The 144,179-nt window shown below is 40.8% G+C and overlaps 5 protein-coding genes across 8 annotated transcripts; 2 read left to right on the top strand and 3 right to left on the bottom strand.

The window, feature by feature from the left end:
• Positions 1-68,717: 68,717 nt before the first annotated feature.
• Positions 68,718-117,013, bottom strand: LOC134630387 (septin-7-like). Of its 4 annotated transcripts, none has more exons than XM_063477627.1 (13): positions 116,710-117,013; positions 110,521-110,620; positions 97,663-97,769; positions 88,553-88,653; positions 88,313-88,447; positions 84,301-84,418; positions 83,951-84,043; positions 81,975-82,071; positions 74,701-74,752; positions 73,556-73,681; positions 73,085-73,220; positions 72,622-72,767; positions 68,718-72,173 (listed from the first exon to the last, which is right to left on the bottom strand). In XM_063477627.1, exons 1-13 carry the CDS (start codon positions 116,746-116,748, stop codon positions 72,134-72,136), a joined length of 1,290 nt encoding a protein of 429 aa, XP_063333697.1. In that variant the 5' UTR covers positions 116,749-117,013; the 3' UTR covers positions 68,718-72,133. The 4 variants fall into 4 exon arrangements, with proteins under 4 accessions (XP_063333697.1, XP_063333698.1, XP_063333699.1 ...); XM_063477628.1 differs by having other exon boundaries at positions 110,521-110,617; XM_063477629.1 differs by lacking the exon at positions 116,710-117,013 and adding an exon at positions 111,078-111,184.
• Positions 117,014-121,470: 4,457 nt separating this feature from the next.
• Positions 121,471-122,693, bottom strand: LOC134631908 (monocyte chemotactic protein 1B-like). The gene is made up of 3 exons (XM_063480477.1): positions 122,560-122,693; positions 121,810-121,927; positions 121,471-121,720 (listed from the first exon to the last, which is right to left on the bottom strand). Exons 1-3 carry the CDS (start codon positions 122,624-122,626, stop codon positions 121,606-121,608), a joined length of 300 nt encoding a protein of 99 aa, XP_063336547.1. The 5' UTR covers positions 122,627-122,693; the 3' UTR covers positions 121,471-121,605.
• Positions 122,694-127,955: 5,262 nt separating this feature from the next.
• LOC134631907 (monocyte chemotactic protein 1B-like) lies at positions 127,956-129,159 on the top strand. Its single transcript, XM_063480476.1, has 3 exons — positions 127,956-128,079; positions 128,714-128,831; positions 128,921-129,159. Exons 1-3 carry the CDS (start codon positions 128,013-128,015, stop codon positions 129,033-129,035), a joined length of 300 nt encoding a protein of 99 aa, XP_063336546.1. The 5' UTR covers positions 127,956-128,012; the 3' UTR covers positions 129,036-129,159.
• Positions 129,160-134,341: 5,182 nt separating this feature from the next.
• Positions 134,342-135,544, top strand: LOC134631906 (monocyte chemotactic protein 1B-like). The gene is made up of 3 exons (XM_063480475.1): positions 134,342-134,456; positions 135,091-135,208; positions 135,298-135,544. The coding sequence occupies exons 1-3, from the start codon at positions 134,390-134,392 to the stop codon at positions 135,410-135,412; spliced, it is 300 nt and encodes a 99-aa protein (XP_063336545.1). The 5' UTR covers positions 134,342-134,389; the 3' UTR covers positions 135,413-135,544.
• A 2,960-nt stretch (positions 135,545-138,504) lies between these two features.
• LOC134631905 (monocyte chemotactic protein 1B-like) lies at positions 138,505-139,981 on the bottom strand. Its single transcript, XM_063480474.1, has 3 exons — positions 139,848-139,981; positions 139,275-139,392; positions 138,505-139,185 (listed from the first exon to the last, which is right to left on the bottom strand). Exons 1-3 carry the CDS (start codon positions 139,912-139,914, stop codon positions 139,071-139,073), a joined length of 300 nt encoding a protein of 99 aa, XP_063336544.1. The 5' UTR covers positions 139,915-139,981; the 3' UTR covers positions 138,505-139,070.
• Positions 139,982-144,179: the final 4,198 nt, after the last annotated feature.

Here is a 144,179-nt window from a genome sequence, read left to right as displayed (position 1 = left end):
AGCTGTGTAGCTAGCGATCACGTAGCACATCATTATATACCAGCCAACCTCAACTTCAGTAACCCTACAAACGTCGCTGCTGTTTAGTTTTCTGTCTTCATTTATGTCGGAAGTGATAGCAGAGCTGTATGTTTTAATTTATTCAGAAATCCCTCAGTCAGAACATAGCATATTATATTTGGATGGAAACTATCGAGCTAACTCCCTGCTAACTTTGAACTCCATTAAACTTTATAAATTCGGTTTTCATGGATGCCTGGATGTTAAACTTAATTGTTACACCTGGTAAAGCAGCAACGCTGATGATTTTATTACAGATGAAAGAATTTAGACAGTTTGTAACTCTCAGTGATGCCGCAGTGTTCGTTTGAAGTGTTCGTTTTTGTTGCCTGATGAGCATTAACCTTATTTATATCTGGTATGTTGGAGAGGTCATTAGAAGCAGACGCAGCACTGAGTAATCCCTGTTTTTCTGTTACAGCTAAGGCAGTGAATTCACCTGACCTTTGCTGTTTTCACTTCTTTGACAAACGCATCCCAAAGGCGAACATCGCCTCCATCGTGAAAACTCACAGACAATGCTCCACACCAGCATTTGTGTAAGTTTGTCTTTCACTGTCTCTTTGATTCGATCACTAATATTTGCCATGAAGTAATGTATAAGCAATGTATGATCATCCACATTAAAGCCATAACTCTCCTATTAAGAGTAAAATGTGTAAATATGAGAGCAAAATAATGATACTGATTTTTCTGCAGGATCAAGACACCCAGAAGGCTTTTCTGTGTGAAACAGACTGTGAAGTGGGCAATGGAACAATTTGTCAAAGAAGAGAGAGCGAAAATTGAACCAATGCTACAATTAACACTTCAAAAATCACAAAATGCTGTCACTCCATGAAGTTGCTTTGTAAACTGTTGCTGGAATTTTAACCCCTTCATTCTTTACCTGCTTAATTACAGCTGCAGAATATAGAGAACATTTATTTTATGCTGATTTCAATTTTTTTTTTACATTATCACAATATCAACTTCATAATTTGGGAATTATGTTAATCCAGTATGTAAAACTCAGTTGATAAAGTGTCTTCCCTCATTAATATCCCATAATCATCTGAAGGTGGTCTTACTGTAAGATGGGAGCATTGAAGAACCACGTGAAGTGCCAGACGACATAAAGTTAGATGGCAGGGTTAAAGAGTGCAAAGACAGAGCGCTGAAAAAGTCTCCAATGTTTTGTTGACTAAGTAACTCCAGAGTTTCTCTTCTGGGATTAAAATTGTGGTGTGGGGTTTCATGGCCTGTAGGTGTAATGTGTAGGTGACCCCATACGTTTGTCCATATAGTATTCTACACCGCCTACCTTCCCTTAAACCATGTTGACCCAGGTTGATGTGACAGTGTCTCAAAGAGCCTCATTTGATGAGCAAAGTTTATGTTAGTCAGCAGCACTCTTAGCTTTGAGGTGTGTTTGGCTTCAATATCCTGCTGCAGTGTGAATTCTTCTCCACAAAGATCTACATCACTGTTGGAGCACATCTCTGAAGAATGGATCACTGCTTGCCCTCAGTCAGGGTGCAGTTGATTCACATCAGGTGTTCAGCTCTGGGTCTGGAAACACCACCAGACTTAAACTCTCACTGTCTGATCCACTGTGGTATCTCTCCCTCTCCTTACAAAGGCCCCTGTTTTCCTGGCTCTAATCTCTGAGAGTGATTGTTAAAAACAATTTCAAATATTTTTGATTATTTTCAGGTTCAGATAAAAATTTTGCACGTATTAAATGTGTTCTTAGGCTTTTGGATGTATCGAATCATGTGATCATTTGTCTTCACTGTGTTATTGTTATGCTGCTACAGTATATCTAAAAAGATTGTATGTCTTTCTTTATTATTTTGCTTTATTCTTCATTAAAGTTTCATTTCACAAAGCTCAACAACTCCATCTGACAGTGAATGTAAAAGTGTTTTCATGCTGTGGCCTTTGTTTTTGAATTCATCAGTAATGCTGGTTATGAAAATGTGTTAATAGAAGCAGTTGAAGGTGAATGTGCACAATGTGACATATTTATAAACTGTATATTTTCCATGTGGGAGACGGAGTGGTGAGAATGTTACTTCGGTTCTTTACAGTTCCCATGAAGATGTGGGGCATTTTAAAGGGAAAGCATGTTAAGAGTTCTAATTATTTCAGTTTCTACTAACATATTTGAACTTTTAACATTAATTTTTCAGTCAAACGGTCAGTGACCTTTCCATTTCTTGCAATTGAGGTAAAATGATTTGTAGTTGAAAAGCATTTAAAAATTACTTCCTTGTTATTGTATATGACCACCAACCAATCAAACTACATTTTGCACCATATCTGCTGTTCAACTCATCTAATCATCCAATCAGCCAAAGGAGATTTAAGTGACTTTGAATGTGGTGTGGTTGTTATTTGCCAGTCGAGCTGGTCTGAATATTTCATAAATATTACTTGAATTTTCCCACACTTTAGGGTCTCTAGGGTTTACAGAGGATGGTCTGAAAAAGAGGAAATATCCAGTGAGCGGCGGTTCTCGGGGAGAAAATACTTTGTGAAGGCCAGAGGAAAATAGTCAGACTGATTTGAGCTGATAGAAATCGAACAGTTATCCAAATAACCACTGCAATAGAACATACTTAATGTCACTCATGTCAGTTACAAAAATTAACATTAGACTGAAATTTGTTCTGACTCACCAAAATGAGACAATAGACGATTTGATAAATGTTGCTTGGTGTGAGGTGTTTAGATTTTAGCTGCGACATTCAGATGGTAGGTTCAGGATTTGATGTAAACAACATGAAATCCTAGATCCATTCTCCCATGTATTAAAAACTCAGGTAGGTGTTGGTTGCCTGGATCTTCTTCTTTCCATTCAGCTGACTCCTCAGGACTTCTTAGGTGCAGCTGTCTAAGTGGCCTCGTCTTAGTTCCCATTTGCCTGTGGGATTCCTAGGTATCTGTAGCTGTCCTCGATGTCTGTAATGTTACCGTCTGGTAGTACAATCACCTCAGTTCTGACTACCTTCCCTCTCTTCGTTACCATCCGACTATACCTCTCCACTCCGATTGACATTCCGATGTCGTTGCTCTGATCAGGGGTGGAGAACTCCAGGCCTCAAGGGCCGGTGTCCTGCAGCTTTTAACCTTGGGTGAACACACCTGAGTCAAATAATTAGGCCTCTGGAAACTTCAAGACATGTTGAGGAGGTAATTTAGCCATTTAAATCAGCTGGATCAAGGACATGTCTAAAACCTGCAGGACACCGGCCCTTGAGGCCTGGAGTTCCCCAACCCCTGCTGTAGATCCTCGTGGTGGGATCAGTGAATCAATGTCTTGTTCACTCCTGGCATACAGCATGATGTCATCCATGCAGAGGAGGTGGCTGATAATTGCTCCATTCTGTAGTCGGTATCCATAGCCAGTCTTTTTAATGGTTGCACTGAGGGGGGTTCAAATCTATGCAGGACCGCAGTGTTCACAGGCCACCTCCTTGGTACATCCCACACTTTATGGTAAGTTGTGCCACTGGCTTGAAGTTGGCCTCTAGTGTTGTACACCATATCCAGTATTGCGCAGTCTACTGCCTTGGTGGGGCTTTTCTCACATTGTCCCCCTGCCACTGATAGTATAGCTTGGATGGTTCAGTAGAGTTCAGTTGCCTTCTGTCTATCTGGTATACCTCTTCAAGCAACTTGCCGAAGCTGTTAATCTTTGCTCGACTATTTCTAAAACCATAAGATGGAAGACATGTAACCGCAAAAAGATCCCTGTTAATTGAATTTGTCATCAAATTATACTGTAGTATTTACAGCATGACCTATTAATCTGCGTTGTTTGAGACATGAGATAAAGATACTGCATGCATTGTAAGGACTTTGCAGAAGACTCATTGGGTTTTTTCAGCTTGTTTTATCAGATAATCAGATTGATATTCTGAAACTTCCTGTTATCTCATGTTGCAGAAAAACCCAATCTATTAACCATCTGGGGCTGTTGATTGTTTTTCCACTTTTCTTAGAATTGGTTTCGATGTGCAGATGAGAACGTGACTTAAAGCGGGGTGTTCGGACTGATCGCTTCAGACATCTTCTGAAACATCAGGATCATCAGGTCTACAGTGAAGTCAACATGAAGACTCTCAGCCTGACAGTGGGACTGCTGCTCGTACTGTTCACCGCGTACTACTGCGATGCCTGTAAGTCTTCTAGCTTACTTTATTCTACTGTGAGCGCTAAATTTTCTGTATTTGATTAAAACCAAAATGGAAAAATGGAAATGATCAAATGACTATACACTCGAGAAAATACCAAGGGCTAACAAAGGAGCTTGAGAAGATGTGGAGGGTCCCAGTGATAATCGGAGATCTCTGTCCAGAAGAGCCTAGTCCTAGGAACAGCAAAGATACTGCACAGGACCCTTAAGGTCCCAGGTGTTTGGTAGAAGACCTGAGTTTGAAGGCTAAAGCTTGCCTTGAGAAACAGGTCTGGGCTTCTTTGCTTCGTCTTCCTGCAACATGATTTGAGAATAGTGGCACAAAATAATGGCTTATGACTGGATATTATTATTATTATTATTATTATTATTATTATTATTATTATTATTATTATTATTATTATTATTATTATTATTATCACATTCTCATTATTAAAGAAAGCCTGAGCAAATAAAAGTATTTTTAAAAAGTTACTATTTCATGAATTTTATTAATTATATTTTACCCCAATACTTTTACTAAGAGTATTATTTGAGACTATCAGCGTTATTGGTTCTGTTTCCAACTCAGAATGCTGTGCTACTTTCTGATGTAAACTTTTCTGAATTACTTTGTTAATAAGGTGATGGACTTGAGATTCAAAATCTCCTCAAATGCCTCCCCTTATGTAGATGGCCTCAGTGCCCTGGGTCATGTATTTCTTTTTCTCCAGTTACAGCTATTGAGACAAAGTCATGTTCCATCCTATTTTAAACACGGTAACTCCTCTACTGAAGAAACAGAATCTTGATGCCAACTCATCAGCCTGCAGATTACAGATTCTTGGCCGTTTTCAGTTTGGCTTTCAGAGGCAGCGCTTCACTGAGACGGCAATCCTGGAGGGTGTATAATGATCTTTTAATGGCTTCTGATGTGGGGAATAAGCCTGTGATCATTTTGCTTGATCTCAGTGCAGCCTTCGATATGAAGTTTTGGCTGGTGTATCTGGCTTTGCCTTAGACTGGTTTCTACTTACCTTCTCTGTTAGAACAGACAGGTTCTCCTCTAACATTGCCCCCCTAACATGTGGGGTTCCACAGGGTTCAGTTTTGGGTCCATTATTATTTTCTTTCTAAGTTCTTCCTTTAGCTGGCATTAATCTATCTTTTAGTGACATTTCTTATCATTTCTGTGCTGATGACATTCAGATGTATATGTCTTTTAAACCTCATCAGCTGGATAGGCTGTCTACCCTAGTCCACTGCTTAACTCAGGTTACTGGTTGCCTATCTAGCAATTACCTTGTTTTAAACACCAACAAGCCTGAGACCATGATCATAGCTCCTCCTGAACTACATGCTAAAATCAATCAGGTTCTTGCTTATTTCTGTCCAACTGCTAAGTTAAACATTTGGAGTAATATTTGATTCTTCTCTGGGCCTTGACTTGCATGTAAAATCTGTCTCTTTCCAGTTTCTTTTATTTAAAGAACATCTCTAAATTGTGACATATGGTCTTCTCAGCTGAACTAGAAAAAATTGTCCATGCATTTGTGTCATCATGTTTAGATTATTGTAATGCCCTGTTTACCAGCTTGGACAAATCATCTCTTTCTCTCCTGCAAGCTATACAAAATGAGGCCAGTCTTCTCACACATTCTAGCAAGCAAGCTCACATCACTCCTATTTTATATTCTTTACATTTGCTCCCAATATATTTTTTTAATCCAATTTAAAATTCTTTTTCTTAACATACAGAGCAGTAAATGCCCAGACCCCAGATGATTTATCTCGGCTTAAAATACACTGCTGCTCGTTGTCTCCGCTCCCAGATTCAGAGTTTGGTGGTTGTTCCCCGTACGGGACTAAAGACTAGAGCAGACAGAGCGTTTCAGTCTGTGGCATGAAGGCTGTGGAACAGTCTACCACCACAACTATTCTGTGGTTAAAAACTTTTCTGTTTAAACTGTATTTTTGTTGAGAATTTATTTATTTTTTACTGATTTTTTTTATTTTATTTTAAAACTACCTATTATTCTTACCGTATTTTATCTAATCTTTTGTATTGCCTATTTAAGCTACTAATGTTCTTGTTTATTTTAGCCTTTTGTGTACAGCACTTTGTGATCGCCTGTTTGTGAAAGTGCTTAATAAATAAACTTTGAACATTTACTTTACTTACTCTGTCAGATTCATAATTAACAACAATTAAAACGTATTAATAATAATTAATAAGTGTTTAAAATATTTTTCTTACTCAGGCTTTCTTATTTATGTGTTCTGTTTTGCACTTGTGTTGGATTTTTCCCAGTTTTTACAGGATATGAATATTTTTCAACATGTTATTATAACACGAGAAATTGTAGGTTTTTTATTTTACATGTTGGAGAAGTCATTAGAAGCAGCTGCAGCACTGAGTAATCCCTGTTTTTCTGTTACAGCTAAGGCAGTGAATTCACCTGACTTTTGCTGTTTTGAATTCTTTGACAAACGGATCCCAAAGGCGCACATCGTCAACATCACCAAAACTCACAGTCAGTGCTCCACACCAGCATTTGTGTAAGTTTGTCTTTCATTGTCTCTTTGATATGATCACTAATATTTGCCAAGTAAGTGATGTATGATCATCCACATCAAAACTGTACCTCTGCTATTGACAGTAAAATATGTGAATATGAGAGCAAAATAATGATACTGATTGTTTTGCAGGATCGAGACACCCAAAAGGCTTGTGTGTGTGAAACAGTCTGAGGAGTGGGCACTGAGAGAATATGTCAAAAGAGCATAATAAATACATCAAAAATCTGCAACGGCTCCAATAAATGTCACAAGCCAGAAATCATCGGTCGCTGCATAAAACTGCTTTGTAGACTCGAGGCAATGCTGGAGTTTCAAACCTCTGCATAACTTACTCGCTTAAATACTGTAACTTTTAATGAAGAGAGAATTAATTTGTTTTTTCTGTGTTTTCAAATGTTTGCAAATCACAAATTCAGTTTAACTATTAGGGTAAAATGTTATACTTCAGATAAATTAATTTCAGTATTTAGTACATGGACAAAAGTATTGGGACTCTTTGAATGCAGGTGTTTTCAGTCTTGTTGCCACAGGTGAATGAAATCAAACATAGTTAACAACGGGTCATTCTAAAGCTCTCCGTGAGCTCGACTGTGGCACTTCATGACATTTTTTCCCTCCTTGATCATCTGTAAATGATATTACAGCAAAGTGAAAGTGCTTAAGAACCACAGAAATACAAAACCACCTCCAGACTTAAAGTCTCCCTGCAGGTTTGATCCACTGTGGTTTCACTTCCTCTGCTATTTATCTCCTTACACACTCATTTTCCTGGCACTAATTTCTAACACAAAATTAAAAACTGTTTTAAATGGTTTTGATTCCTGAGACTTTCAGATTATTTACAGATTCAGATGAAAATTGTGCACAAATTAGAGATGTTCTCATACTTTTGGATCCAGCTGTATATATAACAAGTATTGAATCATTTTTCATCATTTTGATTTTTTTCACTGTCTTCATTGTTATGCAGCTACAGTATATCTGAAGCATTTATAAATCACTCTGTATCGCTCTGCTTTATTCTTCATTAAAGTTGCATTTCATAAAACTAAACGACTCTGACTGTGAATGTAAAAGTGTGTTTTAATGACCTAATTTTTGAAATTGATCCGAATGCTGGTTATAAAAGTTTTGTCAGTAGAGTTTGTACAGCTGAAGGTGAATGTGCACAAGGGACTAAGAAGATATTTTACAAACCCATTATCTGAAAAGGGAAAACTTTCCTGAGCTGCTCTAAAGTTAAACTTGTTTATCTGCACAAATGCTTTCTTACACAAGTGCAGTGTGAAAACTCAACAGACTATGTGGTGCTGCTAACTGTGTTTTATTTAGCAGGTCAGATTTTTTTAAAGGTTTTATTTTCATATTCATAAATGAATAGGAGGAGTGGAGATTACTTTTGAAAAGAAAACCCTGTTAGGTGCTGTTACTATTTCAGTTATTTTGCAGACTTTGACGATCCTCTACTTGTGCTTATTTAAGTTAATAATTTATCTTACCTTTTATCATTATCATTTTGGATGTTAAATGTACTTTTTACAGCAGTTCATTGTATGTAGACATGATTAAGACGAAGTGTTGAAGTTCAAAGTGAGCATCAGAATGTGTTAGTGCCAGACAGGCTGGTCTGAGTATTTCAGGCATATCAGATCTGCTGGGATTTTCTCACACAGCCATCTCTAAGGTTTACAGGGAATGGTCTAAAAAAAGAGAAGATATCCAGTGCAGCTCTCAGGGGAAAAATGCTGTGTTGATGTCAGAGGTTGTAGTGTGTTTTTCAGGCTTTGCATATTTCAGCAGGACAATGTTAAACTGCTCACTGGATCTGTTACAACAACATGGCTTTATAACAGAAGACTCAGAGTGCTGAACTTTCCTGCCTGCAGTCCAGACCTTTCACCAGCTGAAACATTTAACCCCTCATGAAACAAAATATAAGACAAAGAAGAACAGCTGAGCAGCTAGAATCCTCTCAGACAACATTGCTCTCCCAAAACTCCAGCAGCTGCTCTCTTCAGCTCCCAGATGTTTACAGACTGTTATTAAAGTAAAGAAGATGCTCAGAGTAGCAAACGTGGGTCTGTCGCAGTTGTGAAAAACAGCATGTTGATCTTGAAATCATTGCTTCCTTTTTTTTTGTTTACATTTTTTTTGTTTACACAGCGTTCCACATTTTACAAAATTTGGGTTGTAGTTGACCTTTGACCTTTAGGTGAAAAAAATCAAAAATACATAATTTCATTGCATACAGTTTTTGTGTATAGTCAGAATTAGTCAAAGTGACCTATAAATGAAACACCACAAATAATTAGTTCATCCTTGAGTCCATGTTTGTCATATCTGAGGAAACTGGAGTATCTGACCCTGCCTGGAGCTGACAACAAAACATAAAAAGGTTACCTTTTTCCCCTCAGCTGGCATCTGTAGGAAAATATAACCTTTTTTCAGATTTTCAGACTTTTTCTAAGTAGCACACACTAGTCCAAGAATGTGATTATTAAATTATTTACAAAGGTCTATATGCTGTGGGGCAAGAAAACATCAAATAAAAAAAGATCGGGGTCACAGTTAATCAGAATCAGAAATACTTTATTAATCCCGAGGGAAATTATGGGTTACAGCACGCTAAATGGCGCATGTGCACTTACAAAGGAACCCTCTGACCAAACATACTTTACACATACATCACATTGGGGATACATGTCAGAGAGGTAGGCTGATAGGAAAAAAAAAAAAAGCGAAAATACACTACATGAGGTTAGGGGAGGAGAAAAAAAAACTCCACTCAGACTGACCTCCTAATGGGAGAACAGTTTGAGAACAAAAAAACAAACACCCTCCACAGAAACACAAGACAAGCAACAGGGGCGGGTAAAGGGTAAGAGAGAGCCGGTGTAGACAGCGCATCCGGTCCTGCAGCATGTCTGCGCTGGTCCAGTTGACCCGCCATCTTCCCCGGGAGGGGACAAGCATCGAAGGCGTTTGGAAAGGGAGGGGGGATGAGTGTGTATCAGTGTATGTGTATGTGTGTGTGTGCCCTGAGTTTAGCTGAGAGAGTGTCCTTCGCCCAGCCAGGCTAAGTAAACAGTCTTCCAGCCGACCCAGGTGGCCTTACGTAGGATAGGAAGGAACAGTCTAAACACCGTCTGTTATCAGGGTGAGAATTTGTTATGTTCAGCTCCAACCTTGAGACCACAGCTGGCACCAATATGGTAGCTGCATGAAATGATGGTGGTATTCCTTTAGTGCGAACAACTGCATGTCAATTTCATAACCGATCTAGCAGTCCATCACTGGTCTCTGGCAGGGAACGTCCCTCCAGGACACTCGGGCTCACCCAAGCCCAGGCTTCTCGTTGAGAAGAGGGTGTCAATTGCATTCAGGGACCAGTTGATCAAATCCATAATTCCTCTTTTAGGTTTTAGAGAACAGACTGTGACAGTGTTGAGTAGTAGAGTAATGAGCAGATGAATGCGTTAGCTTGGACAAGCAAACAGACTGAGCAAAGATGAAAGTTCATCAAACTTCTGTCATATTAGATATTGTTTATTGCAATAAATTCACACTAATTATCTTCAAACTCCCAGCGACCACGACTATGTTCCCAGAGAGCTGAAGTTAAGCTTGTTTGCTGTGGTCACAGGCTGACTTTTGCGTGTTTCAGACCAGCGATGATCTCAGCAACTTCAGTACAGTTGTGGTCAGAAGTCATGTGCATGAACATCATGGTTATTGGGCTTTTAATGATTTTGCTGAAACTTTAACATACATCCACTTAAATCTTTTATTAGTGGTGCTGAAGGTTCTTTAGCGTCTTTCAACTACACAAGGCCTATTATTAACTGATTATGGTTGATTACATGATAGAAAACAGCACTCAGTAGATTCACCAATACTTAAAACAAAGTCCAAGGAGCTAAGAGCTGTTTGGCTACAATGACGGTATATTTGCAGAAATAAAGGTGAGGCTGTCTAACCAAAGAGCACTGGGTCATCTGTCACATATGGTGGTGCTAGCATCATGCTGTGGGGCTGTTTTGCTACCAGTGATACTGATACATTGCACAAAGTGGATGGACTAACGAAGGAGGAGGACCATCTCTTCCACCTCATCTCACATGAACGGCTCGATGGTTGAAACCTGTACACAGTTGGGTGTTCTAGCAGGACAATGATCCCAAACATACATCAAAACTGTTTCAGAAATAGATAAAGCAGGTTTACATTAATCTTCTAGAAAAGCCTGAGTTCAACCCTGCTGAAACTTTCTAGTCTACGCTTTAAAGCTGAGCATGGGCCCAGATTTTAACCATAAGAAACCAAACAATTTAAATGAACTCTATCATTTCTGACAAAAAGTGCTCATATAATTGGCCATAATTGTACCAGAAGCTTGTTGATGGGTAATAAAAATCTGTGGTTGAGGTGCATCTTGGAGAGGATCGAATATTAGTGGCGTTTGGACTGCACCCAAATCTTGTTTTTAAGTCATTCAAGATAATACGATGTACAATCATTCCAGCATAGGAAAAGACCAGTTCAAAGAAATCATTAATGTCCAAAATTACCATGATATTCATGCCTGTGATGAGTGTCTGCAAAACTTCTGACCACGACTGCATGTCTGCAGGGGACTGCAGGGTCTTCAGATCAGGTTCACAGAGAGCACTGTGATGCTGGCTTGTCTATGAGTGGAATGAGAAAAATGTCAGTGTACACCTGTGAGGTAATGACTGTTATGTCTTCTGAACTTTTACCTGACGTGTCCCCCGAATCATAAATAATCTGGGAAATTAACTTATTTTCTTATATATGTGGTTCATCAAACCAACAGCGTCGTCTCCATCACTGACCATCAGCTTCAGCCCACTGCAAACGTATTTTCATCTGTTCAGGTTTCAGTGCTGGTTTTAATCGACCTGTCTGTGTGTAATTCCATTTCATTCAGCACATTTGTTACAGCTCTGTCACACGCACTGAAACAATGACTTCTGTTTCTTTATTTTCTGTGTTTTCTTGTTTATTTTCTGTTTTCAGTGCTTTGAGTTTTCTGTGTAACCTACATGAAATCCAGTCATGTTCCAGAAATGACTGAGCATGCAGCTCGCGGTCCCCCTAGTGGTTGTCAGGGTTATCTGCATCCTTGTCCGCATGGAGGAAGAAACAGCTCTTCAGACCATGTGAACGAATGTCGGTGAGTTAGGATGAATTACGGTGCGCTCACAGTGTTCTTAAGTTTGAGCTGCCTGTTATTTGTACTCATTAACATGTAAACCAGCAGAGACACTGAAAATTTGTAAGATGGATTTTTTTCTTGCTTCTTACTTTAAGCCAGAGCTGACTTCATGAGGAAATTAATCCTGAGGACTCACGGGGTGCAAGCCCTGCGTGTGATCTGCTAGCCTGGCGTGTACAAATGTAATACCGGGGTCGTGCCAAAAAGCGTTTTCTAGCATTTGCCATCAAATATTAGGGGAATTTAAACTTTTATAAATGACTTGATAACAATCTAAGTCAAAAATATTTCTCATGAATGATATGAAGTCATTTTGAGTCAGAAACAACTTCCCTAACACAAACTAGACTACAACTGGACTGTCAATTTTTTGAAAAGTGACTTTCTTATAGTCTTTATTTATTTGGGTCAAAAGTTTCATTGACATTAAAATGTGTTTTCAAGAGAGATCTACTCAAGAGGGACACAGAAAGTTTAAGAAATATATCACTGCAGTTCCATAAACATACTTTAAGCCAGCGGTCCCCAACCTTTTTTGCGCCACGGACCGGTTTGTGCCCGACAATATTTTCACGGACCGGCCTTTAAGGTGTCGCGGATAAATACAACAAAATAAAACTAGTACCGGTACTGAAAAAAAGAAGATTTATTCATAACACACGTGAAAAGACCCAGGAAAACCGAGTTAACGAAAAAAACGATAACAAAATAACGCTAAAAACCGATCAAAACCCTGAAAACCATACATTTCACACCCGAGTCTCAACTCTCTCGGCCCGGTACCAAATGACTCACGGACCGGTACCGGTCCGTGGCCCGGGGGTTGGGGACCGCTGCTTTAAGCGACCAAAATGGACTGGATCGATTAGAATCTAAAGTCATAAAGATACTACAAAAACAGGTCATTTCTTTATTTTATACATAACCCCTCTATAAATCCTGTTCTCTACAGTCTATTTACTGATATAAGTACACATATCAGGCATAAAACACACAAACAAACAAACAAACAAAAACCTCATTGAACCATCAGATATCACTTTTTGGCACAGCACCAGCTGCTGCTGTTCACATGACAGGTAACGTCCTTTTGACTTGCTCTCACCAGGATCTGCAGTTGTGCTGTAAACAAACAACGAAGCCCAATTTGAGCAGAATATCAACTGAAATGTTTAACAAAATAAAATAATAAAGTAGATCAGCTCCTTGGCTGCCAGCTGCCAGCAGACTAACAGCTCTGAAAGGTAAAATTAGCTGATAACCTCAACACTTTGTAAGTCACAGCAATGTCCCCACACTGCTGTGACATTTTTGTTTCAGGTAAAGTGTGTTTAAAAACCTTCACCGGTGACTTCACGAAATGAGCTCTTTGTCTTCTTTCTGTCACAGCAACACAAGCCTCATTTTTGTTAATGACGAGCTGCGCTGTTGGAGCAGCTGTGTGTGTGCGTGTGTGTGAGTGCACTGTAACATCACGACATCAAGAACACTGTGCAGTTAAACCTGTTTTTATTCTGTCCTGTCTCCAGTAGAAGAATTGGCAAAATATAACATTAGAAGACAATGTCAGAAAATAATACTAAATTACACTATTATCACCGTTTTTCTAAAGATACTGTTAAGGGTGCGATCATGAAGTTTTTAGGTGCTTGACGGCCTCTAGAAAGCTCTAAACTTGCCTGTGCTTGATATTTCCAGTCTGACCTACTTTGAGTGTTTGTGATGTAAAACCAGTGCGTGCATGCAGAGTAAAGAGTTTGTGGAACGCTGGGCGGTTTGTTTGAGCTCGTTTTGTCAGATATTCCCAGCGATGTCGAGTCCCTCACGCTTCCTGTTGTCTCGTGTTGCAGCAGTACCCACTCACCTAACCACCTACTGGGTTTTTGAACACTTTTCCACTTTGAACCACTTTGAATGTGCAGATAAGAACATGTGAGCAGACTTAAAGTGAGGTAATCAGACAGATCACCTCAGACATCTTCTGAAACATCAGCATCATCAGGTCTACAGAGGAGTCAACATGAAGACTCTGAGCCTCACAGTGGGACTGCTGCTCGTGCTGTTCGCTGTTTGTTCCTGTGATGCCTCATGTAAGTCTGTCAGCCTACTCTCTCCTCCAGACTGGAGGGAAATTCTACTGTAACCGCCAAACTCTGCATTTTTCCTCTAATTAGGTGAATAAAACAACCAATCAAATCAAGAAATATTTCAGTTTCATGTATTTTCACTCCTGCGTCCCCACAGCAGGAAATGCAGTGCTCTTTATTAACCCTTTCATGCATGAATTATGACAACCTCAATCAGGGTTTTTTTTCTTAAGTATTTTTATTCATCTTTAGGCATGAAAAAAAATCTTGTATCTGAACTTGTATGTGCATGTATTTTAAACATGTACCTTTTTCATTTTTTAAAACATGGCAGGGTGACACATCAGTGTCCAGTATAGTGGCTTTTAATTATTTAAAACATATGAAAGTGTTTGTGATGTGTTGGATGCAGAAGTCTCCACATACAGACAAAGCACTGAAACAAATCTCTGTTTTTCTCTCACAGCTCGTTTAGTTTGCTGTTATAAGTTCTTTGAAAACAGGATCCCAAAGTCACACATCCTCTCAGTCAGCAAAACCTACAGCCTTTGCTCCACACCGGCATTTGTGTAAGTCTGTGATTTACTGTCTTTTTGATACAGTCACTAATATTTGCCAAAGTGATGTGTTATCCTCCACAGTGAAGCATTCAGTCAAATCTCTGACTTTGATCCAGAGAAATGATACAGATTTTTCTGCAGGATCGAGACACTCAGAGGGGAGTACTGTGTGAGGCAGACTGTGAAGTGGGCAAAGACTGAATTTATCAAACAAGAAACAAAGAAACAATTAACACATCAAGCACCTGCTGCAGCATCGATGAATGCCTCGAGCAGAAATACATCAGCCACTCCATAAAGTCTCTTTGTAAACATGAAGAGCTGCTGAACCTCTGCATACTTTACCTGCTTAATTACTGTTAATAATACTGAAGAGAGGACACATTTATTGAGCACTGATTTCAGATCTTTACATTAAAAATCATAATATTAAATTAATAATTTGGTTAAGATGTTAAATGTCAATATTGACATGTATGTCAGTAATAAAATTGATTAACAAATTGTATCTGATTCTTGTTGTTTAAAATCATTAAAGATACATCGTTAAAGGTACAATCATTCCACCCTGGGAAAAGACTAGTTCAAAGAAGTCATTAAAGTCCAAAATTACCATATTCAGGATGATACTTCTGACCACACTCGTTGCAGTGACTCCTGGGCTAGGCGAGTAGCTTCTGCAGGTCCTAGGAACAACATCCAATATCTCTGTCCAGAAGAGTGCAGTCCAAGGAACAGCTAAGATAAAAGCCATTATGGCCTACACATTTTCACAATAAAAGCCCTGTTAAAAGAATCAAATGTTTGCAGGGCCACAGGGCTTTTAATTTGAAATGATCCAGGAAATCCAGATCCAGCGATTGTAAAAGAGCCATGATGTTTAAGAGTGAATCAGGAGCTCTAAGCTGAACTGTTTCCAGCTGTTTTGGCACAGCCTGCAAACACAAGCTTCCCTGTCGCCAGAGTTTAATTGTCTTTATGTCCTATATTTAGTTTTTAAACATTTAAGTTCATAACACTAAACACACAAATCTACACACATGAGGTGATTTTAATTCTCTCGAACTGAGACTGAGCTTGTAGCTAGAGGTCCCTCTAGTGGCTGCGAGGGTTATCTGCATCCGTAGAGTCCGCAGCTCTTCAGCAGATGATGTGAATAAATGTCAGTGAGTTAAGATGAATGACGGTGCTTTGACAATGTCCCCCAGTTTGACAAATTAGACAAAATGTCAGGATGAAATTCTTGCTCACCAGGATCTAGGATCAAAATCATACATCGCCTTTATATAGCTCCTAATGTCTTGCATAAGATTGCACCTCATATTTCCCATTTTTGTAGTAAATGTCAAAAAGAAACTGGCACTTTTTTTCATTACTTTTGGGAATGTAAATTAATCAAAAGATTTTGGAGCTTCATATCCCAAGAACTAAGTAATATTTTTAACAATCTGCTTCAAAGGGACCCCGGGTATTTTCTTCTTGGCCTACCCTCAAAAGAAGTAACATTGAATCACTTGCAGCGCAAATTATGTGACAAACTATTGCTGGTAGCTAGGAAATGTATTCTAATTAATTGGGTTAAGGATAAACCTCCCTCTGTGACTTTGTGGTACAGAGAATTATTTAAAGTTATTCCTCACAAAAGAACTGCTGCTATTTTAGGAGGAAATGAGGGTTTCTTTCTCAATGTTTGGTCTCCTTTGCTTTCTTATCTGCCAAATGATCTGTCCCAACTGTTGAGGGGGGGTGGTTGCGATTAAGATTTTCAGTTAAATAGGAAGTAAGCGTAAAGGACAACAATTCACTCTAGGAGTTTATCTTTTTCTCTTTCTAAATCTGTGGGTAAATGAGCGAAAATATGTTTTGTTTTTGTTTTTTTTGTTTGTTTGTTTTCTCTCCTCTTTACCCCATATGTGTATTTGTACAGGTATATAATGACTTTAATATATTCCCTTTGGGGTTTTTTTTTCTTTTCTTTTCTTTCTTTTTTTTTTTCTTCTTTGTCTGCTTTGTTATGTTTTATGTTTTTCTTGATAATGAATAAAAACTGTTTAAATGAGGATCTAGGATCAAAGCAATAACAGACAATAACAGAACGTATCAAATGCCACGATTATGACATCATGAAATTACTGTGATCCTGCTGAATGCCGCAGGCAGAAATGCTTCAGGCTCTCCATGAAGCTACTTTATAAACCAGAATCGTTGCTGGAGTTTGAACCTTTTCAATCTTTACCTAACAAACTTTGATGTCCCAGAAACCAGTTTAAGATCATTTGATCTTTATCCTGCTGAAAGCAGTCAAGATCATAAAGGGATGGACACGATAGGCTGTGGTGTTTACATGATGCTCAGTTGGTGCTAAGAGGCCCAAAGTGTGTCAAGAAAATGTCCAGCAGTTTACACCACCTTGTGAGCCTACCATCCAAATAACACAGCAGAAAAAAAAGCACCTTGTGGCGACTTGTTGTGATTTGGCGCTGTATAAATAAAATTGAATTGAATTGAATTGAATTGAAATCAGACAAACTTACTCATACCAAGCTGATAGCAAGCAAACTACTTACCAACTATCATAAACTTTAATGATAATTCAAACAAACTTGTTTCTCCCCTTTCTTTCTGACAGAAACACCCAGACACGTAACACAGATCCCACTGACAGAGTCCTCTCAGAGAGGCAGACACTCAGGTAGCTTATATATAACTAGGTTAGTTTGCCAAACAGAATAGCAGTAGTTTCTATCTCTTAGGCCTAGAAAATAGAATAGAACAGCCTTTTATTGTCATTGTACATGTACAACAAAATTGCAGGTGCGCTGCACCAACTGTGCACAAGTAAAATATAAATAGTAGGACAGCAAGAATAAACAACAGACAAGAGTAATATATAAAAGTTAGAGTAATATACAGTACACAAAACAGGAAAAAAGCACACACTGGAGAACAGTTTTCAAACTGCTTGGAAGTAGTGGAAAGGACTTGGTCTGAGCAGAGTCTGTGTGTTGGTGGCCTGAGTGATAAGGGGTACTCCATGGCTCACATTGGTGAGGTGACCCGAGGTGCCAACCAGAGGGCAGTGGGTCAAACAGGTGGTGAGCGGAGTGCAAGGGTCAAACAGTGCTGGGATAGCCCTGGTTTACCTGAGATAGGAGGAGCTAGTGATTGCCTCATGGGGTGGCAGAGGGCAGCCAATGATTTTTTGGGCAGTGTTAACTACCCTTACTGTTCTCAGTTTTGGCTTCTGCATATCAAACACACAGGCAGTAGGAGAGCACGCTCTCCACTGAGTGGTAGCAGCATATGATGTTAACCCTGGAGAACCCATGGGGTCAAATTTGACCCCATGGTTTCCCAGAAAACCAATGGGGTCGGATCTGACCCCATGGATTCTCCAGGGTTAATGTTAAGTACCTTTACAGTTCTCAAACTTTTCACAGTTAGTACCACCTCATAAAATATATGGCTCTTAAAGTACCACCATTATGACCAACATTAAAGTGCAGTAGTATGGGCGTATTTAACACCATATACAGTTTACACAAGACAATCTTATTTCTTATATGAATGTTATTTATTTTCACTGTCATAAACAGGATGTGACAAGTGACAATAAAATTAGATTTAAGTATAACAACTGTACTGCATTAAAACATTCACAGCAGGTGGGATATCCAATCTGTAAATGATGACCTGATGAATCCTGCTTCTGGGTCCGAACTACTCTGTGTATATCAAGGCTGTTGTGTTTTTAACATGTTTTAATGCTTCTGTATCTTGTTTTATTTAATCTGAACAAGCCCCTGAAAAAAGGCAGTGATCACTGTCGGCCTCTCTCTGTTTTTATTACCATTATTCATTTTAAAGCTCAGTTTTTAAAACCATATAATGTAACTACAGCCCAGCCCATGCAGCAGTATATTAATGACTAAACTTGATTATCTCAGTTGTTCTGACTGAAGTTTAGTCCATTTATATCATCCTGACATGCGATTGCACTTGTCCCTAACGACTGGGAACCCTCGCGTTAGCTTTTATCGAGTGGTAAAAGGTTGGTGTTCATCCTCCAGCTTCACTGTGCTAATGTGTTTATATTATGCTAACCATAGCCGTGTAGCTAGCCACCATGTAGCACATCATTATATACCAGGTAGCCCAACTTCAGTAACCCTAAAAACATCATTATTGACATTTATGTCAGAAGTGATAGCAGAACTGTTTAATTGTTTAGAAATCTCTCAATCAGAACATGGTATATTATTTAATCTTAAAATTTTGGGGGGAGACTTCCCGCGTACCACTAGAGGGAGCCTGCGTATCACCAGTAGTATGCGTACCACAGTTCGAGAACCACTGCTTTACAGAAAATACACTATATTGCTAAAAGTATTTACTTTTCTGCCATCACATATGAACTTGAGTGACATCCCACTCCTTATCCATAGGGTTTAATATGATGCCGGCCCACCCTGTGCAGCTATAACAGATTCAACTTTTCTGGAAGGCTTTTCACAAGGAGATTGTTTATGGGAATTTTTGACCGTTCTTCCAGAAGCTCATTTGTGAGGACAGACACTGTTAGACAAGAAGACATAACTCACAGTCTCTGCTCTAATTCATCCTAAAGGTGTTCTGTTGTCTTGAGGTCAGGACTCACACCATAGCTCATCTATGTCTTTATGGACCTTGCACTGTAACCATGTTACAGGAAGAAGCCAACTCCAAACTGTTACCACCAAGTTGGGATTGTGAAATTGTCCACAATATTTGGTGTGCTGAACCATTATGAGTTCCTTTCACTGGAACTAAGAGGCCGAGCACAGTGGATGAAAAACAACCCCACATCATAATGCTCTAGAGTCCAGTGCTGTCATGCTTTACACCACTGCATTTGATGGTCTGCATTGAAATTGCATGGTCAACATGGAAACTCATCAATCAAGCTCTCTACACACTGTTCTTGAAATAATCTTAAGGTCACAAGAAGTTTGGAAGTCTGTAGCGACTGAACGTTGGCGACCTCTCTGGATTATGCAGCTCAGTATTTGCTGACTCCGTGATTATACGTGGTCGCACCGTTTTGTGGCTGAGCTGCTCTGATTCGCTTCCACTTAGTTATAGTACCACTAGCAGCTGCCTGTGGAATATTTAACTAACCGTGATCTCAAGTAGGCAGCTGTTTTCTTACAACACCTCCAAATGTATCATTCTGTGCAGTCCGAAATATGTCTATAATATGATCACGTCAGGTGATTAACAGCACTCACAATTTTTAGCAACAGCTGTGATTATTATTTTAAAAAAAGAAAAGAGTTGGAGCCTTGTGTGAGCTGGTCTGACATCTCTGACTGAGATGGTTTTGCTTCTTTAAATGATCCTTTAATCTTAATCTTTTGGGGTCGAATTTCCATGACTGAGCAGGTCATGCAAGTGTAATGCATGTGTGGCCTGGTACCTTTGTTATGCTTACAGTTTTAGTTTCAGTCTAAAGTCCTGATGTAGGTCAAGCACATCGGAGAGCCAGCAGCCTTTGTATTTAAAGCCAAACGCTCCCAGAATAACTGCTGATCAAAGAGTCACATGTGCTAAACGTTGTGGTTGCTGTGAATTTGTGTTGCATAAATAAAACTGACCTGAGCTGAATATTACTTTGATGTGTTTTTGATGTGAAACTTGAAGTTTGCTCTTTAATGTGTTAATTCCTATTTTCTGGACCTTGATGGTGCAACGCTGTCTGTCGGGACAAAAACGTGTAAAAGAGAGTTTGTTTAGTTTTTTCACTCATAATGGTACTCTGTTTTAAACTGGAGAGGTGTTTGAATATTTTCCATGAAAACTGAATCATACAGGACACTTTATTAGGTCCAACTTGCTAGTACTTGGTTTAACACCGTGTTCCTTCAGAGCTGTCATAATTCTTGGTGTCATAGATTCAACAAAGTGCTGAAAACTTTCCTCAGATTTTGGTCCATGTTGACATGACAGCATCACACACTTGCTGCAGCTGTATCTGCTGCACATTCGTGCTTGAATGCATTGCAGAGTTGACATGTTGCCATGTGACTGGCTGATTAGATATTTGAGATAACGAGATTTTGAACAGGTGTACCTAATAAAGAGGCCAGTGAGGGTGTATAGGAATGTAATTGATGATTAAGGAGGAGTACCGGTGACAAATATGTAATGAGAGGAGAGATTTAACAGGGGAAACATGAGGACTGAGTAATATGTATTAAAACATTAATAAATCTGGATATTTGCAGCTTGACTTGATCTGAAAGTCTGCAGTGCAAAGACGTCACCGAACACTGAGCGGTTTGTTTCAGTTTGTTTTATCAGAGGATCAGAGCTGTGGTGAGTCCCTGAATCTTCCTGTTATCGAAGCTTACAAGCAAAGTTTGGTCAGTGCTGCAGTTTTCTCACAGTTAAACCTGCAGATAAGAACATACAGAGCTTTAAGCTGTGGGTGACGAGGACAGATCATCTCAGACATCATCAGATCTACAGTGAAGTAAACATGAAGTAAACATGAAGAGTCTGAGCTTCACAGTGGGACTGCTGCTCAATGTTTACTCCTGCAATGCTGATTGTAAGTCTGTTAGCCTGCTTCCTGCTCCAGACACGAGGAAAATGCCACTAAATGTTTTTTTTAAAAATAATTTCATCATTCAAATTGCAAATGGCTTCAGATATATTGTCTATATTATCAATACCTTCATTAAACTGGATAAATGTAAGTGTGTCTGTGTTTATTACCACGTTTATGATAAATATATTATAAATATGATCTCTACCATCCAAATAAAATCACAGCAGTATTAGTAACCTCATTAGATAGATAACACAGAAATAATCTTTATTTGTGTTAAATAAAAACTGCAGTTACAGATTTGGCAGATTTGGCAGATTTTGCCAACTTCAATATTATATTGATCAGAAACACCAAAAAATTGTGCTATATACATATATATTTAAAACTCCCCTATCCTTCATGCTCAGCTCCTCTACCAGAGGCCTGGGAGCTGCGGATCCTCTGCAGTATCTTAGCTGTTCCCAGGACTGCGCTCTTCTGGACAGAGATCTCCGATGTTGTTCCCGGGATCTGCTGGAGCCACTCGCCTAGCTTGGGAGTCACCGCACCTAGTGCGCCAATTACCACTGGGACCACCGTTACCTTCACCCTCCACATCTTCTCGAGCTCTTCTCTGAGCCCTTGGCACTTCTCCAGCTTCTTGTGTTCTTTCTTCCTGATGTTGCTGTCTTTCGGTATCGCTACATCTGTCCCTACGTCACTACATCTGTCATTCTCCACCACCCTTGGGAAATGGTGGAGAATGTGGACGGTGGTACATACCGTGCAGGGGCCTGTCCTTCCATTATGGTTCCTCCTCTTCCTCCATTTTCTTGGGTTTCTGCTGAGGTATTCAAAGACCACGCAGTCAGTTGAGGCCATCTTCCTGATGTATTCGTGGATGTGTGCTGTCGATTGACGATTGATGGTTGTCGCGTTCCGTAGTCAGTATCTGTAGACAGTCTTGTTAATGATCTCACTGAGGGGGTTCAGGCCTATGCAGAACAGCAGTGGGGACAGAGCATCGTCTTGGTACATCCTGCATTTGATGGTGACTTCTGCTATTGGCTTAAAGTTGGCCTCTTGTGTTGTACGCCACATCCCCATGACCCTGATGAAGGCTCTTAGGGTCCTACTTTCTTGGATGTCTGCCACTGTTATGACAACTGAACCCTTTTAAAGGAGGTTGCTGTGGTGTCACAGATCCACTAGACAATGAACATTGTTGTTATGGGTTGCGTCCTTCTCCCACATATTCTCTTCCAGTATTGCTCCGTGTGTGGGGGTGATGATATCTCCCCTCTGACCTGTTGTCCTGGCTCCCCCTTGCTGTAGCATGGGTGTTGTGCCTTGTCAGTCTCTAGCTTTGAGAGCAGTCCCTTCTTTCGAATGTTGAAGAACTGAGCTACTAGCTGTTTCGCCATCAGTGTGGATGCTGGGTATTGAAGATTCCATAGGTCCCTCATCCTATTCATGTAGGATGCACTCAACTGGCCTTCCCAGCCGTTCTAATCCAGAGGGGAGTCACTATGAATCAAAGTTAAATAACTGTAATGGATCCACAGGTCAGGGGGAAAAAGATCCACCAGAGAGAGGAGACAATGTTAAATCCTCATCCAAAGGAAAACAGTGTTTGAAATCCAAGTGTTAACACTGGAGTGTGAGCAGTTGAGGAAGGTAATCCAGGTTGGGTTGACAGATGAAGCAGCTTGCTTGTATGGGGATGAGGACTGAAGACAGGAGGTTCTTCAGCAGGCAGAATCAAGACTCAAGGTGGGCGTCCAGCTGGCCACAACCTCAGCATTTTAAACCTTTTCTTGCAGTTCCTTGGTTAAAGGTTGGCGTGATTGTGGCCTTTTAACACATACACGCATTCAGGCACGCACACACGCAGGCACACAAAGACAATGAATTTGTTTACATTTAATCAAAGCCAAAGTCTTTCTCTACCTTTAACTGGAGTAATTTTGTAACTGACTCCAATCCAGCCTGGAAATATGGTGCATGCTAACATAATACATCCATAATACATATTATTGTGTGGAAAACCTGAGTATGACTAGGCAAATGCACTTTTAATATTTTGTGTGCAGTAAATGATTTGAATAACCTGAACTGATGCACATCAGACATGTGCAGTTGTCTTATGAGTTGCCTTGTGATTCCTCTGCAGCCCGAATAAAGGAAAGTTGTGTAGAAAATGATGATTCTGAGTATTAGTAAAAATTATGAAATGACAAGAAACAGGTAATTAAGGAAATTAATCAATGAATGAAGCACAAAAATATCCTAATTACATAAAACCTTGAAATTTGCAACTTGATCTACAAATTTGAGTGTATGTGATACTAAGATTAAGTGCATGTAATGTAATGTATTTGTAAAACACTGAGTGGTTTGTTTGGGCTCGTTTTATCAGATATATTGAGTCCCTGAAGCTTCCTGTTGTCTCATGGTACAGAAAACCCCCCAATCTATTAACCACCTTTGGGGTTGCTGATCATTTTTCCAGTTTCTTAGAATTAGTTTCAATATGCAGATGAGAACGTGACTTAAATCGGGGTGATTGGACCGATCATTCAGACATCTTCTGAAACATCAGGATCATCAGGTGTACAGTGAAGTCAGCATGAAGCCTCTCAGCCTGACAGTGGGACTGCTGCTCGTGCTGTTCACCGTTTACCACAGCGATGCCTGTAAGTCTGCTACTTGTACTTGTGTTAGATCAGTTTTTGAATTTCCGTCTTTCTCTTCATTCAGACACAGAGTGAGACAGAGCGAGGACATCAAACTCATATAAGTTCATGGTCACAAAGACCAATGTTGATCTCAAGTGGGCTGGAAGTTCTTCACTGTCATTTTCTCATTCTTCAAAATCAGTTTGAATCCTTGTGGAAAAAGTGTGGTCACATGTTTGGCATGTCCTTCATTGAGACAGATTTGTTCCTTAAATTTGTTTTTGTATCTTTTATCTATTTCTATCTTTCATGTCTTTGCTCAATAATCTGCCTCCAAGACATAAAATAAATGCCTTCAAATGTTATCTTTCATTAACATATAACAAATTGTATTTTGTTACCTGATGAGCATTAATCTTAATTATATCTGATATGTTGGGAAGTCATTAGAAGCAGACACAGCACTGAGTAATCCCTGTTTTTCTGTTACAGCTAAGGCAGTGAATTCACCTGACTTTTGCTGTTCTGAATTCTTTGACAAACGGATCCCAAATGCGAACATCGTCTCCATTGTGAAAACTCACAGTCAATGCTCCACACCAGCATTTGTGTAAGTTTGTCTTTCACTGTCTCTTTGATACGATCACTAATGTTTGCCAAGAAATCATCTATAAGTAATGTAAGATCGTCCACATCAAAACTGTACCTCTGCTATTGACAGTAAAATCTGTGAATATGAGAGCAAAATAATGATACTGATTTTTCTGCAGGATCGAGACACCCAAAAGGCTTGTGTGTGTGAAACAGTCTGAGGAGTGGGCACTGAGAGAATATGTCAAAAGAGCATAATAAATGCATCAAAAATCTGCCAGGGCTCCAATAAATGTCACAAGCCAGAAATCATCGGTCGCTGCATGAAACTGCTTTGTAGACTCGAGGCAATGCTGGAGTTTCAAACCTCTGCATAACTTACTCGCTTAAATACTGTAACTTTTAATGAAGAGAGAATGAATTTATTTTTTTGTGTTTTCAAATGTTTGCAAATCACAAATTCAGTTTAACTATTAGGGTAAAATGTTATACTTCAGATAAATTAATTTCAGTATTTAGTACATGGAAGAAAGTATTGGGACTCTTTGAATGCAGGTGTTTTCAGTCTTGTTGCCACAGGTGAATGAAATCAAACATAGTTAACAACGGGTCATTCTAAAGCTCTCCGTGAGCTCGACTGTGGCACTTCATGACATTTTTTCCCTCCTTGATCATCTGTAAATGATATTACTGCAAAGTGAAAGTGCTTAAGAACCACAGAAATGCAAAACCACCTCCAGACTTAAAGTCTCCCTGCAGGTTTGATCCACTGTGGTTTCACTTCCTCTGCTATTTATCTCCTTACACACTCATTTTCCTGGCACTAATCTCTAACGCAGAGTTAAAAACGGTTTTAAATAGTTTTGATTCCTCAGACTTTCAGATAATTTCCAGATTCAGATGAAAATTGTGCACAAATTAGAGATTCTCATACTTTTGGATCCAGCTGTATATATAACAAGTATTGAATCATTTTTCATCATTTTGATTTTTTTCACTGTCTTCATTGTTATGCAGTTACAGTATATCTGAAGCATTTATAAATCACTCTGTATCGCTCTGCCTTATTCTTCATTAAAGTTGCATTTCATAAAACTAAACGACTCTGACTGTGAATGTAAAAGTGTGTTTTAATGACCTTTTTAAAATTGATCCGAATGCTGGTTATAAAGGTTTTGTCAGTAGAGTTTGTACAGGTGAAGGTGAATGTGCACTATGGGACTAAGAAGATATTTTACAAACCCATTATCTGAAAAGGGAAAACTTTTCTGAGCTGCTCTAAAGTTAAACTTGTTTATCTGCACAAATGCTTTCTTACACAAGTGCAGTGTGAAAACTGAACAGACTATGTGGTGCTGCTAACTGTGTTTTATTTAGCAGGTGTTAAGGAATAAACATATATTCTTAGTGCTTATTTTCTGATTATATTGTTTTATGTGTTTTAATAATAAAGGCTTGTAAAGCAAAGCCAGTTTTGACTCACAAACTAAGTTCTCAGCCAGACTGAAAAACAGGAAATTAGTGTAGAGCTGTGCAAGCATATTAATAAATACAGGAAACCAGACAGAAAAAGCGGAACTAGTAACATATAAGGAGTTGTTTATATCGAAACTATGTGTGACGTGTAAAGTACCAAAATAACACCTATATGAGACACATTTTTAGCTTCTAATGTTAGAGATTCTGCAACTGGCTTTGGGCTGTGCAGGGCTCTGTCTTCTGGAAGATGATTGAATAAAGAATAAATGTTTTGAGCACTCCTGAGTCGGGTTTTCTCTGTTCTATCATGGGGATCAAAGAATTGGGTTTAATAAAAGAGTGTGTAAAGACTTCCCCAACACATCCACCCTGACACTGTTGTTGATCATCTATGTGCAATATCTCAGTCTTTCCATGTTCTGTGCAATATTTTTGGCTCAAGTGCAATTATTTTGGTCCCAGTCTGTTTCAGTGTTTCCTACAAATATACCATGTATATAGTTCCACTCACACATGTATGTATATATATATATGCACTGCTTTTTATTTTATTTTATTCTATTTATTTATTTATTTTCCACCTTCGATGTATATTGGTTTCTCTTTTTCTTACTTTAGCACCTTTGTGGTCCAGCTACCCAATTTCGCTGTGCAAGAAACTGCACAATGACAATAAAAAGCTCTAAGCTCTAAGCTCTCTAAGCTCTATTTGGGGTTTCCGCCCGGTTTCCTTTGCAACAGAGAGAACAAATGTGGCCGAAGGTTGGATCTGAAATGAGGCAAACAGAAGACCGGTCTAAAAAGATTTAAAGGTAGGCACAAGCCTGCTCAAGAAAAAGCAAATTTGTGCAGATTGGATGAATTCTAAATTATCTGTTCGCTGAGTTGACGATCTTCACTATTAAATTGGCTCAGTAGTGGTAAAACTAAATTCTTGAGAATAAAGTAAAGCTTTGAAGTAATGATAATGAAACTTTGAGAATGACAGTACTGAGTTAAAGGTAATATGGTATTTTATGGTAAAAGAGAAAAAGAAGTAATGTATGTTTAAGAGAATATAGGATAATAGGTAATTGGTCATTTGTTTGTGGGATTTAACTCCCGATTGAGTATAAAGCCGGGCTTGGTTTTGTATGGTGTTTTCAGATTTTAAAATTACTTTAGAACGGAAGTAGGACTTACAAGTTCAGGGGTGGGAACCCCCTCCCTTTTACAGATGTGTAAAAGGACCCTGCGGCGTCAGGATTATCCCAGGCGGCGCTGCCAAGACTTGGGACCTTGGTTAATAGCCAGTGGTAATGACCACTTTTTTGTCCAGGATGATTTTATGCAGTTTTTGGCCAGCAGAAACTGGGTTTCGGGCGTGAAACCTTAACCTAAAACTTAGGGTAAAGCCTTGGGTGTGAAACGCCTGAAATAGAGCTTCGGGTAAAGTTTCGGTTGGTGAACGCTTTTAAATTGACTTAGAGTTTTAGAAATCGGGCCACAGTCTGATACTGGTTAATTGGTCAGAAAAAGGTTAAACCTTAGGTAAAAAGGTTGTTAAATTTGTCGAAATTGTGTAGGAAAAGTCGAAAAGTCTGGTACCAGCAGATGTTTGTGTAAAAGTATGTCTTGACATTTGGTGTCTCTTTGTTATACGTATAAATGTGTGAATATATAGTTAGGTGTAAATTTGCCCTTTGGATGAATGGTCAAGAGTGCATATTGTTTTGAAAGTGTGAGAGAAAAGGGTGTGACGTGTGTGTGTGTGACGTGTGTGTGTGTGTGTGTGTGTGTGAGACGATTTTTTAAGGAGGCTCAGGGAAGTGTGCAAAAATGCTGATGAAAGTACTGTGTGAATGGTGCTACAGAGCTGAGCTAAAGAATGGTGATGTGTGTGGAAAAACTGTTAATTGTGCTGAAGATTTGTGCCAAAAGAGCTCTGTTAAGCACGCTGAGGATTTTGATGTGAATGCTTGCAAATGCAAAGAGCTGAGTATAGTTGTGTGTGTATAGGTGTGCTGAGGGTGCATTCTTTTTATATTAGAATTAGTAGAGTTACAGAGGGTGTATAGAGTGGGAACATAAAAACAAGAGTTTGATTAGGGTGAAGAAACTTAGGAAATGCAGTGAAATGAAGTGTGTGTGTGTGTGTGTATGAAAACTGCCGTGTGTGTGGGGGGGTCTGTTACAGGAAGTGAACATATCTGTATGCCCATAAAAGGAAATTGGCTGATGTGTGTAGTGTGCAACGAGTGAGAGAGAGACGTGTTAAAAATCTAGATAGAAGAATTAGAGAATGGAAGTGTTAAGAAATAGTAATGAAAATGATATTAAATAAATGTTTTAGTGTGTTAATACAGGTGCCCATGGACTTGGCTCAACCTCAAAACATGAATACAGCGGCAAAATGATAGATTAACATAATTGGGACGAAAACAGACCAGGCTTTGGCTTAAAATTTCACAGCTTCACCTCTCATCCTGTCCTTATCCTGAGAAGAAGCTTAAAGGACAGTCAATCTCCTGATGAAGACAGAAGACAGACAGAACACCGTGTACTTGAAGAATTTACAGCAGGCAAAAGACAGTACAACTGACCTAATACACTGAAGGGTCTAGCAGCATCTATGAATACCATTGTGCATGGGAACATGCGCTTTGAATTACAAGCTGGGAAGTTCACCAGTGACCTGACTGTGTGAAGGCACTGGACGTGATATTTGCCATGCTGGGAGTTAACCTCCAAGAAAAGACTGAAAAGATCAAGAGAGAAGAAATGGAGAGAAGAAACAGCTGATTTGGGCCTGTGTTTGATTTAGGAGGCCACACAGGAAACTGTGAGAAGAGGGGACAAGAACCGGTGAGAGGTCAAGGCCGGACGAGTTCAAGTGAGAGCGTATGGGGAATTGGATTGAAAATTGAGGCTGAAGTGGTGGAGGTTTAGAAATGTCCAGAGCATCACAACAGAAAGGTAAATTTTTAAAAAAGAGAGAGCGAGATAAAGAAATAAATAAACTAACAATTACATGAATGAATAGAAAACACACATATACAAATTGTTACATGTGAAATTATGTTTGGAGAGAATCAGGGGCAAGACAGTTTGAATCCACAGCTCAGCGCATAGATGCATGAATTAAACCTGATTATAAAAACACATCGAGGCAACGAAGACCAGCTTACACTCAATATTAATCTGAATACAAATACATACACGCAATGAAGACATGCTTACATTCATGAATGTGAATACATGACATAAATGCTAAATGGTGTAGATTTAACACACTTAAAGCCTGAAGGTGAGGAATAACTCAGGGGAGTTGCATGACAATAGAGTGACTTTTGTGAAAAGGAAAAAGATAACGCTGTGCGAGGCGGCTGCTGGGTTTGCTTCACATTGCTCCTTACCCATCACCCTACCGTGTGGCTTGTTATGTCTTCCCAATGTTGTGTCACATTTATGTGCTTTTTTGTGCAGAGGAGTTTTTTTTTGTTTCCTGTTCTCGTGCTGTCCTACCATGGAAGCATAGCATGAGAAGGGGTCTCTTTTTTTCCTCTTGTACTTTCCCATTGTAATGTACATTTCAATGTTTTTCTCTCCAATGCTACCAATCTCCGACTGTATCCCCATGTGATGTCTGTGTGTCTATGTAAGGTCGGGGGGGGTCCCATTTCACTGCAGGACCCCCCTGCATGTGACGAATAAAGCCTTGATTGATAAACCAGTGATTAAAAGCTTAAAGTAGTTTTAAAATAGTGAATTGGAAGTGCTCTTGTGCCGATTGAGCAAAAGAAGTGATTGATGTAGAAAGAAAATAAAAATAATTTAATTATGTGGTAATGTTTTAAATATGCATTTCTCTTGTCAAGGCAACTTCCTGAGATATGACTCAGTATGCAAATTAGTTGAATGAGTGGCGACAAAAAAAAAAAGAAGAAGAAGAACTGAAGCTTCCTGTCTGGCTGTGTGACTGAGGCTTGCACTGAAAGAAACATGTCTGTGACTGTGAGAAGAATTGCTTGGTAAAATATATAATGGTAAAATACAGGATAATTAAATAAAGTGGTCAGGTCAGTGACTAAGTCCAGTAGTCCAGATTTGGAAAAGAAATTTATAATTTAGTGATGACACATTGTTGTAACGTGTTTAGAAAGTGCTTAATGGGCAATATTACTGTTGTGCAAACTGTGCGGCTTTTAACAAGATTTTCTGTGTATTTAGCAGGTGAAATTATGTCAGTTGACCTCAGACTGTCAGGAAGCTGAAGAACCTGAGGCCAACCACTGAAATATGATGTGGGGAAAATGAACAGAGGGAGTGATTTAAGTCTGATTTCAGACCATGTAAGTATTAGTTAAGCCAAGAGTAGGGCAAAACTTTTATGGCCCGGAAAGTTCTAATTCCCACAACATATTGTTACACTAGTAAGCAAAGTTTTTCTGTGATTAAGATTTTTTGGGGTTGTCGTTTTGGTGAAGATGCTTTGTGCTTTGATGAGCTAATAATCAGCTCTCTTTTTTCTCATTTTTGTTCTAAGCATTGCCTGCAAGATTGAATTATCAGCGCTGTAAAACATTTCCTTGAGAGCAAATATAAGGTGAGCTTTTCCAGATTATAATGGGCTGAGGAAAAGGCTACCTGTGGGAACCTGTGAGTTCATGTCTAAAAGGATTGCAGCGAGTCAATCCAGACAAAAATGATAAACAATTGTTTTTTCTTTTGTGTTGACTGACTTGACACTGAGACAAAGACTGGACCAAGGTTAGGATGCATAAATGTTGACAAACAATGCACCACCCGGGCAAGAGAAGGGTGGATGCTTTGCTTTGCTTTGTTTTGCTTCGCCATGAGCAGGAGGAGAAGAGAGACCAGAGGGGAAGAGTGTAGTTTCACATGAGTGTGGAGCTGCAGACTTAATCCTTTGGCTGCTAATTTTGGATTGCTGATGTTTGCTTTAAGAAAATTCTGTTTTATTGACTGGGTTTAGATTATGGTATTACATTATATTGTTGGGAAAATGTCAAATGCTAAAGGGGAGAAAATTTTTGATATTATTGATGTTACCACTAACCAGTGATGGGAATAACGGCGTTACTAACGGCGTTACTTTTTTCAGTAACGAGTAATCTAACTAATTACTATTCCTATCGTTACAACGCCGTTACAGTTACTAACAAGAAAATGCGGTCCATTACTATTTTTCAACAAACAGATGGTTGAAGCTGTGTTCAGCTTACTGCATCTTATATCAGTTGCACGGAAGTAGCTGTAAGTAATCTGGACGCTACAGCTTTAAGCAGCTGCGCGCTCCCACGGACAGCAATCACGATCACTGTCTAGCACAACACCTGGAGTTAGGGGGGCAAAACAATCGCATGAGTGCTGCTGTTTGACTGAGGAAGAATAAAGTAGTCGTGGTAAACCAGTCACATGACCACTTAAAGACAAAGCAACAAGGTGATATATACCAGTTTTTAAATTGTGTTGATAGGCCACGTAAAACCAGAGTCATGATAAACAATTTTCCTCAATAGTTTCGTCACGTTTACTGTCTAAGGACAGCGCTAGCAAGCACTCTGCTTATGAGCAAAAAAACCCAAACAAAACAAAACAAAAAAAACCAGGGGAAGTTTTAGGAGTGACGGCGAGAGAGAGAGAGAGAGAGAGAGAGAGAGAGAGAGAGAGAGAGAGAGAGAGAGAGAGAGAGTTTTGAGATGTGAGAGATTTGTGACGTTTAGCGTGTTTGGAGTGTGTAGTTAATGTGTTGTCTTGTGTAGTTAGTGTGTAGTGTTGTGGATAGTTTTGTGTTGTGTGTCAGAACAATGAGGCGAATGACTGCTGTCTCCAGGTAGAAACAGGAGTGATACACCTGCTGCTGTCAGACCTGCAGGTATCAGGCTGTGATGTTCTCCTTTATAGTGGACAGAAATATTTGGAGTGGCACAAATAATTTGTGTGGCATCTTATTGAATGCAGAACAGCTGATTGTTCTGTAAATAGTTTGAAATGGTTATTTAAAAAAAGGGTAAAAGTAAACTTGTGCATAGGATTTTAAAATTGACAATTTATATTTGCATTTAAAGTTATGAAATATGATTCATTAAAGATGTTTGTGGTTGTTACAGTAAAAAATATAACTTTTTCTACTCTGATTTTATGTTTTTTGTCTGATTTTAGATCAATTGTGTTAATACAGTATGTCAAAATGAAAACATAACTGTAAATTCAGGCACGTGAGGTTGTGCTGAAAAGGATGATACCAAACAAGGCAAAGTAAACAGTTTTTAAAGGTAAAATGTGGAGGGAAAATCAAAAGTAGTTAAAATGGCCAATTATACCCTGGACCCCAGAGGGTTAAATGTTTTTTTAAAGTAACGCAATAGTTACGTTTCAAGTAATGAATTACTTTTAGAACTCAGTTACTAACTCAGTTACTTTTTTGAAGAAGAAACTAGTAACTATAATTAAAGTATCAAAGTTAAAGTATCAAAGTAACTTGCCCAACACTGCCATTAACCAAAGCAGGCCACTGTAGAAGTCAATTAATTTTTATAGAGGAAAATAGTCAGAACCAAAGCAAAATTTAGTAATTATATAGGTGATTGGTAGACTTCTTATATTCAAAATACAGTTATAGAATAACAAACACTGGTCCAAAGGACCGAGGTTTTTCCCTTTAAAACAGTAAATTATTAAAAAGAGCACGATCGGTAAGGGTATGTGATACTAGTACTGTCACGGACCCGGCTCTGGAGGACTCGGGGGTCCGTGAGCAGTTTTGACTGTTGTTGTTATTATTATTATTGTTATTATTTGGGGATATGTGTTTTTCTGCACTATGCTTCTGTGTTCCACTCATATGTATAGGCAGGGTGTGGGTGTGTACATGTGTCTGCGGGTGTGGCTGGAGGACAGCCACATGCAGGCCTGATGGGTGTGGCCCTGCAGGAGGACTGGCCACACCTGAAGTTCCTGCCACACACCTGTTGGTGATCAGGGCTCGTCGGGGGGAGCTACTTAGGAGAGTGTTGGAGCTCCCACCGGCTTGGGATCATTGAGTTGTCTTCCCTAAGTTAGTGCGTGTCTGCGTACGACGGAGCAGTTCGTGTATGCCCGCCGGGGTTGGTGTTGATGGCTGTTTTTTGTGGTTTTCCCCCTAGGTGGAAGAGTGGATCAGAACGGCAGCACGCACGGAGTGTGCGAGAACACAACAGCGGGGAGCACACACACACACACGGGAGTCAAGGGAGCAACGGGGATTAATTGTATTTACAGCTTTCACTGTAAATAAAGTGCACAGTTTGTATCGCAGAGTCTTGCGTTTGGGTCCTCATTCCCCATATCCCCACGGTCTGCCTGCCAGACCGTGACAAGTACTGCAGGGAAACAAGAGCAAAGTAAAGAGAGAAAACACATTTTGGTTAGCTCTGATAAATTCAAAATGAAAAGAAGTACCATGACACTCAGCGGATCGATGTGAAATTAAAAAATATGGAAATTTTGTATGAAGCACATGACTGATAAATGTTCTGTTTTAAGTTTTGTTTCTTATAGCACAGATTGGATCACAGTGGGGAAAACTGAGTTCCGAATGTGAAGTTTATCTTAACACACAGGTTTTGTTTCTAGGCAGTTCCGAGGATGCAGGCTCTGGCTGGAGCCAGGAGTTCAAGAGATTTAACATGATGATTAAACTGATGTTATTCCTTTAACACAGGTTTGCAGGCCCGGAGCAAATATACTCGAGAGGAGAATTGCTGAGGTGTCCTGAGAAATAATATGAACCTTTTTCTTTTCTTTTAATTTCTTAATTGTGGTTTTGTTTGACACATGGAAGTGTGTCAAAAAGGGTGAGTTTTAGGTCTAATGTGGAACAATGGATTATATGATCATTTTATGACTTTTTGTGTGTTTGATAATTTAGGTACGGTAAAACTTAGGCAGAAATCATTATTTTCATGTTTAAGCCAAAGGATTAAAATAAACTGAATCCTTATTAGAAGATAAAAGGCCGGTGTTCATAAGAAGCTGAATACCACACTCAAGGGGAAACTGTGGGACAGCAGCTTGAATAAAACATATGCTTTGGTGAAAGGAGGGAAGATGGTAGGATTGAAAATGTTTGATTTCTTTTACTAGAATAAACGGTTATAATCATTTTTCATATACACATTGCAATTGCACTGATAGGAGTTGCCACTCAGTCTTGTGAAGGTCATAAAATATCGTAGGAAAAGGACTTAGAGTGCTTAGGGGTGAATGCAAACATGCTTACACACAAATAATAATTAGGCTAATCCTTTTGATTAGATAGCCCAGAACATGATAGTTTGAACTAGGATAATTCAGGACTTAGGATAATTTAGAGAACAATTGATGATCATATTAGATTATTGAGGCGTAGCAGGGAGAGGTGTTTTCGTTTCCTGTCCTTTACAGAAGAAGGAGCAGATTCCAGAACCACAGCAAAACTATGAAGTGGTTGGCAAGAATCCAGGAAGGATCAGACCGAACGGATCGGGCCAAGAGAGAGGGACACGGATGTGGCCCAAAAGACGCACAGAGCACAAAGAAACCTATCAGAAGAGTAGTCGTTCAGATCGCAAAAAAGATCAAAAGCTCGTTAGACAGAGGTTATAATGTAAGCATAAAGTAATGCAGAGTAATGAGAGGGACTTTAGTAATAGTTTGTAGGATTTCTATGTTATGTTAAATGCCCAAAAAAAACAGTGTTAACACAAAATAGTAAAGTTTTGAAAGAGGAAACGGGTTAACTAGAGGCTGTTTCCAAAGAGTGGCAAAATTAATGTAGGACCTTTTACCAGAAAAAGCTAATTATATCTGTTTTCAGTTCACAGTAGTTATTGAGGGAGTCAGTTAATTAGGTTAACTAATAAAATTAGTTAAAAAGGGGGAATGTTAAATAAATATATATTCTTAGTGCTTATTTTCTGATTATATTGTTTTATGTATTTTAATAATAAAGGCTTGTAAAGCAAAGCCATTTTTGACTCACAAACTAAGGCTACGTTCACACTGCAGGCAAAAGCGCATCAAATCCGATTTTTTTGACCCTATGCGACCCATATCTGATCATGGTATGACAGTGTGAACGGCACAAATCCGATATTTTCAAATCTGATCTGGGTCACTTTCGTATGTGGTACTGAATCCGATACATATCCGATGTTTTAGAGAGCGACTGCTGTTTGAACGGTCATGTCACATTAAATCCGTCTTTTGCGTCACTGACACAAGACAGACGCCAATTGTCAGCGCCAGAGAAGACATCGCGAACGCTTCCTGGCCATCCAGTGTAGATGTTAGTGAAACTGTTGGGAAGACAACGTGAACATTTTATTTGTACTGTATAATCTGCAGATTCTGACAGAAATCTGCAACTATCCTTTGAAGCACCGCTCCTAAAACATCAATAAGGATAATTATTAGGTTATCTACATTATTATGTAAATAACAAAATAACTTAAAGCAAAAATTGGGAAACGTAAAGTCCGAAGTCTTTATATTAAGGGCCATCAGTCAAACAATACTGTTTGCTCTGGGTCTAAACAGAGCGCGTTGTGTGTGACATCTTCTTTTGCGCATGCGGGCCGCTTTGAGCGTTCACACTGGAGAGTGTTTGCTGTCGCATTTTATTTGTAGTGTGAACAAGCAGACAAAAAAATCAAAAAATCGGAATTGAGCATTAACACCTGCAGTGTGAACGTAGCCTAAGTGCTCAGCCAGACTGAAAAACAGGAAGTTAGTGTATGTCATGTTTTGGCTGTGTGGCAGGCAGGAATTGGACGCAAACGCAAACTCACGGGGACAGAACTTGAACTCAGAAGCACAGCTTTATTCCTGGAAAACAGATCACAAACAATATAAAACTAAACTGGGAAAAGCTAATTATAATGTACACCAGGAGACACGGGGAGAATCACACACAGCATGAGGGAGATCGCGACACTGACACAGGGAATCACAGGGCTTAGATACACTGGGAAATAACGAGGGGAATGAGACATAGAAGGGGAGCATAGCTGGGAGAAATCAGAAATGATGAGACAAGGAAGTAAAGTAGGATACACTCACATGAGACATGGACCTTCAACGTAAAACAGGAAATGGCACAGACGCAAACTAGACTAGGGGAGACAGAGACACAGAGGGCAGCTACTAAATACTCAGAGAACTAAAGAGAATACAAGAAAGCCAAACTAAGACACTAGACTAAAGAATAAACTGGGGCAACAAAGGGAACTAAGATCATAATACAAAAACTCAGAGACACAAGAAACTCAAAACACTGGGTCACCGACCCAGGGCCGTGACAGTGTAGAGCTGTGCAAGCATATTAATAAATACAGGAAACCAGACAGAAAAAGCAGAACTAGTAACATATAAGGAGTTGTTTATATCGAAACTATGTGTGACGTGTAAAGTACCAAAATAACACCTATATGAGACACATTTTTAGCTTCTAATGTTAGAGATTCTGCAACTGGCTTTGGGCTGTGCAGGGCTCTGTCTTCTGGAAGATGATTGAATAAAGAATTATAAATGTTTTGAGCACTCCTGAGTCGGGTTTTCTCTGTTCTATCATGGGCATCAAAGAATCGGGTTTAATACAGGTCAGATTTTTTTTAAAAGGTTTTATTTTCATATTCATAAATGAATAGAAGGAATAGTCCAGACCATTCATCAGCTGAAACATTTAACCCTTCATGAAACAAAATATAAGACAAAGAAGTGACAGTTGAGCAGTTAGAATCCTCTCAGACAAGGATGGGACAGCATTGCTCTCTCAAAACTCCAGCAGCTGCTCTCTTCAGCTCCCAGATGTTTACAGACTGTTATTAAAGTAAAGAAGATGCTCAGAGTAGCAAACGTGGGTCTGTCACAGTTGTGAAAAACAGCATGTTGATCTTGAAATCATTGCTTCCTTTTTTTGTTTATTTTATTTTTTTTGTTTACACAGCATTCCACATTTTACAAAATTTGGGTTGTAGTTGACCTTTGACCTCTAGGATAAAAAACCCAATAATACATACAATTTCATTGCATACAGTTTGTGTATAGTCAGAATTAGTCAAAGCAACCTATAAAATGAAACACCACAAATAATTAGTTCATCCTTGAGTCCATGTTTGTCATATCCTAATGGGAGAACAGTTTGAGAACAGAAAAAAACACCCCAGCACAAAAAGCACATGACAGTCAATACACCACAGAAACACAAGACAAGCATCAGGGGCGGGTAAAGGGTAAGAGAGAGCCGGTGTAGACAGCGCATCCGGTCCTGCAGCATGTCTGCGCTGGTCCAGTCGACCCGCCATCTGCCCCGGGAGGGGACAAGCATCGAAGGCGTTTGGAAAGGGAGGGGGGATGAGTGTGTATCAGTGTATGTGTATGCGTGTGTGTGCCCTGAGTTTAGCTGAGAGAGTGTCCTTCGCCCAGCCAGGCTAAGTAAACAGTCTTCCCGCCGACCCAGGTGGCCTTACGTAGGATAGGAAGGAACAGTCTAAACACCGTCTGTTATCAGGGTGAGAATTTGTTATGTTCAGCTCCAACCTTGAGACCACAGCTGGCGCCAATATGGTAGCTGCATGAAATGATGGTGGTATTCCTTTAGTGCGAACAACTGCATGTCAATTTCACAGCCGATCTAGCAGTCCATCACTGGTCTCTCAATCTCCCGTTAGAGAGCCGTGAGCTTCTCTGAGATGTTATCAATCTTTCACTCAGAGAGCAAAGTCTGACTACTCACAACCGCCGTGAGCTTCTCCGAGATCTTATCCGTGATGCATTCAATGAGCCCATTTTGAGAAGTCATGACTCGTCCCATCGCTTCAATCACAGCGTGCAGCCTTGTGGAGTTTTGAACAGGTGATTCTGCTTTCTTTAATCTTTGATAAGCCAGGGCCAAGCCATCTCTGATCAGCAAGAACCCTGTTATCATGGTTCCGAAAAGGTAGATGTCTTCAATGTCCTCGTTCGACAGTCCGCCAGGCACACGACCCTCCAGTTATGCCACCCGTCCATCGTGTATCCGGCAGGGAACGTCCTTCCAGGACACTTGGGCTCACCCGAGCCCAGGCTTCTCGTTAAGAAGAGGGTGTCAGTTGCATTCAGGGACCAGTTGATCAAATCCATAATTCCTCTTTTAGGTTTTAGAGAACAGACTGTGACAGTGTTGAGTAGTAGAGTAATGAGCAGATGAATGCGTTAGCTTGGACAAGCAAATAGACTGAGCAAAGATGAAAGTTCATCAAACTTCTGTCATATTAGATATTGTTTATTGCAATAAATTCACACTAATTATCTTCAAACTCCCAGCGACCACGACTATGTTCCCGGAGAGCTGAAGTTAAGCTTGTTTGCTGTGGTCACAGGCTGACTTTTGTGTGTTTCAGACCAGCGATGATCTCAGCAACTTCAGTACAGTTGTGGTCAGAAGTCATGTGCATGAACATCATGCTTATTGTGGGCTTTTAATGATTTTGCTGAAACTTTCTCTTTCCAGAGTGATTTTACACCTTCAAATATTAACATACATCCACTTAAATCTTTTATTAGTGGTGCTGAAGGTTCTTCAGCGTCTTTCAACTACACAAGTGTGTTATCTTCCACAGTGAAGGATTCAGTCAAATCTATTCAATTCAATTCAATTTTATTTATATAGTGCCAAATCACAACAAAAGTCGCTTCATAGGTACAGAGAAAAACCCAACAATCATATGACCCCCTATGAGCAAGCACTTTGGCGACAGTGGGAAGGAAAAACTCCCTTTTAACAGGAAGAAACCTCCGGCAGAACCAGGCTCAGGGAGGGGCGGGGCCATCTGCTGTGATTGGTTGGGGTGAGAAAAGGAAAACAGGATGAAAGACATGCTGTGGAAGAGAGACAGAGATTAATAACAGATATGATTCAATGCAGAGATGTCTATTAACACATACTGAGTGAGAAAGGTGACTGGAAAGGAAAAACTCAATGCATCATGGGAATCCCCCGGCAGCCTACGTCTATTGCAGCATAGCTAAGGGAGGATTCAGGGTCACCTGGTCCAGCCCTAACTATATACTTTACCAAAAAGGAAAGTTTTAGGCCTAATCTTAAAAGTAGAGATAGTGTCTGTCTCCCGAATCCAAACTGGAAGCTGGTTCCACAGAAGAGGGGCCTGAAAACTGAAGGCTTTCCCTCCCATTCTACTTTTAAATACTCTAGGAACAACAAGTAAGCCTGCAGTGTGAGAGCGTAGTGCTCTAATAGGGTGATATGGTACTACAAGGTCATTAAGATAAGATGGGGCCTGATTATTTAAGACCTTGTATGTGAGGAGCAGGATTTTGAATTAAATTCTGGATTTAACAGGAAGCCAATGAAGGGAAGCCAATACAGGAGAAATCTGCTCTCTCTTTCTAGTCCCTGTCAGTACTCTTGCTGCAGCATTTTGGATTAACTGAAGGCTTTTCAGCGAGTTTTTAGGACTTCCTGATAATAATGAATTACAGTAGTCCAGCCTGGAAGTAATAAATGCATGAAGTAGTTTTTCAGCGTCACTAAGCGACAGGATATTTCTAATTTTAGAGATGTTGCTCAAATGGAAGAAAGCAGTCTTACATATTTGTTTAATATGTGCATTGAAGGACATGTCCTGGTCAAAAATGACTCCAAGGTTCCTCACAGCATTACTGGAGGCCAAGGTAATGCCATCCAGAGTAAGAATCTGGTTAGATACCATATTTCTAAGATTTTCAGGGCCGAGTACAATAACCTCAGTTTGATCTGAATTAAGAAGCAGGAAGTTAGTGGCCATCCAGGTCTTTATGTCTTTAAGACATTCCTGCAGTTTAACTAATTGGTGTGTGTTATCTGGCTTCATGGACAGATAGAGCTGGGTGTCACCTGCATAGCAGTGAAAATTTATGCTATGTCTTCTAATGATGCTGCCTAGGGGAAGCATGTATAATGTAAATAGAATTGGTCCTAGCACCGAACCCTGTGGAACACCATAACTGACCTTAGTGTGTGAAGAGGACTCTCCATTTACATGTACAAATTGGAGTCTATTAGATAGATATGGCAGAGGTCAGGTCCAGTATCAGCAAGGCAGAGCATTCTCCTGCATCATAATTCATCAGGATGTCACTGGAGACCCTAATAAGTGCAGTTTCAGTAGAATGAGCTCTACAAAAACCAGACTGGAATTTATCCAGAATGCTGTATTCATCTCGAACAGCTATAAGCTGCTTAGCCTCAACCTTTTCTAAAATCTTAGCAATGAATGGTAATTTTGAAATCGGTCTGTAGCTACTTAGAAGAGAAGCGTCAAGCTTAGGGTTTTGTTTTTTTTGTTTTTTTTAACAGTGGGTGAATAACAGCATTCTTACAATAACTGTGGACCTGACCAGAAACCAATGAAGTATTGATAATTATAAGCACACAGGGACCGATAGACTGAAGAACATTTTTAAACAAAGATCCAGGTAAAATATCAAGAGAGCAGGAGGACGCTTTCATCGCATTAACTAATTTGACCAGCTCAGGTAAGGACACAGGTAAAAATCTTTCTGAAATAACACGCCTGGGTGGAGTTGGAGCAGACAAGAGAGACACAGAAGGAGAGATATTGTTCCTGACATTACTAACTTTGTCAACAAAGAAAGAAAAGAATGAAAAGAATGCTGTCATTTATCCAGGGGGACGACTTTGAAACAGGAGCTAATCTGGTTTTGACTGCGCAAACATTGTCTAAAATAAAGACACAAGAATTATTAAAAAGATTTGTTAGCAGATGAACATCATTATCAGGAGGTAAAACTAAATTAAAAGCATCCGAAAATTTAACAGCAGTAGAGGAATTTAAGATGTGACAGCTAACCACATGATGAAAAGGAGAGCGGGGCAGATGGAAAGACAAGTTAAAAAGTGTACAATGATGGTCCGAAATAAAAATGTCCTCAGAATAAATAAAATCAATGTTTAACCTAAAGTAAAAACGATGTCCAGTGTGTGTGGGACCAGACACATGCTGTGTGAAATGGAAAGAGCTCATGAGGCTGAGAAAACCCCTGGCAAAGAGGTCAGAGTCATCATCAATGTGTATATTAAAATCCCCAACTACAACCAGTCTGGACAGCTTCAAAGTGGAGGATAAGAAGTCACTAAAATCCTTTGAAAACAGGCTATTGATGCCAGGTGGACGATACACTACAGCACAATAAAGCGGATCTTTATTTCCAACTCTAATCAGTTAAATTTCAGATGAAAAGTGTCTGACCATTACTGAACGACAGTTAAACCGGCTTCCAAACACCGCACTGAGATCTCCTCCTCGACTGGACGTCCGAGGCTGGCTGATGAAGAAGTACCAACTCTGGCAAAGATCGATGAGGTATTTATAGTTACCATCACTGTCATGTTTCGCTGTGTGGCAGGCAGGGATTGGACCCAAACGCAAACTCACGGGGACTGAACTTGAACTCAAAAGCACAGCTTTATTGCTGGAAACAGATCACAAACAATACAAAACTAAACTGGGAAAACTAATCATAATGCATACCAGGAGACACGGGGAGAATCACACACAGCATGAGGGAGAACGCGACACAGAACTGAGGGAGACACAGACATAAATACACAGAGGGTTAACGAGGGAAGTGGGAGCACACGGGGAACACAGGTGACACTGATAATCATAACAAGACACAGCAGGAGTGAACGCAACACTGACGGGAGACTGACAAAGTAAAACAGGAAGTACAGAGGTTCAGACAGGAGGAAAGAGAGCACGGGGAGAGCACAGACATAACGGGCTGGGGAAAACATGGAATAAAACACAAGGAGAGGCGAGGGCTCACAGATACACAGAGGGGCACACAGGGGTTAAGAGCCACAAGGGGGAAAACACATAAGGAACAACGTAACAGGGCAGGAACCATGGCCTAAATACAGAACAACATACCAAAAATACAAGAGAACCAAGAATGCTGGGCCAACATGGCCCAGGATCATGACACCCACGCTGCCAGGTTTAAGTTGGAAATAAAAAAAATCCAAATTTTTGGAAAGAATAAAATCGTTCAACAAGAACGTTTTATTTGTCATTGATTGGGCATTAAAGAGCGCCACATTTAGTGACGTAGTAGTCAGATTATTACAAAAAGCGGTCCGATTTAGTGGACGTGGAAACTGAGGGTTTGATCCGTGATGCCTGTAAATTCCACTCATCGCGGGGATGAAGCGTCAAACACCTGGAGAGTCTGGATGAACACTCCTTAGGTAGCACCTCCTTATAGATCCAGGTACAGCTAATCCCCGCTTCCAGAGTAGTCTGAGTTTCACCTGGACACCTGCTCTTTTTCCTCTCTTCCTACGTGATTTGCGTGGACTCAGAAAGGCACCACAGATGACGCCGGACGAAGATCCACGCACCCATGTCAGCAGTGGAGGATGGAAAATAGAGTTTGTTAAAAGCTAAAGTTAAAAGTTAAAAGTTGAAAGTGAGAGGGTCTCAAACTCATTTACATTCTTGGTTCATGTAAACCAACAGTGATCTCAAGCAGGCCACTGTTTTCTTACAGCACCTCCAAATGTATCATTTAGTGCAGTGTGAAAATGTTTAATTAATATGATCACATCCGAGGCAGGTGATTAACAGCACTCACACTTTTAGTAACAGCTGTGATTATTATTATTTTTTTTTTTTTTAAAAAAGAAAAGAATTGGAGCCTTATGTGAGCTGGTCTGACTGAGATGGTTTTTCTTCTTTAAATGATCCAATCTTTTCTGCAGGATCAAACATCCAGAGGGCTTTTCTGTGTGAGACAAACTGAGGAGTGGGCGTCTAATAAACAGAAGAGAGAAAATGAAACCACTGTTGTGATTAACACATGAAAATCTATTGTGACACAGATGAATGAATGAGTTACTCTATAAAGCTGCAGAAAGTATTTTAGTTTTAACCTCTTCTGCTAGTGTATGTGAACAATAACTGGTGTACCAACACCACAGTTAAAGTCGTCCACTGCTGCCCAGACATAGAGTACATGATAGTTCAGTGTAGACCCTTCTACTTGCCGAGAGAGCTCACAGCGGTCACAACAATAGCAGTTTATGTTCCGCCGCAAGCTAATGCTAAGTCAGCCATGGAGTTACTCCAGCGCTCAATTAATAAACAGCTAACAACGCACCTGGACTGCACTGTGATCATCGCAGGAGATTTTAACCATGCAAACCTGAAATCTGTCAAGCCTGGATTGTTTAAAAACGTGAGCTTTCCGATAAGGGAAAACAACACACTAGACCACGTCTACACCAACATCCCAGATGCTTACAAAGCCACCCCACTGCCTCACCCCACGGACTCTCTGACCATCTCTATGTCCCTGATCCCTGCTTATAAACCTCTAATTCAAAGACAAAAACCATCTGTAAAAACAGTACGAGCGTGGACGGCGGTAACCACCAAAGCCATACAAGACTGTTTTGATAACACGAATTGGAGTGTATTTGCAGAAAGATCAGATTTGGAGGGCCACACATCTGCTGTACTCTCATACATCAACTTCTGTAGTGAGGGTGTAACAATAACAAAGTCTGTTAAAGTGTCCTGAACCAGAAGCCATGGCTCAACAGTGAGGTGCGAGCCTACTATGAGCACGGGACAGCGCCTTCAGATCAGGAGACCAACAAGTCTACAAAGAGGCACGCCAATCTCTGCTTAAAGGCATAAAAGAAGGCAAGCGCAAATACAAACAGCGCATCGAGGAACACTTTAACACAAACAACTCCAGAAACATGTGGCAGGGGATCAAGACACTCACTGGCTACAAGGACAGTCGCACACAAACAAACTCCCCGGACATCACCTTACCTGACACCCTAAACCAGTTCTTCGGCCCCTTTGACCAACAGGGACACCATCACCCATCCTGCCATTACAGAGAGGGACAACACCCCCATCCAGCTGGAGCAGCACCAGGTCAGAGTCAATGCGAGGAAAGCAGCTGGTCCTGACGGTGTAGCTGGTAGAGTGCAAAAAAGCATGTGCAGACCAACTAGCAGAGGTTTTCACCACCATCTTCAACCTCTCACTGCTACAATCTGTAGTACCATCCTGCTTTAAGTCAACCACCATCATTCCAGTGCCCAAGAAGAACACTGTGAGCTGCTTGAATGACTATCGTCCAGTTGCTTTAACACCCATAATTGCCAAATGTTTTGAGCAACTCGTCATGACACACATTAAACCTGCCATCCCTGCAAACCTCGATCCATACCAGTTTGCATACACGGCAAACAGGTCGACAGAAGACGCCATAATAACAGCTCTTCACACAACCCTCACACACCTGGACTGTAGTAGCACCTATGTTAGAATGCTGTTTTTGGACTTCAGCTCAGCTTTCAATACAGTTCAACCCCACAAACTGGTTAAAACACTAAGCAACATAGGACTCAGCAGCTCACTGTGCACCTGGATATTGGACTTCCTGAGCAACAGACCCTAGAATGTCAGAATGTCAGGGAGTGAACACCTCCTCCACCCTCACTCTGAACATAGGTGTCCCACAGGGGTGTGTCCTCAAGCCCCTTTTATACTCACTTTTCACTCATGACTGTTCTCCAATCCACACCAGTAACACCATTATAAAATTTGCTGTTGACACCACCATCATAGGACTGATCTACAACAACAATGATTCAGCCTACAGAGAGGAGGTTCAGCATCTGAAGCAATGGTGAGACGACAACAACCTGCATCTGAACACAGCCAAGACCAAGGAGATGGTAATAGACTTCAGGAAAACAAAGCGATCCGAGCACTCTACCCTCTACACTGATGGGGAGGAGGTAGAAAGGGTAGAGAGCTTTAAGTTTCTCGGAGTCCACATCTCGGCTGACCTTACCTGGTCCACAAACATTTCCCATCTGGTAGGGAAAGCACAACAAAGGCTGTACTTTCTTAGGAAACTGCGTCAGGCCCAATTACCCCAGAAACTGTTAGTAAACTTCTACCGCCCCACCATCGAAAGCCTTTTGACCTACTGCTGCACACTCTGGTTCAACTGCTGCACTTTGGAGGACAAGAGGAAACTGCAGCGGGTGGTGAGGGCAGCAGAGCGGGCAATTGGAACTTCACCAACCCCCCTCAGAGACATTTATACTGGCAGACTTCAGAAGAAAGCCAGCATCATCATCAAAGACCCCTCACACCCTGGACACCCCCCCCAGGAGGTGCCCAGGGGGCATCCTTCTCAGATGCCCGAACCACCTCAACTGGCTCCTTTCGATGTGGAGGAGCAGTGTCTAACCTAATAAAGAGGCCAGGCACAGCCCGAAAAAGGGACATGGGTCCATCTTCATGCAGGCCCACCGCCCGCAGGAGGCACTATAGCGGTCGGGTGCAATGTGAGTCGGGTGGCGGCCAGGAGCGGAGGTCCTGGCGGACCAATCCCCGGCTACCAAGACTGTAGCAGTGACAATAAAGAGATATTCTATTCTATTCTATTCAAACTTTAGTTTGCCCGCTTAAATAACATTGCTGAAGTGAAGATATTTTATTTTACAATAATTTCAGTTTTTTGCAGCAATCAGCTTCATAATTTGGGTATAACGTTAAATGTTTGAAAAATGATTGTCAGTAGTCTGTTTATCCTGTTTAGGGCCAGGTGGGGGTGGGGGCTGGGGGGCTGCTTTCAGTAGTTATTGTGGACAAAAGGACACCTCTAAATCTTGGACTTCAGGTGTTTCCAGTCTCATCACAGGTGTATGAAAACAAACACACTGCCATGTAGCCTTTACAAACGTTCTTCCCTCCTATATATTACACCATCAACAGTAAGTGGTACTACTGCAAAATGGAAGTGTTTAGAAACTAAAGTTACCGCATAAAGTTACATGGTGTGGTTGAGTTTTCATGACTGAGCAGCTCCTGCAGATGTAATGCATGTGTGGCCTGGTACCTTTGTTATGCTTAAAGTTTTAGTTTCAGTCTAAAGTCCTGGTGTAGGTCAAGCACATCAGCAGCCTTTGTATTTAAAGCTAAACGCTCCCAGAATGACTGCTGATCAAAGAGTCACATGTGCTAAATCTTGTGGTTGCTGTGAATTTGTGCTGCATAAATAAAACTGACCTGAGCTGAATATTACTTTGGTTTGACAAGTTTTTGATGTAAAACTTAAAGTTTGCTCTTTAATGTGTTAATTTCTATTTTCTGGTCCTTGGTGGTGCGACACTGTCTGTGGAGACAAAAACGTGTGAAAGAGAGTTTGTTTTGTTTTTTCACTTTTAAATGGTACTCTATTTTAAACTGTTTGAATATTTTCCATGAAAACTGAATCATACAGGCCACTTTATTAGGTACAGCTTGAAAGTAAAAAGGCCTAGAAGCTGCTCTCAGCCGTGGCTAAATGAGTCTTTACGCGCTTTACGATGCGTTTGCCGCCAGGCTGAAAGGCGGTGGAAAAAAGATGGGCTCCAGGTGTCTTTTGATATACTTCGCAGGACCCGCCTGGAATTTCAGAAATCTGCCAAGTTGGCTAAAGCGGCTTTTCTGTCGGGTGTCATTGCGGATAACAGTCACAACCCACGCTTTTTATTTAAGACTTTTAATTCATTGATCAATCCTTGTCCTGAAACGCCTAGATTGGCTTCCTTAGCCCTTTGCGAAAATTTTTTAACTCATTTTACAGGCAGAATCTTATCTCTTAGAGTCTCACACCCCCCTGTGATGAGTCAGGCCCCAGCATTAAGATGCTCTACTAACCTCAATCAGTTTAATCCAGTTTCGCTTCCTACTCTTAAGGGTATAGTTGATCATCTAAAAAACTCAAACGCTGCTCATGACATCCTTCCATCTCGCATTATTAAAGACGGGTTTAACATTATCGGGCCCTGTATTTTATCATTAATTAACCTGTCATTGTTATCGGGTTGTGTTCCGGCTGCTTTTAAACACGCTGTAGTGCAACCTTTACTCAAAAAGAGCTCCCTTGATCAGAATGACCTCGCTAACTTTAGACCTATTTCCAAACTCCCATTTCTGTCTAAAATCCTTGAGAAGATTGTTCATTCCCAACTTCAAGCTTATTTGGATGCAAATAATATCGGGGAAAAATTTCAGTCGGGGTTTAAGCCACGCCATAGCACAGAAACTGCATTACTGAGAGTCTTTAATGATCTTCTCTCGATTGCTGATTCAGGGCGCCCTGTGGTGTTAATTTTGCTTGATCTGTCCTCTGCTTTTGATTTGGTGGACCATAATGTCCTTTTAATGAGGCTTGAGCATCTGGTGGGCATCACAGGCAGTGCCCTTAGCTGGTTTAAATCCTATCTCTCAGAAAGGTCCTTTTCTGTCACCATGGGTACCTATGCCTCCTCCATTGCCCCTGTTACCTCTGGTGTCCCCCAGGGGTCTGTGCTGGGTCCCATGCTGTTCTCTTTATATTTGTTACCCTTGGGCTGAATCTTTGATAAATACAATTTCTCTTTTCACTTTTATGCGGATGACATTCAAATCTATTTTGAACTAGCTGAGGATGTCACGTCGTCATTGCAACACTTCTCTGATTGTATGAATGAAGTTAAAAACTGGTTACTGAGCAGTTCTCTTATTCTAAATGATAAGAAGACTGAAATTGTAATCTTTGATACTCCCTTCTCCCGGGCTGAACTAACTGGTATTTTTGGGCCCTTTGCTGACTCCCTTTCTGACACTGTGAGGGACCTGGGTGTTTTCTTGGACAGTTCCTTCAAGTTGGACAAACATGTGTCCTCCGTAGTTAAATCGAGTTTTAATCAACTACGTCAAACCTTACGCAGGTTTGAGTCTATTACTCCAGTTCTTTCCGACCTGCACTGGCTCCCTATTAAATTTCGTATTGATTTTAAAATTTTATTGCTCACTTTTAAAATCATAAATAACACCGCGCCCAGCTATCTTGCGGATCTCTTCAGCTTTTATATCCCTGGGAGAGCGCTTAGATCAGCAGGCCAAATGCTCCTGGTGCGACCGAGATCTCGGCTCAAGACCAGAGGTGGCCGCGCATTCGCTGCTGTCGCACCCTACCTCTGGAATAACCTCCCCCTAGCTATTCGGGCGTCTGATTCAATTCAATCTTTTAAATCTCGATTAAAAACTTATTTGTTTAGCCTTGCTTTCCCCACCTCCTAGTGCCCACATTCTTAGTGTATTGGAACTTATTTTTATTACTTATTAATGTTTATAATGTTTTAACCTTCTGCCTTTCGGGTTGTGCCTACTATGCCGGTGTATTATTGGTTAGTTATGTCACCTGCCTGTTAGTATATTTTATGTGTATTTTGTATTTTATGCTTTATATTTGTATTTATTATTGCTCTTAACTCATTCTGTGAAGCACTTTGGCATGCCTGTGGTTTTTAAATGTGCTATATAAATAAAATTGTATTGTATTGTACTGTACAGCTTGCTAGTACTCGGTTTAACACCGTGTTCCTTCAGAGCTGTCATAATTCTTGGTGTCATAGATTCAACAAGGTGCTGAAAACTTTCCTCAGATTTTGGAAAGTATATATATATATATGTGTGTGTGTGTGTGTGTGTGTGTGTGTGTGTGTGTGTACGGGTTCGTACTATCCTGGTGGGGACCAAAATCTGACTTTTACTATCCTGGTGGGGACTTTCTGCACCGTGGGGACCAAAATCCAGGTCCCCTCGGGGTTGAAAGCAATTTTCACACTCAAAATGCGGTTTTACTGTCAGGGTTACAATTAGGTTATGGTTAGGTTTAGGGTAAGGGTTAGGGTTAGGCATTCATTTTTAATGGTTAGGGTTAGGGTAAGGGGCTAGGGAAAGCATTATGTCAATGGGATGTCCCCACGAGGATAGCAAACCAGACATGTGTGTGTGTGTGTGTGCTGGATTGTCTCAAGGGCATCTTTACACAGCCTGCACCTGGGGTCTTACCTGGTGTGATAGACCCCAGCCTCTATTTATCATGATTAGGGCCTCTGTGCTGTCTTTCAGCCACTCCAGCCACTGGTAGGATTTCTGGATGGCAGCCCCCTCTGCCATCTGCCGTTGGTACATACCGTGCAGGGGCCTGTCCTTCCATGATGGTTCCTCCTCTTCCTCCATTTTCCCATTGATGGTGACTTGTGCTATTGGCTTAAAGTTGGCCTCTAGTGTTGTACGCCACATTCCCATTGAGTTCCTGATGAAGGCTCTTAGTTTCCTGCTTTCTTGGATGTCTGCCACTGTGATGACTACTGGACCCTTTTCAGGGAGGTTGCTGTGGTCTCCTCTCAGATTCACTAACCACTGAGCATTGCCATTATGGGTTGCATCCTTCTCCCATATACGCTCTTCCAGTATTGCTCCGTCTTCAGCCTTGGCAGAGCTGTTCTCATATTTTTCCACTGCCACTGAGAGTACACCTTGGCTGGTTCTGTGGAGACCTGGTTTATTCCCCCTCCTTCAATTTCTTTGATGTGCCTCTTCAAGTGGCTGGTCAAGGCTGTGAGCCTTTACTTGGACAGCTTGCCATACTTCTTAGGCACCTTCTTTGTCGCACCTTTAACCTCCCTCCGTGATAACTTGATCTTGGCCTCTAGTCTCCTTCTCCATGGAGGGTACTGCTCCTTGTGGCTGTTCACCTTGTAGCCAAACATCTCACTGATCACTGCTGCCATAGTGTAGATCAGCTGGTTAGTCTTTGTAATGGTCACAGTATGTACTGACCAGTGTTGGTCAAGTTACTTGAAAAAAGTAATCAGTAACTATTTACCGATTACTTTTCCAAAAAGTAATCCTGTTACTTTACTGATTACTTATTTTCAAAAGTAATTAATTACTTAGTTACTTTTTAAAAACACGATTTACAACCTGAATAGGTGATAAAGCAATAGATCTTTCAGCCCAATTCTACTTTTTCTGCATAATCCATCATACAAAATGTATGATGGGGAAGACACAGGCCCAGGATCCACCAGCAGCCACCAGGCCCAGGATCCACCAGCAGCCGCCAGGCCCAGGATCCTCCAGCAGCTGCTAGGCCCAGGACCCTCCTGCTCCACCAGGCCCAGGATCCACCAGCAGCCACCAGGCCCAGGATCCACCAGCAGCCACCAGGCCTGGGATCCGCCAGCAGCCACTAGGCCCAGGACCCTCCTGCTCCACCAGGCCCAGGATCCACCAGCAGCCACCAGGCCCAGGATCCTCCAGCAGCCACTAGGCCCAGGATCCTCCAGCAGCTGCTAGGCCCAGGGCCCTCCTGCTCCACCAGGCCCAGGATCCACCAGCAGCCACCAGGCCCAGGATCCACCAGCAGCCACTAGGCCCAGGATCCTCCAGCAGCTGCTAGGCCCAGGATCCTCCTGCTCCACCAGGCCCGGGATCCTCCAGCAACCGCTGGGCCCAGGCTCCTCTAGCAAGGCACCAACAAGTAAATCGACAGTGACTTCAACGGGCCATCACAAGGTAATACCAATCTCACCATTTTCAAAATGCCGCCTAAAAAAGCAAACCCAGGAGTTGAAGAGGAGTTGGAGGAGATTAGGAAATCGCTTAATTTCATGTCTGATGAACTGAGCAAAGTGGCTAAACAACAAGGTATGCTACATGACCTAATGGATGAAATAAAACAACTAAAAAACTTGATAAAGGAGAAGGACAAGAAAATAGACGACTTGGAACGGCGACTCGAGGACCTTGAACAGTACACAAGAATGGATGACTTAGTCATAAGTGGACTGGAGACACAACACCGAACCTACGCCAGAGTAACAGCTGGCGGAGGTAAAGACGGTGAAGATGCCCCGGTAGAGGAGCTGCAAACGCTTGAACAGCAAGTGATAAAATTCCTTCAAACGAAGAATGTAAGTATTCAGAGCCATCATATCGCAGCATGCCACACGCTCCCCAGAAAAGACAGTAAAACAAAGCCAGCAATTATTCTTCGGTTTGTGAGTCGCAAAACAAGGATTGAGTTACTGAAACAGGGAAAGAAACTAAAAGGGACCGGTGTGCATTTAAATGAACATTTAACGAAAAAGACTGCTGAAATTGCAAGACAGGCACGCAGCCTGAGAAAACAAAATAAGATACAAACGACATGGACGAGAAACTGCAAAGTAATGATAAGACTAAATGGCAGTCCAGAAGAAGCAAAAGTTGTGATGATAAGAGAACTCAAAGACTTAGAGCAATATAAATAATCAGGAATCTGCTATGGAATCTATTGGAAAAGTGACGATTGGATAATGAACAATGGGTATGGAAAGTGTTTCTGGCCTTATGGCTCAAAAAACAATGGAAAAAACAACAACAAAAACACATAAATGACAAGTTTGGACACAGATTATAGGTTTCCATTCAGAGATATTGAAGAGGAAGACTTTGATTATGAGAAGGACTGTCAAGGAGGTTATTTTGCCACACACGCTGAGAAGATGAACTTCAAAACGTTTAACTATGCAGAGCACAACATGCATGACCCTGAAACTAACATTGACCCAGATAATCACTTCTACAATAACAATAATAGTACTTGTGAGTACTATACAGATGACCAATTTAATATGAATATTAAAATGGCAAATGCATTGTCGGTCATACATTTCAATAGTAGAAGCCTGTATAAAAATTTTTCTAAAATTACGGAATGTTTAAGTAAGTTAAAAAAGTTTAATATAATTGCAATATCAGAAACATGGCTCGATAATGAGAAAGTTAGTGAAATGGGACTGGAAGGATACGAATTATTTACAATGAACAGGGTGAATAAAAAAGGAGGCGGTGTTGCTTTATATGTAGATAAAGTTTTGAAATGTAGTCTGATTGAATGTATGTCAAGCATCATAGATGACGTAATGAAATGTGTTACTATTGAAATCCATGTTGAAAAAGCTAGCAATATAATTATAAGTTGCATCTATAGGACGCCAGGATCATGCCTTGAGACATTCAATGAAAAACTTGCTGCTATGTTTAGCAACCTAAATGATAAAAAAGTGCAAATAATTTGTGGTGATTTTAATATAGATTTGCTAAACCCAAACGGACATCAGAAAACAACAGATTTCATCAATACAATGTATAGTAACTCCCTTTTCCCTGTAATTATAAAACCAAGTAGAATAACAATTGATACAGCTACATTGATAGATAATATATTCACAAATAAAATTGACCATGAAATAGTAGGTGGACTTCTTATAACTGATATAAGCGATCATCTTCCTGTTTTTGCAATTTTTCAAAATTATTTTGGGATTAAAACTAAAAAAAAGAATCAAACATTTGATATGATACGACATAGAACAACAAGAGCCATTGCTGCCCTCCAGGTGGACTTAAAAGAACACAATTGGAATGAGGTTTTTGCAAATGAAGATTCAAGTAGTGCATATGATGCATTCCTATCAACTGTAATTTTACTATATGAAAAACATTGTCCTTTAATGAAAATCACTAGAAAGCATCACAGATCAAATAAGCCATGGATCACAAAGGGGATAGAAGATGCATGTAAAATGAAAAATAATCTATATAAGAGATTCATATAACTGAGGACAAAAGATGCTGAAATAAAGTACAAGTTATATAAAAATAGATTAGTAAATATTATAAGAACAAGTAAGAAAGAATATTACCACACATTATTGGAGCAAAATAGAAGTAACACACAAGAAACATGGAGGATATTAAATAGCATAATCAAAAAGGGCTCAAAAAATAAGAATTATCCAGACTATTTTAAAAAAGATAAAGATATTGTGCTTGATAAAACTAAAGACATTGTAAATGAATTTAATGATTTCTTTGTAAATGTTGGCTTTAATTTAGCAAAAGAAATTCCAGAGTCAAGAAATAATAATGACCTAAATAAACATATTACTCAGAATGTGTCCTCCATGTTTATTGGTGCTGTAACTCATAGAGAAATAATTAACATTGTGAAGACATTTAAAAATAAAAAGTCCACCGACTGTTTTGGTATTGACATGAAATTAGTTAAGAGTATTATAGAATATATAGTGCAACCTTTCGCATACATTTGTAATCTGTCCTTTTGAACTGGTATGTTTCCCTCACAAATGAAAATAGCAAAAGTTATTCCAATCCATAAAAACGGAGAGAGATGTCAGTTTACCAATTACAGGCCAATATCACTACTCCCACAGTTCTCAAAAATTTTAGAAAAGTTATTTGTTAATAGACTTGATAAATATATAGAGAAGCATAATCTCCTAAGTGATTACCAATATGGCTTTAGAGTGAAAAGGTCCACTTCGATGGCAGTGATGGAACTTGTAGAAGGGATATCTAATGCAATAGATAATAAGGAATATACTGTTGGTGTTTTTATAGACTTACAAAAGGCGTTTGATACAATTGACCATTCTATATTAATGAATAAACTAGAGAGATATGGCATAAGAGGGATAGCATATAAGTGGATGAAAAGTTACCTGGATGACAGATATCAATATGTTGAAATCAATAATGTAAAATCTAATCAGTTGAAGGTAACTTGTTGTGTTCCTCAGGGCTCTGTGCTGGGCCCTAAATTATTCATATTATATATAAATGACATATGTAGTGTTTCCAAACTGTTAAAATGTGTATTGTTTGCTGATGATACCACTCTGTATTGCTCAGGTAAAGACCTAGAACAGCTTCTGACTACAGCGGAAAAGGAGTTAAATATATTAAAAAACTGGTTTGATGTAAATAAGTTATCGTTAAATATAAAGAAAACAAAATGGATTATTTTTGGCACTAGACAAATGAAAAATGTATCTAAAATCAGGGTTAATGGAGTTGAAATTGAAAGAGTGTATGAAAATAAATTTCTTGGAGTGATAATTGATGATAAGCTGAGCTGGAAGTCTCATATAAATCATCTGACAACAAAAATGTCAAAAACAATTGCTATTCTCTACAAAACAAAGCATGTCCTGAACAAAAAATCATTATACACACTTTATTGTTCTCTGTTGCACAATAAATTGGATGAGCTCACGTCGCTAACCTGGTCACAGAGGGAGTACCGGCAATGTAGCATCATGATGCTAACGGAGTCGTGGCTAACACCGCTAACTCCGGACACGAGCGTGACACTACCGGGATTCCAGCTGCTTCGAGCGGACAGGACGAGAGAGAGCGGTAAGAGGAAAGGAGGGGGACTGGCAGTGTTTGTGAATGACAGATGGTGTAACCCTGGGCACATCACTGTAAAAGAACAACTCTGCAGCAGAGACATTGAGCTGTTAGCCGTTAGCATGCGTCCGTACTACCTGCCCCGGGAATTCTCGCATGTTATCGCGATAACAGCGTATGTCCCCCCCTCGGCCAACGCGGATGCAGCCTGTGACACTCTCCACTCAGTGGTCAGCAGACTGCAAACACAATCTCCGAGAGCCCTCCTCGTAATATCAGGGGACTTTAATCATGCCTCACTGGACTCCACACTGCCCACCTTCACCCAGTATGTGACCTGCCCAACCAGAGACAATAAAACACTGGACTTACTGTATGCCAATGCTGAAGAGGCATACAGTTCATCACCTCTCCCTCCCCTGGGCAGATCTGATCACAACCTGGTGCACCTTGTCCCTGTGTATGAGCCCTTAGTGCGCAGGGAGCCACCAGCCACCCGCACAGTGCAGAGATGGTCGCAGGAGAGCGAGGAGGCTCTTAAGGACTGTTTTGAGTCGACTGTGTGGGAGGTGATCTGTGACGACCACGGAGAGGACATCGACAGCCTTACTACATGCATTACGGACTATATTAATTTCTGTGTGGATAACACCGTACCTACCAGGACTGTACGGTGTTTCTCCAACAACAAACCTTGGATTACCCCGGAAATTAAAGCTGTCCTCAAGCAGAAGAGGAGGGCCTTCAAATCCAAAGACAAAGAGGAGTTGAAAAGGGTGCAGAGAGAGTTGAGGGGACTGATAAGGAATGGGAAGGATAGCTACAGGCAGAAGATGGAGAACCAGCTTCAGCAAAATAACGTTGGTGAAGTCTGGAGAGGCCTCAGAACCATCTCAGGCCACAAACATCAGAACTCTCTGCCTGGGAGTGATGTGAGGTGATCAAATGAACTGAATCATTTCTTCAACAGATTTGATTCAGCCATGAGGCAGTCTCCAACATCGGCTGCAGACTCAACCACCCCCACTGCTGCTGTTCCACCTCTGACACCTCAGACACTTCACACCTCCTCTATTCACCCTGCTCACTCCTCCCCACCCCCAACAACAGCATCCAATACACACTCAACACAAGGCTCCAGCCTGTCTCTCTCAACCACCCAGGTTAGGAGGGAACTGAGGAGGATTAATGGCAAGAAGGCAGCGGGTCCAGATGGCATCAGCTCGAGGGTCGTCAGGTCCTGCGCGGACCAACTGTGTGGTGTGATGGAGCACCTCTTCAACCTGAGCCTGAGGCTGGGAAGAGTCCCACAGCTCTGGAAAACCTCCTGTGTTGTACCAGTGCCAAAGACTTCACGCCCCAAGGACCTCAACAGCTACAGGCCGGTGGCTCTGACATCCCACCTGATGAAGACCCTGGAGCGACTGGTCCTGGCTCAGCTTCGGCGCCTTGTGAGCTCATCACTGGACCCACTTCAGTTTGCCTACCAGCCTGGCATTGGAGCGGATGATGCCGTCATTCACCTCCTACATCGCTCCCTCGCTCACCTGGAGACCGCTGGGAGCACTGTGAGAATCATGTTCTTTGATTTCTCCAGTGCCTTCAACACTATTCTTCCCTCGGTTCTGAAGGACAAGCTGGAGAACTCTGGAGTGGACCATCACCTCACTACCTGGATTTTGGACTACCTCACCGACCGACCACAGTATGTGAGGACTCAGGGCTGTGTGTAGGACAGGGTCGTCTGCAGTACGGGGGCCCCACAGGGAACGGTTCTGGCTCCGTTCCTCTTCACCATCTACACTGCAGACTTCTCCCACAACTCCACCCAGTGCTTCCTGCAGAAGTTCTCTGATGACTCTGCTATAGTCGGCCTCATCACTGATGGGGACGACAAGGAGTACAGAGGACTGACTCAGGACTTTGTGGACTGGTGCCAGCTGAACTACCTCCAGATCAATGCCAGTAAAACAAAGGAGCTGGTGGTAGACTTCCGCAGGCACAAACATCCTCCACTGCAACCACTGAACATCCAAGGTATGGACATTGAGACTGTGGACAGCTACAGGTACCTTGGTGTTCATCTGAACAACAAACTGGACTGGACTCATAACTCAGACGCCCTCTACAGGAAAGGGCAGAGCAGGCTGTACCTGCTGCGGAGACTCAGGTCGTTTGGAGTGGAGGGCCCACTCCTGAAGACCTTCTATGACTCTGTGGTGGCCTCAGCCATCTTTTATGGTGTGGTCTGCTGGGGTGGCAGCATCTCTGCTGGGGACAGGAAGAGACTGAACAGGCTGATCCAAAGGGCCAGCTCTGTTCTAGGATGCCCTCTGGACCCAGTGGAGGTGGTGAGTGACAGGAGAATGGTGGCTAAGCTGTCATCCCTGCTGGACAACATCTCCCACCCCATGCATGAGACTGTGACAGCACTGAGCAGCTCCTTCAGTGGGAGACTGCGGCACCCACGGTGTGGGACGGAGAGATTTCGCAGGGCTTTCCTCCCCACTGCTGTCAGACTCCACAACAAAGACTTTAACTGATCATACACACACATCCACAAATGTGCAATAACACAAATGTGCAATAATCTTTCTGGCACCGTTGTATTTTTCACTCTGTTGTATATAGCATTTGTATTCTATTTTTATCCTATTGTATATTTTATTCTATTTTATTCTACTGTATATAGTATTCTATTTTTATTCTATTCTGTACAGTTGTGTACTGTATTTATTCTTATTTTATTTTATTCTAATTGTCCATTGCACTGTCCACTTCCTGCTGTGACAAAACAAATTTCCCACGTGTGGGACTAATAAAGGTCATCTTATCTTATCTTATCTTATCTTATATATGACTTATTGTCTGGAGATATGGGGTAATGCATATAAAACAAATACTCTTCCTATTTTCAAGTTACAAAAAAGAGCTATAAGAATTATAAATCAATCAAACTATATAGAACCAACTAACATTTTGTTTATTAATCTGAATACCCTAAAATTTTATGATTTAGTCGAATATAAAATGGCACAGATAATGTATAAAGCACAAAATAACTTGCTTTGCCGCAGTACTCAGAAGCTGTTTAAAGTCAGAGAGAGTCAATATGACTTAAGGGGAACAGATGTCTTTAAAAAAAACAAGATAAGGACAAACATAAAGCAAAGATGTGTTTCTGTTAGAGGAGTTAACCTGTGGAATAGTTATGACAGTGATTTAAAAAGGTGTAGTTCATTTTCCTTGTTTAAAAACATGTTTAAAAATAGAGTATTAGAAAAATATATTAATCAAGAATGAAAAGAGCAAAAATAATAATTCTGAAACTCTTGATTGTTTTGCTTTGATGTAGTTATCTAAGGTGGAAAGTTTTTTTGTTTGTTTGTTTGTTTGTTTGTTTGTTTGTTTTTGCTTTGCTTTGTTTTATTCTTTGCTTCGAGCCCTGTGTACAGGAGCTGCATGCAAAAGATTTTTTGTTAAAAGGGTTGGCGTAATAAGCAAATGCTTCAGCCAATACCTTTTGATTAGCCTTGTCTCATGATTTTTTGCTTTGTGGTAATCTTTATTTTGTATTCTGTATTCACTGAGATATTTAAATGCTAATCAATAAAATCAATCAATCAATCAAGTAATCAAATGGAAAAGTCTCTTTTTAAAACTTGTTTTATTAGTTTTAATCTTTTAACTTTATGCATCAAGCAAAAACTTAATTATATGCAACATTCTCTGACTGGAAGAAGTTTGTTTAACATTTAAACCTATTTTCTGCACATTCCAGCACATGAAATAAAATAGTTTTTTGTGTTTACACTCACTCTTTCAAATAGATGCAAGTGAAACACAGCAGAAAATAAATAAAGTTAAAGACTAGCGGTCCTGTTGCTCTATTTTCACTTGTAAAGCAGGAGTGGGGTAGGCGGAGGTGTGCCCTGGTGCAGGTGTGCCGCAGCGGTCAGTTGAAGACTCCGCGAGTTTCTCTGTGAATTTCCCATTACGTCGTAGCGCTGCTTGCCTGGAAGTTTAGGGGTTTTTTCGCTGTAAAAAGAAGTTTTCTTCCCACGCACAACGGACGCTAATGTTTTTGTCACTTTTTATGGAATCAAACGTAAGGTCAGTACTTCCACGCTTCAAACGCTGCATGCTCATACTCTCTCCCGCACTCGATATATTATCCATTGTTGATCTGCACACAGCTGGTCACGAACATTGCACTCGCTTACGTCACTATCATGAGACATTCTCGCAAAAAAATCACGGTTTTAGTAACGCAGTAACGCAGCGTTCCTAAGGGAAGTAACGGTAATCTCATTACCGTTTTTGCAATAGTAATCCCTTACTTTACTCGTTACTTGAAAAAAGTAATCGGATTACAGTAACGCGTTACAAGTAACAAGAGTTACAAGTAACGCGTTACTGCCCATCTCTGGTACTGACCATAGTGCTGCATTCACATCATCTAGTAGATCTTCTAAAGGTACTTCACATAGTCTTGTAAATGGCTACGGAGGGTCCAGGTTTCAAGCTGTGCCATGATCCTATCTTTCAGGTCAATTTCTCTCGCACTCAACAATCCTTTTTCCCGCACTTGGGAATTGGTACACAATCTTGGGTGGGGGTGATGATATCTCCCCTCCCCCGTCCTGGCTCCCCCTTGCAGTAGCATGTGCGTTGTACCTCGTCAGTCTCTAGCCGTGAGAGCAATCCTTTCTTCCAAATGTGAAACAGCTACTAGCTGTTTCACCATCAGTGTGGATGCTGGGTATTGAAGATTCCATAGGTCCCTCATCCTATTCATGTAGGATGCACTCAACTGGCCTTCCCAGCTGTTCTAATCCAGAGGGGAGTCACTATGAATCAAAGTTAAATAACTGTAATGGATCCACAGGTCAGGGGGAAAAAGATCCACCAGAGAGAGGAGACAATGTTAAATCCTCATCCAAAGGAAAACAGTGTTTGAAATCCAAGTGTTAACACTGGAGTGTGAGCAGTTGAGGAAGGTAATCCAGGTTGGGTTGACAGATGAAGCAGCTCGCTTGTATGGGGATGAGGACTGAAGACAGGAGGTTCTTCAGCAGGCAGAATCAAGACTCAAGGTGGGCGTCCAGCTGGCCACAACCTCAGCATTTTAAACCTTTTAATGCAGTTTCTTGGTTAAAGGTTGGCCTTTGTAACTATTAGTAAAAATTATGAAATGACAGGAAAAAGTTAATGAATGAAATTAATCAATGAATGAAGCACAAAAATGTCCTTGTTAATTGAATTTACCGTCATAAGACCTTGATATTTGCAACTTGACCTACAGATTTGAGCGTATGTGAAATAAAGATAGTGCATGTTGGGTCTGCGCTTCAGCAGGCCCTCTAGTTCAGACTTATTCCCGTGAACAAACCAAGACAGAACACTTTATCTGGTTTTTACATGCTAGCAAGGGAAGCCCGCTCGACAGCACTTCTGCCTTCGAACTCAAACGACTACAAAGAACCAGCCTTCCCTGCAGCCTTTTATTCTGTAACACACAGTTTACACAAACACTCATTGTAAAACCCCCCTATGGTGCTTCATAAAACTAAGGCACTGAGTGTGTGTGTATGTGTGTGTGTGTGTGTGTGTGTGTGTGTGTGTGTGTGTGTGTGTGTGTGTGTGTGTGTGTTTGTTTGTTTCAGCTTGTTTTATCAGAGGATCAGAGCTGTGGTGAGTCCCTGAATCTTCCTGTTATCGAAGCTTACAAGCAAAGTTTGGTCAGTGCTGCAGTTTTCTCACAGTTAAACCTGCAGATAAGAACATACAGAGCTTTAAGCTGTGGGTGATGAGGACAGATCACATCAGACATCATCAGATCTACAGTGAAGTAAACATGAAGTAAAAATGAAGAGTCTCAGCTTCACAGTGGGACTGCTGCTCAATGTTTACTCCTGCAATGCTGATTGTAAGTCTGTTAGCCTGCTTCCTGCTCCAGACACGAGGAAAATGCCACTAAAGATTTTTTAAAATAATTTCATTATTGAAATTGCAAATTGCTTCAGATATATTGTTTATATTATCAATTGGCCTCTAGTCTCCTTCTCCATGGAGGGTACTGCTCATTGTATGTCCACGTGAGTGTGTGTGGATGTGGGTGAGTTTGTGTGACTTCCTGCTCACAAAAGGGTCATCTCCCCCACCCTGTATATGGCTTAACCCCTCTAACAGTCTCACCATGCAGAAACACAGGTGAGGTCAAAAATGGCAAGAAGTAAACATCCTCACTAAATAAGAAAGCAGAACACTCACATAAGATGTGCCTACAGTTACACTATAGCCATTTACCTCCCCCACATAGATATAGGCCGGGGAGGAGGATAGAAACAGAAGAATGTCTTTGATCATACAGTTTAAGGCAAGGCTTACAAATTTAAGTAACGCAATGACAACATTTAACAATTTCAACCTAACAGTCCCTCCTGTTTGTCATTTTTGTGCTTAAATTTCCAGTTATGCGCCCCTTGTGTTTGATAGTTTCTGTGTAGGCTTAATTTACACACAACTCCTCATGTCAATTACCTCCTATCACTGAAAAAAGTTCACAGTTGATACATGTGTTAGCAGTTACCCTATTTCTCATTGATCTCATACACAGTAAATTGCATCCTATAAGTAAACAAATGAATGTCAACAGTCAAAAACAGGAATTAACATTTCTAACAGAATATGCCACCACAGTCCAAATGTATGCAGACATGAGCATTCAAACAAACCAATTGGTTTTGTTGTTTGTCCATGTAGCTTCCAGCTATCTTCAAAGCTTTGGCCTGGTCAACTGCTCCCTTCTTATGGCCTCTATCAACCCTCAAATCTTCTCACTTCAAGCATTCTTCCTGTGGGGGAAACAAAACCACCTGGCAAATCATCTGCATCTACAACTCCTCTACTGGCCTTTCATCTCTGCAGAATTTTTTTTTTAAAAAGGAAATTGAAAAGGTATTGAAAATGTTGTTATACTACTGTTATGTTGCTCCCTCCTGTTGAGTCATGGCCATGCCCATGGCTCAAAATTTCAGCCAGCTCATAGTGTTCATGATGTAAACGCAAAGGAAAGCCCTCTTCAGAGTGTCAAAGTATGCATGTCACAGTGACACAGCATCAGGTGGTCATTCATCCTTGGGAAACTGCTGTCAGTCATTCCCAGTCACAGTCATAGCTTCTGGTATCCGTGCTGTTCACAGAACCACAATTCCATCGCTGAACGCCCTCTCTGCGCTGTCGAATGGAGCTTGGCACGCTCCCTTCATCCTTCAGTCGCCCGTTCCAACGCTGCTGAAGATTTAGGGCAGATCAAGTCCTATACCCTAGTTGTCTTCCTCAACGTCAACCTCAAATCTCTTCCTTTTGGATTTCACTGTTCAAAATCTCCTCATGATGATCTTTAGGAAGCCCAGTGGCACAGCCCTTTGTGGGATGTCTGCTGTGCTGGAGGTGATCTCTGCTCCTCACTGATCATCCTGTAGCCTCTTTCCTGGCATCAGCTTCCATCTTGTGGACAATCTCCTTCAGTCACTCCTTCCACCACTGCACCTCACAACTCCTGCAATTTGAAACTCCTCTTTTGCTACACGGCCCTTGGCACTTCACACAGGTAGACATGCACAAGAAAGTTGCGCATTCTCTCTTAAAAATTCCCCAGGGCTTGTCCCTTGGAGTAGCTCTACTCCAAGCCTGTAACCCTGTCATAAGAAAAAAACATTAGCCAATGGTTAAATGTTAAGCTTGTTTAACTCCCAGCTCCACCTGGAGCCTGTAGCCACACTATCATCATTGCCTGCAAGACAAAACCCATAAGTTGAAACAACCTTCACATTTGCAAACAGGTGTAGCTCATAAAAGTAATAAAGTATTCAGCATCACAGAAACAAGTGTCAATGCAGTTTTCCTCCAAATCATTAAACCACTATATCGCCATAATTCGCCTCAAATCATGGATCATCCCACATGTTCATTCCACATTGTAATCAGTAGGGATGGGTACCGGTATCCGGTGCCATTATGGCACCGGTTCTGACATAAACAGTAGTATCCAGACCGAAAAGCAGCGCACATTTCGGTGCTTTATTTCGGTGCTTTTTTTTCCTGAGATGTCATACACTTTGGATTCTAGCCAATCATTTTACCTTTCCAAGGATAGTAGGCGGGCCCAGGTATGTATGTTCTTTTAGAGCAGAGCTACAGATTAAAAATGCCCAAGGCGAAGCGGTCAAAGTCTGGCTGTACTTCACAGCAAAAAATGCAAACTCAGCAGCCTGCAACAAGTGCTTCAAGCTGATACTGTGCAAAGGAGGTAAGACCTCGAATCTGATGAAACACCTGGCGACGCATAGCGTTTTTTTTTTAAGCCGAGAAAGGTACCATATATGATAGCTTGCTGCGAGACCTCACACCGAGCACATCTACTGCGGGTGTGGTGCCTGTTATCGGACCCGGAGTTAGCAACATCCCCCAAGAACCCAAAGAGGAGAGTCCTGGCCCCTAGCCCTGCCAGTGTAGCAGAAATGATGACGGATGATGATGGCAGCAGCAGCCGTTCTTCTCTGCGTGAGTAGCTTAATGTTGCTCGTGTGTAATTTACGTTGAGTACGCTAACCACGTTATTACATTAATGCAGGTAAGGTGAACTAGCAAACACTGTCGTAGTTACATGCGGCTGTCTTCTTGTTTGATGGCAGATACTCCCTTCACCCTGGCCAAAAAGGCTAAAATGACCAAAGAAAAAGTGGAAAACAGCTAAACATGAGAGGTTTTTGGACAAAGTTTGTGTTTTTTCCATTGATTAAGCACTGCTTCCAGCCAAGAGTGACACCATATATGCCCTAGAGCTGCAGAAAAGGCTAACTTTGTCTCTTTTTACAAAAAAACAGCTAAAAATGAGAGGTTTTAGGACAAGTTTGTGTTTTCCATTCTTTAAGCACCGGTTCGAGCACCGTTTAAGCACCGCCACCGTTTCAAAAGTACTGGTATCGGATAAAACCTAAACGATACCCATCCCTAGTAATCAGTGACTTTCCTTAAGTTTGTCACTCCACTTAATTTTTCTCTAATGAGCTCAATAGTGGTCAGATAATGAGCCCAACATTAAAATATTCTATAACCACTGCACATCTCTTCAATCGTCACTTGTCTGTCTGTGCTGAATCCTTCACAAGCACTCTTAAAGAGAAAAACAAACGTTAGCAATAGCATCCTGGAGGTCATAAAGTTAACACTCTGCTGTAAAAGGGTAACACTGATTTATACACAGTATGTCTCACACTGTATTCACATTTTCCCAATAGCACAGTGCAATAGCATAATCAACATATAGCCTGTAAACACAGTTTCCTTCACGCAAAACCAGTCAGTCAAGTCAGTCTACTTTTTTCAGCTTTTACCAGTCCAGTCAGTTCCCCATTTTTCATTCATTACTGATAGTAGAATCTCATGTCGCATTAGATTTCCACCGTCAGCAATACGACGCCATTTCAAAAAGAAAAAGAAGAATTTAGACTGGATTACCTTAATTTAATTTTGAAAAAAATTCACTTTGTGACCGTTCCCAACAACATGTTGTGTAGCGCTTTCTGTTCAAATCGTTCAGATCTGCTTAAATGACAGCGATGTTATTAAACAAAACTATGCACCAGTGCACTATTAATGTAGAAAAGACCTAGTTAAGTCATGACACATGCTTTTCATCTCAGGAGGGTAAATCATACCAAACCTAATTGGCAGGTTCAACTTTGTAACAAAAGAAAAATCATCAGCCAGATTAATCTCAAAATATTCATCCATCCATCAGCCACACACCTCACACCACACAACATAACCCTGTTGTCTTCCCATGTAAGACGACACGTTATATGCACCTAACAGTGCATATAACGTAATGTATTTGTAAAACACTGAGTGGTTTGTTTGGGCTCGTTTTATCAGATATATTGAGTTCCTGAAGCTTCCTGTTGTCTCATGGTACCGAGAAACCCAATCTATTAACCGCCTTTGGGGTTGTTGATCATTTTTCGACTTTCTTAGAATTGGTTTGAATATGCAGATGAGAACGTGACTTAAAGCAGGGTGATCGGACCGATCACTTCAGACATCTTCTGAAACATCAGCATCATCAGGTCTACAATGAAGTCAGCATGAAGACTCTCAGAATGACAGTGGGACTGCTGCTCGTGCTGTTCACCGTTTACCACAGCGATGCCTGTAAGTCTGCTACTTTTACTTGTGTTAGATCAGTTTTTGAATTTCTGTCTTTCTCTTCATTCAGACACAGAGTGAGACAGAGCGAGGACATCAAACTCATATAAGTTCATGGTCATGAAGACCAATGTTGATCTCAAGTGGGCTGGAAGTTCTTACCTGTAATTTTCTTACTCTTCAAAGTCAGATTGAATCCTTGCGGAAAAAGTGTGGTCACATGTTTGGCATGTCCTTCATTGAGACAGATTTTTTTTCCTTAAATTTGTTTTTCTATTTTTTTTCTATCTCTCTTTTATTTCTTTGCCTAATAATCTTGGTCCAAGAAATAAAATAGGAGCCTTTAAACTGTATCTTTCATTAAGATAAAACAGATTGTATTTAGTTGCCTGAAGGAGCATTAACCTTAATTATATCTGGTATGTTGGAGAAGTCATTAGAAGCAGACGCAGCACTGAGCAATCCCTGTTTTTCTGTTACAGCTAAGGCAGTGAATTCACCTGACCTTTGCTGTTTTCACTTCTTTGACAAACGGATCCCAAAGGCGAACATCGTCTCCATCGTGAAAACTCACAGACTATGCTCCACACCAGCATTTGTGTAAGTTTGTCTTTCACTCTCTTTGATACAATCACTAATATTTGCCAAGTAAGTCATTTATGATCGTCCACACTGAAGTTGTAACTCTTTTATTAACAGTAAAATCTGTAAAAATGAGAGCAAAATAATGATACTGACTTTTCTACAGGATCAAGACACCCAGAAGGCATTTCTGTGTTAAACAGACTGCAGAGTGGGCAATGGAACAATTTGTCAAACAAGAGAGAGGAACAACTGAACCAACGCCACAATCAACACAAGATGTACGGTGGGAACTATACATTCCCCCTGTACCTCAAACGCAAACCCACTCTCTGGTCTACATGAAGCAGCTGTTCTCAACTGGGCGTCCCAGCTCTCTTAACACGGAGGGGAGTCACCATGAATCAAAGTTAAATAATAATAAAGGATCAACAGTGACTGAAGAACATCAAGACAAACTGACAAGTTTTTGTTGCATCTGCTTGAAATGACAGGATGTGTGCTGTAAAACACACAGACAATCTAAAGTATAGTGATTACTCATCACACAAACATTTAAATAGAAATTAAAATTTTAAACAATTTCTTTTCTTGTCATTGATAAGTGACAGCAGCTTTACTGTTTGTCTTTATTGCTCTATAATTATGAAAAACTCTGAAATCATCCAGAAATGCTGCAAATATTTGTCTTATTAAAATATCATGTGTTTTCTGAGTCTATAAAAAGAAGTGCACATATTGGGACTTATAGCACAACTTTTCAACTGTAATATTAACCACGGGCCACTGAGCAGCCTCCAGTATGTACACAATATATATGCATTACCATCATAAACAAATCCATACAGGTAGTATGTCATATGCTGAAGACGTAAGCTTCGTGTCTTTTGCTATAAATGCAGACTGAAAAACTAAAACATTTAAGAAAACTACAAGGGAATTAAAGAGTCTTTCTTCAGATGTACATAGAGTATTATTAATACAATCATTATCATATGAAAAAGAAACAAATCTGGAAATTTTTCAATTCAGAATTTTTTATCAGTGAATTTGTAACAATGAGCAGCAGAAAGCTGTCTGGACACTTTAACTCTGAAGGTTTGAAATCCAAAACGGAAAAAGTAGCTCATGCTATGTAGGTGTAAACAGATTTTAAGTTTCCTGCCACAAATGTGGGCACGTCTAACATTAAGACTGATGAACACACTCAGAGAGCAACTGTGAGTTCAGCATATTTCCCGAGGAAACTTTGGCATGTAGCCTGGAGCAGCCAGGGATTTAAGCACCGACCTGTTGATCAGCTAGACGACCTGTTTGTCTCTGAGATACAGACAGCTAAACCCAATTGTTAAATAAATGGATCAGTGGTACCAGCAGTCTGCATGCCTACATGATTTATTTTTTTATTATTATATTATTTATAATTTAAAAAAATAAATAAATGAAATGAAAAGCCTTATGTGGGCCGATCTGACAGCTCTCAATGAGATGGTTTTTCTTCGATTCCCCCCCCAGTTTCAGCACATCCTATTCCTTCTTTACTGCCTCTTTGATACAAACACTAATGCAGTGGTGTCCAAACCCAGGCCTCAAGGGCCAGTGTCCTGCAAATTTTAGATGTGTCCTTGATCCAAAACAGCAGATTTAAATGGGTAAATTACCTTCTCAACATGTCTTGAAGTTCTCCAGAGGCCTGGCAATGAACTAATCATTTGATTCAGGTGTGCTGACCCAGGGTGAAATTTAAAACCTGCAGGACACCGGCCCTTGAGGCCTCGAGTTGGCCAAGCCTGCACTAATGTTTGCCACAGTAATGTACAGGGTGGGCCATTTATATGAATACACCGTAATAAAATGGGAATGGTTGGTGATATTAAAGTCCTGTTTGTGGCACATTAGTATATGTGAGGGGGCAAACTCCTCAAGATGGGTGGTGACCATGGTGGCCATTTAGAAGTCGGCCATCTTGGATACAACTTTTGTTTTTTCAATAGGAAGAGGGCCATGTGACACATCAAACGTATTGGTAATGTCACAAGAAAAACAATGGTGTGCTTGGTTTCAACGTAACTTTATTCTTTCATCAGTTATTTACAAGTTTCTGACCACTTATAAAATGTGTTCAATGTGCTGCCCATTGTGTTGGATTGTCAATGCAACCCTCTTCTCCCACTCTTCACACACTGATAGCTTCACACCATAGACAATTGCCTTCAGATGACCCCAAAGATAAAAGTCTAAGGGGGTCAGATCGGGAGACCTTGGGGGCCATTCAACTGGCCCACGACGACCAATCCACTTTCCAGGAAACTGTTCATCTAGGAATGCTCGGACCTGGCACCCATAATGTGGTGGTGCACCATCTTGCTGGAAAAACTCAGGGAAGCCAGCTTCAGTGCATAAAGAGGGAAACACATCATCATGTAGCAATTTCAAATATCCAGTGGCCTTGAGGTTTCCATTGATGAAGAATGGACCCACTATCGTTGTACCCCATATACCACACCAAACCATCACTTTTGTTGTTCCAACAGTCTTGGAGGGATCCATCCAATGTGGGTTAGTGTCAGACCAATAGTGGTGGTTTTGTTTGTTAACGTCACCATTCACATAAAAGTTTGCCTCATCACTGAACAAAATCTTCTGCATGAACTGAGGGTCCTGTTCCAATTTTTGTTTTGCCCATTCTGCAAATTCTGTGCGCCGATCTGGGTCATCCTCGTTGAGATGCTGCAGTAGCTGGAGTTTGTAAGGGTGCCATTTGTGAGTAGCTAATATCCGCCGAAGGGATGTTCGACTAATGCCACTCTCCAGTGACATGTGGCGAGTGCTACGCTGTGGGCTCTTGCTGAATGAAGCTAGGACAGCCGCTGATGTTTCTTCATTAGTGACAGTTTTCTTGCGTCCACATTTCGTCAAATCCAACACTGAACCAGTTTCACGAAACTTAGCAGTTTGCTAACTGTAGCATGGGAGATGGGTGGTCTCGTAGGGTGTCTTGCATTGAAATCTGCTGCAATGACCCGGTTACTGCGTTCACCAGATATCAACACAATTTCGATCCTCACGTATTAACCTCTTCGACATGTCAATGGCTGTGAACAAAGAGAAACTTGTAAATAACTGATGAAAGAATAAAGTTACGTTGAAACCAAGCACACCATTGTTTTTCTTGTGACATTACCAATAAGTTTGATGTGTCACATGGCCCTCTTCCTATTGAAAAAACAAAAGTTGTATCCAAGATGGCCGACTTCTAAATGGCCGCCATGGTCACCACCCATCTTGAGGAGTTTGCCCCCTCACATATACTAATGTGCCACAAACAGGACTTTAATATCACCAACCATTCCCATGTTATTACGGTGTATCCATATAAATGGCCCACCCTGTATTATCCTCCATAGCGAAGCTGTAACTCCTCTATTAACAGAAAAATATGTGAATGAAGTCAGGATATTTATTTTATTTTTTGCACCAATTTGATTTTTTGAGTTTACAATCATAATATCAGTTTGATAATTTGGGTATAATGTTGAATGAAAAATTTCAGTAGTAATCCATCCATTCGTTCTCTTCTGTTTATCTATTCAGTGCTGGGGGGAGGGGCTGCCTTTAGTTATTATGGACAAAAGTATTGGGACATACTGGTCCTCGATGATTAATACTTCAAAAGAAATCCATACACACGATGGGAGTTCTAGCATAACTTTTTCAACTTTAATATTAACCATGTACAGTTAGAGACAGAACACATGAGGAAACAAAGAGGAGAAGCAGAAAACTGTGTGTATATGTAAATATATATAAAGAAAATTTTACAAAAAATAAGAAAAAAAAAGTATCTAACATGTTGTTATTGGATGGGCAAGTGCTTCCCAAGCAGTTCAAAGTAAAACTCCATCACTTTCTTGAACTTGTAGGACCAGAGAATTAAACGTAGCATAACAGAAGGGTCCTGAGAAGGCGCGCCCACTGGCAAAGATGCATACAGTTTATATGCGATCTTAAAGATATATGGAAATGTTTCTAGGGTGGGTTTTACGCTCCAAGTTCTGTTCTAAGTACAAATTGTGGTTCATTCCAGACATATTTATATATAAAAAAGAATAACCAATAAAAACAAAAAGAAAAAAGGGCCACTGAGCAGCCTCCAGTATGTACACAATATATATGCATTACCATCATAAACAAATCCATAAGGGTAATATGAAATATGCTTAAGTGTAAGCTTCGTCCCTTTTGCTCTAAATGCAGTCAGAGAAACTACCGTATTTTTCGGATCAAAAGGTGCACTCTGAATTATAAAGCACACTGTTAATGAATGAGTAAGGGCACCAGATTATAAGGCGCTTCTTCTCCTGACTGAAGTTTGGTCTGTTTACAGCATCCTGCCATGCCAATGCATTTATCCCTAACTATCGGGAACCCTCACGATAACTTTTGAGTGGTAAAAAGTTAGCGTTCATCCTCCAGCTTCACTGTGTTTGTTACGCTAACATAGCTGTGTCACTAGAGATCACGTAGCACATCATTATATACCAGCTAGTCCAACTTCAGTAACCCTACAAATGTCACTGCTGTTTAGTTTTCTGTCTTCATTTATGTTGGAAGTGATAGCAGAGCTGTACGTTTTTTCAGAAATCTCTCAAAACATGTCATTTTATGTTTAGGTGGAAACTAGCAAGCTAACTTCCTGCTAACTTCTAACTCTGTTAAATTTAATAAATTCTGTTTTCATGGATGCCTGGATGGTAAACTGTAAATTGTTACACCTGGTAAAGCAACAACGCTGATCATTTTGTTAAAGATGAAAGAATTCAGACAGTTTCTAACTCTTAGTGACGCTGCAGTGTTCGTTTGACATTGGGACCTGAAGCAGACAGAGTTTTGGACAAAGATTCCTCCGCGAGTGTGCCTTATAGTGTGAAAAATACAGTAATCTAAATGATGGCAGAACCGACGACATGAACATGCTTTGCAGCATACTTTATTTTATTACTTCTCAAACGCACGGTTCCTGTTACAAAGACACAGCTGTGGCTCTCCTGCTGCCAGATCAACATACCAACAACCCCAATCACAGGACCCAGTACAGATTTTTAAGTGGACGGGGCATGATTGTGGATGCCGTGCAGGTGCGTCCACCTTCCCTGCACGGCATCGCAGACCACGCCTCGTCACACTAAAACATTTAAGAAAACTACAAGGGAATTAAAGAGTCTTTCTTCAACCGTATATAGAGTATTAATATAATCGTCATATGAAAATAAAAAATGACAACTCTGGGAAAGCTCCTGAACATGTCATCTATATAACCCGTTTAACAGAGGGCTGGCGTTTTGTTGCGTGCACAAGCTGTTTGGAACATATACTATATATAATCCTCTAAAATAAAGCCAAACACAAAGTTTTGGCTGTTTTTGGCAAACGTCTTCTTAAAAGGAAGGTGAAAGGAAGATTTCAGCTTTCTGATGAGTCGTCCCTTTGGTGGTTGGACCCAAAAGGAAAAATGTCACAGAATTGTGAACATCAGGGTTTCGGGTCTAAGACAACATCCATCACTCACATTACAATATAAAACATCTTTGTTAGCACTGTAACCTGTAAAGTTTTCAGACACCAATCAGGCTTTTTGCATATTGTCATTTATTCAAAAATAGTTAACACACACTGCAATGACGATATCTTGGCTGCTGTGACACACATGACTTCCTCCCCTCCAGTCTGCAAGCTTTAGATCCGAGCACGTCCTCAGACAAAACATTTAGAAAAGAAACTCCTACAGCAGCATCTCATCTGAAGGCCCGGTCCACCAACAGCCACAAATCTGGCAAATCTTTCAAAACAAATCTCTGTATTTGTACCAATGAGCCCGGACACTAAAATTTTGAAGGTACAGAGTCCAAAATAGAGAGCAGTTTTTGCTAGGAAGCTGTTAACAGATATTTAAGTTTTCTGTCACAAAGGAGAGCGGCCTTTATGTTTGTAGGTCATTGAATATACAATAACACTGCTAAATGACCTCAAAATGACTTTTTTTGGGTGACTTACAAGAAAACAAGAAGTATTAAAAGATGCATTTGGAATAGGAGAAAAGTGTATTTGCTAATAAAGCTATTCAAAGTACAGGAGGCAAATTTTAATAGATTAGTTTTAATTTGTAATTTCTACATTACTCAGATGCATTTGCTAATGTTAAAAATGTGTGTTTTGCTTGTTTTTTGTGTCTGACGAGATAAAGTTCTTTAACTTAAAACATGTAATTGCTAACAAGTGAACGAGCTCTGGAATGTAAACCAACTCTGCATCCTTTTATTTTTACTTAAAAGCTAAAAAAAACCTACACTTTTATTCTAAGTTTTTTTTAATTGGACAAAGTAATTTTATTGCAGGGCTGAATTTGCTAATGAGAAAAGTCTGAGAAGCACTTTTACTAAAATATTATTTAAAACATGTATTTAGTGATGGGATGATGATGTGTTGTGATCACGCTCCATTTCAAACAGCTACTAATGTTAACAGGTACCTAACAATCACAGTTCACCTTCACACTGTCTTTACTGAACGGCACACGAGAACGAGCCAGTATTTCAGTAAAATGCTGCCGGGACGTTTTCAGGCATTATCAGTTTAGTTTTGCCAGTTTGCGGTGAGACCGAGCCTCAGCTCCACCTGACCTCTCTCCTCAGACCCAGAATCATTCAGTTGCCTTCCCTCACGTACACTTTACCTTCTCCTGACAGCTTGAGTGTGCACATGCCTGTTAAATCTTTAGAACAGTAAAAGAAAGAGTTGGTATATCTGCAGATCTATGAATACTTAGCGAACATACAACTACTACTTGTGAACGATGGCTATGCATGGTCCCTGCCATGTGTTAATGCTGCACTGAAAACTCAGAGGAACTCGAACTTCTCCTTGTCAGGAAATATAGGAAAATAGAATTTCACAAACACATGCATTCCCCATGGAAACAGACAGGTTTTAAGAGATACAGTAAAACCCTGCAGAGAGACGAGCGTGTGAGCTGTTGTGTGTGTGTGTGTGTGTGTGTGTAAATGGCTTCCACAGAGAGTTGTTATGCCATGTGTTATGTTCTGTTGTGTGTTCTGAGGACCACGTTACAATGTGAACTTCAGACAGGATCAAAGGAAACAAGTTTGTAAAACTGGAGCGAGCAGTCACGTCTCTCTTCAGAAGATCTTTCCTTTCTTCTTGTTCTTCTCCATCGTCCTGTGAGGGGAGAACGAGAACACGAGATCAAGTCAACGGAAACAAAAATCCAGGCTTCAGACTTTATTAGTGAAATGTGGATATATGCCATATTTGTTTAATTATTATTTCTCTCCATTTTGTTTGATTTTTATTTTAAATGTCTGTAAATAATGAAGAGGGCTAAAACTAGTAAAACTAACTACACATTTGTTCTAATGATTTTGTTGGTGTCCAGCATTAAAAAAAAATTAAAAGCCTCAATACTTTTATATAACACTGAACTAAAAAACTAAAAAGAATCCATAAATTAAATAAACAAGATTTCAATTGTGATTCATTCATCAAATACACAATCTGTAATGTTGCAAAACCGGACCACATGATCTGTGATCGCTGGACTAAAAAGACGTGGCTCAGAGCATTAACCTTTGGTGACTGTGTCGGGTCAGATGCGAGCGTTACTCACTTGGAGGCGTCCAGCTTCTGCTGCTCGAGGATTCTCTGCTGAGCCTCCCAGTTGGCCTTCTCCTCCTCAAACACTCGCCTCTTCTCCTCCAGCTCTTTGTACTGCGCCTCCAGGTTCCTCTTCATCTGCTCGTGGCGTCGCTCCAGCTGAAGGTCGAAACATTCGACAGAGACGCGAAAGGAAAATGAGCGATGGTAGCTTCTAAAGCTCCAGGATGGAAAGAGTCGATCACAGCTGTCACAGGAGGCTCAAGAAAAAGATGAGCTGCCGAGCACTGAGCTCTCAGCACTAGTGTAGTAAACACCCAGGTAATAACAATTTACAACGGTCAGCCAATCAGAATCAAGAATGCTCATTGGTCATGTTATAAATAATATAAACCTACTAGAAAGTTTTAAGAATGCAATTAATAATAATAACACTACAATTATGTAGTTATGTGTACATGGTTTCTCAAACTAACCTCAGCCTCTGAGTCCTTCAGTTTCTGCTTCTTCTCCTTAACCTTCATCTCAAACACCTGTTCCATTTCTGCCTCCATCTTCTTCATTTTCATCACATGCTCCCTGCGCTCCTCCTCCATCTGAGCCAGGGGACTCCTGCAGATCACAGAAAGAGGTTAGAGGCTTAATGTTGTTCCTCAGCCCTTAGAGCAGTAAACTCCTCCACTCGCAGAGAAGCTGCTGCACTTCTGTGCATGACTAATGAATTTTTATGAAACAAAGAGCAAAGACAAACGAAGCCAATTTAGTTTCTCTTGAGTTGTTAGCCTGAGACTCTTTTTATGCTGGAGTAATAATGATAAAAGGTAAAGATATACTTCCTTTCTGTTCCTATCATATACAGAATTACTGTGACAACAGCTGCTTCCACATCTGTAGCAGTTTGCTCGGTGCCCTTACAGACTAATGGTCTATTTCTGGCTGGGCCTTACTTGGTGAGCTGCCCCTTGGTCTTGGAGGTGTCCACTCCATTACACGTGACAGCAGCAAGTTTCTTACTGCGGTAGTTCTCGTAGTGGACGTTGTTGGTGACGTCCTTCAGATCCTGCATATGGGTCCTATGGAAGGGGGAGGGGCAAAGAAATAAAAAGAAGAGACGTCTTAAATATAAAGAGATCAAACTGTGAAATTTTTTTTCCACAGGACTATGTCATCCTGTGCTTTGAACCACTACAGCATTCTGTTGTAGAGTTGCTGCTGTACTTGGGATCATTGTCCTGATATATGATTCAATTTAGGCCAAGCTTCAGCTGTCAGGCAGGCTCTGGAACACTTTGGTATACAGATCATTGACAACTCGATGAAGCCCAAATCATCAGCCCTCCACCACCGTACTGACGGTTGGTATGAGGTGTTTTGTGCCAACACACCGTTTGTTTTTTGCTAAAGGTGTCGCTGTGAATTATACAGAAGTCTAAGCCGTACTGCCACGCTCTTTCTAGAGTGAAAAGGTTGTCTCCTGACAACCCTTAGACACAAATCGTACTTGTTCGGTCTTTTTCCCCCAATTGCACTGTAATGAACTTTAACGTTTCACTTTCTAACTGAGGCCTGTATATTGAGATGGCACTCCTGTTTCTCTAGTTTCTCTGAGTATTGCACAGTCTGAGCTTGGGCTGAATTTGCTGGGACGTCGACTCGCGAGAAGACTGTGGCATTATTCAGTACGCGTGAATTCTCAAGACCAGCAACCTACCAAAACTTTTGCTTTTATAGAGGTGCTCACACTTGCTGATCACTTAAGTGCATTTGAGTACCAGCACCTGGCTGTAAAAACCTTTTTTTTTTAAAATGGCTTAAAATTTGACATGTAGATACTCTGGTTAAGGTGTAATGAAAAATTAGATCACCAAATAAGTTTCAAATTTACACAAACTGCAGATCTCTTCATTCACACACCAGGAGGAGCTGCAGAAAGATATTTAAACAGTTGCTACATCCACACAGCTAATCCAGTCTATATCCAGTCTAAAGTAGAGTCAGAGGATAATTCTGGCTTCTAGTGGCCACTGTGGATCTTACAAACTCTATAAAACATTGCATTCATCAAAGTGAATCTGGGGAGTAAATTGTGCACCTGATCAGCATGTTGCGCAGCACAGTGAAGTCGCAGTGTTCCCCATTCTCGACTGAAACACACGGGAAGTGAGAGGAAAACAGAGGGAGAGGGAGACAAAGATCAGAATTATTACACATGAAGAGTTCTCACTGTAACAATCACAGTAATTATCACTATGTCTTAAGCTAGAAATGAATTTCAAGCATCATTATCTACATATTTTTACACTCCATGGCTGTCTAACTGCTGAGTAACTGAGTAATCAGCTGTCACCCTGATATGATGATACAGAAGCAGTCCCAGCAGAATGTCATCAACATAAGTGTGTTATTATATCAAACATATTCAGTACAGTGATACAGTGAAAAAAAGATTAAAATTATTAATACAAATACACACAAACAGATGCAACATGTTGTAAAGTTCATTCACCCAGCGGTTACAGAGGGAGGGGTACACGGACAGCGAGGTATTTTCAGGCATAGTCGGTTTAAAAGGGGGAAAAAAAAGGTGTGGTAAAGTATCAGTAGTAGTGGCAGACTGATTTAAAAAACAAAACAAAAACAAAAAAACCAAAGGGTGGGAAGATTACAGGCCATGATCACATAGGATGTAGATGCTCCAACTTCAGATACTTCCACATCACATACTCTGTACTCATCTGCAAATTTAATGCCTGAAAATTTTGCTTTTACATTTTTTCCCCACTATTAACTACCTAGCAGTGGGTAGGCGCTACCGCCTCCTACTGACTGACTGCTACTTTGTCCCTTTCTGCTCCGTACTGAAGACGGCAGTCACTGAGGATGGAAAGTGTAGAGAAACCTCTGAACGCTTTATCTGTGACACAGAAATGCTGTTTAACCCTAAAGTCTTACATCTAAGTGATTAGCAAATCATCAGCACTCAAAGCTTCATCTCTGCTGCTGCGGCTGGAAGTGAGATGGAGCTATGAGAGCGAACTGCAAGAGTAATCCTGCAAACCAAAGGAATAGTCTGAAAGACGCCAAATATGCAGAAGTTAGTGTTAACTCTCTGTGGGTACATCACTACGAACAGGCATCTTCACTTTTGTCTGCCTCCTATCTGACCACAGCCTTTTACAAACAGACCCAGAGACACCACACAGCTAGAACAAACTACAGCTCCTGGTCAAAAACAGCAAACATAAGTGATCTCATTTCGACATGGTACAGTTAGATGACTGTAAGTTTCAGCTCAGCAACAAAAGACAAGGTTACGAGGTCAGATGGGATTCTGGAAAAGAACTGCAGATAAACTGCTGCTGAAGATGTATATGGTAGATCTCCAAGCCTCCTCTTCATCAAATGTGCTGCTCCTTTATTGGCTAGCCTTCACCCCACTTGGCAGTCAATCATCATCAGGGGAGTGAACAAGGAGGACACCTTACCATTGATGAAACTTAAGCAGTCCCGCCCCTTGGCCTCCCAAGCCAGCCATTGACCTCCTGTTTCTTCTAGAGGAGGGAGCTCTGACGGAGGGGAGGGGTACGGTTTTTCAGTTACTGTCTGCGCCCAGCAGGGGGCTAAATCTGGGTCTGGAGCAGCTGGGTTTACAGCTCACACTTGGCCCATAACAGGCCTGCGTTATGGCCCAGATTCAGCCCAGATTTGGCCCTGATCAACACCAAAACCTGCATGTGTCCAAGCTGACTGGCTAAAGAGCGCAGGGCTTGTAGAGGGAGCGTGGTGGTTGGAAGGAGTAGGGTGTTATATGAAGTTCTCTGCATGACCAGTTGGGGGCGCAAGTCTCAGAGAGGGGACAAGTAGAGGAGCTACGTGGGATCAAAGGTCATAGGAAAAAAAATAAAACAATTGCAATTGATTCGTTTTATTATTGATGAATGGCAGAAAACACCTGATGCACATTGTAGATTTTTATGATAATTCATGTAATTTTTGTTCTTTATTAGTCAATCAGAATATGATGGATGTTAACAGTGCATCAGGTATTTTGAGCCTGAGTGCTCTGTCTAATTGGAGTGTTTATTTAGGCCATGATGATGAACTGCATTGGCTTAATGAAACAAGAGCAAACAACCTTTAATCTCCAACATGCATTAAGTGTGTGTGCAAACATGTTCACAGCCTTAGATTAAAATTCCAAGTACGCTAATGAGTGAGTTCATGATACCAAGCCACATGTTACCTTAATGACTTAAATAAGCTGCTACATGCCCTTCTGCAAATTTCTAACTCTCTATTATCTGCTCATGAACCTATAAGCAATGTGTTAGGATGGTGGCTCCCAGTCCTTGTTCCGATGATACAATAAGGCCTGCAGACAATCCTCAGCCCACACCAGCCATTTCATCTCTCAGCGAAAGGAACCTTGTGGTGAAGACTCAGCAGTTTGTTTGACATCATCGGAGCAAAGACGGAAACCACAGTGTTAGAGTGATGTTTCGATTACAGCTGGAGCTTCAGCACCAAACAGCCTCTAGTTTTCTCCATGACTATTCACAGCATCAGACCTGGGACAAAGCTTTACATCTGCTGGTAGATTTGAAAGGAAATTGAGAGGAAATATCTTTAAATGCATCATAAAGTAGGCTGTGGTTACTTTGACCAATAGCCTGGTCAATATTTAGAGTAGAGTGGGATCTGGGAACATATGAGTATCTTTAAAAAAAGGAACTTGGTGTCGCAAGAAACACAAGCAGTCAGTCATATGAGCTTTAAACCTGTGGTTTCTAACATTTACTCCTAGCAGAGTGTTTTCAATATAACGTTTAGCTTGTATGAGAACTTGTCTCATACGGGGAGAAAGAAAAATGCCCTGTTAGTCAGGTGACTCCTGATTGCATTATACTGAACCTAAAAATGATTTTCATTGACTTAATGAACAAAGTCCTTAGCCTGGAGCCGAAGCTGCTTTGGAATGAATCTGTGTGTTACCATTGCTGGTTACCACACGATTTACACTGACATTAATTGACGATAAGATAACCTTAACAGTTCCAAGGAAGCTGACTCCAATACTTAGCCATAGTTTTGGTTTAGAATTCACACCTTTACCACAGCAGAAAGTCCTGGACTTTGTCTGCTTGGTTTCAGAATTCATTTGGAACCAGACCTTAATCATATCTTCACATTTTTTCAAGGCTCAGGGTTTGAGATTTCAGAAATCTGTAAGTTTATTGCAAACCAAACTGTGCAGTATAGGTCCACTAGACCTAGGTTCACTAGAGTGCAATGTCAATTATGTAGCCTATACAATTATAATACCAAGTAAATCATAGGCTTTGATGCCACTCATCCATTTTCTGCCACTTTTCCAGTTCAGGATTACACTTGGACTGGAGTCCATCTCAGATTTCATAGGGTGAGAGAGAGGGTACATATTGGAGAAGCTGCCAGTCTGTCGCAGGTTAATACACAGAGACAGACAAGCAGTCACACTTAAAGTCACACCCACATATGATTTATGTTGTCTCTGGACTATGCGAGGAAGCTGAGGCACTCACACAGACCCCATTAAGGCATGAGGAGAACATGCAAACTACACAGGAAGGCCTCAGCCAGCTGGTGGATTTGAATCCAGGACATTTTTGCTGTGACGTGACAGTGCTAAGCACTGCAGCCCCATGCTGCCAGGCTACGACGGCTGGAGGGTGCAGAAAACCGAAAACGTCTGCTAACTCAACTAAAGTTGGCATCCCAGACATTCGTTTTTGCACGTGTTGGTTCATCTGTTCTGTCTAGGTTTGTTATGTTTTCCCCATAACGGTCTTCCTAATTAGCATCTCATTTAATGCTTCTTTGTTATGGATGTAAATAGGTTATGCCAGCAGCCACACTGCGATATGGTAATCTTAAAAATCAAACACTGTTGGATTTGCCAAGGGCACAAGGCCATCACATCGCGCAATGCAGGACTATCACTTCTGAGCCACGACCAAAGACCTTGTTGTGCACCCTTTAAGCAGGTCATCTTTTGCCTTCATAGTGCATACCCGACTTTGGTTCAGCATATTTTAAAGTCAGGTATACTTATTTGAGCCTGATTGCAAATAAAGTGGTTTAGAGAACCTGGGTAAGCGTAATCTTTTCAAAATGGGCCCAATTATCTGACCGTTTGTGTTTCTTGACTTGCTAAATGTCACACTGTTCCCAGATTTTAGTAATTATGTTGGGACAACAACAACTGATTAATGGATACAATATATAGTCAAAAATATCACAATGATTCAAGTAGTAATAAATTTAAATTATGTTCCATTTTTAAAGTTGGATTTCAAATTCTGAGATCAGATAACATAAATAATCAGTCATGTGACTCCCTGGTAGATCACTAGACCTCTTGCCCCATGTTAATAACTAGCATACAGCATGATTATGAACACTCAAAGGAAGTGACATAATAAGGTTTATGTAGCCTTGCTCGTCTCTGACTTAAGTCAGTCTAGATCAAGAATTTCAAAATCATTTTACATTGTGGGCCACATGCAGCCAACTTTGGGCTTATGTTGACCGGACCGATGAAACTCCAGTTTCTGTGTTTTGTTAGTGGCCATTGGGGAGGCCTTTATCAATAGAAAAAGCTGCAAGACTTGTGAAAATGCAGATACGTCCAACATTTAAGTCTTTCTTTACATTTTCCAAAGCCATCCAATTGGTGGGAATGGAGTCTTTGCCAGGCTGATTCTGGCCCCCAAGCCTTATATTTGATGCCCCCGGTCTCAATTATTTTGTGTTTAAAGCAACCTGCTTGCTGGCCATTATTTTGCTAGTGGACATTCTAGATTGCAGGTGCTTGTATAACCCTCTTGTAGATTTCCCACTCAAAATGTTTGAGTGAAACAAGCACTGTTGGTGTCATCTTTCTCCTTCACTCTTCATTACACTGCCCTGAAGTTAACATTAGAAACATTTCTGATCTGTTGAATCTGTTGAAAGATAAGGTACCCAGTGAGTGAGATATTTAGTTTTAATTCTCTCCTCGACAATGTTCTCAGATTTTTTTGGGGTTCCAAATACCAAAAACCCCTAAAACTGTAAATTTGTTAGTTCATATAATTGGCTCACTGTAGGGTCTGATATGAATGTCTTACAGATTCTTTAAGTGAGTATCTCTAAGTTTCTATCAAGAACCAGGTTGCTTTTTTTAGAGGCTAATTCAGACTAAGTATTAACAAGGAGCGTAGGGGCGAGAGTCTACCAGGAACACATGAATGTATTTGGTGGGCGTTTCAAAATAACTGTCAACATTTCTTTTTGTGCTTTCAAAATAAGGTGAGTGTTTGGAAGATTTTAAGAAAGCCCAAGTCTGATTAGAGAATTGGTTTGACCATCAGCCTAATGATGAGAGAGCACAGCAACAGAAAAGTGGAAGGAAAGGAGGAATGGGCAGATACTGGCAGGAGGGAGGAGGGGATATACTTTAGGGAAGGAAGAGTGGGGGAGAAAAATGAGGCTGAAATAAAGTGAAAGATGGCTTTGTTTACCAAAAATGCCCTCTGTCAGTCATGGAACAGAATAGACAAAGAAAAAAAAGAAAAGAAAAAAAAGAGAGAAAAGAAAGAATGAAATAGTGAAAGACTGATAAACGGTCAACCACAGAGAATAAAACTGTATATTACTTTATATATAAATATATATAGTGAGAAAGATATATGTACAGCAAATTACCTTCCAGAATACAAATCAAAGTGAACAAGCCAGTAAGAGCAAGAAGAGTTCATTGCGGCTATCGGTGACACCCCAAATTACGTACACCTATTCCTCCTTTTCCAGAATCCCTATGGGGTCTAACACTAGCAAAAGGAGTTGTGGTTTTGTGTGTGTACTGAAGGGAGGAGAGGTAGGTGTACAAGGTAAGAATGTAGAAACAACCAACCAGATAACCTTTTACTTGTCAAAATGTAATTGGGATCCCAACAGATTCAAGTACATTCACACAGTCCTGGCAGTATGTGTGACTTCATGTATATGCAGTTCTGGGGGTAGTGTACAAAGTCTTGTATTAACAATGTATTAATCAGAGTTTAAAACCCTGCAAAACCAAATTATAATTGATGTATTAAAGACAGCCCAAACCTTCACTCATTTCTTCTACATAAATGCTTAACAGGACCTGGACTTCATTGCCGTTCAATCTACAGGAGTTGTTTGCTATGACGGAGAATATACAAGTCCCAGTTTTATCCCTAGGGTTTTGGAAAGTACAACTCTAAGAACAATTAGACTCTAGTGGGAAAAAAACAACAAACTGGTTCCTCTGGTGGAAAAACAAGTAGAAAAAGTTCTCAGACTCCAGAGCAACGTGTGGTCAGAATGTGGCTATATGTGGACTTGTTGTTGTGTCTGATAAAGCAAAGCCGTGGTTTGAGCAAGGTCCAAGGGTTGGCAGTGAGCACACTTTTTGCTGATCGCCCAGGCACTTCCCATTGGTAGGTTAATTGACGATATAATGTCTTCTATGAATGGTGAAAAATCTTCATTAGAGCTAGTTGACACTGCTGTTGACAAACAGGTCTCATCTTATTGGAGGCGTTTTGGCTACTCAGTGGCCCCCAACTTAGTGGATGAAGTTGGTCCTAGAGGTTAAGTTTGAGTCTTGAAGATTCCAGTTGATTCTCAGGTACAAAAGACCCAAACCCGACTAGGTCTCAAGTCTACTCTAACTGGGTTGGGAGGGATCTTGTTTGTGTGTCAGTTTGATCAATGCCACAGGGTTCCTTTCAGCTCACACAAGGTACTCTTCTTTTATTTATAGTTTGCAGGAGGTGGAAACAAGAGCTTTAGTGATTAGCAAAGTTCTTAGAAAGGCAAAGGCTTTTAAGAAAGACCTCTCTAAGAAATTTTCACATTACACAACGTGATATTTTGTCTTTTATGAGTTGCATTTGATCATTTATGAACAGACTTCCTTGTTTACATTTTGACAAGTCGTTGTGTTAGCTGGCAGTTAACACACTGAGTGGGTACAGGGGGTTGTTGTGGAGAACATGCACCGTGTTCCACACCCAGAAATATCATGCTTCATCCATTCCAAAAATAGAGAAAACTGTTATTGCTGGACGCTCTCAAACACCATCAACCTTCAAACACCATGCTCCAGCCTTCTTTCTCACATCAGTCATTGTCTGACCAAAGTGCAGTGACATACAGCAACTCTTAAAACCAGATGAGAGATGAAAATAATCGTCATTGCTTCAAATCATAAAAGGTTTCAAGGGCCTACATTTGTTTTCTAGGTCATTTTCTAGATTTCCGGTTTGGCTACGGAATGAAAACTTGCTTTCCAGAACAGGATCCGAGTCAACCTACCTTCTGCCACACCCCATGGGTACTGACGACCTCTGACCTTCTTGCCGTTCACTTCAATAACGACATTGCTGCCAACCACTGCCAGCGGCATTTTTTCCTGGAGAACAAACAAGTTGTTGTTTTAGTTCAGGGTCCTTTCTCAATTCTAAGTAGGCGAGTACGTACTTGCGTTCTCGGCGAGATCGGACTTGCCGAGATCGCACGGGAGTACGGACTTGCCGAGAACGCGAGCACAGAAAAACGATGTGCCGGGAGTCCGCTGTTCTCGCCGGCTCTAGTGATCCTCGACCTCGCTGTCTGCTATGGAGCTGGCGGGTCACAGACGTCTCCGAAAACGTCGGAGCACGTTTGGAAATATATGATATCTTGATAAATCGAGCAGATATTTGAAGTTTACACAGCTACATTCTTGCTTGAAAATAACTTAAAAGTTTATTTTAAGACTAATATTTAAAAGTTTTTAGCCACGCTCGTCCGCCATTGCCGCGTTTGAGTTTTGGACGAAATGCATTCTGGGATATTTAGCTGTACCAAGTCCACACAAGTCACCACCGATGCATGCTCGATAAAACAGGCGGAGCGAGAACACATTCGGGACTTTTTCGCGTTCTCGGCTTGATGCGTACTTTGAATTGGAACAGTACTTGGTCTCCGACTGATGACGTATCACGAGCACACGAGAACGCAAGTACGCACAAGTACGCATATTGAGAAACGCCCCAGGTGAGCCAACAAGTCAAGCTCAGCTACAATCCTGACAAATCAGTGAATCTCTGTGCCAGCCCACATCAGCTGACGGGCTTGGCCGAAACACTTATACACATCCACTTGGGAAATCCCATATAGGAAATGCCATTTAAGCTAGTTTAACCTGTGCAGAGATATTTTCCATCTTCCTACATTTTCAGAGTATTGATTCTTTTAGAAAACAGAAAAATTACCCAATATAACAGGATGATGAACAGGAGGCTAGCACAGAAGAAGCAATATTTTCTGCTGTGAGCAATTTGAGCTGCAGGTAGCATGGCAAAGAGCTGGTTCCAGCTGTGAACTGGGGCTACAAGGCCCAGTTTAAAATAACGAGGAATTATTCTGAGCTGTTAATTAAGCTAAGCTACTCTAGCAGTGTCCAAGAATATGAATACAGAGCTATAAATAAAGAGAATGAATCTGCCATAAAGGAATATAAGTGAAATTTAGCTTTAAAGCTGGTGTGACTTCACATCTAACTGTTGTAACGAGTCAGGTGCGTTTCCCGCCAAACAGCAAGCATCAACACTCACTGAAGCTTGAGCGGTCACCTTCATCACATTCATACTTCTGTCAAGTTTTCATTTTTTTTCCACTGTGATCATTATATCATCTCATTTTGTCAAAGTCATCAGTCAAAGTGGAGAAATGATCAGTAAAACCATAAGGACCTATTTTCTAACATTTACATAATTAATATGCATTTTCTGTTCACACGTTTTGCCAAAAGTCAGCTAACTTATCTCAAAACTGCAATGAAAATCCAAAAGCCAACGCAGGAACCAGCTAGCTATCATCTGCTGATTTGTCTGGAGACAATGGTCAGTGCAATTTTGACACCAACAAACTCTTTTGTCGATTTGCTTTCCGCATGGACCATTTGACGCTTAGAAACAAAAGTCTGCTCAAACATAACAGTTTTTGGACGACAAATGGAAACCAGGAAGCATCCGGTACCAGAAATCTCACTTCTTATTTACCTTTTCTGTATATTCACATATGTATGACAACAGTGAGTGCGTCACGGAGTTATGTGCATGACAGTCACCAAGGTTCATCAGTCTGTCTTTAAATCTGCTGATCAGTTATACAATCAGCCTTATAAGTGAGATAGCAGCAGCTATATGTGGACCTTGAACAAAGGACACACCGATCTTTGGTTGTCCCTGCGGAGATCAATCAGAAAACCCTGAGTCAAGCTTGAAAAGGACTGCATCCTTCATTACCTTGATCTTCCGGACCAGCTTATTGTCCTCATCCTCGTCTACATCTGGAAACTCGTATATTTTAATCTTGTGCTCTTGAATCTCTTTCATAATCTGAAGAGAGAAAGTGATTAGTTACCAACAGATCTGCATACACAGAGCTAAGATATCACATTAGCTTCACTTGTATTGGGTGTACGATACACAACGTTGCTTAGTTTAACATTACTGAATGGAAGGAGGCCCAAATGTGTGCATGCCACTGTATGTGCTGCTTGTAGAAAGTAAAGATGATGGCACATATGCAACAACTCTGTTTCTCAGTATGCCTTAGTTAGCACATGTAATGTGACACAAATGTGCAGAAATACCTGTTTTTTAAAAAGATGGCACTCCTCAGGCGTCAGTGTGTCAGCCTTTGCGATGAGAGGTATGACATTGACTTTATCATGGAGCCTTTTCATAAATTCTATATCAAGAGGTTTTAGGCTGAAGAGGAGACAGAGAAGGAAAAGCATGAGGAGGACAGACAGCTGCTGGCCGAGGATGCTCATCATGTGCAGAGTGAATAAACCATTTTCCTTTGAAGACTTTAAGTTAGAGAAATATTTGTTTCGTCCCTTTGCATGCTGGATCTCTCTTTACTCTCAGAGGCTGAATATCTACAGACTAAGACAGGGGTAGGGAACTCCAGGCCTCGAGAGCCGATGTCCTGCAGATTTTAGATGTGTCCTTGATCCAACACAGCTCATTTAAATGGCTAAATCAGCTCCTCAACATGTCTTGAAGTTCTCCAGAGGCCTGGTAATGAACTAATCATTTGATTCAGGTGTGGTGACCCAGGGTGAGATCTAAAACCTGCAGGACACCGGCTCTCGAGGACTAACATTCCCTATCCCTGGACCAGGGGTGCCCAATCCCAGTCCTCGAGAGCTACCGTCCTGCAGCTTTTAGATGGATCCTTGTTCCGACACACCTGAATCAAATGAATGGCTTGTTATCAGGCATTTGCCAAACTTGATGGCATGCTGAAGAGGCAATCAAACCATTTGATTCAGCTGTGTTGGAGTAGGGATGCATCTAAAAGCTGCAGGACAGTAGCTCTCGAGGACTGGGATTGGGCACCCCTGCCCTGGACTAAGACTAGAGGATGGAAAAAAATGCTAAAATATAGCAGCCATGAAACTCTAAATTATATACAGTTCATTGGGGCTGATGTGTCAGTTCATGAAGCTGTGGTTGAATATCATTACATTATTTTAAGTGGGTCAGCAGCTGTATTTGGCTGGGTGACTCACCACATGAATGAGGAATCAACTCACAAGACTGAATCTAAAGAAAATACCACAGTGTGCCTCCTTAGTTCAGAGCAGTTCAGTGGGTCACCAGCAGAGGGCCACACAAAACTGTACAATACATGTAGCCCACAGCAAGTGACTGTCAGGGAGCCACAGGGTCTTCACCTCTGAATGCCAAGCTGTGCGGGCACAGTCAGTCCTAACAGAACAAACCACATTTGTATTATCAGCTGTTGGAGTGGAAGATTTTCATGTATCAAATACTTGTTTTTGCCATTTTCTGAATGTAAATTCAAAATAGCGACCGTCCTCGACACGCTCAGTTGCCGGTGCAGTGACTTGTGTTAGAGATATTGGACAAATTTTCAGCCAAAATCCTAAAGGATGTGCACTTGTCCTCTCTGCTGCAGCCTGTACTCTTCCTCAGTGAGCAACACCAGAAAACACTTACTTAGAAAGCAAGTCCACTACTCAGTACTGTCAACAACTGACCGGAACAGTCCAATACAATCCTCTCATGAGGACAACAAAACGAACACTGCGATGGCTTCAGAGTCTACTTTGTTGTCATTTTACATTTAGGTATACAATATAAACACTGTTGTACTAGTTCTTGTACAATGTACATGACATACAATAGAAGTCAGATTAAAATAGAGAAGCCAAATGCTTCCAGACTACCAAAGAAGAAATGCATTCAAGGTGACCATTAGAATCCACTCCTCATGTTACAGAGTCCATAACCTTGATCCTTCTGAGGCCCCCTTTCCAAAATATAGCTGGGAAATACCTTATGTGAAATTCCTAATCACATCACAAACATTGAGGGACTGTCGTGAATGCAGTAATCATTAATTTTTCTTTTCTCTCACAGTTTGTTTACACTGTTAGCTGTCAGCCCACTACATCAGTGTTCCAGTGGACTGATAGTAAATTAATGGAGTATAATACTAAATAGCTCCCTGTATAATGTGCAGGTTACAGGCTCATTATGCAGTTTAACCTTTCTGGGGAAAACTATTCAACGTAAAATAGAATCGCACACAATAAGTTTAGCATTGCATTCAAAACTATAATACAGTTATTATTCTGCCAGCTCAATGGATTACCACTGTCTACATGAAAGCACGTTATATATCTGCAAATGCTTTTTGCTGCGTGTTGAGTTGAATTAGTTGTCCCATGAAAGAGGCCAGCAAAACAGCTGCTGGGCGGCTCAGCGAGTGAGGACAGGTTTTGATATAATGCTGCTGCACCAGAGGAGAGCTGGAGTGAAGGCAGCCCCAGATAATACTGGAGTCAGAGTGTCTGGTTAGAGCAGGAGACTCGAAGGGCATTTCTGTGAAGTCAAAATCCGAAATCTCCCACACACTGACACCGATTTATCAAACCAGCATGAGCGGCACTTTGTCTACAGAAAGCTGGACTCACTGTCAGAATTCTTCTAGTTACTCCGGGGAACTAAAACATCACAGAGAGGACAGGTCTGGAAATGAGTATGCAGTTTACTTCTAAAGCAGGATTTATAGGATTTCACATTTTACAGCCACGTGTGAGTGACTTTTGGAGGCAACAGTGTGGAAACGGGCCTTCTGGAGCTTGTTGCAGATCATTTAAAAGTGGTAAAGAGTCTGCTTGGAAATGTAGGCAGATTCCTCTGGGGTGACAGTAAAAGCGTAATTAAGTGATGCATCTTCTCAGTGAAGTGGACAATTTACTGACTTGTCTCTGACTTTAAACTTAGAACACTGCTCAAAGAATACAAGAAGCTGTGGCGTGGCAGAACCATTTATGATGATTTACCTGAGTTGTAAAATTCACATGTTAAAATCTGACCTGTTATTGATGATAAACAAACTGCAGCAGTTGTTTAACAAAGAAAACCAAAATGTGCGTCTACAGTTGCAGGATGACCTGTTGTTTGCTCAACCATGTACCAATGTTTGTTTCTCGATGGTTAGGAGAAAAACAAAGCATCCACCGTCTTCTTTATGTTGGAGGCAGTAGGAACAGAATACCTGAACAGACCGTTTTGTGCATGATTACACTTTAAGGGGAGAGATAAGACCGGCTTATTTAACATTTAATGAACTTTTCAACTGCTTGTGTGCTTTTCTCATAGTTCAAGAAAGATTGTCATTTCTGTCTGAAGTAAATTATATCTGGAACATGTGTTGTGGGGCCTCCATATCCTACTTCTGTATAACTGTAAAACCAAAGGATACAGTAGCAGGAAGGCCCCAGCACAGAATAGAGCTGGCATTAATGATAATAATATGACACTGATTTAGACAGAAACCACATGAAATGTGGTCCTGAGGTGAAGTTGGGTTCTAAATGGCTTGCTGATGTAGAACAACTAAAACAACTGGTAAAGCAGCCTGAACATAAAAACCCATGTGAGACTTGCCCATCTGATGTCTAGAAGGGAGTCCACTGAGCCTTCAGCTGATGTAGGATGGCACTAATTGCAGCTGATCTGACAAGACTGTCAGTGAGCCCGACTTTGCTGGATGATCGATTGAAGACCATTTATTTTCGTAGACAGGTTTCCTGTCTTTGTCACTGCCTTAATGCAGATAAGGTGCAGCATGGAGGCACTTAAAGCTGAGCTAAGATGATCAGAAAATGTCAGATTGTGTTTTGACATTCACAGACAGCAACATGTTTCACACATTTTATGCTTTGGGCTGCTGAAATATTTAACAAATTAGTGTTATTTTAAACACACTGCATGCCAATCAACTCTGCAGGTTTAGATCCATCGCCAAAGCCTGAGAGGTGCGTGCACACACAGGGACACTAACGTAAGACAGTATGGCACGCCTGAGTTGAAAGAGCTGTTCCTGGGAGCTGCTGCGAGTCTCCACTCTGACTGGGTGATTCAGTGATGGAGATCAGGAAACTCTACTGAGCATGAGCAGAACTGGTTTGTATGTAGGTCACAAATACTGGCTGGCAGCCTCCTCTTTTATGAGACAGACAGACACTCAAGTACATCCTTTCCAGTTATATGCAGACAGCATCACTGCCACCTTTCGAACATTTCATGTCTCTTAATTATATCATCTTATGCAGCACCCACCCGTGTCCAGATGGCGCTATAAAATAAAGACAGCAGTGGACTCTGTTGTCCGGCATGGACCTGCGGTTGACCCTCGACTCAGCGTTCAGGAAGTCCTCGCATTTGCTGTCAATGTAATTAATGACAGGCTGCCAGCTGGGAACATGGAAAGATGATGTCAGAGGGAGTGGACTGTACAACAAAGAGCATATGATTGCTTGGCAGAATCAAATTGTGAATGTCTTCGTGGGCAATCCTCACCAGTTGCTGTTGTCGACTGCATCGCCAAACCCTGGTGTGTCCACGATGGTTAGGGTTAGTTGGACTCCTCCCTCCTTTATCAAAACTTTACTCTGTTCCACCTGAAACACAAACATTCACACCCTTCAGAACTCTTGGGATCGCAGCCTTACCTTACAGTATTTAAAAAGTGTTTCCATTAGCTGCAATAACTTCACACTTTCAGAATATAATTTGACAGCGTGTATCTGCCCACACATGTTGGACTACATACACTGCACAGCAGGTCCTCCCACACAGCCGAAACCGATCTGCTGGTTGAGTGTGTGTACAATAAGAGTGAAGTTCTTTTCCTTCCTCTCAGCACTGATTTTGTGTGTGTGTGTGTGTGTGTGTGTGTGTGTGTGGGGGGGGGGGGGGGGGGGGGGGGGGCTACTTAAGTCAAAACCACTGTCTTCCAAAGAAGAGTTCGATTTCCATAGAGGCAATGAGAGCAGCCGCACGACCCAGCACAGAACAAAACAGACATCAGTGACAGCAGATTATGACAGTGGTTCAGCGAGATACAGCGTGAAAGGACCTGGGTGATGATGGGTTGTAAAGAGGTTTGCACACACGCAACAACTGTGGGCATGCTGAACATGAAGAGTAGTGTCAAAAGAATGTGTAAAAATGTACCATCTGAGCCTTCAGCTTATATGTGCTGGCACTGAGATCAGCTGATTACAGCTAAACTGGTCCTTGAAGTGTGCCTGAACTTTACTACACTCAAATTCCTTACTGTGCATGGTATGAGTTCCATTGAAAACAGCACCTCCTCAATGAAACTGCAACTCTCTAAGGTTTGTGCACAGTTTCATTAAAAAACACTGTCGACTAAAGCTTGTTTGGTGGAAAGGCACAATAGAGTTCGGCAACTGCCCAGCACACGGTGGCATTCTAAACAAACTTAAACAGAGCACCCAATGTGTGATTTGCCAATAGGCTGTGTGTGTCACTTACGTCAGCTGATCTGCCACTGAATGTGACTTAGTGAATCCTGTCAATAAATGTAAAGTAAAATAAATACAGCAGAGTGTTCCCATTTGTCTTAGTGGTTAAACATGGATAAAAATAGAGCATGGGGGTATTTTTAAGCTGAGCCAAAAGGTGAATTTTATGATAGAAATAATATTTATTACACATACTGGAGAGTCCAGCAGATGATAAAGGTGTTTAGACTTTTCTTCTCCCATCTTTACATCCACTCTGGCATGCCAGGAGTGCATATATCACTGTATGAAAGCCTTTCAACGACCTCCATCACACCTCTCACCCCCCTTTCCTCCTCCCTGAAACTCAGAATACACACTGAGGATGTAAGCCGACTATTTCAGAAACAGAAGCCCAGGAAAGCCCCCGGACCAGACGGTGTCTCAGCCTCCTGCCTCAAAACCTGTGCTGAACAGCTGGCTCCAATCTTTACTCGCATTAGGGCTGTTCGATATAACGATATATATCGGATGACGATATAAAAACGTCTATCGTTTCATTTTACGCTATCGTTTGTTTTGTGGTGTCGCAAAATAAACTGTTTACGGCAATATTTTTTCATCATTTTGATGGTCACTGTAGTGGCTATATTAATTTCTTAAAGTTCTCTCTTTCTCTTATATTTAATATAACCACACTACAGACAGACAAGCACTTGTTTTTATGCGTTGTCGTTAGCAACAACGACGGTAAAACCACGGCGTGTCCGCTTGTTTATTTTCCACATAAACCTTTCACAATAAAGCTCAAGATCCTGTTGAGACTTTTCAAAATAAACTGAATCACGTGAAAGATGCAGAGTATTTAAGGATGAGAAGCAAAAAAGAGCCGTCAGGTGCTAAAAAAATAAACCTTAGACTCAAACGTTAGAACAGACTTCTCCCCGCAGCACGCCGTGTAATAAATACTCAAAAAGAAAACGGCGGCCGTTACAACTTATGTCTAAAAACGTATAGTTCCATGCATCAGTTAAAACACTCGACTCCAGGTACATGACGCCCAGCTGGAAACACTTCACGCAAGTCGAGCTGCCCGAGATTCACAGAATTTACAGAAAATTTTGCATTTTTGTGATTTATATCGTTATCGGACGATAGATGTCTTAATATCGGGATATGAGATTTTGGTCATATCGCACAGCCCTAACTCGCATCTTCAACAGATCCCTGGAGCTGTGTGAAGTTCCATCCTGCTTCAAACGCTCCACCATCACAGGAGTGAATGACTAGAGACCTGTCGCCTTGACGTCTGTGGTCATGAAATCCTTCGAACGACTGGTGTTAGCCCATCTGAAGGACATTACAGGCCACCAGCTGGACCCTCTGCAGTTTGCCTCCCGGGCAAACAGGTCGGTGGATGATGCAGTGAATATGGGGCTGCACTACACCTCGACCGCCCGGGAACTTATGCCAGGGTCCTGTTTGTGGACTTTAGTTCGGCTTTTAACACCATCGTGCCTGAACTTATCTCTTCCAAACTCTTCCAGCTCAGCGTGTCTCCAGCTACCTGTCAGTGGATCACCAGCTTCCTGACAGACAGAAAGCAACTCCATCCTCAAAAAGACCCAGCAGAGGATGTACTTCCTGAGACAACTGGGGAAGTACAGTCTTCCACAGGAGCTGCTAATCCAGTCCTACACTGCGGTCATTGAGTCTGTCCTGTGCTCCTCCATCACAGTCTGGTATGGTGCAGCCACTAAACAGGACAGGAGCAGACTGCAGCGGACTGTACGGGCAGCAGAAAGGACCATCGGCGCCCCCCTGCCCTCCATCCAGGATCTGTACCTCTCAAGAACCAGGAAAGGGGCAGGGAAAATCATCACAGACCCCTCACACCCTGGACACAGACTTTTTGATCTGTTGCCCTCTGGCAGACGGTACAGAAGCCTGCAGACCAGGACCACCCGACACAGGAACAGTTTCTTTCCCCTCGCCATCTCCCTTCTAAACAGTTGACCTGTCACACTGCTCCCACTGCCAGACTGCAACTGCACCTTATGTACATTCTGTAGTATTCATTCCACCTCATTTAATTTCTGTATTTTATGTATATAAGTTTAGATTAGTTATTTACAGTTGGTTTACACAGCTTTGTGTATGTATGTGTATGCATGTGTAATGTATATATAGACGTGTGTGTGTGTGTGTGTGTGTGATTTACATTGCTGTGCTTGAGAGCCACCATCTACCAGAACCAAATTCCTTGTATGTGTCTGCACATATACTTGGCCAATAAACACGATTCTGATTTTACACAACAGCCATGTATGCACACTGAGTTTGGGTGTTCACTCAATGCAGCTGATTTTAATTTAATGTTTAATTACATATGCCAAAAAGTGAAGCTATCACTGCAAACTGTTCATCATAGTCTGCAGTCACATACGTTCCCATTCAGTCCCAGAAACCCATCCATTTCCTGAAGCTCGCCAGCTGTTCCCCCACTTCGTCGCATAGTTTCACAGGACCATCTAGTTATTTTAGGATCGCCCCTTTAACTCAAACTACAGCCCTCTCACTCTAACACAAACATTCTTTATCTTCCACAAACCTTCATATATATCTCACGCACCACAGTCATTTTTACACATCTGAGCTTAATTGTGCAGCCAGGCATGTGTGTTAAATGTGTGTCTGTATTGTAAGTGTTTGCGCATGACATGTCAGCCCTTCTCAAAACCAAATCTGCCATTTCCACCGTTTCCGTGAAGAAAAACAGATTGGGAGAAAACCTCAAAAATGCCGTCAGGCTCAACACCATCATTTAAAAGAAATCTGATCTGTGGGGAATGTGAGCGAGCGACAAAACATGGGAGATTGTTCTGCAATATAAATACTCTGACCCGGTCTCTCCCCCTCAGCCTCAGACCACAGCGGCTCCTTTCCAACGTATGCACACTAACTGCTGCTTGGAGGAGAGCCTGCTTGCCCACGTTGCGCTCATGGGGCTCACATGAGGTATGATGAGCGCAATAGAGCGAGAGAAAGCTTGAAGCAAAAGGTTCTTAATGTTTTCAGTCTCGTCAAAACAGAGTAAATTTAGCACCGCCTTGGTGCGTCGTCTGGATCACAACAGACCTGCACAAAGATGCAGAATCACAGCTGCCTGAGCGGCTCCTGTTATTTATAATTTAGGCCAAGTGTGCAGTACAATCGAACGTCACAAAATGAACAGGACTTTCAAATTGATGCAGTGGAGAAATTTAAACCTAATGAGGAAAAGAGTCTGCAAAACTTTAAAGAAAAGAAGCTGAAAATACACAGCGCTTTGACTGATTGTCAGTTTGTAAAGAATACAGGACAGATTTAGAAGTGTAGATACTGTGATTCATTTTTACTTACTTTAATTTGAAATAGCAAACCATCTCACAGAGTTTGTTCAGTTTCCCAGACTATAGTATGTATTATAGATGCATTGCAAACCCAAAATAGTGTTGATACTGGAACATACAGATTTCAGGTCTGAAATCTGTATCTTACTGTGAGTCTGCCTTTGACTTCATACATAAAATGCAGAGGTTTAAATGGGTTTACTCAAGAGACTGAGAGCTGACCCAAGGACTCACAGATCTCAGGTCTGTTTTCTAATAAATGTAAAAAGTGAATGGATCATCCTGCCATATTTTATGAACAGCACCGTCGGACTAAATTCGGTGACGTATCAGTGACTTCCTACAAAAAACGACTTCCTCTGTAGCCTCTATAACATAAGGCATGCATCTATGCACCTCGGTCTGAATGGAACAACATTGTTATTTTAGGTTCAGAGACACATTTCAGGCCCGATGAAGACTTTGGTGAAGATGTCTAAGCTGCCAAGGCCTGTCATGACTGCACACATATTTATGCTGGACTCTATTAAAATCTAATATTTACAACATAATTTTAACTTGAGATTATATTTGGGCATCTTTGGCACTCAGTCATCTCTGTTTTGCCAGATAAATTTGGTTGGTTATCTCTAGCTGCACTCCATGCTGCATTGAACTAAAAAAAGGAATGAGTAACTTGGCATTAAAAAGCATTAAAATTTGCCAAAGGCTAAAAGTCAACATCAATTTAAGTCCAGTTTAATAATTATTGTTTAATGGTAAATGCACAAAAATCAATTTTCTGGTTCAGAGACTGTCTATACCTGTCCTGATCCACAGCCTTGACAAAGTTATTGACTTGACTTGCGTACCTCCTTGCATTTAGACAACATTTGACATAACGTTCTCATTTGTTACGAGTTTTGGAGAGCAAAACCTTCTGTGACCAGGACGACTATCAGAGTCAAAGTCAGATATAAAGATACCATAGCCTTCTCCATCTTGGAATATATGGCTTACTGTTAGCTTACTGTGAGTTAACAGGTCCCTATTTTCCAAAATGCTGCTGAGGCTGTGCCTTTGGCAAAGTAAAACATCTGCTATCCAACTGTGTTCGCTTTTAATCCTGACTTTTCCAACCTTGCTTCATTCCTTCCCATGCACTTCCTGTCTGTCTTCACTTTCATCATCCACCAAAGGCTTCACACAACTACAACAACTGCCAATTTCATGAGGACTTTTTCTTCTGCAGATGGTGCTAGCTAACGTACATAGGAATGATACAATAGTGTTCACCTACATTGATTTAAAAAAAAAAAAAAAAAAAAGTCCAAAAACGGTAAAGCGAAAACGGCGGTTAACTTGTCTCAACTAACATTTTAACCTCTCTCACCCACTCGGCTGCCAGCCACCCATTTAGAGTTGTAAATGTTAGGTTCACATTAATCCCAGTATATGGAATTTTCCCCTATGACATACCCATATGGAAATCTTAAGACTTCATAACCCCAACACTAGCCTGGAGAGGTCTGCTCTCAATCTCGTGGCTGTCGAGGTCAAACTTCATGAACGCATCCATCTCACGGCTGCTGTGTGTGCTGTATGGATGTGTGGGTGATGCTCGTTTGCGTTCATGTGAAAAGACAACAGTAATATGGTAGTGGGAATCGAATTATAGTGCAAAGCGGCGTGTGGAGATGAATTCTCAGCTTTTAAGTAGTGGTTGAGGATGGGGTGGGAGGGTGTTACATTTCATGGGAACATTCCTGCCCTGCTATTGACCCTCTCAGACCCAAGGGGGAAATTCAGCCCTGATCCTCTGTTTTTCTTTGTCTCTCCCCTCATCACATCTACCCCATCACCCTCCTCGAGGTTTATACGCTCTTTAGTTTTACAAAGCTCCACCTTTTCCTCACTCATCGCCATGTTGCTACTGTCCGTCTTCTCCTGCCACCACCATCTCATCTCTTTCCTTCTTAGTTCATCACAATGTCCCACATCTCCATCTTCTGCTTTTTCCTCTTTCCCAAACTGCTTCTCCTTTGCCCCTTTTACTCCAGACACAGTCTCCCTCCTCCACTTCAATTTGCCATTACCATAAAAGGACAAAACTAGGTCCAGTGGCCTTGTTGTTTGCCTCGTAGTTCCTCCATCCCACATTCTCATTCTCCTTTTCCATTATACTCTCTTCCTCCCCAGCAGAATCCTGCTCCCCTCTTAGCCTTCTATCCCTACTAACATGTCAATTTTAACAAACCTGGCTGATAATGCCAGAGCAAGAAAAGCCTTCAGAATGACCAGACCAGATGTTTTCAGTTAATTTGTCAGAAAACATGAAACTTCATCCCTTTCAGTGCCTGTGCTTATCTGTCATGTTTTTTTTACCGAAGACACCAGTTAAGACTTTGAACGTGCTGGTGCAAAAAAAAAAAAAAAAAAAAAAAAAAGGTCAACCCTTGGATTTTATAACTGGTCTAACGTCTACATATACGGGATGTGTATTTGGTTTAAGATCAGATTAGAGATTTGAATTTTTCAACAACTCTTGAGGAAATTTCAACATCATCCAAAAAGGCCCAACTTTTACTTTGTAGGTGAACATTCAACCTTCATTCCATCGAGTTTAACTGTACCTGACTTTTTTTTCTTTACACTTTATAGTTCAGGTGGGCCTCACACACTGAGGTCGAGTTTGCAAACACTGAGACCTAACCACGAGCTCCACAAGGGTCTCTGAACTGCTCACCAAAACAACTACCAAATTCAAATAGTTTCCCCCTTACGCTCAAGTACACTTTTTTGTTGGCCAGAATGAATGAGATTACTTTCAGGGGCTCCTAACATATGGTGTGGTCACAGTGATGCTGACTTTTAACACCCAGAAATCATCATTTTTCCGAGGGAATGAGTACTACGTGAAGAATTTGTTTTTAGATATTAGGAGATATCACTGACACTGGAATGTAAATGACAAATGGAGGACAAACACAAAATGCCTTGAGCAACGGCTGTGGGAGGACTTAAAATGTCTCCATTAACAAGGTTATTTTCCTTCAAACTGGCTTGAGAAACAACACTTTCTTGTAAGACATCTGTTCATTTTATGGTTTCCTAATCCTCATCCCAGTATTTGCTGTCGCTGCTGGAATTTAGAACGTAGAAGAAATCGACATCAATCATCAAACTCTTGCAGGAAAAAGGTGAATGGTGAGCTCAAAGTCTTAGCACATATAGTGCCTTTGTTTATAGGACTATCAACTATAAGAAGACATGGGGTTGTACAGAGACTATTAACAAAAACTCAAAACATCTCTACACTGGACCTGAAGCTAAAAATGAACTGATGGCAACTGAGGTCTGACCCATATAGGGTTAGGGTGAGAATTAACACTACCATGGGCTATTAGGTTATACCTAACCCTGTGTTTAAAAGAAAGTAAAGTACATTTAGTTAAAAAGTATTGTTTTAATGTGCTTTAGTTATAAAACAAAATTCAAAACCCAGAAATCACATGTGATGTAAAGTGTAAAGGAAACAGGGGTTAAGGTTAAGGATGGACCGATCCGATATTATGTATTGGTCCGATACGAACCTAAATTACTGGATCGGATATCGGAGAGAAATAAAAAAAATGTAATCCGATCCATTAAATATCACAAAAGCACCTCACAAAACTTGTGACATGGTGTAACTCAGCTCATAATCTTAGCACGCCAGAGCAGTATGCGTCACATGATAGAGCGGCTGTGGTGTGCGAGACCTCTCAGCGATCTGGTTGAGCATTTGGAGCCTCGCTACCAAACCGGCATTTCATCTCCGAGAAAGATATCCCAGAGGATAAAAGCAAGTGTGTAAGTTCATCTCTGAATGTTTGTAAAGCATTCCCACGTTAAGCTTAACAACCGATATATGGAGCGACTGCCTCTTCTCTCTCCCTCCCTCTCCTGTTGCTACTTCAATCATGAAACTGATCAATGATCGGTTTTCTGTCACAACTCCCATCTCTCTTACAATATTATAAATGATTATAATAAATAATTAATTATCTGAATCTTACACCCAAAGTTTTAATCTGATGTAAAATGTATAGAAGTCCATTACTGTATATAGTAACTATTAAGTCTAATATATACCCTAGTAAGCAATTGTACTTTTCCCTTTGGGAAGGTACCATCTGTGCAGTCTGCAATTCTGTTGAAGAAAGATGTTGAATCTATTTAATTATTGTAGAAAAATAATTGATTTCTGTGCTTTTTTTTTTTTTTTTTAAAAATAACACGTGCATTAAATTAAGGTTGATTACGTCGATAAAGCATCACGAGGCGGAGGGTGGTTCCCTATTTTTATTTTTTTTGCTGGGAGTTGGCAACCCTATTAGTTAGGTTGTTTAATATTTCTGCTAAGTACTCTTTAAAATACCAGAACAGGGAGGATGGAGGATTTAAGTTTATTAGCTTGATCAGTATTGCTGAACTATGAAATATTTTGGGTGCGGTGTATTTTTTGCATACAGGTATAACAGAATAGCTTAAGTTTTTTTTTTTTTTTTTTTAAAACTTGAGTATGAACTTCTACAAAATGCAGCAAGATATTTAAAAAAACTGTTTTATTCATTAAAAAATACACTATATCGGATTCATATCGGTATCGGCAGATATCCAAATTTACGATATCGGTCATAAAAAAGTGGTGTCATGCCATCTCTAGTTAAGGTTACAGATCTTGTCATCAATGGTGACCTAGACCTCATAGGATTCATTTACTGGGCAAAAAGCTGAAAAAGCTCACTTGAACAGTCTTTTTAATCCTGTGGGAGGGGCCAGGGTAGTCCTTAGAGTAGAGGTCAGTCAGGAACAGGGAGTTGATGAGAGTCGATTTCCCGAGACCAGACTCACCTGAGGACAAAAGCACAAGTTAAGCAAAGTTATATAATCTTACTGTTTTCTAAGTACAACCAGCTGAACACATGACAAAAAGGACTTTACATAACGCATGTATAAAAGCATGTGCATGCACTGAACACAATATTGAGATGGCCTGAAGAGACATGGATGCAGTGCAGATAATAAAGCAGATTCACTGTCTGTAAGGGGAAAGGTCAGGGACTCATCTGCCAGCATGAAAAGCTTTCAGATGGAGGGAATAAAACATTTCCTCTCCATCTCCTGCTGACTTTCTCTCTCACCCACCCCCCGTTCATCTACTCTTCCTCTGTCCTCCTCGCTCAGTGCGTCCTTCAAGTATAAATCTCTCTATTTCGGTCCTCACAGTGCCAACTTTCCATTCCCTTCTCCCATACTGACGGCACAGAAGCTGCACAAACATTTACTTGACAAAGAGCACAGTCAGTCCAAACATACACATTGCATATGCTCGCCCTCTCCATCACACAGGCCTGTGATTAATAGCTGAGCATCTGGCTTGTGTCTCATGAAAAGGCACTGGAGGAGTGTTTGGTTGGAGGGAAGGAGGGCTGCCTGTCCCAGCAAGACCTCTGACCGACTCCCACGGCACAATTTCAGGCTTTGAAAACTGGAGTAATCTGCGGCCAAACATCAATCTGGGCAGGGTACACAGTAGTTCGAGGGGGTTTCCAAAAAGGACACATCAGAAACAGACCAAGAATAGAGTACTGGACAAAAAAAGATTACCGAGCAAAAATTAAAATTCTGAATCAGATCTATCAGGTAGGAGAATTTAAAGGTGCTACGAGAAAACAATAACGCATCCAGGTTACAAAGAATGGCAAAAATGTGTCAACGCATGTTATTATTTAGCCATCTGCAGATCATTTTCCAGATGTTTTGTTCATAAAGAGGTCAGAGGACGCTTGTAATCGTTTCCAAGAGACTAATCTTGCAACATCTATAAAATGTCTTTTTAAGTTGTCCATAATCTGAAACCCTTAAATTTCAGTTAGCAGACACGTGACTCAAAGAATTTCCTCAAATTGTCCTTTAAAAACATGCCTCAAGTTTTCTGGAGCTCACCAAATCAATTAACTCACTGATGTTTCAGCTCCAGCATTGTTGACTTGTGATTCCAAGTAGGTGGAAACATGTCTATGACTTTTCTGTTACCCAGTGTTTACAGTTGATGTGTGTGCTTTTTCAGCGTTTCCTGCACATATACATACCACCAGGGCATATAAACACCAACGTCCAATCATCCAAGTACTCTATCATCCATTTTACCATTTTCCTCTATAGAAAACCCTTTACTCAAATTTAAAATTTTAGTTGCTGTTAACCAGCTAATGGCTGCACAAAGAGGCCTTTTCTCATGTTTAATAAGCATTTGTTTACGCAGTTTTTACTTGACAAATCAGAGTGGTCAACAATACTGATGTAATGTTATTAGTATAGAAATAGGTATTTTTCACACCATTTACATATTTAAAAAATGCTTTGAGTAGAACTGAGAACTGATCTAAATGTATACCAAGTTTCTGTGTCATTATATAGACTGACTGGTATGAATTTTCAACTCCAGTTAAAGACAAAATCAAATATCAATACTGGTTCTAAACAGACCAAACAGAATATCAACGTCACTATCAAAGCGTGCTGAATCACTGCCTCTGACTTTAAATCTGTGTTGAAAGGAGCAGCTGAGAAAACCGTGTATAGTGCTGGCAGTCTACTGAGCTCTTACATACAGCATCTGTGTGAAGCCTGAAAGCAGGAAGCTGGAGTATTTCTATTTTAATGTGAGTCAGATGTTGCTCCAGTAATTCTTGATTGATAAGCAATTTTCCAGTAAAGTCCGCTAAAAGCAAAGTCTGCTGTAAAAAGTCTCAGGCTACTATGTCATTCAAATACTTTCTTTTTGCAAACCGTTGACAACTAACCAAGTGTTCATTACATGTCAGAAGCTTTAAAAACACAGACCCTAATGAAGGGTTTCAGCTCAAAGTTTTCCATCATTTATTCCCTCGTAGGACTCCTTTCATCCTCTAAACAAACCACCTGCTGGGGGTTAAATCTGCACGGGTTCATTCTTACTGCTCACAGGACAGCTGTGCATATCATCAGGCTACGCTGAGAGGGTGTAATGCTTTGCTGGATTGCATTCTTTACCCCCTCTTAACCCAACGGTCGCCCCTGTGTGTATTTGCTCAGCTATGATTGACATTCTGACAATGACGTGAGTTGGGAATCCAGTTTGTCTGCTGCAGCTTCTTCTGCTACACCACGTCCAACTCACTCATTTGAAGAAACATTTTTTTTTTTAAGCTAGCAAGTCTGCCATCACCAGCTGCACTCTAAGATGACAGCGCTGGAGTCTGTCCACTCACTGCACTAACTGCTTTAATCATTCTCTGTGTTTATAGTTTTCAGTTAATTCAATAAAGAATCAATGTCCCTTTTTTTTGTGTGCATCCCACCGCCACAGAGAAAATGTTATTATGTGGAAAAGAATGCATGTCCTTTGGGAACTCAGTGCTGTCAGTCTGCAGCTCTGAGTTCAGTTGATCTTTATTGTGTCAGTTGGTTTTGTTAGTCAGGCACTAATGTTTTGGTGCAAACAGCGTATCCAGAGCCTGTTGTGTGATGGATGCACTTCATACAAGGAACTAAACAGTTATTGTTATGCATGAAGTTGAAATGACATCTTGATACTGATAAAGCAGTACTGCCATGTGTTTTGAGGCACTTTAGAAATGGTTGGGGTCACTTGGACTTGAGTTGAGATATACCTTCAGGTCTACTGTTCAGTGAGCAAGCAGTTCAGTGAAAAAGAAAACGGTCAAACATTCTTCCCATTTTACCACTTTAAATGTAAATACAGCTGAAGATAGAGCTCAGGGAAGAAAGGTTGCACAATCAGACACTCCATTCGACTCATCCTGCCAGACAATGTGAGGCAGAATCACCGTACAGTAGTCGTTGTAGGCAGACAAATATGTGACCCTCCATATCACACATCACCAACAAAAACATTTACAAAGGCTGTTCAGCCTGTGTGAAAGCAGTGTCCTCTGGCATTTGTGGACAGAAAAAAGTCATAGGTCAGAGGTTTCAGTTTCTCTTCCTGGCAGCCTCCGTCTGTGGTCTGTCCAGCCTGAAGGGCAGATGTGACAATGAGGTGCGTCACAAGTAGTGCTGGGCGATATGACGATATATATCGTGTGGACGATAGAAAAGTGTCTATCGTGCCATTTGTCTTCTATCGTTTATATCGTTTCTAACCCGAATTTTACAAATTATTACATAAAATATATCATTAACCCTTTACAACCGGTCGGAGCAGGCAAACTCCGTTTTCCCTAACTATTTTTAAATCCCTGTAGAACTGGAACCACGTAAGGTAGCGCAACAATGTTTTTTTTGCATATGAAACCGTAGGAGTTGTACTTACAGCTTATTCCATTAGCTTGCTCTAGGTCACGGTTTTCTTCCACATATAGCTTTGCAAAAAATTGCATAAAAAGCACTTCCAGCAACAAAAACATAATATTCCAGAAACAGGCTTTGCCGATCCGATCAGCTGTTCATAACACTTCCTACAATGGAATATAAGTCAGCGCGAACTATCTTATGTCCGCCATTACCTGTCCGAAACTGGAAGTGACGTCATTTTCGCGGAAAATGTAGTTTTTTAAGCTTCAAAGTCTATGTTGGTATTTTTAAAAGTCATGTTTGACTTTATGCTCTTCTGTATCGTTTCTGGGATGCTTAGAAGTCAAATTACACTGTTGTAAATAGTTTATTTTGATGCACATGCTGTGGTTTTGCAAATTTGCATTTATTTATTTTCATTTTTCCTGTAGTATATAAAAATTTGTGTATTTCAAAAATAAAACTATGAGGACACTCAAAATAAATAAATGTAAAGATAAGCTCTGGCGGACTTGGTTCTATGGTAGGTCTTAAAGGGTTAAATAGCCTGTGCAAATATATTAGTGTTGTCTTCTCACTATACATACTCTTAACTTTATGCAAGAGAAAATAAAGTATAAAAAAATGATATTTTTTGCAAAGAAACTCTGTCTTGTGGTTTGCGACCTGGTGCTGCTATACATGCACCCGGATTTGCGACATGCTTTACAGTAACTCAAAACAAAGACTGCACCCTCTCCACTCGCTGTTTAAAGACTGCATACTTTCCAGATGACCACAGGCCAGGTGGTATATCGTGATATATATCGTTATCGTGATATAAAATAATTCATATCGTGATAAATATTTTTTCCATATCGCCCAGCACTAGTCACAAGTGATGATGAAACTCTTCACACAGCTCACCTAAAATTGCTGAGACTCTGCGCTAACATTTCAGTGAGTCCTCAGCAAACATCACGCTGGCTCAACAAAACCAAACAGGCCTCACAAACACTTTAACGATGAGCGCAAACACTGCAGGGAGCTGGAAGTCAGCTGGGCTCGACTCACATTCAATTTAAGGGCAACACCCATGTGTGTGGATCAAAGCTGCAGGGAATCAATATTTAGAGCCAAGAGTGAATATTTAGAGAGAATTTGCAATATTTGCTTCTTTTGGTTTTTTTTGTGTTTTTTTTATTGGAGGAAACTCATCAAATAAAGCCAACACACTCCCAAATGACATGCAGAAATGTCAGCTGTACACAGCAGAAGTGAAAGACTAAGCTGAAAATGACAGCTCCATTCTTCTGGTTGTTTAGTTACTGCCACAGCCTAAACCTCCCCTAAAGGCAGGTCCGTCCCAATTAGCCTTCCTCGTGCAGCTTTAATTAAATATTGGTTCCACATGACAAGTCGAAGTGCAGTGCCAGCTCTCTGTAAATAGATTAGTGACCTAAACTTCAGTGATGGATGGCTGACCCCCACAGCTCTTCCCTGCTGTTTCTCTTCCTCTCCATCTCTCTCCAGCCCAGCCTGTTGGCCCCATTTCTCCTCTCTGTCCCTGCTGTCATCTCGACCTCTATCATCATTTAAAGATAGCTTATTTTTCAGTGATACCAGAATCTTTAACTCTTACACCTAAATGTAAATTATGTAAATTACCCAACGATGCCAGTTGCTCAATACTGGACTGCTACCTTGGCACTATCCTGCTACTGATTTTGGGGCCAGTTTTTGTGATATTGCTGACCAGACTGAGACGGTCTGTGAGTCTATTTATGCCGTGGGCCATACTTTGCCAAAGTACACCACAGTCATGAATTTAATACCTCCACCACTGGTGAGTGGCCGTGCCTGATGATGCTGAATATCCAGCAATATCTAACACTTTAAGGGGAGGTATCGGGACTCCAAAATCCTGAACTTATTTCCAGGTTTTTGGACTCATTCACGGGGTAATCTATTGACTGATGATTTGAACATTTATGCCCAGGTACAACTGGCATACCTGCAGAGTGCACAGTAGCACTCTACAGGATTAATGTACTTACTAAAAGGCCTGCATATTAAACATGTGTTCACTGAGTTAAGGCAGGCTGGACTGCTAGAGAGACAAAAAAACAAACAAACATACAAATGGTCAGAGTGGCTTTCCCATGGGATTCCAGACATTCCTTCTCCTCTTTCTCTCTTTGGATCTCAGCTTCTCTCATTCTGCCCTGAGGCTGCAAATGGCCTCCTAACATCCTGACAGGCCTGCTAACTAACACACAGCACAAACACGCATACACCTCTAACAGACATGTGCGAGGCCTCAACCAGAAAGTGTGAAAACGGGATATCTGGGAAACATAGTGGTGTAAAGGAAAGAACAGCCAGACAGACAGGCATATGAGGAGAGTTGGAAAAGTGCAGTCACTCGTAAGGCTCAGTGGGACTAACTGTAACGGGGGGGCCAAACAGGGGCAAAGGTCAGTGTATTGGCAAATGATAAAGATCTGCAAGTTTAGCAGACTGAGAGATCCAGAGCCCAAACTAAACTGTGTCAGCACCCCGTCTGACTGCAGCGAAGGGGCGCAGCACACTTTCTTCTGATTTCATCATTTTAAATTTAGAAAAGGGCGTGTAGCGCTGCGATCCACCGAGCCAGAGACTAAATCTGACAGAATCGGCACGTGCTGGGTCACAGCAGACATGTGCGTCTCAAAATAGAGACGGAGGGAACGGGAGCACAGCAGAGGGGAAGAATGAGTAAAATGAGGCCTGCCTGCAGTGGTTTGACTGAGTACGCATGAACACGCACATGTGCGTGACCCCAGCCAGTCGCACCAACACACATGCGTATGCAGAGTAGCAAGCAGTGAGCGCACTGGGTGCTGCACCCAGAGGCGCTGAGGCAGGTTTGTAAACAGACTGTCGTCCTGCTCTAACACGGTTGGCTAAATGCATATTACACTAACCACAGATCTAGGACAGAGATCAGGCTGGAAAAATCTGAACTTGAGAGTGTGACATCATTCTGCAACTTTCAGCCTGCTCAGAGAAACAACAGCAGGGTTTCAGGGAACCATCATGTACTCTTGAAACCGCAGGACCTTTCTCACTACATGTTTCTGTGTCCTCTGTGATGACCAGTAGAAGTACTGGTAAAAATCCAAGAGAAACGTAAACTGCACCATGATATCCAAAATATATGACACTGTGACTTTAAGAAACGAACACCTGTGAGGCTGAAAAGCCAAACAGGAAACCTTAAAGCTTGAGGAATTTGCCGTTGAAGCTGTCATTTGATGCTCCTCAAGTATGACCTATGAGGGAACCCGTCAGTCCAGGGTGTCTCCTTTACAACAGTGAACCACAGCTGTGTGTAGCAGTAGTTTTACATGATGTGCGGGCACAATAAAAGCAACACCTGTACAGTTTAATCATCCATTTCAACTCCCTGTTTGGATTTGACGAACTATGAATCAAAAAAGTAGCTCATATTTTATGTCTTTTTCCGTAGCCTCCTACTACAGGAAGAGACATTTCTGGACCAGATGGAGCACAAAATCCCCTTAATGTGTGTACTGAGTTTGCCAGCACGCTCTTTGGGAGAATGCCTAAGGAGCAACGCCCAAAACAACTTAGGCACTGGAAACAATTTCTCTAAGTGCTTTAGACACTTAGGTGTCTGTAATGGTATTCTATGGCCAAAATGCAAACATCAAAATGCATCTACATACAGTCTCTGGCTCCAAATATTTTCAACAGCAGGATGGTTGAATATTATATACATTACTGCAATTATATTTTTAAATCCAAGACATTTCAGAATAAATCTTTAGGTCAAAATTAAATTAAATAAGAAATAAGCCTCAACATCATAGTTCAGTCTTGCTTCTTAGTGTGGTGCTTTACAGTGTTTCCCAGCAATCACTTTGGCTTGTCAGAGCAGGAAAAGCACAGGTGTTACCACCAACGGTTGCTCACTTCCATTCTGCTGAGCCAATAAACAGTGGTAGCAAACCTGCATGCACTACAGTCACATACACAGTGTGATGCAAGCATCACTATAGTGATTAATTGTGCCTGTAGGAACATGTCAAAGGGACAACAGCTCAATTATACTTTTCCCATGAAAACATGACAGTGTTGGAACAAGTCCCATCTTTATCTACTGACTTCATCATCTTAATTTATTTACTTCTATTTAACTAAAGTGCTTCCCATTAAAGACATTATTTAAACTGTTTACATTTGATACTAGTCTCTATATTCTCGGTATCTCAATGTTTGGGAGAAATCCCCAACAACGCAATGATGAGGAAGCACTTTACAACAGTGGGAAAGAAAAACCCTTTTAGCAGGAAGAGACTTCAGCACAACCAGGCTGAGGGTGGGGCAGCCATCTGCCGTGACTGGTTAGTGGGTGAGGGGAAAGAGGAATGAAAAACAAAGGGGGACAATATAGTGATACAGTGGGTTTCCTATCAACAAACTCATACCTCCCTACTTTGTTCCACAGCGACCGCTGTGATTTTTTTTTTTTTACTAATATTAAAGATTAGTTTGTAAAATATACCAGTTTACTCCCAGGAGACTGGTCCATATTTGTAACTGGTCATATGCTGCAAACACTGGGCCTCTCCTATAAAAGTGCTTCGAGGTAGACTGGAAAACCTGGGTTGACCTATCAAGTTAACAATTACCTGCACATGACCACTTAGCTGGACTGCTGCCGTTTGGCTAGCAAAGCCAGGTTAGCATGTTGAACCTGCTGCACATTACAGGCTTTTAGCAGTCTCAATAATAATAAAATGACCTCAGCTGACAGCCACAACCAAACCAAATGTTTGATTTGACTGACGGGAGCACAAACTGAAGCATGTGACCTGAACCTGCAGGACAGTGCATCATTTCCACATGACTGTCTTTTTGGTAAATTGCCTGAATAAATGGGTTCTTAATAAGAGTTAACATCATTATTGTGTGAGTGAATGTGCGCGTGTTTAGTGTCTATCAATGCATCTGGTTAATCCAGCGGATTAACCGGCCCAAAGCCGTCTTTCACTCACTGCCTTCTGCAAGGTCAGTAGGCAAGGCGGTCAATCCAAAGCCTGCAGACGGTCTTATCTGGACACGCGTACTGCACAGCGTTACTACACACACAGGCTTAGAGGAACACAACAACAAAGGCAGAGACAGCAGGACACACAGGTAAACAGTTTTACAATGAAATACGGATCAGTGAGGCAGATACTGCTTTTGATCTGTTAAAGAGATTCAGGCTCATCCATCTGCTTCAGTCACTGCCACTGACCACTAGTACCAAGTGACTTAATTTGTTTCGTGGATTTCTATTATAAGCAGCTGAAACCATGCGAGAAGCTGCGACCTGAGAATATGGAGAACTTTGTTGTGGGAAGCTTTTAAACCCATCTACGTTAGCTCATATCAAACTTTGCCACTCCTGAGTTCAGACTCTTAAAAGGCTTTTGATGTGCTCTCCTCCTGAGCAGCTCTGGGAAAGCAGAGGAACGATGCTGGTAAGTAGTGGCCTTGTTAGGCATCAGAAGCAGCGTGAAACAGGCATCGCTTCCCCTCTCCTCTGAGCTCTCCTCAGTTCGCGCCTGACTCCCAGCTCTGTTCAGCTCTCTGCACTGGCGCTGGATCTTGCTAATCTTTCCAGGAGTTCCTATTCAATCTGCCAGCTGGACAAAAAAGGCAGGAAGCACTCCCACCACCACCCCCTCGGTGAGCAGCAGGACTGGGAAGGGAAAGACAGAGTTTGACAGAGAGCAGAAAGAACTGAGAGGACAGAAGAATTTAAAAAAAAAAAAAAGAGAGAGAGAGAGAAGAGCAGTTTCTGGTGGCGTCCCTTCTCAGGGAGTGACTGACTGACAGCAGAACAAACAGAGCTGCTTCCTGGCCTGACGCGCACAAGATGTGTAACACACGACTTAGTTTTTCGGGTTGGGTTGGGTCATTTAAAACTTGCTCATAAAGTGCTCATCTTCTGTGCCAGTCCTCCAACCATTAAGTTTCTAAAGCAAGTCCAAACTAACACTTTACAAAAATTATTTTCAAAACATTGAAATCAATAGAATAGCGCTTTACTCCACTGTGGATTTACATTGACATTGTGGAAAAAGGTGACAGTGTCTTTGCCTGGGGTGACAACTTTAACATTACTGTACCAGAAGGAGCTTCTAATATCTCTTCACTGTTGCACTGTCACCAGTTTATCCTGACTTTGCATAGCTGGGGGTCTGTGATTTTAGACAGCTCAACATCAAAAATTGCAAGTAACAAATAGTCATTAACCTGGGTAAGGTTATTTCAACCCCTCTCTCCTATGATCTGTGAAAAAAAAGAAAAAAGAAAGAAAAGACTCAAGGTGAAACTGAGAGCAGAGGAGAGATTTATTTTTCCTTTATTCCCCAAATTAAAAACTGAATTTCATTAAAAAAAAAAAAATCTCTTGCAGTAGTTTATACATTAAGAGTGTAATATTTACTTAATTTTTTTTGGGGGGGGGGGGGGGGGGTTCATTTTTGTTTCTAAGGTCAACCCTTAACGACAAGCTCAAGTGCTTGCTTGCACTACTGGAATCTGAGCAAGTGAGCTGCAGGCATCAGCCCAGTCATCTAATATTTCACCATCTGTCTTTTCCAAAAGTGCGGCAGAACAATGCAGGGCCTCAGAGGCCAGCTGAGCTTTCACACTTCGTGACAATGCCAAGTACAGCAGAACTGAAGCCAACCTTTAGTCTTAGACTGTAGCTCCAGTTGGCTGCTCGTCAAGTCAAAACATAATCAGCTCTTCTGTCTCTCTTTCTAACGCTGGTATTTCCTTTTTTCCCCCTCTGCAACTTCTCCATTAAAATACATTGTTCTGTGATCGTGACCTTTATGAGCCTCATATTTGGTCGAGTCCGCATTTTATGATGCAGACGCAAATGTTTAACCTACTGCTCTGGAAATCTGTTCAGGATAACAGTAGAAGTAAACGCCTAACATGACAAAAGAAAAAACAAAACAAACAAACAAAAAAAAAAACAACGCAGTTTGATTATGTTAACAGATATAACAACAGAAGCTGCAAAAAGTGTTGAAGCTGCATGAGCCAACTTCACAATTACAAGTGGCCCTGCATATTTAATTGGTACTTTTAACCCGTTAAGCTCTTTATCTGGGTAGACAGAAACACACTTGTTGCTGTTTCAGCAACACTATGGATTAATCCAGAGTCTCAGCAGGTCCTTCCTGTCACATTTTTTTCTCCAGTGTGTGTATGCAGTACCATACCAAAAAACCTCCCTGTGATTCTTCGCCTTCAGAGCCTCGTCCCCAAAACCAACAAAAGTATTCGTGTGTAACTGAATCCTAATTAACCAGTATTAATAAGATGTATTTTTTTTTCTTTTTTTTGTGCGTTTTCTTTTTAGGATTTCAAAAATGATAATTCTGATGCAATTTTTTTTACCAGTAACCCTGATAAATCAGGTAAAACACAATGTACTAGAATTTGTGATCAGTGTCTTTGCAGTCTGTGCTGTTTAAATAAAACAAGAGTTTTCAGACAACAGTGTGATGAATACAGGAACAGACTGCAGCTGAGAAATTTTCTACTGAACTTTCTCTTTAAAACGTGCACGCTAGTTATGTGTGAAATTTATATGGTGCTGCATGCTAAGAAATCTGAGACGCGACGGAGGGGCCCGTGTGTGAGAAACCCTGAAACAGGATGGTGCTGATTGTGGATCTTTGTGGTCCTCTCCCAAACCGTCACTCGACTGCTCCTCCACAGTGGCTGTTTACTAAACAGGAAACTAAAACCCCAGACTGAGACAATAATGAGTGGACGCCTCTTTACGTTAATGTCTCTCTCCATTCACTGAACAGCTCGGGGTCACCACAGGCTACAGAGTTAGATTTATGACCTCTTAAAACATTTTAAAAGTAGTTCAGTTTAAGACAAAAACAAAGAATATTTCTAAAGCACAACAAGAAATATTTTTTCCCCAAAAGTCAAATCAGTAGCAAAACAGAGCAACAGCGATTGGTTACCAATATTGACTTGCTTTTAGTTACTATAAGTTAGAAATGAGTCCATTCTTCAGTCTGCTAAAGACGATTCCTTTTCAGTAAGCCACTAAGAGCGTTTCCCAAAATTTTGGAATTTTTCCTTTAAGATCGACTCATATTGTAAGTTTCATTTCCCTGCTGTGGCCAAATAAGGAAGTTCGACTACACAGAGCTAAGCACTAACGTCAGATGGTATTATTTACTTTAGGGTTAGAGATGGGGTAATAAAGCTGGAGAACGCAGAGAGACAAACTAACACTCCTGACAAAGAAGTATGCAAAACAAGAGAAACTGAAGCGAACAGATAAGGCATGTGGATGTTTTTTTGAAGACTGGCAGTGATGAGAAACATGATTATTCTGCACCGTTGTTGTGCTGTTGCATGTCATTATATTCTAGTGTCCTGTTGTTGTATATATACAGTATATTGTATCTGAGAATCAGTATAAGGAGAAAAGAATCAGCAACAAAACACCTACTGCCAGACAGATGTGTAGCTAAGTTATAGTAGCTGGCAAACTAGCCACACGGCTATTACAGTAGAAACAAATTTGAATCTTTGTGTTGTGCCATTATATGCCCAAGTTAGGATTGCACTGGCTGGTGAAAAAAACCTTGTGAAAAAGTGACCTTTTACATATTTAGCATTATGTGAAAAATACATAGCAAAATGTGTGACAGCTGAACAAACACGGAGGACATATTCACAACAACAACAAAAGTAAAAGTCATATCTGTTACAATCAAAATAACTGTGCAAAATAACCTTCTGCTTCAGATCTATATAGACAATCCAAGCCATTGTTCCACCACTCCCCTGTCCACTTCCCCTGCTCTGTAATGCAGTTAGCCACATTTTGCACCCGACATCCTGCAGCTTACTTTCCAAATGAAGTCATCCAAAACACACTGATGTGTCATTGTGCGTCCTGGCCGGAGGAACGTGAGAAAACCCTTGTGGGAAACTATGGAAATCCATCTTTTACTAAGGTGACAGACACACTTTCTTCATCACTGAACAACACCTTGAAGCCTTTAACTGCCTTTTAAACTGTCAACTCTTCATCCTGAGCAGCTGAATGTGACATGTATGGGATGCCGCACATGTTTTACCGTCTTTGAACCTGTGCCGATGACTCATGCACGCAGCAATGGAAAACGCACAGCAGTGGCAGGTGTACACACAATAGAAGCAAACATGCACATGAGTGTCCTCACTTACAGTCAAGGTGTTGATGTTTCCAACTTACCTACAACCATTAATGTGAATTCAAACCCTCTTTTGACAGACTTCCGATACACCTGGTTGGGGAGGTTGGCAAAGCCCACGTAGCCCTCTAGGTTCCGCTGCTGAAACAAAAAACGCACATTCTGTCAAAGAGATCAACAGCATGAATCAATAACACACTCAGACTCTTAAACACGTATCAGAATAAATATATGTTTGGAATAACTTTATGCACTTGTTAAGACAAACAGCTGGATTTGGACACACAAGGTGACACAAATCTTGCTTTTGTAAACCTGTTACTAGAATTTTTCTGTGCTACAGTGCCAGAGCCTCTAAGAGATGAAGTACAGCTGGGTTCAATACATAAAGACTGCTATAAGGGGAACAGAAGTGAGTGGAAGAAGAGAGAAATAACAGGTTTTCTCTTCGATGGAAAGAGGAAGTCGAGTCAATTCTGTCAAAGTCCATGAAAAATGAAAGTGGAAAACACCAATACATGAGGCCAATCATTTCCTCAATAAACACAAGAACACAGAAACAAAGAGAATGAAGACGAGCAAAGGAAGAAGATCCTACGTGAATCGTGTCCATCATGTCCCGCATGAAGGACCGGTCGTACTGAAGGCAGGCCGGATCACTGATCTCCCTCTACCTCTCCGTATCTCCCAGCCTGCTGTCAAAATAAAACCCCGCCCTCCAAACACATCGATTGCTGACCTCTGAGGCTGCCAGGCGTGGCACTGATGGAAAGTGCAGCACTGAGAGGTCTGCTGGGGGTTAAAAACCACCCACAGCTACAGTTAGCAGCCCTTTCTCCATTCCAAAACCCTGATGTGAGGTTAAATAAACATCATAAACACTTTAACCATTTTTATAAAAGTGTCAAAATTTGTGCGTTTGTCTTTCTGGAACCATTTTGAAAATTAGCCCACTGAATTTTCAAAATGGACTGCATCATTGCCAGTGTAGGAAACAGCTATTTTTATTGCAGAAATTTAACCTGAACCTGAATTTCTTGTTTTTGACTTAACTAGTGTCAACTGTCCCAGCTGACTCTTGGTAAAAGGCAGAGAATGCCTCAGAAAGACTGAAACAGAGAGTGATAACCATTTCCTGCCACATCTACTTTTGAATCAACTATTGACCTCAGACGCACTTCTTTAATCCCCTCCAACCCAGAACCAGACACCACCATTATAATTACATTTGCTAGCTTTAGTATCTACAGTGATATCATGCACTCTGACATTCAAGCTGTCATATATCGTAAGAGTTGTTCCATCCAATCTACTTCTTTTCCACATTAGATTTGAAGAAGATTCAAACAACAACAACTTGCCGCAAATCCTGAGCTACAGGCTTTAACAGCAAGGACGTTTGTAGTAGAATCACCTATGGTATCGATTTCAAAATCCTAGGTGAGTTCCTTCTTGAGTTATCGCAATCACAGGATTTTCAGAAATCTTGACCTCTGGCTTTGACTTTGAGGTCGCTGAGATTCAAACTTGTCCAAGATTTTTAGTACATACACCTATTGTATACATTTGAAGCTCATTCCTTCTTTCTCAAGTAATCACATTCACAAACTTGGGTGTAAACATTGCCCACCCACCCAACGACAACGCTCAATTAACCAGAAAGTGCCACAAACCCAGCCAGAAGATCTGTGAGCTAAAACAAAAATATCAACTTACACCAGTCTTAAATTATTTAGAGACAAAATTTAGATATGGTACAGAAAAAAAAAAAGCTTCTTTGTGACTGCAGTCCAATGATTCATACCATGTTGATTTCAGCTTTTTTTTAGTACATTTACTAACATTTTTAGTGCTTGTGTCCATTTATGAAAAAGTCCTCTGGAGTATTAAGTTATCTGCTGCAAACTCTTAAATTTACAAACCCTGGAAAATTTACAAAAATTAATTTGATGACATATTTGAAGTGCAACAGTTTTATGTTAAACTCTTTTATGTTAAGTCACTGCAACGGCTAGATGATTTGTCACAAAATGGATGCCTCCATTCCACAAGCAAAACAATGTGCCTGGAGTTTCATGTTTTTAAAATGCTGGACAAACACTATAATAAATTGTATTAATGGTAAGTATAAATGGACTGATTCTTATATAGCGCTTTTCTACTCTCCCGGAGTACTCAAAGCGTTCTATACAACATGCTGGCTGTAGCTATATTTTTACATTTATAACTACAAAAATGACACAAATCAGGTTCCTGTTCCTCTGGGAAAGTTCCTGCCACAGATCTAACCTGATATTAACACGGTACAAGCCTTAGAGTTTTCTGAATATCACAGATCTAAGTTACACACCACCATCAACAGTGGATATTAACAGCTCACAGACAGCAGCAAAAAAAAAAAAAAAAAAAAAAAAAAAAAAAAAAGAGGAAGCAATCTATTCAAATAATCAATGCTAGCGATGAACACAGTTCGACAGCAGGCTTAACTACTCTGAACTTGCCTGAAGCACTTTCCAGTGTTTCCATGCCTGAGTCACAAAGACGGTAGTAGAGTGTGTGTTACATACGTAGCATTGATCTTCACAGCACCAAACAGAGAAAAACACATCTGAGCCACATGGCCTGAGTAAAGCTGTGTGAAAAAAGAAGAAGAAGCATGGAACGTTGATCTAATGCACTATAGTCATGCACAAGTGCAAATGCAGGCAAGCATGAAGATATAAAGATATAGAGAAGCAAGAAAGGAATGATGAAGGACAACAGCAAAAGACACATCAGTGTGGTACTCGTTTGACTCTCTCGTTCTCCAAATATACAGTGGATATCTCTGTGCAAAGTGCTCCAGGGTATCACTCTGCCCTACAGTGACAAGAGGGCAGCCAGTAATATCCACTTCTAGTTCATAATTCAAAAGGGCTGTTTTAGAATACAAAGAAGAATAGACGTATATAAACAGTGTATACACTGTTTATGAAAGATGGATGTTATTACGAGGATGTCAGCAGCCAGTTCTGGAATACATATTCTGAAGCTAATGTTAGCAAGCTACATCTATAAACTGCATGAATGAAAAGCACATACATCCACACTTGTTAATTAGCACTAACAGACTAATTACACTAAATACTACAATTTTAACCTTGGGAGAAGTGAAGCACAAACTTCTTGGAGTGTCTGTTCCTCACAGAAAGCCATGTTTGTCACATAATTAGAAAGAAAAGCCAACTCAAAACACCAATAGCAGAAACAGTGGACAGGTTAGCAGAGGTGACACCTAACAGTCATATCCGTTTTTGCAAAAACACTTCCGGTCCTATAGAAATCTATGCAGCCTCTGACCTCTGAAAAAGGAATCCACCCCTCACTCATCACATCTGGTTTCAGAACCAGGAAGCTTCATAAGGAGATTTGTGTCCATATATTTCACGTTTGATCTTATATTTATCTCTTTTTCGTATGCCATGCTTAAGTGTACCTGCTATTAGCAGGAGGGACAACGCGGCATGGAGGAACTTGAGAGTAAAAGGCCTGTAGTTTAGAGCCATTTCACGCCTGCTCTGCCAACAACTTTTCTTATTAACTCACATGAACAACAAAGTGTAGTCAAGCAAGCTGATTGAAAAGGTCAGACAATGCCTTCACCCTCTATTCCACTTCATCACTGTGGTTATGTTCAGTCTATGGTCTGATTTAGAATCTAGATCCTACAACGTAACCTACATAAGTGGCCAACGTCATTGCCGGCATTTATGCTGATGCATCATGTGTTAAGTACTGTGTGGTTGTGTCCCGATGTTTTATTTACATTGCCAGCAGACAGAAACAAATAAAATGCTGGGACTTCCCCCTCCGGGGTCCCCACTCTTGTAGCCATTTTTCTTTTTCCCCCGGGGTCACTTCACTGTACGCTCCCTCACATCCATTAGGGATAGTTTCAGTAATCTACCTCCAGACATATGTGAGTACTTCTACTGATGCTATAATTATTATTTCTTCTTCCAGGGAGAGGTACGTCAGGTTATGGCAACTGTTTAAGAAGGTTCCTCAGTTAAGTGGAAGATTTCACTCTGAAATGTAAATCAGCAGAAACGTTTGCTAGCAAACTTTAATCACACTTACAGTAACATAATGAGATCAACTTGATTTTTAATAATTCACATCACCTGACTCTTAGAGCTCCATTGCACACCTGACGTGTTTGTGTGTGATGGGGTGCACTCACAGTGAGAATAGAGAAAGGAGAGACTAGCATGTCCATAAGTATGAGCTGTATACAGATAAAGATTCTCACGCTGTGCTGAAATTAAACAAATGCAGAAAAAACAAAGCGGAAAAAAAAGGTGATTCTGATTTTAGTTTATTTATTATTTATAATAAATCCACATTCAGTAAATTTATATTCTTGGACGTTTTCGGTTCATTTTATTTTTACAAAGATAGGAAAACAATGTTCCCTCGTGGTGAGGTATACAGCTCACTAATTTAACACTAGCTCTGAATTAGAACTCAGTATCAGCTCATACCCAAAACCAAGGTATCTCTACTGCATCAGACAAGTAAAAAAGTTGGGTAAGTGTATCTCTGTTATTACCTTGCTTGAATGAAGCATAACAGGGCTGCTGCCAAAGTGTGTGGCTGCCTGCCAGATGAGAGTAAGTTCCAGCTGCTGCCCACACCCAAATCTCCCACTGGTTACATAAGATACCACCTATGATGGTTGATCTGTTTCCTTGTAGCTATAAATTACACAGCACACTGCAGTGGTTCTTTAACTATATGGAAGCATGTATTAGTGAAAACTAGTCAGCATTTAGCTCACAAAAAAGTGTGAGTGGGTGGTTAGCGGAGAGTCTGTGGATCAGATGGGACACTACATGAATAAAATAGTATGCATGCACTATCATACATCACATTTCCGCATAATATTCACATTGGTGTAACAGCTGCAGTGTGCTTATTTCTGACAAGAAAGTGACTAACTGAGCAGCAGGCAAGGGACTGTAAAGAAGGAAGTAATGGGGGATGAGAGAGGAAGGCTAGTCAGTCCATACCATTCATACCACCCCATCCCCCAGTCTAACCCAGTGGTGATAGTAGCTGCTTGGTTCACTGACATCATCTGTGATGCCAAGTCCACCCCCTCATGCATGCAGCAGCTGATGCTGTGGCCCTCTCACTGCCTCCTCAGCTGTTTTCAACTTCAATATTAATGCATTGTGTGCTAAATAATGCATCGCTTAAACGTTGATTCATATGAGCACAGTGAATGTATGTTTTCTTTGATTATTTTTTAGCACCGTGCACACTGTTATGCCTGGGGGAGTCACTGCCAATCACTTCGTACTGGATTACAAACAGATGCAGCAGAAATACAATGTGTGCTGTGTTGTGTGGTGAGCAGGGACTCATTGCTAAATCTAAGTGTCAGTTTAAAATGCCCTGAACAAAGCCACCAAGATGCAAATAAAGAGGACTGAAAGGGCCACAGCCCCACTGACCCGAGGGTCAGGGCCACTGTGCCAAAGCTGTTGTTAAGAATATTAAAAAGTGATATTTCTTTAAGGGACTCTGGCATGGAAAAGCAAACCGATCTCAGTTTCACAGTCGCAGCGTTTAAAAATTAGACAAGTAACTCTGTGTAAATACTCCTAAAAGAAACCCCACTAAGCCCATCTCTTTGTGCACACAGCGATAATTGACACCAGACCACGTACCCCCCGATACGTGCTGCTCTGTTATGGGAACTCTTAAGCCAGGCTCTGTTCAAAACAGTGACATTTTACAAGCAACATCATAATTGCGCTGTCCAAAAGGTAAATTGACACAGAATCCACCTCCACATATTAAAACAAATTAAAGTCACTGTTCGTCATTCAAACATCGCTTCATTTCAAAAACGAGGCTACACAGGAGGAAGGAGGCGTGATTCGCTTTAAAATGATGCCATATAGTGAAGTACTTATTATATGGTCAATCAAATTTAACGCCGGAGTGTTCACCACATTATATTCATATCCCAGGAGATGAAAATTACGTCTTAGTCAAAGGCTGGTATTTGTAAAAATCTGAATCACTCTAAAATGGAACATTTTTTAACGGAGCCTGGTCTGCAATCCTCCAAGTCAATACCAGCAGAGCCAGAAACCCACGGGAACGGTTGAGGAGTTTATTATAATAAGTTTATTTGGCGGAAAAAGCCACAGGCGTGTTGTGAAGAGTGGTGTACTTACAGCGATGCTGGGAACCGCGGTTTCTGGTCGCTCGATCATCGTGAAGCCGAACTGTTACCACCCAGCCTTCAACGGACACTCACCGAGGCATAAACCGACAAACGTCCGAGAGGGTAACGAAACAACGAGATGCTCACGGCTTTCCCACTAAATAGCCGCCTTTTGGTTCAAGAAAAAGATAGCAGTGCGTCTAAAAATGAATGAATGCGGTTACAGTAGATATGGCCGATGACGGACACTACCAACGGATGGGAGCACGGTGAAGAGAAAACGCTCCAACGGTCGCTTTTCCACAGGCGGAACACCAACGGGATTTATGCAAGGCCACATCCGGTTGGGAATTTCAGAATAAGACGAGGAGCGCGCCTATACCGTGTATGGCGCTCCTGTGTTTTTGGATTTTATAAAAAAAAAAGTATCCGCCAATCGGCTTGTTAGTTTAGATCCTTTTTAACAACAATATCAACAATAAAAAGACAAGCATTATTTGAACATCACTAGCACTGTCACAGATAAAAACACAACAAATAAGCGTACATAATTATACATCTAAACACAGAGTCAAGCACAGGGTTTTTCATTTATTCTTGTATACAGACGCCTATACACACATGTAGAAAGAACAAAAGGGCACAAATAATGGGCAAAACAATGAAGAAACGCTAACCTATAGAAAAGAGATTTTAGCAGTCATTTAAAATGAACCACAGATTCTGCCTGTTAGATGTGTGCTGATGAATGCTGTACCAAAGTTCAGTAATCTTATTTAATTTTATTCTTTCCCTATTTGTCTGAATCAACCTTCCTACAGCATCATTTTGACAACTGATACATTTAGGTGCGAGACTTCCGGTATCCCGCTAGCTGTGTCTTCCTAACTTGACCCTCCCTCAAGAAATCCAGATCCGCCTTCCTATTGGCCAAACACAAATATGATGGGCCTCTAATTGTGTTTGTGGGGCCTTCATGTGCTGGAGGAAAAAAATTGCTTTCTTCACAAACCGTGGACACTAACCAAGCACCAGCAAACAACAAAAAAAAGTGAGAGAAACTGTGAAACAAAGTGTACTTAGAACCACCACAGGCTCTTGAGTTAGTAATCGCAAACAGCAATCAATAAATCTTTTAAAATTTTATTCAATAACATCATTCTTGTGGATAACCCTCATTTTGATTATACAGTGCTAATGGTTTTGTGGTGAATGTCATAACAAACAGGAATTTTTCCATGTGCTAAACCCTATGTGATATTTAGCTGCATTCATGAATAGATTACGAAAGGGGCCAATGGCATACAAACAAAGGGGGCTGCAGGTCAGTGGGGCCCCCGTACAATAGTGTGACTGTTACATTTTGTCAAAGTCAGTAACTAAAAGTACACAAAACAATTGCAGTGATTTTAAAGTATCATAAAGCACTCATACTACCTGACAGATTCCTGGTTGTTTATGGGGATCTGCGGGGCTCTATGGTAGGACTGATTGAACCTCTTTACATCATGCTTCTCTTTGCCAACATTATTACTATATTATACTATAAAAAAAAACCCAGATACCCAAGAGTAGAATGGGAGGCAGACCCCTCAGCTATCAGGTCCCTCTCCTGTGGAACCAGCTCCCAATTTGGCTTTAGAAGACAGAGAGCCTTTCTACTTTTATACTCAACTATTGTATTCTCATTTACTTCATAAATTTTCACTGCTGCTCCTCCCAATATGGGTGTCTGCTCCCACACAGATGGGTAGGGCTGGAGGGGTGGGCTTTTCCTTGCTGCACTCAAGAGACCAATTGTCTCTGAATGCATCCAGTAAATCAAAGTGATTAGATGTGTGGAATGAAAAACAGCAGGGCTGACCTTTCTTTGTCTCAGACACAAGCAATAAGCTGTAAGTAAGTGGAGTGTGTCTTTGAAGCTTCTTGTCAGAACCTTTCTGACAGTTTAGTCAACTAAAATCAAAAGAGCTTCAGATCAGGTGTTCGTATTGTGGTGGCTTGGATAGTTGCACACTCTAGTGGAAAACAAAGAAACTGCCATTAATTCTTTAGAAAGTAAAGGAGGCCATGGCTCTTTTTAACACATTTAAGTTTATATCTGCTTGGCCCACTTTTCAATTCAATTCAATTCAATTGCATTTATTTTTATAGCGCCAAATCACAACAACAGTCGCTTCAAGGTGCTTTATATTGCACAGTAGATCGTACAATAATAGATACAGAGAAAAACCCATCAATCATATGACCCTCTATGAGCAGCACTTTGGCGACAGTGGGAAGGAAAAACTCCCTTTTAACAGGAAGAAACCTCCAGCAGAACCAGGCTCAGGGAGGGGCGGGGCCATCTGCTGCGACCGGTTGGGGTGAGAGAAGGAAGACAGGACAAAGACATGCTGTGGAAGAGAGACGGAGATTAATAACAGGTATGATTCAATGCAGAGATGTCTATTAACACATAGTGAGTGAGAAAGGTGACTGGAAAAGAAAAACTCAATGCATCATGGGAATCCCCCGGCAGCCTACGTCTATTGCGGCATAACTAAGGGAGGATTCTAACTATATACTTTACCAAAAAGGAAAGTTTGAAGCCTAATCTTAAAAGTAGAGATAGTGTCTGTCTCCTGAATCCAAACTGGAAGCTGGTTCCACAGAAGAGGGGCCTGAAAACTGAAGGCTCTGCCTCCCATTCTACTTTTAAATACTCTATGAACAACAAGTAAGCCTGCAGTGTGAGAGCGAAGTGCTCTAATAGGGTGATATGGTACTACAAGGTCATTAAGATAAGATGGGGCCTGATTATTTAAGACCTTGTATGTGAGGAGCAGGATTTTGAATTCATTCTGGATTTAACAGGAAGCCAATGAAGGGAAGCCAATACAGGAGAAATCTGCTCTCTCTTTCTAGTCCCTGTCAGGACTCTTGCTGCAGCATTTTGGATTAACTGAAGGCTTTTCAGGGAGTTTTTAGGACTTCCTGATAATAATGAATTACAGTAGTCCAGCCTGGAAGTAATAAATGGATGAACTAGTTTTTCAGCGTCACTAAGCGACAGGATATTTCTAATTTTAGAGATGTTGAGCAAATGGAAGAAAGCAGTCTTACATATTTGTTTAATATGTGCGTTGAAGGACATGTCTTGGCCAAAAATGACTCCAAGGTTCCTCACAGTGTTACTGGAGGTCAAGGTAATGCCATCCAGATTAAGAATCTGGTTAGATACCATATTTCTAAGATTTTCAGGGCCGAGTACAATAACCTCAGTTTGATCTGAATTAAGAAGCAGAAAGTTAGCGGCCATCCAGGTCTTTATGTCTTTAAGACATTCCTGCAGTTTAACTAATTGGTGCGTGTTACCTGGCTTCATGGACAGATAGAGTTGGGTGTCACCTGCATAGCAGTGAAAATGTATGCTATGGCTTCTAATGATGCTGCCTAAGGGAAGCATGTATAATGTAAACAGAATTGGTCCTAGCACTGAACCCTGTGGAACACCATAATTAACCTCAGCATGTGAAGAGGACTCTCCATTTACATGCACAAATTGGAGTCTATTAGATAGATATGATACAAACCACTGCAGCGCAGTACCTGTAATACCTACAGCGTGCTCTAATCGTGCTAATAGAATATTATAGTCAACAGTGTTGAACGCTGCACTGAGGTCTAGCAGGACAAGCACAGAGATGAGTCCACTGTCAGAGGCCATAAGAAGATCATTTAGGTTACAAATGATCTTCTTATGGCCTCTGACAGTGGCCATAAGAAGCTGTTTCTGTGCTGTGATGAGCTCTGAAACCTGACTGAAACTCTTCAAATAAGCCATTCCTCTGCAGATGATCTGTTAGCTGTTTGACAACTATTCTTTGCAAGAAACACTTGCTCCTTGCAAAGAATATTTTTATTCAGGAAGTGATTGATATTGAAGTTTTTAATTCTGTACACTGTAAATTTACAGGAGTGCTGGCACCATGACCCAGCTCTAACTAAGCAGCAAAGCACGAGCATGACCAAGAGCTTTGAACAGATGCTAACTTAATATAACAATCAATCTGCACATCACAGGATGTGATCTGTGTAACTGGGCTCTCTGGTGTTCCTTTGGAAAACCAGCAGTTTCTTTACTGTTTATTTAAGTGGAACAAATTGTTACTTTATGAGAAAAAAAAAAACAAAACCCTGCAAAGACAAACTTTCATTTATTTTTTAATTTTAATTTAGGAGTCAACTTAGTAGTAGGATGCAAAAAAAAGTGTTTACAAAACTAACCAAACTGCCCATAGGGATACTGGAAATGTATACAGTTCCAGTCTGGAAGAAGACACACAATGACAAAGTTTCACTGATCCTTTATCCTTCATTTTAAAGTGAAGTTATCAGCACAATCATAAAAAACACAAATACTTAAGTTTTACATGAAAAACAAGCGAACTGCCCACAGTGCAGGAACAGTGCTGCAGCCCATAGCTTATACTCTGCTGTTTACTGATGACACCCTGTGGAGGTGGGAGGCACTGCTCTTTCACAAAGAACAGCTTCTCAAGTCATTTCAGATTACACTTCAAAGTATCACAGTGCTTACGGTCACACTTTCAGTATTGCATTAAGCAAAAACACTCGTTATTTAGTATAATAAGATAAATATTCAAAGTCAGAAATGTAAAAATATTAAATATCAGTATTAAAAGAACGACAGAGTAAACAAACACAGAAATGTTTGGATTGGAGGAAATTATTCCTATTTGCAAATGAATCTCATAATTATGTCTTTAAGTATAAGAATATCTGATACAGATTCAGCATGTAGACAGAAGAGCTGCTGTTTGGTTATACAAACTTCCAGCATTTAAACATATAAACTGTCCAGGTTTTGTCCATGAAGGCTCTTCCACAGTAGTTTCAATGGTTACAGGTTGGATGTCTCTCCTGGGACGGCTTTGGCATCCAGGTAGCTGATGAGCTGCTTCACCCAGGGGGCCGAAGGTCTGACACACAGCTGTCGGCCTGCCACTGTGTTCAGCCTGAAGGTTCACAGAAAGAGGAGAGTCAGAGGATGGAGGGGCAGGTTTGGTGATGGTGGTGATGTATGTTTGTGAGGTTGTGTACTTACAGGATGGCGGGCTTGGAGCAGCGCTGGCTGGTTTTGACGTAGCTGACCACTCTTCCTTTAGGCACTTCCTGGTCATTGAAGCGGAAGCAGCATTTTTTGGGGCCAGCACCGCGCATACCTGCAAGCAAACAGGAACAAGTTAACAACTGAGCCACTGACACAGCACCACATCATCTGCTTCTTGGTTTTTGTTCCGATTCAGCTTCCTGCTGGCTGGTGTGAGGTCACATCTGATACTGTATTTTTAGTTGACGACACTGTGCAACTGCTCATTTGTTCCCCTGAGTTATGAAGTGGTCAGATTTGTCATGTGACCTGTCCTCTGTTTACTGTATCTATGAAGTAATATGTTAATATTAAGTTTAATGCTGCATTACATTAATTATTTTCATATTGCACATTAGAATGGACTCTTTATCTTAGGCAAACTATTGAATGTTACAGCTTTAATGGTTCATGACTTTAGCTTCAGAAATAGAATTTCTTTCTAGTGACTCCTATGAATGAAAAAGATTGAAGAAAAGTTTCATACATTGTTTATCAAAAATAAAATCAATAGCTTGCTATTAATGGTCTATTACTTTGTAAATAAAACAGCCAAAACAGTTGCTGTAAAAATTATTTTTGTTTTTATCAATAAAAAAACATTTTTTTTTATTGTTACGTAAACTCTGAATATTCTATTAATACTGAATTCAAGTTGTTTTTTATCACACAGTGTAAATGTCAGATCATTAAAACGAGCCTTACCCTCAGTCAGAGCGATGACAGCCAGCATGAGCACAACCACAGACAGAGCGAGACGAGGAGCGGCCATCCTGAAGTTTGTTTTTTTGGCTTCGTGTTGCAGCAGTGGGTTAAAGTCTCAGCTGAGCTCTGTCGGCTTGTTCTCTGTGCTGTGTCACTGCTGTCCACCTGCTTCACATTTATACAGCTGGAAGAAGAAGCGGGGGAGTCCCTGTTGTGCATCTTGGAAAAAATTGTGACGTGTCAAGTTTCACTAAAACGAGGAACTGTTCAGTTTCCCTTTTTAGTATGCCTCTCTATCACACTGACACTGCAGACCTTTCATTGTTGATGCAGTGTGAAACAGTTCAATGTTTATAAAAAGGACATATCAGTATTCAGACATGCATTTGTTTAACCCAGAGGAGTTTCCCCTATATATGGATTAGTATGGACTTAGCTGCCTGTTGCGTTCTCTTTATGCTAAGAGCAGTCCCACCTTTCAGCCACTTTGCACATTTGGAGCTTTTCTAGGATAGACTTTTATTCTGAGTCGATTCCCGTGTCTGAGTCCAGCTGTTGTGAAACTGTAACAGTTACAGCAACATAAGGTGATAGTTGTTTTACAGTATTGGAGCGCTCTCATGGGGCAACTTTATATGAAGAAGAGCAGAAACAAATGTTCCTCAGATTTTAAGTTCTTTTCCTGCAATGTGGCTGAAACACAGTCTGGTGAACATCCAGACAATCAGTTAATAGAAGAAGATGAAATGGGTTGAAGATGGACTTCAGGAGATTTCAGGAGTGAAAAGTCCTGAAATCACCAAAGCATTTGCTCATAGCAGGTCATGTGACTGTGGGGTTTTCTATGTTTACTTTGTATTATTGTAGGGTCTTTATCTTATAAAATAAAGCGCTTCGAAGCAACTGTTGTTGTGATTTGGCGCTATATAAATGAAGTTGAATTTAACTGCCTTAAACCTGCATTTTTTCTAATAACCAACAGGTGGAGCCACTCCTGTGGTTTCAGAAAGAAGTCTGCTATAAACGTCACTGTAGCTTCTTTGTTGTGTGACCTCAGTAAAAAGTTTCCTGGTGGTTTGATGGTCTCAGCTGATATTTTCAAGTCCCCCGAAATATCACATAATGTTCATTTTGAACGTTGTGGTTCCCACAAGTGTAACAAGGATCATAAAGCCAGGTGTGTTTTAGGGTGGGCTTACCTTGTGTGGTTAATAAATGCTGAGAACTGACAAAAGTCTCAGCTTCATGCTTCACACATACAGAACTATCACTGGGTGATGTCTGGGTGGCTGTGTCCACCTGTTGTATTTGTTTAATATACAGTCTGTGGATAAACTAGTACTAAAAACTGTCTGTGCTGAATTTTTAACATGTGTAGAAAAGCAGCAGGGACAATGTGCATCACCCTCACAATGTTGTGTAACAGGTGACATTTGTCATGCACATCTGCAAGCAGGCTAACTCCATCCATCACCTCTCTCTCTCCAACACGTTCTCACTCCCTAAGCGTAAAATATTACGCTATGTGACAAATCGTCAACATTTTACGCTTTCTCTTCTTTTCACCGTCACCACTGAAAACAAGAAGAGGCTCAGAGTTGATCCGTGATGTAATCCCGCCCCCACCCTCAACCGGTCCGTCCCTCCTACCGCACACCTCACCACTGTCTCGCTTTCGTCATACGTGTCCTGCTCCACCCTCAAAATGGTTAATGCTGCACTTCATGATGAAGAAATGCAGCATTAACCATTTTGCTATTGTCGGCAGCGTAAAAGCTTTTTGTGGCTAAAACCACCTGCTTGAATCATCCAAGGACCTGCTTGGAACAGTTATCACCAATCCATCAAAATGAGATCTAATCAGATGATGTCTTAGAGCACAGCAAATTCATCTTAATAATATGATTTACTTCCTCTACATTACAAAGGTAAGTTAAAGGATAAATGTCCTACAGGCCTTTCTGGATGGCATAGGGACAGTGAATGAGTCCAGGCTAGGCTGGATCTCTGATGGTGTTCTTGGCTTTAAAGGCTCCACCTGAGATAGATTTCACACAGTTTGGCCGCCGGCTGTTTTTATGATGTGCTGGAGAGCTCTCCTGTTCAGAGATGTGCAATTAATATACCATGCTGTGATGCAGAATGATGACAGATGCTGTGGTGGACCTCTGAAATCTGACCAGCACACAGATCTGTGGTGCTTAGTAGAAACGTAGCTTTTCAATTTCAATTTCATTTATTTATATAGCGCCAAATAACAACAACAGTCCCCTCAAGGTGCTTTATATTGTAAGGTAGACTCTACAATAATAGATACAGAGAAAAATGTAACAATCACGTAACCCCCTATGAGCAAGCATTTTGGCGAGAGTGGGAAGAAAAAATCCCTTTTAAACCTAATCTTAAAAGTAGAGATAGTGTCTGTCTCCTGAATCCAAACTGGAAGCTGGTTCCACAGAAGAGGGGCCTGAAAACTGAAGGCTCTGCCTCCCATTCTACTTTTAAATACTCTAGGAACAACAAGTAAGCCTGCAGAGCGAGAGCGAAGTGCTCTAATAGGGTGATATGGTACTACAAGGTCATTAAGATAAGATGGGGCCTGATTATTTAAGACCTTGTATGTGAGGAGCAGGATTTTGAATTCTGGATTTAACAGGAAGCCAATGAAGGGAAGCCAAAACAGGAGAAATCTGCTCTCTCTTTCTAGTCCCTGTCAGGACTCTTGCTGCAACATTTTGGATTAACTGAAGGCTTTTCAGGGAGTTTTTAGGACATCCTGATAAGTTTTTCAGCGTCACTCTGAGACAGGATATTTCTAATTTTAGAGATGTTGCGCAAATGGAAGAAAGCAGTCCTATATATTTGTTTAATATGTGCATTGAAGGACATATCCTGGTCAAAAAATGACTTCAAGGTTCTTGGCTTTGCTTTGTGTCATCTAACAAACTCAGCAACATGTTTAAAACTGAGTTTGTAAGCGTGTGTAACGGGCAGAAAAAATACATTCTCGTCCACTTGAGGGCAGTGCAACCACGTGCTCTCATTAAATTGATTGCAAAGTAAAACTTCTTCCAGTAAAACTGAAGAAGACAAAGAAGAAATTACATAATAGTCATGCTGCGAGAGAGACAGCGCAGCGCCTCATAGCAATAGATACATATTTGAAAAGAAAAAAGTAGTCAATCTGACCTGGGTCCTGGAGAAATTCCGACCCAGAAGACCCTAGCACGAGTAGTGGTCAGAAGAAAGCAAAAAAGTTATTCTGATGATCAATATGCTTTTTGTGACATTTTTTTTGGTGGTGTGCCGTGTGATTTTTCTAATGTGAAATATCTGCTGTGGCTCCAAAAGGTTCGGAAACACTGCTATAAGGTGTTGTATCACATCAAAATGATTATTGCTGTGCTTCTTTTTTTACACTCCCAAAAAGTACCGCATATTTACAGTGAATGATGGGGAAATATTGTTTGTTTTCTGCAAAATTACAGTGAAAATGCACAGTATTTAAAATGACTTACAGTATAATTATTTCCTTAAATTACTTTTGGAGAATTACATCCTTAGGCATGGGGCGTATTATTACTATTACCAAATCTGTCATTATGTCTAGCCGGGGTCGGCATATCACAAATATATACATATTAGTTTTTCAGCATCATTCTGAGACAAGATGTTTCTAATATAAAGACATCTAGTGTAATGCAATTGATTGCACACTGTTGTGTAGTCCATTGTTTTTAAATTATGTGTTATCAAAAACATGCTCAGGCAAAAGAGGATTTCAGGAAACACTGTTAAACGTTCAGTTTCTGTGCCATATGTGAGGACATGATCCAGAGTGTGGGATCATTTCCAGTTTGAGAAAAGCCAACTGAGTCTAATAAAAAGTTAAATGAGGTTTTGAAACTGTCGTTTTCAACATCTACACAGATGTTAAAATCACCTGCACTAATTATTTGATCATAACTGAGTGCTAACTCAGGTAAAATGCTGAGAAATCAGAGAGTAACTCTGAGTAAGAGCTAGATGGACAATAGATTATTATAACAAAAAATGTTTTTGGAGTTTTTCAGGAAGGGTGGACAAAGGTCAGAGTCAGGCTTTCAAATGAATTAAAACTGTCTGTCTGTCTTTGGTTGATTGATAGGATAGAATGAAAGATTACTGCCTCTCCTCCTCCTCGGCCTGTGTGTTGAGGACTCTGACAGTTAGCTGGGATTTTTTGGTGGATTCTGAGCAGACAGTCTGTATGTGGATGGGGTGTTGGGGGAATAACAGGAGGTGGGACACTGCAGAGAGGCATCTAAGATTGCAACTCTGCTTCCTGGTTACATCTCTGGATAGTCACGTTTTGGGGTGTTTAATAAAAGCACTCATTTTTCTCAAAATAAGAGCTGCTCCATCTAAAGTGAGATGGATGACGTCTCTCCTAATAATAGCAGAGGTTCCCTAGAAAGTTTCACAATTTTCTGTGAAGCCAAAGTCGCTTTCTGGACAGCACTTAGACAGCCAGCAATTTAAGGAGAATATGCAACTAAACATGCCACTACTTGTCTGACTGTGCAGGGGGCTGGGAAAAAACTACAGGCTCCAGTACTGTTTTAAGAAAGATACAAACTGACTCACTGATAAAAACTGATTTTTATTTCTCTTTTTATAACTATAGAGGGAAAGAAGGACTATCGACTGGCTAGCAGAGAGGTCAATCTGGAAAGGATGTGCAGCAGATTAGGGTGATGAAGGAAAGAGACGGAAATGTACTGATAGGTGAAGAAAGGGTGCTGAGAAGAAGGAAGGAGTACGTTGAGGCTGAAGAAAGAAGAAAATGAGGTAGAGCAAGGAAGAAAGATGAATAACCGTTAGTTAATCAGAAGGTAAAGAGGATCAGAAAGAAGGAAATGCCGGCGGCTGTGAAGAGAATGAAGAGTGGAAAGGAGGTTGGTGCAGATGACATTACAGTGGAGGTATGGAGACTGATTAAAGAGAGGGCAGTAGACTTTTTAACCAGATTGTTTAACACAATCTTGGAGATTGAGAGGATTCATGAGAAGCTGTAGTAAGTACAACTTATTAAACTGACCTTTGGCTTCTTTGTTTTGTCTGAAAACTCATATGTCTGATATAAAGACACTTAACTGTTTCACACTTCATCAAGGTCTGTGGTGTCAGAATAGAAAGCACATAGGAAGTAGGACAGACCAGAGAGATCTACTTTGGTCCCATTTGAGAGAGGCGTAGTGAAAAGGGAAACTGAACAGTTCCCTGTTTTAGTGAAACTCGACACGTCACAAATTTTTCCAAGATGCACAACAGGGACTCCCCCGCTTCTTCTTCCAACTGTATAAATGTGAAGCAGGTGGACAGCAGTGACACAGCACAGAGAACAAGCCGACAGAGCTCAGCTGAGACTTTAATCCACTGCTGCAACACGAAACCAACAAACAAACTTCAGGATGGCCGCTCCTCGTCTCGCTCTGTCTGTGGTTGTGCTCATGCTGGCTGTCATCGCTCTGACTGAGGGTAAGGCTCGTTTTAATGATCTGACATTTACACTGTGTGATGAATAACAACTTGAAATTAATATTAATATAATATTCAGAGTTTACGTAACAATAAAAAAAAATGTTTTTTTATTTTTATTTGAGAAAAAAACCCGAATCACTCATCATTAATTTTATTAAAAAGCAACAATAATTTTTACAGAAACTGTTTTGGCTGTTTTATTTACAAAGTAATAGACCATTAATGGCAAGCTATTGATTTTATTTTTGATAGGAGTCACTAGAAAGAAATTCTATTTCTGAAGCTAAAGTCATGAACCATTAAAGCTGTAGCATTCAATAGTTTTCCTAAGATAAAGAGTCCATTCTAATGTGCAATATGAAAATAATTAATGTAATGCAGCATTAAACTTAATATTAACATATTACTTCATAGATACAGTAAACAGAGGACAGGTCACATGACAAATCTGACCACTTCATAACTCAGGGGAACAAATGAGCAGTTGCACAGTGTCGTCAACTAAAAATACAGTATCAGATGTGACCTCACACCAGCCAGCAGGAAGCTGAATCGGAACAAAAACCAAGAAGCAGATGATGTGGTGCTGTGTCAGTGGCTCAGTTGTTAACTTGTTCCTGTTTGTTTGCAGGTATGCGCGGTGCTGGCCCCAAAAAATGCTGCTTCCGCTTCAATGACCAGGAAGTGCCTAAAGGAAGAGTGGTCAGCTACGTCAAGACCAGCCAGCGCTGCTCCAAGCCCGCCATCCTGTAAGTACACAACCTCACAAACATACATCACCACCATCACCAAACCTGCCCCTCCATCCTCTGACTCTCCTCTTTCTGTGAACCTTCAGGCTGAACACAGTGGCAGGCCGACAGCTGTGTGTCAGACCTTCGGCCCCCTGGGTGAAGCAGCTCATCAGCTACCTGGATGCCAAAGCCGTCCCAGGACAGACATCCAACCTGTAACCATGGAAACTACTGTGGAAGAGCCTTCATGGACAAAACCTGGACAGTTTATATGTTTAAATGCTGGAAGTTTGTATAACCAAACAGCAGCTCTTCTGTCTACATGCTGAATCTGTATCAGATATTCTTATACTTAAAGACATAATCATGAGATTCATTTGCAAATAGGAATAATTTCCTCCAATCCAAACATTTCTGTGTTTGTTTACTCTGTCGTTCTTTTAATACTGATATTTAATATTTTTACATTTCTGACTTTGAATATTTATCTTATTATACTGAATAACGAGTGTTTTTGCTTAATGCAATACTGAAAGTGTGACCGTAAGCACTGTGATACTTTGAAGTGTAATCTGAAATGACTTGAGAAGCTGTTCTTTGTGAAAGAGCAGTGCCTCCCACCTCCACATGGTGTCATCAGTAAACAGCAGAGTATAAGCTATGGGCTGCAGCACTGTTCCTGCACTGTGGGCAGTTTGCTTGTTTTTCATGTAAAACTTAAGTATTTGTGTTTTTTATGATTGTGCTGATAACTTCACTTTAAAATAAAGGATAAAGGATCAGTGAAACTTTGTCATTGTGTGTCTTCTTACAGACTGTAACAGCTCGTGTCACTTAAATAGACAACAGAACAACTACTGATAGTCCTCTGGAGGTGTAGAGTTCAACCTTCACTTGTTTAAAAAAAAACAAACAGGAAATGACACTTAATCAAATCCTTGCTTGCTTGTGATTCAGAGAATTTTTAAACTCAGTTTTAAACATGCTGCTGTTTGTTAGATGACACAAAGCAAAACCAAGAACCTTGGATACATTTTTGACCAGGATATGTCCTTCAATGCAGATATTAAACAATTTGTGCAATGTCTCTAAAATTAGAAACATGCTGTCTCAGAGCGACGCTGAAAAACTACTTCATGCATTTATTACTTCTAGGCTGGACTACTGTAATTCATTATTATCAGGAAGTCCTAAAAACTCCCTGAAAAACCTCCAGTTAATCCAAAATGCTGCAGCAAGAGTCCTGACAGGGACTAGAAAGAGAGAGCAGATTTCTCCTGTTTTGGCTTCCCTTCATTGGCTCCCTGTTAAATCCAGAATTTAAAATCCTGCTCCTCACATACAAGGTCTTAAATAATCAGGCCCCATCTTATCTTAATGACCTTGTAGTACCATATCACCCTATTAGAGCACTTCGCTCTCGCACTGCAGGCTTACTTGTTGTTCCTAGAGTATTTAAAAGTAAAATGGGAGGGAGAGCCTTCAGTTTTCAGGCCCCTCTTCTGTGGAACCAGCTTCCAGTTTGGAAACGGGAGACAGACACTATCTCTACTTTTAAGATTAGGCCTAAAACTTTCCTTTTGGCTAAAGCATATAGTTAGAGCTGGACCAGGTGATCCTGAATCTGTCACGGCTGGGGCAGCAGTTGTGTGGTGGAGTGAATGAGGACCCAAGTTGCAGACAGCGGCGGAGGTGTGAGTGGGTTTATTTACAGTGCACAATAACAAAGGTGAGGGCAGAACTGAACATAAACCTAAACTGGGGAAAACAAATAATAATAACAAAACACAAAACCATAACTGACAAAGTCACACGCAGGGAAAGACACAAGGCAGTACGCAGGGGATGGAAAGCTGGAAATGGAGAGAAGAATGTGGAGCAGAGAGAAGCAGAATAACACAGACAAACCGACGAGGAACACAAGCAGGCATACACTATAAATACAAACAAAGTAATCAGGTAATGATACACAGGAGTGGAGCACAGCTGATCCTAATTCACAAGATGACAGGAAGACACAAACTGACACAGTGATAACAGACCCAGACCTTCAAAGTAAAACGGAAATTCACAAAGACAAACTCAAGGACACGAGCAGAGCACAGGAGGGAGAACACTAAAGCACTAAACACAAGAACCAAACTCTAAGCCCAAATACAAAATAAGAATTACCACAAAACATAAGATGACACCAAAATGAAACACAAAACGCTGGGTCACCAACCCAGGACCATGACAGAATTCTGCCTTAGTTATGCTGCAATAGACATAGGCTGCTGGGAGATTCCCATGATGCATTGAGTATTTCTTCTTCAGTCACCTTGCTCAGTCGTTATGTGTTAATAGACCTCTCTGCATTGAACCATACTTGTTATTAATCTCTGTCTCTCTTCCACAGCATGTCTTTATCCTGTCTTCCTTCTCTCACCCCAACCGGTCGCAGCAGATGGCCCCGCCCCTCCCTGAGCCTGATTCTGCCGGAGGTTTCTTCCTGTTAAAAGGGAGTTTTTCCTTCCCACTGTCGCCAAAGTCCTTGCTCATAGGTTGTCACATGTTTGTTAAATTTTTCTCTGTATCTATTATTGTAGAGTCTACCTTACAATATAAAGTGCCTTGAGGGGACTGTTGTTGTTATTTGGCGCTATATAAATAAGTGAAATTGAAATTGAAAAGCTACGTTTCTACTAATCACCACAGATCTGTGTGCTGGTCAGATTTCAGAGGTCCACCACAGCATCTGTCATCATACTGCATCACAGCATGGTATATTAATTGCACATCTCTGAACAGGAGAGCTCTCCAGCACATCATAAAAACAGCCGGCGGCCAAACTGTGTGAAATCTATCTCAGGTGGAGCCTTAAAAGCCAAGAACACCATCAGAGATCCAGCCTAGCCTGGACTCATTCACTGTCCCTATGCCATCCAGAAAGGCCTGTAGGACATTTATCCTTTAACTTACCTTTGTAATGTAGAGGAAGTGAACCAAATTATTAAGATGAATTTGCTGTGCTCAAAGACATCATCTGATTAGATCTCATTTTGATGGATTGGTGATAACTGTTCCAAGCAGGTCCTTGGATGATTCAAGCAGGTGGTTTTAGCCACAAAAAGCTTTTATGCTGCCGACAATAGCAAAATGGTTAATGCTGCATTTCTCCCTCATGAAGTGCAGCATTAACCATTTTCAGAATCAGAATCAGAATCAGAATACTTTATTGATCCCTAGGGGAAATTATTTTTTGTTACAGTGCTCCATTATAAACAAACATTAACAGAGACAGACAATACACTAACTAAGAATAGCACAATATATACAGGCATATATATACATAAAAGTCACTTATTAATAAATAGCTGAAAAAGAACATGTGCAAGAAGGGTGTAGCTGTTGCAGTATACAGTGTGTTAGATGGAGGAGTTGTACAGGGAGATGGCCACAGGCAGGAATGATTTCCTGTGTCGTTCAGTGGTGCTTTTCGGTAATCTCAGTCTCTCACTGAACGTGCTCCTGTGACTGACCAGCATGTCATGGAGTGGGTGGGAGGTGTTATCCAACATTGTCTTTATCTTGGACAACATCCGCCTCTCCGACACCACCTTGAAGGAGTCCAGCTCCATCCCCACAACATTACTGGCCCTACGGTCTATAATTAGGTGGACTGGGAGCAGACACAGTCTTTATGGGGATGGGTTGTTGAAGGATGACAGAATGAGAGAAGTTGCAGAGCCATCTACGACTGCATCTCTCCTTCCTGTCCACACGCTGGATACTCATGTGGAATACAATCGATTGAGCTCACAAAGTGTCTAACTTAAGGTTTCTAATAATAGAATCACAGTAAGTGATGAGGTAGGGACATGAAGAAAGTAGTCAGAAGTACAGGAGATGAGAAGGACAGAGAAGGAGTTGCACTGTGTCTTTGTGAATCTAGACAAACCATATGACTGGATGCCAAGAGATGAACTGTGGTGCTGTGTGAGGAAGTCTGCAGTGGCAGAGAAGTATGTGAGGGTGGTGCAGGACGCGTATGACGAAAGCGAGACAGTGGTGAGGTGTGCGGTAGGAGAGACGGACCGGTTGAGGGTGGGGGCGGGATTACATCACGGATCAACTCTGAGCCTCTTCTTGTTTTCAGTGGTGACGGTGAAAAGAAGAGACAGAGAGGTGATGGATGGAGTTAGCCTGCTTGCAGATGTGCATGACAAATGTCACCTGTTACACAACATTGTGAGGGTGATGCACATTGTCCCTGCTGCTTTTCTACACATGTTAAAAATTCAGCACAGACAGTTTTTAGTACTAGTTTATCCACAGACTGTATATTAAACAAATACAACAGGTGGACACAGCCACCCAGACATCACCCAGTGATAGTTCTGTATGTGTGAAGCATGAAGCTGAGACTTTTGTCAGTTCTCAGCATTTATTAACCACACAAGGTAAGCCCACCCTAAAACACACCTGGCTTTATGATCCTTGTTACACTTGTGGGAACCACAACGTTCAAAATGAACATTATGTGATATTTCGGGGGACTTGAAAATATCAGCTGAGACCATCAAACCACCAGGAAACTTTTTACTGAGGTCACACAACAAAGAAGCTACAGTGACGTTTATAGCAGACTTCTTTCTGAAACCACAGGAGTGGCTCCACCTGTTGGTTATTAGAAAAAATGCAGGTTTAAGGCAGTTAAATTCAACTTTATTTATATAGCGCCAAATCACAACAACAGTTGCTTCGAAGCGCTTTACTTTATAAGATAAAGACCCTACAATAATACAAAGTAAACATAGAAAACCCCACAGTCACATGACCTGCTATGAGCAAATGCTTTGGTGATTTCAGGACTTTTCACTCCTGAAATCTCCTGAAGTCCATCTTCAACCCATTTCATCTTCTTCTATTAACTGATTGTCTGGATGTTCACCAGACTGTGTTTCAGCCACATTGCAGGAAAAGAACTTAAAATCTGAGGAACATTTGTTTCTGCTCTTCTTCATATAAAGTTGCCCCATGAGAGCGCTCCAATAATGTAAAACAACTATCACCTTATGTTGCTGTAACTGTTACAGTTTCACAACAGCTGGACTCAGACACGGGAATCGACTCAGAATAAAAGTCTATCCTAGAAAAGCTCCAAATGTGCAAAGTGGCTGAAAGGTGGGACTGCTCTTAGCATAAAGAGAACGCAACAGGCAGCTAAGTCCATACTAATCCATATATAGGGGAAACTCCTCTGGGTTAAACAAATGCATGTCTGAATACTGATATGTCCTTTTTATAAACATTGAACTGTTTCACACTGCATCAACAATGAAAGGTCTGCAGTGTCAGTGTGATAGAGAGGCATACTAAAAAGGGAAACTGAACAGTTCCTCGTTTTAGTGAAACTTGACACGTCACAATTTTTTCCAAGATGCACAACAGGGTCTCCCCCGCTTCTTCTTCCAACTGTATAAATGTGAAGCAGGTGGACAGCAGTGACACAGCACAGAGAACAAGCCGACAGAGCTCAGCTGAGACTTTAACCCACTGCTGCAACACGAAACCAACAAACAAACTTCAGGATGGCCGCTCCTCGTCTCGCTCTGTCTGTGGTTGTGCTCATGCTGGCTGTCATCGCTCTGACTGAGGGTAAGGCTCATTTTAATGATCTGACATTTACACTGTGTGATAAAAAACAACTTGAATTCAGTATTAATAGAATATTCAGAGTTTACATAACAATAAACATGATTATGTTTTTTTCTTGAGAAAAACAAAAATAATTTTTACAGCAACTGTTTTGGCTGTTTTATTTACAAAGTAATAGACCATTAATAGCAAGCTATTGATTTTATTTTTGATAAACAATGTATGAAACTTTTCTTCAATCTTTTTCATTCATAGGAGTCACTAGAAAGAAATTCTATTTCTGAAGCTAAAGTCATGAACCATTAAAGCTGTAACATTCACTAGTTTTCCTAAGATAAAGAGTCCATTCTAATGTGCAATATGAAAATAATTAATGTAATGCAGCATTAAACTTAATATTAACATATTACTTCATAGATACAGTAAACAGAGGACAGGTCACATGACAAATCTGACCACTTCATAACTCAGGGGAACAAATGAGCAGTTGCACAGTGTCGTCAACTAAAAATACAGTATCAGATGTGACCTCACACCAGCCAGCAGGAAGCTGAATTGGAACAAAAACCAAGAAGCAGATGATGTGGTGCTGTGTCAGTGGCTCAGTTGTTAACTTGTTCCTGTTTGCTTGCAGGTATGCGCGGTGCTGGCCCCAAAAAATGCTGCTTCCGCTTCAATGACCAGGAAGTGCCTAAAGGAAGAGTGGTCAGCTACGTCAAGACCAGCCAGCGCTGCTCCAAGCCCGCCATCCTGTAAGTACACAACCTCACAAACATACATCACCACCATCACCAAACCTGCCCCTCCATCCTCTGACTCTCCTCTTTCTGTGAACCTTCAGGCTGAACACAGTGGCAGGCCGACAGCTGTGTGTCAGACCTTCGGCCCCCTGGGTGAAGCAGCTCATCAGCTACCTGGATGCCAAAGCCGTCCCAGGACAGACATCCAACCTGTAACCATGGAAACTACTGTGGAAGAGCCTTCATGGACAAAACCTGGACAGTTTATATGTTTAAATGCTGGAAGTTTGTATAACCAAACAGCAGCTCTTCTGTCTACATGCTGAATCTGTATCAGATATTCTTATACTTAAAGACATAATTATGAGATTCATTTGCAAATAGGAATAATTTCCTCCAATCCAAACATTTCTTTGTTTGTTTACTCTGTCGTTCTTTTAATACTGATATTTAATATTTTTACATTTCTGACTTTGAATATTTATCTTATTATACTGAATAACGAGTGTTTTTGCTTAATGCAACACTGAAAGTGTGACCGTAAGCACTGTGATACTTTGAAGTGTAATCTGAAATGACTTGAGAAACTGTTCTTTGTGAAAGAGCAGTGCCTCCCACCTCCACATGGTGTCATCAGTAAACAGCAGAGTATAAGCTATGGGCTGCAGCACTGTTCCTGCACTGTGGGCAGTTCGCTTGTTTTTCATGTAAAACTTAAGTATTTGTGTTTTTTATGATTGTGCTGATAACTTCACTTTAAAATGAAGGATAAAGGATCAGTGAAACTTTGTCATTGTGTGTCTTCTTACAGACTGTAACAGCTCGTGTCACTTAAATAGACAACAGAACAACTACTGATAGTCCTCTGGAGGTGTAGAGTTCAACCTTCACTTGTTTAAAATAAAAAGAAATAACATTTAACCAAATCCTTGCTTGCTTGTGATTCAGATGCCCTTTTTCAATTCTCAATTACACAAGTCCGTACTCGCGTTATCACAAAGTCCGGACTTTGTAAGTTCGCACGGGAGACTTTGTGATAACGCCAGTACGGACTCGCGTTTTGTTCGATTGTAACGCCAGCGTACTTGATGATGTCACATTTCCGGAATTTTTACTGCCTTCCCCTCTTAATTTAACTGTAATTAATATGTTATGAAGCTTTACTTTAATCTCAGCTAAACCGATTTCCTCAAAAACAAATAAAACACTGAAATAAACCAAACATTAACATTTTAAGTTATATAAGACACTTATATATCATGTTTAACCGGAGTAGCGAAACACCGCGGGGGGTGGAGTCCGCTGTTTTCGCTGGGCTCTAATGAGCCTTGACCTCCCGGTCTGCTATCGAGCTGGCGGTTAACAGATGTCTCCAAAACGTCAGAGCACTTTTGCGAATATGTGATGTCTTGATAAATTGAGCTGTGCTGATCTGTGCTTCTCCACCAATGCCGTATTTGAGTTTTGATCGAAATGCATTCTGGGATATTTAGCTTACCAAGTCCACACACAACACTCCCCACTCCCAAAGCGTAACATTTTACGCTAGGTGACAAATCGTCAGTATTTTACGCTTCTGCGCACCTAACATGTCCCTATTTTACAAGATTGGAAAAATGAGGAAACATGAGAACCGTTTGGAATGAATCTTCACATGTACGTTCGTTTTACTTAAATTGCTTTGGAAAACACTATCTAACATCATTAAAGTCCTGGTTAAGGTTAGATAGGTTAGATAAGATTATGGGTTAGGGATAAGGTTAGGGTTAGGGCTGCAATACATGGGTGGGATGTGGATTACCGCAGGAGCGTCATTCTGCTGGGTTTCATCCATAAGCCGGCACGTGGCATAAGAATGCAGAAGGTCACCTTTCGGGTGCCTCAGGAACGTCTCGGGACTTGACAAATCGTCACTATATTACGCCTCGGGAGTGTGAACGGGCTGCAACACAAGTCACCACTGATGCATGCCCAATAAAATGGGCGGAGCGAGAACACATCAGGGAATTTTCCGCTTTCTCGGCTTGATGCGTACTTTGGGGGTGTCCAAATTCATGGGCTTCATCCTCCTGAAGCCGCATGTGTAGGCCAATTATGTCACAGCAATGCAACAAAGGCTGTCCTGATGCGTAGACTCCTCCAAATGCAAGTGACAAATGCATCCTCCTTTTCCCCAGATTTGAAGGATGGGTCAGGTGTATCCTTCGTGGCCCACCATATCCCAGAATTCATAGTGCGGCCCAGCCAATTCCAGTTTCCAACAATGGCGGCCGCCAATAAGTTTTAATATTACTCTTTTTACTCTTTCTGGGTCACAAAATAAACTTGTAAGATATTTTCAGGCAAGAATCTAGCTGTGTAAACTTCAAATATCTCCTCAGTTTGTCAAGACATATTTGCAAAAGTGCTCTGACGTTTTCGGAGATGTCTGTTACACACCAGCTCGATAGCTAGCCAGGGCAAGAACAGTGAACTCCCAGCACATCATTTTCAACCCCCCCGCAGTCTTTCGCTGATATATAATGATATATAAGTATATAAGTATATATATATAAGTCACTTAGATAACTTAAAAATGTTCTTGATTGGCTTTTTTCAGTGTTTTATTTCTTCGTGAGTAAATCGGTTTGGCTGAGATTACAGGTGAATAAATAGAAAAGTGATTAAACTGAAGTGTGAGATGATCGAGAATTTACACCAGTGTCCTGTTATATTTTAGACAGCAAGGAGGAGATGGCTGTTTATTCAACTCCAGCTGGTGACGCAAATCTGAAGGCTAGACCGTCCAGTTTCACAGCCTCTCACTTCTGGCCTACCCGGCCTTCGGAGGACCCAGCCACTGCGGTCTACGTGGGCCGAGTCCTCCGAAGGCCGGGTAGGCCGGAAGGATGCAGGAGGATGCAGCCTATAAATTTGGACACCCCCTTTGAATTAGAATACTACTTGGTCTACGACTGATGACGTATCACGAGTCCACGAGACCGCAAATACGCACAAGTACGCATATTGAGACAGGCCCTTATAGTACTAATCAGGTGGAACCAGATAATCTGCCACAGCACACCAGATCATTTCTCACAGCACACCTATGTGCCACGGCAAAGTGTGTGGGAAACACTGCCTTATAGGACCCACTGGAGGGCTGCAAGAACACTTAACACAAATCCATCAACGTGATCTCCAGCAAGAGGGTATCATATTATCAGTGCTATCATAAGTTGCTCTGGTGTCTATTTAAGTGACATGAGTTGTTGCAGTATGCAACAAAACACAGGATGACAAAGACAAACTTTAGTTGATCCTGTAACTTTAATTTAAAGAGTACACTTAGTAGCATAAGCATGCAAAACAAAAAATGTTTACTCAGACTTTACATATAAACCAAGCGAACTGCCCACAGTGCAGGAACAGTGCTGCAGCCCATAGCTTATACTCTGCTGTTTACTGATGACACCATGTGGAGGTGGGAGGCACTGCTCTTCACAAAGAACAGCTTCTCAAGTCATTTCAGATTACACTTCAAAGTATCACAGTGCTTACGGTCAGACTTTCAGTGTTGCATTAAGCAAAAACACACTTGTTCTGTAAAATATCATAAAACATTCATAGTCAGAAATGTTAAATATCAGTATTAAAAGAATGGCAGTGTAAACAAGCACACACACAAAATCGTTGGACTGCAGAAAGATCATTCCTAAATTTTTTGACCCACTGGAAACCTGTACTCAGGATGTAACTATAACATTATGAGGTACAGATTCAGCATGTAGATAGAAGAGCTGCTGTTTGGTTATAGCTTAAAAACTGCCAGCATTTAAACATAAAAACTCTCCAGGTTTTGTCCACGAAGGCTCTTCCACAGTAGTTTCCATGGTTACAGGTTGGATGTCTCTCCTGGGACGGCTTTGGCATCCAGGTAGCTGATGAGCTGCTTCACCCAGGGGGCCGAAGGTCTGACACACAGCTGTCGGCCTGCCACTGTGTTCAGCCTGAAGGTTCACAGAAAGAGGAGAGTCAGAGGATGGAGGGGCAGGTTTGGTGATGGTGGTGATGTATGTTTGTGAGGTTGTGTACTTACAGGATGGCGGGCTTGGAGCAGCGCTGGCTGGTCTTGACGTAGCTGACCACTTTTCCTTTAGGCACTTCCTGGTCATTGAAGCGGAAGCAGCACTTTTTTGGGCCAGTACCGCGCATACCTGCAAACAAACAGGAACAAGTTAACAACTGAGCCACTGACACAGCACCACATCATCTGCTTCTTGGTTTTTGTTCCGATTCAGCTTCCTGCTGGCTGGTGTGAGGTCACATCTGATACTGTATTTTTAGTTGACGACACTGTGCAACTGCTCATTTGTTCCCCTGAGTTATGAAGTGGTCAGATTTGTCATGTGACCTGTCCTCTGTTTACTGTATCTATGAAGTAATATGTTAATATTATTTGCTGCACTAATTCTCTGTGTGTGTTTTAATATTTATGGAAAATAGGGACTACTCATCACCAGTAATACAGGAAATCAAACTAATGAGTTACTATGTGTATGTCTTTGCATTTTTAATGCATGTATATTCAGGGCTAGATCTCAATATTTAATATTTGTTTTGGTTTCCATACCCAAAAATTTAAAACTCTCTTAATTAAAACGAGCCTTACCCTCAGTCAGAGCGATGACAGCCAGCATGAGCACAACCACAGACAGAGCGAGACGAGGAGCGGCCATCCTGAAGTTTGTTTTTTTGGCTTCGTGTTGCAGCAGTGGGTTAAAGTCTCAGCTGAGCTCTGTCGGCTTGTTCTCTGTGCTGTGTCACTGCTGTCCACCTGCTTCACATTTATACAGTTGGAAGAAGAAGCGGGGAGACCCCACTTTGCATCTTGGGAATATCCATGACGTGGCTGTGACTTTTGCCATTTTACTACAGAGGGTATTTTTTGTGTGGGCTTTTTTTCTCTGTGCTTTCGGTTCTCTATATAAACTGTTTCAGTGATAAACTAAAATGAGGAACTGTTTTTTTCACATAGAGTTTCCTTATTAATTACGTCTCACATGAGCGAGGATGTGACCAAAACTACACAAATCTGATCTCTCTCTCATCTGCATAATCTGCTCTTTATTATTACACTTTTTATCGTTGGTGCGGTGTGAAACACAGGAGAGCAACCACAGTTCAATGATGATACAGGCCATATGAGTATCCAGACAATATAAGGAGTCCAATGGGCAACTTAATAAACAGACTGAGCACAGATACAACAGGGATCTCCAACTGAGCAACAAACTTCCAGCCAGTAATTATGTAAATAAACAAGGACACAGCAAAAGGTAGCAGGAGAATGACTTGAATGAGTGGAATGTAGTAAAACACGTTTGGATTTTTTGACTCCTATGACTGCTAGGATGAAAGTTTATTGTGGGTTTGGAATATATCAAAGGTTCCCATGAGAGTCATGACCTGTGGTGAGTGTCATAGTGCTGGCTGTCTGATAGACAAGCTGTGGAATCACACAGGAGACTTTTCTCAGTAATAACCCTTGAAAGTACAAGAGACACCACATGGATGTTATGCATGCATATGGTGTCACACTGATTGAGTGTTTAGCCAGCAACATTCACATGAACTTGGAAAGTTTGAGCTAAATTTAGCATTCATGTCTCACACACTCGTGTGTTTCTTAAACAATAAAATGTAAATCAGATGAGGACAACAAATTCATGGGAAGCATCAGGAATCATTTCTGTTTATTTCAAAATAGCCCTATGGTTTTCAAAATAATTAAAGTCATTATTATTACAGTAAGTAACGTTTTTCTCCCCTCACCCCCAACCAGTTGCAGAGGCTGGGGGCCCCTCCCTGAGCCTGGTTCTGCTTCAGGTTTCTTCCTATTAAAAGGGAGTTTTTCCTTCCCACTGTCACCAAGTGCTTGCTCATAGTTTTGATTGTTGGGGTTTTCTTCGTTATTGTAAGTTCTTTACTGTACAATGTAAAGTGACTTGAGCCGACTGTTGGTGCTATATAAATTTAACTGATATGAACTGAATGGAAATGTCAGATATACGGCGCTAAGTATTATCCAGTTTTTAGGATGTATTTCGTTCATCATACATTGAGCTGGAATCTGAGCCAACCCTGTAAATACGGGTTTACATGTTGGTTATGTTTAGAATCAACATATCAGGCAGTTTGAATGTGGTTTGATGCATACAGCTGTAATATTCTTCCAGCTGCAGACACGGTGGTATTTTTAAATAAGTTGCACTCAGACTTAAAAAGAGAATTTAAACCAGTAGGCTAGCTTAATCTAATGTAATATAATGTAATATACTTTTATTATGAGTCACAGCCTGTGTCTGAGTCTGAGTAAACTCCTACACCAACAGAAGATGGTGTTTTTAGAGTATTGGAGTACTCTAGTAGGGCCACAACAAAACACATTTTCCTCAAATTCTAGCTTTTTTCTTGTGATGTGGCTCAAACACAGTCTCGTGAACATGTGAAGGTTAAATGGGTTGAAGATGGATGTAGCTTTCAGGGCTGAAAAGTGCCTTAAACCTACATTTCTTCTAATGACCAAGGGGTGGTTGACTCCTGTGGTTTCAGAATGAAGTCTGGCTGTGTAGAAGTCTATGGGAAAACAGCACTGTAGCTTCTTTGTTCTGTGACCTCAATGAAAACTTTCCTGCTGGTTTTATGGTCTCAGCTGTTACAGTTTCACATCCACCTGAACACCACATAATATTCATATTGTAACTTTTGTTTCCCACTAGTGTAACAAGGATCATAAAGCTGCGTGTGTTTTAGGGTGGGCCTACCTTGTGATTACCATGTGACGACAACTGACAAAATGTTCAGCTTCATCCTTTGTACTGATGTTTGGGTTGCTATTTTTTTGTATAAAGTCTATGGATAAAATGCTCAAACGTTATGCGATAACTTGGCATGCAGATTCATTTGAAGTCAAGATTACTGTCTGGATTAAATTTACAGCATGTAGAAACCTAGCAGGGACAATATGTAACACCTTTGCAATATTCTGTAACCAGTGACATTTCCTGCATATCTCTTTGCAGGCTTACTGTATGTTTCATATCATGGTTTGTTTTCTACATAACGTAGTGATAGCAGGCCCAGGTATGAGTCAGGTATGTGAAGTGACCTTGCATAATGTCATAAAATCATTCTAGATATATAAGATGATAAGACACTATAAGGATAATTTCCTTTCGCTTCAATATTTTGGGAGTTTATATTTGCTGTTTTGAGTTAAAATATTATTATAAAATATGGTTTTTCAAATGTAACAGAAAAAAAATAGAGAAACAAAGCAAATCTGTAATTGATCAAGATATTTATATTACTTTATCCAGCAGACACAGAGCAACATTATGTTGTCCCCTGGCCTTATACAGGACAGGTGTGGCACACCCAGATATTGAATGAGAGTACGATGGGGGTCTCTGAAAAAGGCCCAAGTTCATGAGACAGCCGGTAGTTACGAGCAGACCAAGCAGAGCATGGCTCTGGCAGTGGCAAAAACTCAGGTGTGGGAGTTCAAAGAGGCAAGTTTAGCAAACCATCGATTATATGGTTAGGTTTTGTCCTGAGTTCCTTAAAGCTCTGCTCACTCTGGGTCAGGAACTTGTTGCCTCACGTGAATGCATTTAAGTATCACTGGGTTTTGTTCATGAGTAAGGGATAAATGGTGCTGATTGACAGATTGATATGAAGTATGCAGTGACGCCGATGCTATACCGACGTGTTGTGGTGGAAAAAGAGCTGTGTGGAAGGAAAGCAGTTGGTTATGGTCCTAACCTCAGTTGTGGTCCAGTTCTTGCCACTGAAGGAATGAGGCTGTGGATACAAGCAGCGGAACTGCAAGGATTCATTCACTCAATGAATTTCTGGAATAATCAAAATGAATTAACGCGCAGGACAATTCAGAAATAAAAAACTTTTATGTTTAAAACTTATTTTTAATATAATATTCAGCATGCTAAATAACATGACGTGATATGGTGTAATAGATTGAGCCACACATGTTCTATATTTGATTAAATGTAACAATAAAGTCACCTATTGTCTGTACTTTAAAGTCTAAATAATGTAATCTGTTCTTTGTTATAGGGATGAAATTGATGACCTCTAGTTTACAACCTTTTGGTAAATGTGTGATGTACAAATGATGCACATAGTTAAATAAAAAACAAAATGGTTTTTGGAATGAACTTTATTACTGAAGCACAACAGATGCACTAGCAAACATTTACTTTCACAGTGATGATTTTGTGAGTTGTATGATCTTGTCTCATTTTTTCATGTTTGTAGATGCTAACATCCAAACACCATGAGGTCTCTCTGATATCAGCGTGTTGGTGTTGTTCCTGGATCAGCATAGCATTTAGCCAATCAAATTGCTATGATGCGATAGCTTTGTGACTTGCTGATGTCCACCCAGGAAAAAAATCTAAAAAAGTGTTAGGGTGTCATTTACGGTAAGTGTTAGGGTCGGGGGTTAGGATGTGTTCATAGTTAGGGTTACAGTTTGGTGTGTGGCGTGGCCATGTTTCCATGTTATAAAAGTATGTTGAACATGGAGCAACATTAGTTTTGTTGATCCAGAAACAACACCGACACAATGCTGACACATCAACCCACATCATGAGGTGCTGCAGAAAGTCGCATTTCTGTCCATTTGATAAGGTACAGAACTCTTCCTCATCATTCTCCAGGTGTTTTTGTCTCATGCAGTCCCTTCTGAATGCTTCTGATTGTGCAAAACATTCGGGGAATTTGTCAGAGGTTTTTGTTTTCACTGTGTGAATCAGAGACTGAAACTAATGACAAAAAACAAAAACAAGCTTCACTGATTAAAGTTGATAAGACATAACCTGTGGAGTTTTAATACTCTGTTGGTTAATCACAAAATATTAATGTTTCAAGTATATTATACGATTGATAAAAACTTCTTCTTTGAGGAGCTTTTATTATT

The sequence above is a fragment of the Pelmatolapia mariae genome, linkage group LG7, assembly GCF_036321145.2.
Source record: "Pelmatolapia mariae isolate MD_Pm_ZW linkage group LG7, Pm_UMD_F_2, whole genome shotgun sequence".
NCBI classification, from domain to species: Eukaryota; Metazoa; Chordata; class Actinopteri; order Cichliformes; family Cichlidae; genus Pelmatolapia; species Pelmatolapia mariae.
Note: the sequence above shows the minus strand (reverse complement) of the source record. Positions and strands in the feature narration are given on the sequence as shown.

What these genes read in the sequence shown, in the direction of transcription:
- LOC134630387 (XM_063477627.1), bottom strand. Translation starts at nt 116,748, where the DNA reads ATGATCGAGCGACCAGAAACCGCGGTTCCCAGCATCGCT. An exon ending in GCAGTCGACAACAGCAACTG is followed by an intron (nt 88,448 to 88,552) that starts GTGAGGATTGCC and finishes CCATGTTCCCAG; the next exon opens with CTGGCAGCCTGTCATTAATT. An exon ending in ATAGCGCCATCTGGACACGG is followed by an intron (nt 84,419 to 88,312) that starts GTGGGTGCTGCA and finishes TCTCCTCTTCAG; the next exon opens with CCTAAAACCTCTTGATATAG.
- LOC134631908 (XM_063480477.1), bottom strand. Translation starts at nt 122,626, where the DNA reads ATGGCCGCTCCTCGTCTCGCTCTGTCTGTGGTTGTGCTCATGCTGGCT. An exon ending in TGTCATCGCTCTGACTGAGG is followed by an intron (nt 121,928 to 122,559) that starts GTAAGGCTCGTT and finishes GTTTGCTTGCAG; the next exon opens with GTATGCGCGGTGCTGGCCCC. An exon ending in TGCTCCAAGCCCGCCATCCT is followed by an intron (nt 121,721 to 121,809) that starts GTAAGTACACAA and finishes GTGAACCTTCAG; the next exon opens with GCTGAACACAGTGGCAGGCC.
- LOC134631907 (XM_063480476.1), top strand. Translation starts at nt 128,013, where the DNA reads ATGGCCGCTCCTCGTCTCGCTCTGTCTGTGGTTGTGCTCATGCTGGCT. An exon ending in TGTCATCGCTCTGACTGAGG is followed by an intron (nt 128,080 to 128,713) that starts GTAAGGCTCGTT and finishes GTTTGTTTGCAG; the next exon opens with GTATGCGCGGTGCTGGCCCC. An exon ending in TGCTCCAAGCCCGCCATCCT is followed by an intron (nt 128,832 to 128,920) that starts GTAAGTACACAA and finishes GTGAACCTTCAG; the next exon opens with GCTGAACACAGTGGCAGGCC.
- LOC134631906 (XM_063480475.1), top strand. Translation starts at nt 134,390, where the DNA reads ATGGCCGCTCCTCGTCTCGCTCTGTCTGTGGTTGTGCTCATGCTGGCT. An exon ending in TGTCATCGCTCTGACTGAGG is followed by an intron (nt 134,457 to 135,090) that starts GTAAGGCTCATT and finishes GTTTGCTTGCAG; the next exon opens with GTATGCGCGGTGCTGGCCCC. An exon ending in TGCTCCAAGCCCGCCATCCT is followed by an intron (nt 135,209 to 135,297) that starts GTAAGTACACAA and finishes GTGAACCTTCAG; the next exon opens with GCTGAACACAGTGGCAGGCC.
- LOC134631905 (XM_063480474.1), bottom strand. Translation starts at nt 139,914, where the DNA reads ATGGCCGCTCCTCGTCTCGCTCTGTCTGTGGTTGTGCTCATGCTGGCT. An exon ending in TGTCATCGCTCTGACTGAGG is followed by an intron (nt 139,393 to 139,847) that starts GTAAGGCTCGTT and finishes GTTTGTTTGCAG; the next exon opens with GTATGCGCGGTACTGGCCCA. An exon ending in TGCTCCAAGCCCGCCATCCT is followed by an intron (nt 139,186 to 139,274) that starts GTAAGTACACAA and finishes GTGAACCTTCAG; the next exon opens with GCTGAACACAGTGGCAGGCC.